We start from the raw sequence: 121107 nt of genomic DNA on the forward strand, positions 1-121107 counted from the left end.
GGGGTTTCAGAGAAGTGGAGATGTGCTGAGGGCCATGAGTTAGCGGTGCCCTGGCACTGCTGGGTTCACTGTGGGACTTGAGCACCTCAAAGGTCTCTTCCACCCAAACCCATTCTGTGAATCCACGACAAGGGGATCCTGTGAGCAGCCTTTGGTCCTGCCTAGGTGAAGCTCTGAGAACTGGGGATGCAGAGGAGGCAGACTTGCTGAATACCTTCTTTGCTTCAGTCTTTACACCCAAGACCAGACCCTGTCAACTCCAGTACTACTTTACTGTAATGGTCACAGAGCCCTGCAACAGGCTGCTCAGAGAGGTTGTGGAGTCTCTGAAGACTTTCCAGCCCTGTCTGGATGTGTTCCTGTGCCACCTAGGCTGGATTCTCTGACCCTGCTCTGTCAGGGGGGTTGGACTGGAAGACCTCCAGAGGTCCTTTCCAACCCCAAACATCCTGTGAGCCTGTGATGGGGACAGAGAGGTCCTATGCTGTTCAGGGAAGAGTCAGCAGGACCAGGCCCCACCACTCTGGCTCTTTCTCTAAGGGAAGGCAGTGGCTGCTTCACTGTGTCCATGGCCGTGGGGAGCCAGGCAAGGGCAGGGCAGGACACAGAGGCTGTGGCTTGCAGGCAGAGGTTTATTGAGGTGTTGGCACAGGGAGAAGCAGCACAGGGTCCCACTGCCAGCAGGCTGAGCTGGCATCTCACCAGGGCAACACCTTCCCCTCCCAGTCCAGGAAGGTGCCAGTGTCCTTCTCGGAGAGGGAGGAGAGCACCTTCAGCATCCCTTGCACACTGGCATCCACTGTCACAGGAGGCTGTGGGGCAGAGGAGCATGGTCAGCTCGTGCCCAGGCCTGGCTCAGGGCTGCCCTGGGGCAGCTGTGGCCAGGGGAAGGAGTCCCTTGGGCTGAGGGGAAAGCACCAGGCCCAGACACTGGGCCCAGCAGGAGCCCAGGGAATGGGCACCAGGAACCCAGAGTCACGCAGGGAGGTCAAAGCAGGGGCCCAGAGCAGCAGCACTGAGGACACTGCCATGGTGAGGCTCATACCTGGTGCCCAGCAGCGTTCCCCATGTCAGTTTGCACCCAGCCAGGGTGCAGAGCAACGCAGAGGATGCCGTGCTCCCTGTACCCCAGGGACTGGCACTTGGTCAGCATGTTGAGAGCAGCCTGTGGGGACACAGGAGAGACTGCTGGGGGTGGAGGAAGGCTGGCTGCAGGGGGCCATATCCAGATTGCCAGGGCAGGGGCAGCAAATCTGTGCTCAGCATGGCCTGGGGGTACCTTGCTGCAGCGGTAGGAGACAATCTGTATCATATCCCAAGCGAACTGAGAAGTGATGGAGCCACCAATGCTGGAGATGTTGACAATGGCTGCCTTGCTGCAGCTCAGTGCTGAGCCTGGGCTCCCCTGGGCAGCCTTCTTCAGCAAGGGCAGGAATGCCTTGGGGGAGAGAAGAGGAGATGGACACAAAAAACAGCCCCACAGGCTCCTGAGCTCCAGGCTGCAGCTCCACAACCTGAGGCAGAGGCAGGACCCTCTCCCACCTGTACTTTATGCTCCACTGGGACAGCCCAGCTTGGGTGAGGCTCTCACCTGGCCCATCAGCAGGGGTCCAATGGTGTTGGTGGTGTAGATCTCTGTCATGTTCTCCAGGGTCTCATTTGCAAGTGAATTAATCTTGAGAATCCCAGCGTTGTTGATGAGAAGGTTCAGCCCTGAGCCCCCCAGGTGCTTCTCGACTGTGGCTGCAGCTGCCTTGATGCTGGCAGGGTTGGAGACTTCTGCAGAGCCAACACAGGGAAGGTCAGAGCCCACAGCCCCCTGCTGCCATGAGGTCCTCTGTGACCCCTTGGGGATGTTTCCTTGGGGCTGGCCACAGGCAGGAGGGATGGCAGTGCCTGGTGTCCCTGCAGGCACCTGCCTGTTGGCACAGCTCCCTGCTGGGCACTGTGCAGAGGAGCCAAGGTGAGGGACTCCCACCGCAGGGCACCTACCGAGAGGGACAATGACCAGGTTGGGGTGCTTGGAGGCCAGGTTCTGTAGCTCCTGCAGAGAGGGAACTGTGTGGGCACACAGAGGCAGCAGGGGCTGTGCAGAGGCTCCTCCCATGTACCACTGTCCCCTCCACACAGCCCCTGCCCAGCTGGTCCCACAGCCAGTCCAGCCCAGCTGCCCTGTGCCATGGGTGCCCAGCTGCACCCCCAGCCCTTTGCAACCCCCTTCCCTGCTGCAGCCTCTGCCTTGTCCCCCAGCTGCCATCCCCAGCCCTGCCCATTGTGTCCCAGCCCAGCCTCACCTGTGCTCGCTGCCCCTTGGGGTCCCTGCACCCTGCAAAGACCCACTTGGGTGGGGTTGGCATCCCCAGGAAGCGCTGGACAAACTCCAGGCCGATGCCCCGGTTGGCACCGGTCACCAGCACGGAGTGGATGCGAAGTTCTCCCATGCTGCTGCTACTGCTTCTGCCCCAGCTGCTGCTGTGTGCTCAGCTCCCTGACGCTTCTTTATAGCATGGCCATGGCCACCCCACCCATGCAGGGTTTGCACTCACTTGAGTCCTGGCACCACCTCCCCAGCTCTTTGGACTCTAGGACAGAGGTCCTGTCTGAGTGCCCGCCCACCTTTATCAGAGGCCAGTCCTCTTTGGCTTTCTCTGCCACATCCACTGTTCAGCCACTGTTGTGAGGGCTGCTGCTGGACATGTGCCAAGTGCATGATTCCTTAGCTTATGTTGTAGTTTAAGATTTCCCAGCATCCCAAAGCCCAAATGCAATAGATTTAGATTGCCTCTCCTCTCCCTGTTTTGCCTGGTAGGGTAAAAGCAAATTAGGCAGTGGAAAGAAGAGGTGAAATGACAAACAGTCTGGAATCAATTTGGAAGTACAAAAGGTGAGTTTAACCAGAACAAGAGGACACAGTCTCAAGCTGTGCCAGGGGAGGTTTAGGCTCGAGGTGAGGAGGAAGTTCTTCACCGAGAGAGTCGTTCGTCATTGGGATGTGCTGCCCAGGGAGGTGGTGGAGTCACCGTCCCTGGAGGTGTTCAAGAGGGGATTGGATGTGGCACTTGGTGCCATGGTCTGGTCATGGGGTCTGTGGTGATGGGTTGGACTCCATGATCCTCGAAGTCTCTTCCAACCTTAGTGATACTGTGAGACTGTGAAAATACATCTAGCATTTGAGTAAGGGGGAAAGTTACAAAGGTATAAGGAAAAGGGTGAAGAGAAAAATACACAAACCCAGGCCCAGCTGGCATTGGATTCCCCTGCTGAAAATGTGGATTCTTTTGGGATAAAGCCCTTAGAAGTGTGGAAGCAGTGTGGTGGCTTGAAATTTCCCCCCAACTTGCGAGACCAGCTCAGTGCAGCAAGTGGAAGCTGTGTTTACAAGCAAGACTACAATCTACAACGAAATGCAATGAATATGTACCAAATAGACAGTATTTACAGTATTTACAATTAATAAACAGCACCAGAACCTCCCTGGCCAAGGAGCAGAGGAAGCTGTGAGGAACAAACTCACTGCTGAAATTTACAACCCGTTTATTATAATACAAAGGCAAAACAGCGCTGGGCGCAGAGCGGGTTTGCTAGGGGCGCACCATAACAACACGAGTTGAACTTACATAGAGGGCAAACATGGCCCAGGCCATGGTGACAAGGTGCATGGATGCAAAGCTGGGCACCAGTGGTGTTCCCTAGGGCTCCCTGCTGGGCTTCAATCATTGCTTATTGTCCTGTCACTAAAAGGATGAGAGGGAATGGCCCCAGGTTGTACCACGGGAGGTGTAAGTTGGACACGAGGACAAATTTCTTCAACTCGAGGGTTGTCAACACCAGAAACTGCCTGCACTGGTGGAGTTTCAGAGGAGTGGAGGTGTGGTGCTGAGGGCTGTGTCTTACTGGTGCCCTGGCAGTGCTGGGTTCACAGTGGGACTTGAGGACCTCAAAGGTCTCTTCCACCAAAAACCATTCTGTGAGGGGAAGGCCATCATGGGGACAGAGAAGGTGCTGTGCAGGGAAGGGTCAGCAGGACCAGGCCCCACCACTGTGGCTCTTCCTTCTAAGGAAAGGCAGGAGCTGCACAACCAGCTCTGAAGGCTGCTTTTCCATGGCTCTGGGGCCTCCAGAGCCAGGCATGGGCAGGGCAGGGCACAGAGGGCATGGCAACCTGCCAGCACTGGATCCAGGGATCCTTGGAGGAGGAGAAGACAGCAGCCTGGGATGGTGTCCCCGTGTGGCCAGGTGTCCTCAGCCCCAGGCTGTCACCACGGGGTGTGTGAGCACCCAGAGTAGAAGCAGATCCTCACACAGCCACAGCCTGCACAGCCCAGGGCTAGGCCAGGCACGGTTCCCCTGCCTCCTCACCAGTATTGTGGCCATGCAGGGCAAGGTGTACTGAGTGTCCCTCAGCCTCCCTCACCAGGCTGACACCATCCCTGCTCTCTGTTTATTCAGTGGAGATGTTTTGGCTGTGTTCCTCAGGGGAGGACAAACAGGAACCACAGGAACAATGGAGCTGAAGCAACAGTGCTGAGCTCACCTGATGGGACTTTAACGTCCTTTGTGCATCTGGGATCCCAGGGAACAGCTGAAAATTAAACAGCTCAGCAGAGCAGAGCCTCATCCATCCTGGCCTTGCAGGGAGGAGGCATCACAGCCTCCCTGGGCAACCTGTGCCAGTGTCTCCCCACCCACAGTGCCAAGATTTTCTTCCTCATCTCTGTAATAAACTACAAATCTACATTTAATCATTACATTTAATCTTTCTGGGGGTGCTGTCTTCAGGCACTGCTGTAACCTATTTGCAAAGTGCATTCAGGTTCTGTTACTTGGTTGTGGGCAGCATCTTCCACAGACAAGGAATATAAGGCAGTTTGAACAATTGAAGCACAAGAAATAGAGGTGCCATGATCTGCAGTTCCCCACAAGGGGCATTCTGTAGCAAGCTGGCTGCTTACTCACAGCTGGCTACTTTGTCTGGGATCCTTGTGGGGTCTGTAATCATAATTCCATCAGTTTCTTCCCAGTTCATGGGCTATGTGGCTGGTTCTTGGCTCACAGAGGGCTAAGTGGCCTCCCTTCTCTTGTGCCCAGTTCACAGGCTCTAGCAGTGCAGCTCTGCTGGGATTCAGTTCTCTTGGGGCTTTTCTGCTTTGTGACTCTGGTGCAGGGTTCTTGGAGTGTTGGCTGCCTTGGGCCAGCTGCAAGGCCCTGGTGTGGTTTGCCTGCTAAGGCAGGCTCTTCAGCTTCACCTCTGGCAGCATTTGGTTCTTGTTGCTTCTTGGTGAGAACAAGGCCAATTGCCACCATCTTGGATGGTGCCCAAAGACAATTAATGCCTGTTGGTAACTGAGACACCTGACAGCTTAACCTATAGACTGGGGTATGTCCAAACATGGCCAGGGGCACACACACAGGTCACAGATGTGTTCTCATGTGACGTGTTTACCTGGACCATGTGGACCCCAGGAAATGTCCAGATTAGCACATTCACAGGTTGTAATGGGTTGGGGCAGACCCCCTCCCGACCACATGCAGAAATAACGACTCAGACAAACAGATTGCAAAAGTGAAGGAAAGTTTAAATAGAGAACAGTGAGTGTGTGCAGAAAGCTAGGAACACAGTGACAAGAGAGACCCCAAAACAGACCCAGAGAGATCCCACCCCCACCTGAGGGTGCACCCAAAACCCGCAGGGCTCCTCCTTCCCCCCCGCCCCCACTAGGCTAGTCTCAGCTGGCCAGATCTGAGACTGCCCATCCCCCTGTGGCCTTGGGCCTAGCCAGGCCCATGGCCAGGAGATCTTTCCCCCAGTTACCGGGTGGCGGAGAGGAAGGAAAGAGGAAGTGCCAGACCCCTCCGTGAAACTTATAGTGGTGCAAGGGATCACGGTAGGAAATACATAATTCCCTGTGTCCACCCACTGGGCTGGACTTCTGGACACAGAAAACACCCCTGTAGCAGAGGGCACCCAGCCCAAACTATGACAGGAGCCACCCCTTATTTCATACCATAATCCCTGCACCCAAACACATCATCAAATCAGAAAATTTCTGATGACATGTCCGGCGAAGTCTGTGTCTTCATCTGGGCGTCCACCCAAACAGTCTCTCATTCAGGCTCAATTGTCTGTCCGTTCCAGTTCTTCTTCCTTCATCCAATGGAACCTCCCAGCGATGCAGAGCTCACTCTCCTGCGGTGCAAGTTCTCCATGGATTCGTTGGACATCCTGGTCACTTGGAATAGCCTCACAACTTCTCAGCCAAGCCTTTATTCTCACCTATATGTACTCAGTGGCATATTCTCCACCCCCGGGGCAGGCCAGTTGGAACAATCCACCTCCATGAGTGCCTTTTGCAATCCATCCAGGGCGCCGCAACCAACCGCTTCCAACCGTGGTCCAAAACCACACGGATGCATGTCCGAGGCACTCCACCCCCCCGCTAGGTATTCGCGTACCGAGGCATGACAGCATCCGGCTGCACAACCCCCCCGGAAGAGGGAGGGGCTGCACCACAGCTCACTGAGAAGAAGGGAGGTGGAACCCAGGCGCTCGGCACCATTTTCAGAACTCATCCGAAAATCAGGGAAAGAGATTGGAGCCGACCCTACTGCAGCCCAAGTGCACAGCTGGGGCCACCGCCGCCGCTCCTCTGAGCGCACAGCTGGGGCCGCCGCCACCACCGCTCAGTGCACAGCAGGGCTCCACCCACCTCTACCACCGCAGCACAGAATCAAAATCACCTCCACCCCTCGGGCACTCAAACGGCTTCTCCAGCGAAAGCCATACATGCGTTCTCAGAGCCCTTGAAAGCGGCTTTCCAGCTGGAGTCCCCGTTGGCCCCCCAGGGTTTCGGGAGCTGGCTCGCCCGCTCACAGTGGCTGGCTCTATCCCCGCAGCGAGAACAGACCTGACTCTGATCTGCTCGCCACTGCCCCTCCCCCACTTTGCTCCCCGCCATGGAGGAAGGGCAGGTCCCGCGTTCTCAAGCGGTACCCCGATGCCAATGGTCGAGAACCACCCCTGCTTGAAACAGCAGGAGGGGCTCCGTACCACCGGCCGCACACCAGGTGTGCCCCCACAATCCACAAGAACTCACACGATCACCCTGTCAACAAAACTTGAGCCCCAACTGCCAAACCCAAACCGACGCCCAGAACTAAATTTAAACTCTCCATCTTTTGCAATCGATCTGCAGAGTGGGCACAACAGCCAGCCCCACATTGGGCGCCAAAATGTAATGGGTTGGGGCAGACCCCCTCCCCACCATGCACAGGAATAACAACTCAAACAAACAGATTGCAAAAGTGATAGAAAGTTTAAATAGAGAACAGTTGTTTGAGGCACAATGGCAAAAATTGGTTGGCAAAGCAGCTATGGCCAATCTTGAGTGTCCTCAGGATGACCCAAGATTTGGTGCACGACCGGCATAGTTAATGGGAGACCCTCCAATAGCTACCCAACACTCGCAAATGTGGTTACACCTTCTTGTTTTGCACCAAGCAAAAGACCTAGCTCTCCAGGTTGTCATGAAGGTACCAGAAACAGGGCTGCTGAAGCAGTTGTGGACGACTATTAGACAAAAGCCAGACAAGATGTATTTGTCCTTTATAGATAGGCTGCAGGAGGCAGTTCAGAAGCAGGCAGATAATCATAGTATCATAGTATCATAGTATCAGTCAGGGTTGGAAGGGACCACAAGGATCATAGTATCATAGTATCAGTCAGGGTTGGAAGGGACCACCAAGATCATCTAGTTCCAACCCCCCTGCCATGGGCAGGGACACCCCACACTAGATCAGGCTGCCCAGAGCCTCATCCAGCCTGGTCTTAAACACCTCCAGGGACGGGGCCTCGACCACCTCCCTGGCCAACCCACTCCAGTGTCTCACCACTCTCATGGTGAAGAACCTCCTCCTCACATCTAGCCTGAATCTCCCCACCTCCAGCTTCATTCCATTCCCCCTAGTCCTATCACTCCCTGAGATCCTGAGAAGTCCTTCCCCAGCTCAGGAAGCTTTGATCTTACAGTTGGCTTGAGATAATGCTAATGAGGGCTGTAAAAAGATTTTCCTGCCATTACACAATCCCTGACCTGTGGACATGATCAAGGGTTGCGATCGAATAGGCATCACTACTTACCAGGTGGAGGCTTTGGCAAAAACTTTTGCCGCTGGTGGTAGTACACAAAGAACTTGTTTCATATGTGGCCAGCTGGAACATTATTAAAAAAAATTGTCCACAAAAGGGTGGTGTCAATAATGTATATGGGACCCCATGTCACTCTGGCCCTCGTGTGTGATATGGTGAGAACAGACACCTTGCTAAACGTGGTCACTTCAGATTTAATAACCAAAGACAGCCCCCTCCCCCGAGAAATAATTCGGGAAACAGGAAGCGGAGTGCGATGGGAGCATGCGCACAGAAACAAGTTTCATAGTTTCATAGTTTCATAGTTTCATAGTTTCATTCAGGGTTGGAAGGGACCACAAGGATCATCTAGTTCCAACCCCCCTGCCATGGGCAGGGAAACCCCACACTAGATCAGCCTGCCCAGAGCCTCATCCAGCCTGCTCTTAAACACCCCCAGGGACGGGGCCTCAACCACCTCCCTGGACAACACATTCCAGGGTTTCACCACTCTCATGGGGAAGAACCTCCCCCTCACATCTAGCCTGAATCTCCCCACCTCCAGCTTCATTCCATTCCCCCTAGTCCAGTCACTACCTGAGATCCTGAGAAGTCCTTCCCCAGCCTTCCTGTAGGCCCCCTTCAGATACTGGAAGGCCACAATGAGGTCACCTCGGAGCCTTCTCTTCTGCAGACAGAACAGCCCCAACTCCTTCAGTCTGTCCTCACAGGAGAGGTGCTCCAGCCCTCTGATCATCCTCCTGGCCCTGCTCTGGACACCTTCCATCACCTCCACATCCCTCTTGTAATAGGGGCTCCAGAACTGGACACAGTACTCCAGGTGGGGTCTCACCAGGGCTGAGTAGAGGGGGAGGATCACCTCCCTCGACCTGCTAGCCACACTTCTCCTGATGCAGCCCAGGATCTGATTGGCTTTGCAGGCTGCAAGTGCACATTGAGAGCTCATGTTGAGCTTTTTGTCCACCAGCACCCCCAAGTCTCTCCTCAGGGCTACTTTCCAGCCAGTCACTGCCCAGCCTGTATATGTGCTTGGGATTGCCTCGACCCAGATGCAGGACCCTGCACTTGCTCTTATTGAACTTCATGAGGTTGGCCATGAACTTCATGACCTCTCCAGCCTGTCAAGGTCCCTCTGGATGGCCTCCCTTCCCTCCAGCGTGTCTGCTGCACCACACAGCTTGGTGTCATCAGCAAACTTGCTGATGGTGCACTCAATGCCACTGTCCATGGCACCCACAAAGATGTTGAACAAGACAGGTCCCAGGACTGATCCCTGAGGGACTCCGCTTGTCACTGGCCTCCCCTGGGACATGGAGCCATTGACAGCCACTCTTTGGGTACGGCCATCAAGCCAGTTCCTTATCCATCTAGTGGTCCACCCATCAAACCCATGTGTCACCAGTTTGGAGACCAGGATGTGGTGCGGGACAGTGTCGAAGGCTTTGCTCAGGTCCAGGTAAATGACATCAGTTGCTCGCCCCTCATCTATTAATTTTGTCGCCTCCCCACTGCCTCTTTCAGGCTTAGGGCTCAATTGTGAGCAGAAACCAGTGGTAGCGCCAGAGTGGATGTCATCACAGACACTTCAGTCACCATAACGGATGAAAAGGTGCATAAAGTGCCACTGAGAGCACATGTCCCTTTGGGACATGCTCTAAGTGCCTTACTGTTCGGAAGATCTAGCATTACATTACAAGGAGTTTTTGTGCTCTCTGGGGTGATAGATTCTGATTACCAAGGACAGATCTCTGCCATGATGTGGACTGGATGCCTTCCCCTCCAGTAACTATCCCCACAGGGAGCCAAATCACACAGCTAAGTGCCTTTGACACACAGGTCCTGGCAGCTGAAGCCCAGGAGAGGGGAACATGAAGTTTTGGTTCTACAGGGAAACCTGAAGTCTTTTGGGCACAGATTATTCCGAACGCTAGGCCAACAATGACGTGTATCCTCAGAGCAGAGGGTGAACACCCTAAAGAGGTGACAGTTAAGGGGATGATTGATACAGGTGTGGATGTTACAATCATATCATCCATGCAGTGGCCTTGGTCCTGGCCAATGATGTCCACAGCAGCTGCTGTGGCAGGAGTTGGTGGCACAACAGCCAGACAACAAGGTGTGCTCCCTGTCCAGGTGGTAAGCCCAGAGGGGCCAGTGGCTACTGTCATCCTTACATAGTTGTGGTGGCTTTGAATCTATGGGACTGGGACGTCTTAAGTATGTGGGTGGTGCACATTACTACCAATGCCCAGGATTTTCAGTAGGGGCTGCTGTAATTGAGGGCACATGTAAGCCTATTGTCCCATTACGGTGCCTAACATTGACCCCTGTGTGGGTGGATCAGTGGTCCATACCCAATAAAAAACTCAGACCCCTCAAAGAGTTGATAAAGGAACAGCTGCAACAAGGTCATTTAGAACCATCTTACAGCCCATAGAATACCCCAGTCTTTGTAATTAAGAAAAAAGCCAGGAAAGTGGAGGCTGCTTCATGACTTGAGACAAGTAAATAATGTACTGGAACGTACGGGTTCTTTGCAGCCTGGAGTGCCCTCACCAGCAAGGATCCCTGAAATACGGGATATCTGATTTGAAGGATTGTTTCTTTATGATCCCACTGCATCCTGGTGACACTCCAAAATTTGCCTTCACAGTCCCTATGACTAATAATAGTGAACTCAGTCAGAGGTATCAGTAGACTGTATTGCCTCAAGGCATGAAAAACAGCCCCACAATTTTTCAATGGTATGTAGCACATGTGTTACCACTCATAAGAACACAATATTCAACCAGGTATTGTTGCCATTATATGCATGATGTTTTGATTGGCACACTGACAGAGGATATGCTGAGTGCAGTTGTGCCTGATGTAACAGAAGCATTAAGGAAGTATGGGTTAGAAATAGCCCCAGAGAAGGTGCAAGGCCAAGCACCTTGGAAATACTTGCGACTAAAGATTTTAGATCAAACAAGTAGAGAAGTCATTGTGCCCCTGTACTCAGCACTGGTTAGGCCACACCTTGAGTACTGTGTCCAGTTCTGGGCCCCTCAATTTAAGAAGGACATTAAGACACTTGAAGGTGTCCAGAGAAGGGCAACGAGGCTGGGGAGAGGCCTCGAGCACAAGCCCTATGAGGAGAGGCTGAGGGAGCTGGGGTTGTTTAGCCTGGAGATGAGGAGGCTCAGGGGTGACCTTATTGCTTTCTACAACTACCTGAAGGGGGGTTGTAGTCAGGAGGGGGTTGGTCTCTTCTCCCAGGTAATCAGCACCAGAACAAGAGGACACAGTTGCAAACTGTGCCAGGGGAAGTTTAGGCTGGAGGTGAGGAGAAAGTTCTTCACAGAGCGAGTTGTTGGCCATTGGAATGTGCTGCCCAGGGAGGTGGTGGAGTCACTGTCCATGGAGGTGTTCAAGAGGGGATTGGACATGGCACTTGGTGCCATGGTTTAGTAGTCATGAGGTCTTTGGTGACAGGTTGGACTTGATGATTTTTGAGGTCTTTTTCAACCTTATTGATTCTATGATTCTATGAATTCAACCAGAAATTATACAAATTCTGCAATCTGTGACCACCTAGAATAGAATGGAATAGGCCAGGTTGGAAAAGACCTTTGAATCGTCGAGTCCAACCTATCATCCAACACCATCTAATAAACTAAACTATGGCACCAAGCACCCCATTAAGTCTCCTAAACACCTCTAGTGATGGTGACTCTACCACGTCCCTGGACAGCCCATTCCAATGGTCAACCACTCTCTCTATGAAGAATTCCTTCCTATCATCCAGCCTAAACCTCCCCTGGCACTGCTTAAAACTGTGTCCTCTTGTTCGGGTGCTGGTTGCCTGGGAGAAGAGACCAACCCCCAGCTGGCTACAACCTCCCTTCAGGTAGCTGTAGTGAGCAATAAGGTCTCCCCTGAGACTCCTCCAAGCTAAGCAACCCCAGCTCTGTCAGCTTCTTCTCACAGGACTGTGCTCCAAACCCCTCCCCAGCTTTGTTGCCCTCCTCTGGACACGTTCCGGCATCTCAACCTCCTTCCTAAACTGAGGAGCCCAGAACTGGACACAGGACTCAAGGTGTGGCCTAACGCGTGCTGTGTACACGGTGAGAATGACCTCCCTGCTCCTGCTGGCCACACTGTTCCTGGTACAGGCCAGGATGCCATTGGCCTTCTTGGCCACCTGGGCACACTGCTGGCTCATGTTCAACCAGCTGTCAACCAGTAGCCACAGGTCCCATTCTGCCTGGCTGCTCTCAGCCACTCTGACCCCAGCCTGTAGCACTGTATGGGGTTGTTGTGGCCAATGTGCAGAACCTGGCACTTGGATGTGTTCAATCTCATGCTGTTGGACTCTGCCCATCTGCTCAGCTTGTCAAGGTCCCTCTGCAAAGCCCCTCTGCCCTCCAGCAGATCAACACCTGCCCCCAGCTTGGTGTCATCCACAAATTTACTGATGATGGACTCAATGCCCTCATCCAGATCGTCAATAAAGATACTGAACAGGATGGGGCCCAGCACTGATCCCTGGGGGACACCACTAGAGCCTGGCTGTCAGCTGGATGTGGCACTATTCACCACCACTCTCTGGGCTCGGCCCTCCAGCCAGTTTCTAACCCAATGCAGAGGGCCACTGTCCAAGCCACGAGCTGCCAGCTTGGCCAGGAGTTTGCTGTGGGGGACAGTGTCAAAGGCCTTGCTGAAGTCCAGGTAGACCACATCCACAGCCTGCCCCACATCCACCTGGGAGTCACCTGATCATAGAAAGAGATCAGGTTGGTCAGGCAGGACCTGCCCTTCCTAACTCCATGCTGGCTGGGCCTGATCCCTTGGCCATCCTGGAAGTGCTGTGTGATTGCACTCAAGATGACCTGTTCCATGATCTTGCCAGGCACTGAGGTCAGGCTGAAGGCCTATAATCCCTGGCTCATCCAACCGAGACGAAAATGATGGAGAGTGGCTTGGCCAGCTCATCTGCCAGCTCTCTCAGCACCCTAGGATGGATCCTGTCTGGCCCCATGGACTTGCATGGTGCATGCAGTTCCCCCCCAGGGTGGTCCCTGAGCATTGCTCTCAACCATCAACAAGCCTTGGCCAGCTGTGCTAGGGTGAGAGCAGCATCTGCAGGGTGCTGCTGCTGAAGTCCATGACCACAGGAGACTGAGGGCAGAGTGACCTTCCAGCAGGCTGGTGCCACTCCAGGAGCTACAGCAATCCCCCTGGAGCAGATGCTGGGCAGGGCTGAGCCTGGTCTCACACTGGCATGAGGTGAGGCAGTTGAGGCCAACATCTGGGCAAAACAGGGGAGGAGAACCATCTGATGGTCATCACAAAGCATTTAGATGGACTTTTCCATCATTTCCTGTGCCTAGAGGGAATGCAGGATCATGAGGCCTGGTGGGGAAGACCACAGATAACTGCAGGCGGACCACAGCCAGTGCCAGCAGCTCTTCTGCTTCATGCTGGTAGGACAGATCCCCTCACAAGAAGCCACCAACCTGCATCTCTCCTGCAGCATTCCCTGAGGGTTTCAGCTGCTAAAGCATCATTTTGGACACATCCAACCTGCTGCTTTGGCTTCTCCTGTCTGAAATCTGCTGGAGCTGGAGAAATCTGAGAGCAAGGAGCTGCTGGGAACGTTAAGGCTGAACATTGACTTTTTGGAAAGGGCTTCTGAAGCCTCCATGCTTGCTGAAAACAATCACAGCAAATGTGCCAAGTGTGGGTCCCTGGGGTGGGCAAGACGTAGTGTCCAGAGCAGAGTGGGTCCTGGGAGTGAGCTCCAACCAGGACCCAGCATCAGGTCTGACCTTGGCACTGGCAGCCACTGCTCCTCCATCTCACTTCAGCAACCTCAGGGAGACACTCCTGGACATATCCCTGGCCAGTCTGAATAATTTCCCAGGTGAGCTGGTTCTTGACAGTTTGGTCTCCTCCCTTGCCATGGCTCCACCTGGGGTGTCCACGTAAGCCCTTTGAGAGTGTGGCCACGTTGCAGTTGTGGCCCTGCCACTCTCTGAGTACATTGCTTTGTGGAGCCTAGAAGAAGCCTGAGGGTCTAGGCAGGTGCCCAGTCCAACCATTCTCAAGAGCTGAGTAACAGCTGGGAGATGTTTCCCTCCAGGTGGACCACTGCTGGTGGCCCAGGATGATGCTTGGCATCACCTCCACCTCACACTGATTGTTTCATGTCTCTTTTGTAGGGGCTGAGAGATCTGGCATCCAGACACCCAAACCTGGTTCTTGTGAAGCTGGGTAGGTGTCCCTGGGTTGGTGAATTTGTGCCTGCTGGCCACACTTGCAGCATTTGTCCTTCCCTCCCTGCCTTCAAGCCCCACATGGGGATCCAGTTCTTCAGAGCTGGTTCAAATGGTGCTGCCAAAAGCCTAGTGGACCCTGCGGACTCCCTAGCAGTGAAGGCGGCAGAAATACCTGGGGACAGGGACAGGTTTGAAGCCCTGGAGATGGCTTTGGTTGTGCCCTCTGTGACCAATCCGGGCAGGTGGCTGCTGCTTGGCAGCAAGTGTGGAACTGTAAAAGTCTGCCTGGGAAACTGACTGATTCGGAGCTGTCTGCTGGGGGAATGTGCGGTTGTTACCTGCCATACCTACATGCCTGCCTGCTGTATCTGCACTGCCAGCCTGTCTAATAAACCCTTTTAGGCACTTCATTGCGGATGAGTCTTAATTCTGTTCTCAAGAGTATAAAGTTAGTCACAGGAAAGGTACAACTGGATGTCAATCAGGAGTTAAGCTGCTGCCAAAAGCCCAGCTTCTCCAGTCCTGGCTCAGCCCCAGTGCTGCATATCCTGGAGCCTCCTTGTTCTGTGGCCACAGGACCAGGAGGTTCTTGATCCCCATCTTGAGTGTCCTCCAGCTTCCCCAGCTGAGTCACCACAGCCTTGCTGTGCCATGCAGATGAGCTTCCTTGATCCCAAATGCCAGTGGGGCCAGGAGGGCTTTGGGAGGAAGACAGGTCCCAAGGAAACAGCATGAGGTGAACCCAGCCCCTGGTGAGGAGCTGTGGGAGCTTGCAGAGCCATCCTGCAGCCTGTCCCAGCACAGCCCCTGTGGGGACTGTTCCCCCAGAGACCATCCTGGGTTCTGCAGAGCTGTCACAGGCGTGGAGTTGGCCGACACTCAGGAGGCCGTGGCTGCTGGGACTCAGCATGGGGCTGGCATCTGTCCGCAGCTCAGCTTTGCCAGGGGCGCCGGCCCGGGATGGGGTGCTTGGGCTGCGGCCGTGGCAGAGGCGGTGTAGGGCTGAGCGCGGTCTGAGGTTGCACATCGCCACTTGTCGGCCACCTCTGGGAGCCCCTCAGCCTCCTCCAGGTCCTTCTGGCCCCCAGGCCCAGCAGGCAGACCCCTGCAGCATTTGGAGGTTATCTGCTGGAGAGCAGCCCTGTGGAGAAGGACCTGAGAGTCCTGGTGCAGAACAAGATCTCCATGGGACAGAAATGTGCTCTGGTAGCCAAGAAGGCCAAGGAGATCCTGGGGGGCATTCAGCAGAGTGTGTCCAGCAGGGCCAGGGAGCTGCTCCTCCCCCTCTACTCTGCCCTACTGAGGCCCCACCTGGAATATTGCATCCAGCTCTGGGCTCCCCAGTTCAGGAGGACAGGGATCTGCTGGAGAGTCCAAGGGAAGGCTATAAGGATGCTGAAGGGGCTGCAGCACTGCCTGGTGAGGAGAGGCTGAGAGCTCTGGGGCTGTTTAGTGTGGAGAGCAGAAGGCTTAGAAGGGATCTGATCAATGTTTATCAATATATGAGGCCTGAGGGTCGGGAAAGGGCAAGGACAGCCTCTGCTCACTTGTGCCCTGGGATAGGACAAGGGGCAATGGATGGAAAGTACAGCTCAGCAAGATGCACTGGAATAGGCTGCCCAGAGAGGTTGTGGAGTCTCCTTCTCTGGAGACTTTCCAGCCCTGTCTGGATGTGTTCCTTGTGACCTGTGCTGGATTCTGTGGTCCTGCCCTGGCAGGGGGGTTGGAATGCAAGATCTCCAGAGGTCCCTTCCAGCCCCTAACATCCTGTGATCAGTCATGGGGACAGAGAAGGTCCTGTGCTGTGCAGGGAAGGGTCAGCAGGACCAGGCCCCACCACATGAACAGCTCTGAAGCCTGCTTCCCTGTGCCCATGGCCGTGGGGGCTCTGGAGCCAGGCAAGGGCAGGGCAGAACAGGACACAGAGGTTGTGGCTTGCAGGCAGAGGTTTATTGCAGTGTTGGCCCAGGGAGCAGCAGCCAGGGCTCCGCTGCCAGCAGGCTGGGCTGGCATCTCACCAGGGCACCACCTTCCCTTCCCAGTCCAGGAAGCTGCCGGTGTCCTTCTCGGAGAGGGAGGAGAGCACCTTCAGCATCCCTCGCACGCTGTCATCCGCTGTCAAGGGGGGCTGTGGGGCAGAGGGGCACAGTCAGCTCATGCCCAGGCCAGGCTCAGGGCTGCCCTGGCACAGCTGCGGCCAGGGGAAGGAGCCCCCTGGGCTGAGAAGAAGGTGCCACGCCCATTCTTGAGGCCCAGCAGGAGCCCAGGGGACTGGGCCACCAGGAACCCAGGATCAGGCAAGGAGGTTGCAGGCAGGGGCCCAGAGCAGCAGCACTGAGGACACTGCCATGGTGAAGCTCATACCTGGTGCCCTCCAGCACTCCCCAAGTCGGTTTGCACCCAGCCAGGGTGCAGAGCAACACAGAGGATGCCGTGCTCCCTGTACCCCAGGGACTGGCACTTGGTCAGCATGTTGAGAGCAGCCTGTGGGGACACAGGAGAGGCTGCTGGAGGCAGGGCAAGGCTGGCTGCAGGGGGCCATATCCAGATTGCCAGGGCAGGGGCAGCAAATCTGTGCTCAGCATGGCCTGGGGGTACCTTGCTGCAGCGGTAGGAGACAATCTGCATCAGATCAAAAATTTCAGGAGCAGAAATGCAGCCACCAGAGCTGGAGATGTTGACGATGGCTGCCTTGCTGCAGCTCAGTGCTGAGCCTGGGCTCCCCTGGGCAGCCTTCTTCAGCAAGGGTAGGAATGCCTGGGGAAGAGAAGAGGAGATGGAGGCAAAAAGCAGCCCCACAGGCTCCTGAGCTCCAGGCTGCAGCTCCACAACCTGAGGCAGAGGCAGGACCCCCTCCCACCTGTACTTTACGCTCCACTGGGACAGCCCAGCTTGGGTGAGGCTCTCACCTGGCCCATCAGCAGGGGTCCAATGGTGTTGGTGGTGTAGATCTCTGTCATATTCTCCAGGGTCTCATCATCAAGATTAGCATTCCTGACAATCCCAGCATTGTTGATGAGCAGGGTCAGCCCCGAGCCCCCCAGGTGCTTCTCAACTGTGGCTGCAGCTGCCTTGATGCTGGCAGGCTTGGAGACTTCTGCAGAGCCAACACAGGGCAGGTCAGAGCCCACAGCCCCCTGGTGCCATGGGGTCCTATGTGACCCTTTGGGGATGTTCTCTTGGGGCTGGCCACAGGCAGAAGGGATGGCAGTGCCTGGTGTCCCTGCAGGCACCTGCCTGTTGGCACAGCTCCCTCCTGGCACAGGGCTCCCAGGCTGTGTACCACGCCCATGCGTTGGCAGAGGAACCAAATCAAGGCACCCCCACCGTGGGGCACCTACCAAGAGGGATGATGACCAGGTTGGGGTGCTTGGAGGCCAGGTTCTGTAGCTCCTGCAGAGAGGAAACTGTGTGGGCACACAGAGGCAGCAGGGGCTGTGCAGAGGCTCCTCCCATGTACCACTGTCCCCTCCACACAGCCCCTGCCCGGCTGGTCCCACAGCCAGCCCAGCCCAGCTGCCCTGTGCCATGAGTGCTCAGCTGCCATCCCCAGCCCTGCCCAGTGAATCCCAGCCCAGCCTCACCTGTGCTCGCTGCCCCTTGGGGTCCCTGCACCCCGCAAAGACCCACTTGGGTGGGCTTGGCATCCCCAGGAAGTGCTGGATGAAGCCCAGGCCGATGCCCCGGTTGGCACCAGTCACCAGCACGGAGTGGATGCGAAGTTCTCCCATGCTGCTGCTGCTTCCTCTGCCCCAGCTGCTGCTGTGTGCTCAGCTCCCTGGTGCTTCTTTATAGCATGGCCATGGCCACCCCACCCACACAGGGCTTGCAAAAACAAAACTTGGCTCCTGGCACCACCTCCCCAGCTCTTTAGACAAAGAAATGGGCCGGGTGCCAACCCAGATTACCAAACAGCAAATCTCCCTTGGGTTTCTCTGCTACATCCACACCTCAGGTGCTGCTGGCACAGTGCTGCCTCTTCCATGCTGCCTGGGACATGGTGACAAGGTGCATGGCTGCAGAGTTCCGAGACTGTTGGGCACCAGTGGTGTTTCCCAGGGTTTCCTGCTGGACCAGTTTCAAACCATTGCTCATTGTACTGTCACTAAAAGGATGAGAGGAAATGGCCTCAGGTTGTACCATGGGAGGTTTGGGTTGGACATGAGGAAAAATTTCTTCTCCTTAAAGGTTGTCAAGAACTGGAACAGGCTGCACAGATGGAGTCTTCATCCCTGGAAATGATTCAGGGCAGTGGAGGTGTGGTGCTGAGGGCAATGGCTTAGTGGTTCAGCTTACTGTGTCCAGTTCTGGGCCCCTCAGATTAAGAAGGACATCGAAACACTTGAACATGTCCAGAGAAGGGCAACAAAGCTGGGGAGAGGCCTTGAGCACAGCCCTGTGAGGAGAGGCTGAGGGAGCTGGGGTTGTTTAGCCTGGAGAAGAGGAGGCTCAGGGGTGACCTCATTGCTCTCTACAACTACCTGAAAGGTGGGTGTTCCCTCAAAGGGCAATGCCCATGCTGCTCATGGAAGTATTGAGAAACACACTTTCCTTTGCCAGCTTGGCACAGTCTCAGGCTCCTTTCATCTACCTGCCGCTGTTTATCGAGCCCCACACCGTGTCCTGGTGTTGACTTGCTGAAGAATCCATAGACAGCAATGAATGAGCTGCTCATCAATGGGTGGGGGGAGACCTGACCAGACCTGTATCTGAAGCTGGGCAGGTCTTCTTCACCCTCCCTTGTGGCAATGCCAGCGACGAGCAGTGTGAGCGATCTGGCAGGGCAGGTCTAGAGCCTGACATGGTGGTAGGCCATGCTCAGCGTAAGTGCAGAAGTGGCTAGCAGTGTAGCAAAACAGTGCTGTGCCTGCAGCATGTAACTAAAGCAGGACACTGGTAGCTATAAACATGGACAGTTATCTTGGGACAACAGGACACGCACCTGCGTCAACAAACCTCGCGTGTCATTAGTAGTTGGAGCAATAATCTATAACAGTGCGATGTGTGGTCACTCCTAGGGAACCAATGAAGCTATGCCAACAATGCTCTCCAAGTCTATATAAGTTGTAGAAGTTCCCTCAATACACACTTTACTTCTTTGCCTTCTTTACTTTGCTATACTATACTCACTATTCTTGCAGTCTATTCCTACAATACCGCAGCGATAAAGGAACAATACTCGATCATATTGGTCATCCGTATTGACTCCAGTCTCTGTTGCCGACACTCCCTGACTCCTTTACTTTGTGGCTGGAGAGGAGTAGTGACAACTGAAGGGAGGTTGTAGACAGGCAGAGGTTGGTCTCTTCTCCCAGGCAGCCAGTACCAGAACAAGAGGACATAGTCTCAGGCTGTGCCAGGGGAGGTTCAGGTTGGATGTTAGGAAGAAGTTCTATACAGAGAGAGTGATTGCCCATTGGAATGGGCTGCCTGGGGAGGTGGTGGAGTCGCCGTCATTGGAGGTGTTCAGGAGGAGACTTGATGGGGTGCTTGGTGCCATGGGTTAGCTGTTTGGGTGGATTGGATTGGTTGATGGGTTGGACGTGATGATCTTGAAGGTCTCTTCCAACCTGGTTTGGTTTATTCTAATAATAATAAAGCTTATCTCCTATCTATCTTACCCCTTGTGAAGGGACCATCAGTGACTGAGCTTCGATACAGCTCCCAAGCAAGGTGAGAAGGTCCCAAGTAAGGTTCCTTATGGTCCTTCTTTATAGCTTTGCTGTTTTCCCAGCAGAGCAATCCAAGCTCTGGAAGGATGCTAGGGCTGGAAGGAGGGCCTGGGGAACTCCAGACCTGTCAGCCTGACCCTGGTGGATGGGAAGGTCATGGCAAAGTCACCATGAGTGCCATTATGCAGCATGTGCAGGGCAACCAGGGGATCAGGCCCAGTCAGCATGGGCTCCTGAAGGGTAGGTCCTGCTTGACCTACCTGAGCACCAATTCACTCGCCTCCCTCACCAGGCTTGTACCATCCCTGCTCTCTGTTTATTCAGTGGAGATGTTTTGTCTGCATTTCTCAGAGGAGGACAAAGAGGAGCCACAGGAACAATAGAGCTGAAGCAAAGCAGAGCTGCCCAGGTGCTTCAGTACTGAGCTCACCTGATGGGACCTTAACGTCCTTTGTGCATCTGGGATCCCAGGGAACAGCTGAAAATTAAACAGCTCAGCAGAGCCTCATCCATCCTGGCCTCTCAGGGACAAGGCATCACAGCCTCCCTGGGCAACCTGTGCCAGTGTCTCCCCACCCACAGTGCCAAGATTTTCTTCCTCATCTCTGTAATAAACTACAAATCTATTTTACATTTAATCTTTCTGGGGGTGCTGTCTTCAGGCACTGCTGTAACCTATTTGCAAAGTGCATTCAGGTTCTGTTACTGGGTTGTGGGCAGCATCTTCCACAGACAAGGAATATAAGGCAGTCTGAACAACTGAAGGACATCAAGACACTTGAATGTGTCCAGAGAAGGGCAACAAGGCTGGGGAGAGGCCTTGAGCACAGCCCTGTGAGGAGAGACTGAGGGAGCTGGGGTTGTTTAGCCTGGAGAAGAGGAGGCTCAGGGGTGACCTCATTGCCCTCTACAACTACCTGAAAGGTGGTTGTAGCTAGGAAGGGGTTGGTCTCTTCTCCCAGGCAACCAGCACCAGAACAAGAGGACACAGTCTCAAGCTGCGCCAGGGGAAGTTTAGGCTCGAGGTGAGGAGAAAGTTCTTCCCAGAGAGAGTTGTTAGCTGTTGGAATGTGCTGCCCAGGAGGTGGTGGAGTCACCTGCCCTGGAGGTGTTCAAGAGGGGATTGGACGTGGCACTTGGTGCCATGGTCTAGTCATGAGGTCTGTGGTGATGGGTTGGACTCGATGATCTTTGAGGTCTCTTCCAACCTTAGTGATACTGTGATACTGTGAAGCACAAATCTGAGTGATTTACACTGCAAATAGAGGTGCCATGATCTGCAGTTCCCCACAAGGGGCATTCTGTAGCAAGCTGGCTGCTTACTCACAGCTGGCTACTTTGTCTGGGATCCTTGTGAGGTCTGTAATCATAATTCCATCAGTTTCTTCCCAGTTCATGGGCTGTGTGGCTGGTTCTTGGCTCACAGAGGGCTAAGTGGCCTCCCTTCCCTTGTGCCCAGTTCACAGGCTCTAGCAGTGCAGCTCTGCTGGGATTCAGTTCTCTTGGGGCTTTTCTGCTTTCTGCCTCTAGTGCAGGGTTCTTGGAGTGTTGGTTGCCTTGGGCCAGGTGCAGGGCCCTGGTGTGGTTTGCCTGCTGGGGCAGGCTCTTCAGCTTCACCTCTGGCAGCATTTGGCTCTTGTTGCTATCTGGGTGAGGACAAGGCGCAGGTGTGGTTTGCCTGCTAGGGCAGGCTCTTTAGCTTCACCTCTGGCAGCAATTGGCTCTTGTTGCTACCTGAGTATAACCTCCTCATGGGTGTGAATAGCAGGGCACTGGGTATTAAAGTGTGACACACATCACACCGCATCCCCCCAGGAGAGATATTGCCCCGGAATAAAAAGTGCTTGTATAACCTTGTGGGGGTGAGTAGGGGCAGTGGGTACTAAGGTGTGACACGCTCACACCCCCACGAGAAATACTGCCCCGGAGCAGAATCTGCCTAATTGTACTGTCCTGAAGGAGAAGAGGGGCTTGGTAAACTACGGTGTGACCTCTTCAGGAAGTTTTGCCCCAGAGTAGAAGGTACCTAATTGAAGTGTGAAACTGTCTAATTAAGGTGCGGCCTCCGCAGGACGAAATTTCCCCTGTTGTGTTAGAAACAGTGGCCGCCCAGGCGGCAGCCAATGAGACAGATACATTCATTGATCTTTTAGAAGTGCACGGACACCACCATCCCTCAGTTCAGGGACAAGATTGGGCCAAAACCCATTGGTTTCAAGCACGGAGTGTGGTAGACAGGGTTCGTGTGCTACAGGGAGAGGCTCGGGTTAAACCGGGAAAAGGAAAAACTATCGCGAGTGCAGCTTTGGTCGCCATGCAAGAGAAGAACGACTTTGTCAAACCCATGCGGCGATAGCCTCCCTGCAAACTGAGGTAAAGACTGCAGAGATAATTGGAAGCAAGCAATCAGTGACAAGGAGCTTGCAGGAGCAATTAGAGGAAAATAAACAGTCGTTAAAGGAGGAAAGGGAACAACAGGCAATCATTAGAGAGGTCCTCAGAAATGAGCTTTTGAGGGAGGCAGATACACAAAGGGAGGTGGCAACAAAACAAATGTATCCACAAGCAGATTTGCAGAAGGCAAAAGAAACCCTCGAGAGTACCACCCACATGTATTCCTTCTTCAAAACAGAGTATTTGTATGAGGACGGTGGCGATGTACACCCTCAAGCTGTCACCAAGGAAGAGGCACTTGCAGCAACTGAGTTGGCAAAGTTAAGAAAGAACTTTTCAAGACCCCCGAAGGAAACGGAGACTGAATTTGCATGGAGGGTTTCCCTAACAGGAGGAGATGGAACAGTGTGGCCAGCAGGAGCAGGGAGGTCATTCTGCACCTGTACACTGCACTGGTTAGGCCACACCTCAAGTACTGTGTCCAGTTCTGGGCCCCTCAGTTTAGGAAGGATGTTGACTTGCTGGAAGGTGTCCAGAGAAGAGCAACAAAGTTGGTGAGGGGTTTGGAACACAAGCCCTAAGAGGAAAGACTGAAGGTTGCTCAGCCTGGAGAAGAGGAGACTCAGGGGTGACCTTATCACTCTCTACAACTACCTGAAGGGAGGTTGTAGACAGGCGGATGATGGTCTCTTCTCCCAGGCAGCCAGTACCAGAACAAGAGGACACAGTCTCAGGCTGCGCCAGGGGAGGTTCAGGTTGGATGTTAGGAAGAAGTTCTACACAGAGAGAGAGATTGCCCATTGGAATGGGCTGCCCAGGGAGGTGGTGGAGTCGCCGTCATTGGAGGTGTTCAGGAGGAGACTTGATGTGGTGCTTGGTGCCATGGGTTAGCTGTTTGGGTGGGTTGGATTGGTTGATGGGTTGGATGCGATGATCTTGAAGGTCTCTTCCAACCTGGTTTGGTTTATTCTAAATAAAGGTTTATTCTAAATAAAGATGGAATCCTCTTGTCAGAAAAGGAGCCACAGGGATACTGGGGTCCAGGGGTGTTTCTAGCTACCCGTAATCACCAGGCCCCTTGGTCTCTGATGCAGAGGGTTGCATATTGGGCTGGAGGGTTCAACCCTGTGGAAAGAGGAGATCCCCTTGCCATAACAGGCACGGTGGATGAGCTAGTGGAAAGTGTGCAGAAAGCAGCCTGTTTACAAGCGATGTGCGATCGGGAACTCAAGCCCAACCTGAGCTCCCCGCTGATGATGCCTATTGACCCACAGAGAATGACTCCTTTACTTCATTAATTTCGTGAGGAAACATGGTCCTATTTGTAAGAAATTGTTATATTTGGCTTTTGTAAGGGGAAGGTGGGTGCCCGTGGGTGCCAGCGTTGTTGGGACCGCGGGTTCGATCCTTAAGCTGATTGGCTGGTTGTATTCTGTGTTGTGTAGGATGTGCATTGGGAGAGAAATGGAGAGAGGGTGAGGCGTCTGAAGACTGAAGTCTGGCCGGGTCTGAAGACTGGCCGGGTCAAGAGTGCAAGCCTTTGTCCCAGCCCTGATGGAGGGGGGTGGGAGAATTTGTGAAGATATGTGTGACTATCAGCTCAATATCATGTGTGAATAAACTCAGCTCGTGTTGTTGTGGCACGCCCCTAGAGAATCTCCTATGTGACCAGCGCTGTTTTGCCTTTATTTTATAATAAACTGTTTGCATTTAAAATTTAGCAGTGAGCTTGTTTCTCACAAGTTGTTGGTCTGCCCCCAAAAAATGAAACTAGGGCTGTACGGACTACAGAGCAGGCCAGCAGCTGGCGCCCATGCTTTGGGAAGGGTCCGGACTTGGGGCCGTGCCGTGACAGCTTCAGGAGAGAGAGGTCTCTAACCCATCAGGGATGGTGGTGGCTAGGGCTACAGAAGGGTATTTCCCGGGATCTCATGGATGGGCTCCCAAGCCAGAAATTGGAAAGCCTCATACAGACATGGGCAGTGCAGGAAATTACCCCTAAAAGAACCCCCGGTGCTCCACCCCTGGTAGACCCCTGATAGTTAATGAACCTAATCTCTCCATCTCCTGGAGGATGGATAAAGTAACTCGCCCTGAACACCAATGGGGACTTGCTAATTGCAGCAGCTATAGGGCCAAAGAAAAAAGTAGGACAAGCCTTGAGGAATTGGTTTAGCTCTCGCCCGAAGCCTAGCTCTACCCAGTCAGACAATGGCAGCCATTTCACTGCTGCTAGGGTACAGAAGTGGGCAAAAGAAGAGGGAATCAAGTGGGTATTTCACAGCCTGTATTATTCCCAAGCCAACAGAATACTACAACAGAGTAATGGGTTCCTGGAATGCACAGAGGATCACAGGATGTCAGGGGGTGTGATTTCAAGAAGGATGAGAAACTCAGTCAGTTTCATGTATTATGCTTTTATTACAGCGCTGGACACAGGGGCGTCTTTCCCAAAGGCCTGTGCACCAACAGAGATTTCAGTACATGTTTATATGCAAAAAGTTATCTATCTAAAATGACAGAGGTATGTTGGTATTTCACACAAAGTCCTGGTGCTTCCTATCTATTCAAAGGTTATCTATCTAAGAATGACAGAAGAATTTCACAGAAAGTCCCAGTTCCTGTTTGATCCTCCCCTCCTCAGGTCCATCCACCCCCTTCTGCATTCCAGCCAACCATAACAAGGGGAGTTCTTCATCAATTTTGTCAATTCATTCAATTGGGTATCTCCTTACCAACTCTGTTATTTAGCTGGCAGAAGGAGCCAGGGAGCAGCATTGTTTCCCTATGTTCCAGGAGAAGGTAGTTAGAGATCTCCTCAGCCGCTTGGATCCCCACAAGTCCATGGGACCAGACGGGATCCATCCTAGGGTGCTGAGAGAGCTGGCAGATGAGCTGGCCAAGCCACTATCCATCATTTTTCAGCAGTCCTGGCTCACTGGAGAGGTTCCAGAAGACTGGAAGCTGGCCAACGTTGTGCCCATCCACAAGAAGGGCCAGTTGGATGAGCCAGGGAATTATAGGCCTTCAGCCTGACCTCAATGCCAGGCAAGATTATGGAACAGGTCATCTTGAGTGCAATCACACAGCACTTCCAGGATGGCCAAGGGATCAGGCCCAACCAGCATGGAGCTAGGAAGAGCAGGTCCTGCCTGACCAACCTGATCTCCTTCTATGATCAGGTGACCCGCCTGGTGGATGTGGGGCAGTCTGTGGATGTGGTCTACCTGGACTTCAGCAAGGTATTTGACACTGTCCCCCACAGCAAACTCCTGGCCAAGCTGTCAGCCCATGGCTTAGATGGGAGCACAATGCCTTGGGTTAGGAACTGGCTGGAGGGCTGAGCCCAGAGAGTGGTGGTGAATGGTGCCACATCCAGCTGGCAGCCTGTCAGTAGTCGTGTGCCCCAGGGATCAGTGCTGGGCCCTGTGCTCTTTAACATCTTTATTGATGATCTGGATGAGGGCATTGAGTCCATCATCAGTAAATTTGTGGACGACACCAAGCTGGGGGCAGGTGTTGATCTGCTGGAGGGCAGAGGGGCTTTGCAGAGGGACCTCGACAGGCTGGACAGATGGGCAGAATCCAACGGCATGGGATTTAAGACATCCAAGTGCCAGGTTCTGCACATTGGCCACAGCAACTGCAACCTCATGCAGTGCTACAGGCTGGGGGCAGAATGGCTGAAGAGCGGCCAGGCAGAGAGGGACCTGGGGGCACTGGTCGATGGTAGGCTGAACATGAGCCTGCAGGGTGCCCAGGCAGCCAAGAGGGCCAATGGCATCCTGGCCTGCACCAGGAACAGTGTGGCCAGCAGGAGCAGGGAGGTCATTCTCCCCCTGTATGCTGCACTGGTTAGGCCATACCTTGAGTCCTGTGTCCAGTTCTGGGCCCCTCAGTTTAGGAAGGAGGTTGACTTGATGGAGTGTGTGCAGAGAAGGGCAACAAAGTTGGTGAGGGGTTTGGAACACAAGCCCTACGAGGGGAGGCTGATGGAGCTGGGATTGCTTAGCTTGGAGAAGAGGAGACTCAGGGGTGACCTTATTGCTCTCTACAACTACCTGAAGGGAGGTTGTAGACAGGCAGAGGTTGGTCTCTTCTCCCAGGCAGCCAGTACCAGAACAATAGGACACAGTCTCAGGCTGCACCAGGGGAGGTTTAGGCTGGATGTTAGGAAGAAGTTCTACACAGAGAGAGTGATTGCCCATTGGAATGGGCTGCCTGGGGAGGTGGTGGAGTCCCCATCATTGGAGGTGTTCAGGAGGAGACTTGATAGGGTGCTTGGTGCCATGGGTTAGTTGATTAGGTGGTGTTGGTTTGGTTGATGGGTTGGACGTGATGATCTTGAAGGTCTCTTCCAACCTGGTCTATTCTATTCTATTCTATTCTATTCTATTCTATTCTATTCTATTCTATTCTATTCTATTCTATTCTATTCCACAAAAAGTCCCAGTTCCTGTTTGCTCCTCCCCTCCTCAGGTCCATCCACCCCCTCCTGCATTCCAGCCAACCATAACAAGGGGAGTTCTTCATCAACTTTATAATTTCATTCAGTTGGGTATCTCCTTACCAACTCCGTTACTCTGTTGTCTTGTTAAACTCGCTAATCATTTTAAAAGAATTTTCTGCTTATCAACTCCAAGGATTTTCTGCTTATCAGTTGGAAGGGACCCAAAGAGATCCTCAAGCTACACGTGCCACTCACAGAGTGATTGTGCATCTTGCATAACGAGTTTCATGTGGCGTAATAGATTTTGCTCTCTATGGTTGTTTTGCCTTTTGTTGTGAGCCCCAGCAATGTTGACCCAACAGGGTGATGTAAGGGACAGAAACATAAATATCGCTGGGAAACTCTTAGGGATAATGATTTGGTATAAGGGAGCTTGGCACTTGGCCCCACGGGGTCAATTAAGGGGATTTGAAATCAGGAGAGTCCCTGGTGGGACTTAGGACCCTGAGGATTCCCTGGTGATGAAAGTGGCAAAATACCTGGATACGAGGGCAGGTTTGAAAGCCCTGGAGATAGCCTCAGGTGCACCCTCTGCTGAACAATCCGGGCAGGTGGCTGCTGCATGGCGACAAGGCGCGGGTCGGATGCTACCTGCATACCTACTTGCATACTTACCTCCCTGTCTGCCTGTCCCTGCCTGCTCACACCTGACAGAGAGAAGCTGTCTCTGAGAGGGGCAGAGAGCTGCCGTCCCGCCTGGCCCTGCTCCCTCCCCCTCTTTGCGTCATCACAGCTTGACCCCCACCGGTATCTATTTGCAGTCTAACAAACCCTTATAGGCATTTAAATGCATTTGACTCTTAATTCTGTTCCGAGAGTGTAAAGTTAGTCACAGGAAAGGTCCAACTGGGCATCAATCAGGAGTTAAGCTCAGCCGCACACAGCACCTTGCATTCCAGCTGCAGCTTTAACTTCTGCCAAATTACCACCATCGGACCGTGACAGTGAGCTCACACGGAACATGAGATGGAAAGGACGAAACGAGTTCCAGGCAACCTCCAGACACCTCCCCAGCCCCGGGCAGCCCAGGGAGGTGTGTCGATCGGGACCCACCCCTGCCGGGGCCTTGGGAGCAGCAGCGATGGCTGCAGGGCAGGCATGGAGCGTGATGCTGACTGGATCCAACTGTGGCATCGGGCTGGAGCTAGTGAGGCAGCTGCTGGGGGTCCCCATGCCACCCACCTGCATCTTTGCCACCTGCCAGGACCCCGATGCAACACGGGCCAAAGTCAGTGCCAGGTGCTGGGGAGCTTGGGGAGTCAGCAGCACCCATGAGTGCAGGCAGAGGTCACGCGTCAGTTGCTTCGTTGCCGTGCAGCAGGTGATGGCAAAGGGCTTTGGGACTGCACCGTGGCCATGCCCTGGGTAAGTCTTTTGCAGCTCCACTCAGCAGTGAGTGGCACTGAGGCAGAGCCACCCTGGGCATGCCGCTGCCCAGCCGCTGGTGGTTGCAGCCCATCCAGCCTCAGATACCAAGGCTTTGCCCATGGGCAGGGTGCCAACTCACATGGAGCTGGGTCCAGGCAGGACGACAACACTGTAAAGGGTCTGGAGAACAGGTCTGGGGAGGAGCAGTTGAGGGAACTGGGGGTGGTTAGGCTGGAGAAGAGGAGGCTCTCTGTGAAGCCCCAAAGGGAAAGCTGGAGAGCTGGGAGGGAGCAGGAACAAGAGCACGGAAAAGCTAACAGGAAGACAGTAATGAGACACACAATGAGATATACACCTGAGGTCCATCCCCTGATGGGATGGTGCAAGGTAATTGAGGGCAGCAGCTGGGAAAAACATGGCAGGAGAACTATCTGTTGATCATCAAAAAGCGTTCAGATGGAATTTTCCATCACTAGAGGGAATGCAGGATCATGGGGCCTGGTGGGGATGACCACAGATAACTGCAGGTGGACCACAGCCAGTGCCAGCAGCTCTTCTGCTTCATGCTGGTAGGATAGATCCCCTCACAAGAAGCCACCAACCTGCATCTCTCCTGCAGCATTCCCTGAGGGTTTTAGCTGCCAAAGCATCGTTTTGGACACATCCAACCTGCTGCTTTGGCTTCTCCTGTTGTAGCAGTTTGGGCTAGGTGCCCCCTGATGTGTTCATATGAGGGACACTTCCTGTGTCCTGAAGGAGTCCAGCCCAGTGGGTGGATACAGGAAGCCAGGTATTTCATCCCATAATACCCTGCTCCCCTATAAGATCTCAGCAGGGGTTCTGGCTCTTTTCTTTCCTCTTTTCTTCCCTCGCCACCACCTGGTAACTGGGGGGACATGTCTCCCAGCCTTTTGGGCCTAGCTAGCCCCAAGGCCAGGGAGATGGGCAGTCTCAGATCTGGCCAGCTGATGCTAGCCTAGCAGTGGAGGGGAGGCGGGGGAAGAAAGAGCCCTCGGGATCTTGAGTGTACCCTCAGGTGGGGATGGGATGTTTCTGGCTGTGCTTTGGGATCTCTTTTGTCACTATGCTTCTGGTTCTCTGTGAACATTCACCACATTCAAACTTTCCACCTCTTTTGCAATCCGTTTGTCTGAGTCTCATATCTGCCCGTGGTGGGCAGGGGGGTCTGCCTCAACCCATCACATTCTTGGTGTAGCCAGGCAGGAGTTGGTTGTTGTGGCCACTCTGCAGATCGGATTGCAAAAAAGATGGAGAGTTTAAATTTAGATCTGGGTGTTGTTGGCTTTGGAAGTTGAGGCTCAAGTTTTTTTGTCAGGGCGATTGTGTGAGCTTCTGATGGGCTGCAGGGGGTCGCCTGGTGCGTGGCCAATGGCATGACAGCATCTGGCTACACAGCCCTCCCCCAGAAGAGAGAGGGGCTGCACCACAACCTGCTGAAAAGAGAAGTGGAGCCAGATGCTAGGTGCCATTTTAAGAACTGTTCCAAAAATTGGGGAAGAGATTAGGGCCCCCCCCCACCGCAGCCCGAGTGCACAGCCGGGGCCACCGCTGTTGCCGCTCCGAGCACACAGCCGGGGCTGCCTCCGCTGCCGCCCAAGCACACAGCCAGGGCTGCTGCCACTACCGAACAACATGGGCAGGGCCACCACCGCTGCTTGGTACATGACACGGACAGAGCCACTGCCGTCACTCAGTACACAGTAGGGCTCCCACCATCTTGTGACCGTTTGAGGCTGTCCCCTTAAGAAAAGGAATATGGTGGTCGGATGTTTGTAAACGAAAAAGACGGATCTAAACTAATTTCATTGGTAGATTGGGAGGAAGCACCTTCTGAACTGGGAGTGCAGCAGAATATCTTGGGCATTCCTGCACTTTTCTGGTCAGTCTATCTTCCCTCCTTCGGTGGCTTTGCAGCTCACAGCGTTCTGGGCTTTCGGCCAAGGCTTGACCTTGAAACTGATAAACTGCAAGGCCTGTATTAACTGCTTTCCAATTAACACATAACTGCTTCTAATTTTTTTTCTCTTTTCTTCTCTTTCTAACCCCTCTCTGGGGAAAGGGGGAGAGAAGGGGGAGCAGAGGTGGGGAACCCCCTCAGCAGAGGGGGGGGGAAACTCTCATTTCTGTGCTACTTTGTTGTATATTTTTGTATGTATTGTAAATATTGTAAATTATGTAAATTCCCCTGCATATCCTATATTGCTTTGTAAATATACAGCACCCATTGCTTTGCTAATTCAGCTGTGAGTTTTTTTTCCCTTTTCAACTTTCTTTCCCTTTACTTTACAGGGGGGAGGGAGGAGGCTTTTTGGCCTTACCCTTCCAACCCTACGACACATCTCTACCACTGCAGTGCAGAATCAAAGTCACCTCCAGCCCTCGGGCACTCAAACAGCACTGTCAGCCAAAGACATAAACGTATTCTCAGAGCACTTGAGAATGGCTTTCCAGATGGAATCCCCATAAGCCTTCTCCAGTTTTGGGAGCTGCGGTCGGCCGCTCGCCACGGCTGGCCCTATCCCTGCAGCAAGAATGGACCTGACTCTGGTCTGCTTGCCACTGCCCCTCCCCCACTTTGCTCCCTGCCACTTGCAGCTCCCAGAGAACAAAGGTGGGGGAAGGGCAGGTTCTGCATTCTCAAGCGGTACCCCCAGTTCCGATGGTCACGAACCACCCCTGCTTAAAACAGCAGGGGGAGCTCCGTGCCACCGGCCACGCACCAGACGAAGTTGGTGAGGGGTTTGGAACACAAGCCCTATGAGGAAAAACTGAGGGAGCCGGGATTGCTCAGCCTGGAGAAGAGGAGACTCAGGGGTGACCTTATCACTCTCTACAACTACCTGAAGGGAGGTTGTAGACAGGCGGATGTTGGTCTCTTCTCCCAGGCAGCCAGTACCAGAACAAGAGGACACAGTCTCAGGCTGTGCCAGGGGAGGTTCAGGTTGGATGTTAGGAACAAGTTCTATACAGAAAGAGTGATTGCCCATTGGAATGGGCTGCCCAAGGAGGTGGTGGAGTCACCGTCATTGGAGGTGTTCAGGAGGAGACTTGATGGGGTGCTTGGTGCCATGGGTTAGCTGTTTGGGTGGGTTGGATTGGTTGATGGGTTGGACACGATGATCTTGAAGGTCTCTTCCAACCTGGTTTGTTTTATTCTAAAAAAATCACCTCACGCTGATTGTTTCATGTCTCTTTTGTAGGGGCTGAGAGATCTGGCATCCAGACACCCAAACCTGGTTCTTGTGAATCTGGGTAGGTGTCCCTGGGTTGGTGAATTTGTACCTGCTGGCCACACTTGCAGCATTTGTCCTTCCCTCCCTGCCTTCAGGCCCTACATGGGGATCCAGTTCTTCAGAGTTGGCTCAAATGGTGCAGCTGAGCCTAACAGTGGAGGTGGGTGGGGGAGAAAGAGCCCTGGGGGGTTTGGGTGTACCCTCAGGTGGGGATGGGATGCTTGTGGGTATGCTTTGGGATCTCTCTCTTCTGTCACTGTGTTTGTGGTTCTCTGTAAAATATTCACTGCTTTTCTATTCAAACTTTCCACCACTTTTGCAATCTGTTTGTCTGAGTCTCATTTTTTTTGCCCGTGGTGGGAGGAAGGGAGGATCAGCCCCTCAGCCCTTCAGGGCACCGAGCCTGGGTGCAGAACACGCAGAGGATGCTGTGATCCCCATACCCCAGGGACTGGCACTTGGTCAGCATGTTGAGAGCAGCCTGTGGGGACACAGGAGAGGCTGCTGGGGGCAGGGGAAGGTTGGCTCTAGGGGGCCATGTCCTGGTGCCAGGGCAGGGACAGCAAATCTGTGCTCAGCATGGCCTGCTGACATGGCCTGAAGGCAAACTGCATCAGATCCCAACCAAAGAGAAAAGCAATGGAACCAGCAATGCTGGAGATGGTGATGGCTGCCTTGCTGCAGCTCAGTGCTGAGCCTGGGCTCCCCTGGGCAGCCTTCTTCAGCAAGGGCAGGAATGCCCTGGGGGAGAGAAGAGGACATGGAGGCACAAATCATCCCCACAGGCTCCAGTTCCTGAACTGCAGGCTGCAGCTTCACAAGCGTCCCATTGAGCAGAGGCAGGACCCTCTCCCACCTGTACTTTATACTCCACTGGGACAGCCCAGCTTGGGTGAGGCTCTCACCTGTCCTATCAGCAGGGGACCAATAGTGTTGGTGGTGTAGATCTCTGTCATGTCCTCCAGGGTCTCATCCTCAAGCATAGTGATCTTGGCAATCCCAGCATTGTTGATGAGCAGGGTCAGCCCTGAGCCCCCCAGGTGCTTCTCAACTGTGGCTGCAGCTGCCTTGATGCTGGCAGGGTTGGAGACATCTGCAAAGCCAACACAGGGCAGGTCAGAGCCCACAGCCCCCTGCTGCCATGGGGTCCTCTGTGTCCCCATGGGGATGTTCCCTTGGGGCTGGCCACAGGCAGGAGGGATGTCAGTGCCTGGTGTCTGTTCATAGGCACAGCTCCCTCATGGGCAGTGGAGAGTGGAACCAGTACAAGGGACCCCACCTTGGGGCACCTACTGAGAGTGTCGATGACCAGGTTGGGGTGCTTGGAGGCCTGGTTCTGTAGCTGCACAGAGCAGAGGGACAGAATCCCCTACCTGCATTGCTGCTCTGCATGCTCTGGATGCAGCTCAGCACACAGCTGCTTGCTGGGCTGCCAGTGACCATTGCTGGCTTCTGGGGAGTTTGTCACCAACTGACACCCCCAAGGCCTTTTCCTCAGTACTGCTCTCACATGAGGTTCTGTGATTTCCTCACCCACCCCTGGTGGTTCCCATAGCTGGATGCTGGGAGCCACCAGGGGTGGGTGAAGAAATCACAGACATGACACTGCTGTGCCAAGGGCGCTGAAGATATCCCCCCAAAAAAAACCCATACCAACCCTCGGCAATCCTTCTCCCCTGCACCACAGCCATGGTCAATCACAGGGACCCTGGAGCTGCCGGCAGACCCCGAGATGGGAATGCACTCGGTGTAAGGGAACAAAAAATGTATGTGGCTCAACATCATTGGCAAAGTCTTAGGGATAATAGTTTGGTACAAGGGACCTTGGCATGGGGCTCAAATAAGGGGCTTTAAAATCTGGAGACTCCCTCTGGACCCTGCGGACTCCCTAGTGGTGAAGGCGGCAGAAATACCTGGGGACAGGGACAGGTTTGAAGCCCTGGAGATGGCTTTGGTTGTGCCCTATGTGACCAATCCGGGCAGGTGGCTGCTGCTTGCCATACCTACATGCCTGCCTGCTGCATCTGTGCTGCCAGCCTGTCTAGTAAACCCTTTTAGGCACTTCATTGCAGATGAGTCTTATTTCTGTTCCCAAGAGTATAAAGTTAGTCACAGGAAAGGTACAACTGGATGTCAATCAGGAGTTAAGCTGCTGCCAAAAGCCCAGCTTCTCCAGCCCTGGCTCAGCCCCAGTGCTGCATATCCTGGAGCCTGCTTGTTCTGTGGCCACAGGACCAGGAGGTTCTTGATCCTCATCTTGAGTGTCCTCCAGCTTCCCCAGCTGAATCACCGCAGCCTTGCTGTGCCATGCAGATGAGCTTCCTTGATCCCAAGTGCCAGTGGGGTCAGGAGGGCTGTGGGAGGAAGGCAGCTCCCATGGAAACAGCATGAGATGAACCCAGCCCCTGTTGAGGAGCTGTGGGAGCTTGCAGAGCCATCCTGCAGCCTGTCCCAGCACAGCCCCTGTGGCGACTGTCCCACCAGAGACCGTCCTGGGTTTTCCAGAGCTGTCACAGGCGTGGACTTGGCCGACGCATAGGAGACCGTGGCTGCTGGGATTCAGCATGGGGGTGGCAGCAGTCCGCAGCTTGACTTTGCCGGGGTCGCGGCGCCGGCGTGGAGTCCTTGGGCTGCGGGCGGTCGCAGAGGTGTGGAGCTGAGAGGGGCTGAGGTTGCACACTGCCACCTGGCGGCCGCATATAGGAGCGCGCCTGCTCCTCAGCCTCCTCTTCTTCCTTCTGCCCCCCCCACACCCCGGGGCCGACCCCAGGCACACTTGGAGGTGATCTGTTGGAGAGCAGCCCTGTGGAGAAGGACCTTGGAGTCCTGGTGGGCAGCAAGTTCTACACAGAACAGCAAAGTACTATGGTGGCCATGAAGGCAAATGGCATCCTAGTGTGCATTCAGCAGAGTGTGTCCAGCAGGGCCAGGGAGGTTCTCCTCCCCCTCTACTCTGCCCTGTTGAGGCCCCACCTGGAATATTGCATCCAGTTCTGGGCTCCCCAGTTCAGGATTGACAGGGATCTGCTGGAGAGAGTTCAAGGGAAGGCTACAAGGATGCTGAAGGGACTGCAGCACTGCCTGGAGAGGAGAAGGCTGAGAGGGATCTGATCGGTTTCTATCAGTGTCTGAGGGTTGGATGTCAGGAAGGAAGGGACAGCAACAGGCTCTGCTCACTGTGCCCTGGGATAGGGCAAGGGGCAATGGATGGAAACTACAGCACAGGAGGCTCCAGCTCAACAGGAGGAAGAACTTCTTCACTGTGAGGGTTACAGAGCCCTGGAGGAGGCTCCCCAGACAGGTTGTGAGGTCTCCTTCTCTGGAGCCTTTCCAACGCTGTCTGGATGTGTTCCTGCGTCACCTGTGCTGGATTCCATGGTCCTGCTCTGGGGGGCAAGGGGGTTTGGACTGGAAGATCTCCAAAACTAAAATTGCAGACCAGCTCAGTTTGGGAGGGAAGCAAATTAAGCTCTATTTACAAGCCAACTACAAACTAGAAACATGAAGTGCAATGAATATGTGCATGATATACAAGAGATGTACAATATACTTACAATTTATAAACAACACAGAAACTCCTCAGACCCCCCTGGATGGCTCCAGAAACTGTTCACCTCCTCACCTCCTCCCTCCCTTCTTCCTGTTACCTCACTCAGTAGTCAAAACGGAGATCCCCTGGAAAGGCCACAGGAGAGAGAAGTTGCAAGCAGAAGCGACAGGAGAAGAAAAGTGAGCAAGAACTGTTTGTGGTTCTGTGATTTATTTTCAGTCTTTTCAGTCAAGGACTAGGCTAAAGTTCCCACTTCCAACTGCCACAATCCACCCCAGTATCTCGGTCTGGAGAGGCAAAGAGACTCAGTTCTTATGAATATTCCTGTGATGTGAAATGAGAGGCACAAACGAGGCCAAAATATCAACAGCTAGACTATTTATTGCATAAATAAAGTGGACATAAGAAGGGGAGAGGGAGAAAATAGAGAGGGAGAGAGAGAAGAGAGAGAGAAGAGGAAAGGAATTATATTACCACACCCCTCACCCCCCCAAGACAGTTTGAGTCTGTGGAGGAAAGGTGCTGCAGGAGATGTTGGGTTGGTACAGGAACGGTGCTGAGGCTCTGGCTGGAGAAGAGCTGTGGTCCTCTGGGCAGCCTGGGTCTGTAGAGAAAGGGTGCTGAGGCTTTGGCTGGAGAAGAGCCTCTGGGCAGCCTCTTTTTTTCTGGGGCAGCACTGTCCTGGGCTTTTCCTTCTCAGCGGCATGGTCCTTCTCCTGTGTTTTCCTTCATCTCAGTTTTTCTCCTGTGTTTTTCTTCCTTTAAACATCCAGTCCGGGATACACAGTCCCCCACATTTTTCTTCTGCAAGCCAGTAGTGGTTCAAGTCTTTTATACAGTTTTTAGTCCTTAGGTATGTATCCAAGTATTGTCCTTCAGGAATTCCAGGGCCAGGAAATCATCCTTAGGTAAATGTCCAGGTATCGTTCACCCAGAAATCTTTTCTGTGTATCTCTGTGTGTATGGGCAGAGGTCTAGATGGGGGGTGGGGGGACCCTCCACCTCCTCCATCTCCATCCAGACAAGCCCCCACACTCATTACACATCAGGAAACAGGTGGTGAACCCATTGTCTACCCTTTCCAGGGTACTTGATGGGAGGGGATTATCTTGTCCTGAAGGCGTGATGGCTGGGTCACTGTTGTAGGCCAGCTGTAGTCCAGTGTTATCACGATGCAATCACAAGGTGATTTGCATCCAGGATTGGTAGACAGGATTCCTACATGATCTTTGCACCTTCCTTCCAGTGGCTCTGCCCAACACATATCAGCTATTGTCTGGGCAAGCAGCAAGTGGTTTTATCTTTGTTGAGTCACACCTGGAGAGCCAACTTTTAGTCTCTCACACCCAGCTATGCTATATAATTCCGTTGTTTGCTGATGCTATCCATCTAAGCCAAAACCCTATCTACAGCAATGAGTACTAAAGTTCACATTTTCAGCTCATCTCCCTTTCTGGCTATCTCAGATGCAGGTGATTCAAAAATTCAAGAAACAGAAAATAAGAAACCTGTTTTGTGCCTTCACAAATGAGACAAAGAAAGAGAACAGGGACTGAGGCGATTCAGGTTTGTGCTCGTGTACCACAGATTCCTCATGGAGTCTTCATTTGGGAGTGACGTTGTTTCTGAAACAGAAACTCCTAACAGCTTGCACTAAACACTTTGAATTTAAACTCTCTCAGCTAAAGTTAGATTCCTCTGTGGAACACACTAAATTTCCCCATTCTCGTGCATTACCCGGTAAATGTCACCAGGACCTTCAGCAGAAACCACTCCTTAGACAGGACTGAAACATGTATATCGCTGGGAAAGTCATCAGGGATAATGGTTTGGTACAAGGTAGCTTGGCACTTGCTCCCCTGGGCTCAAATAAGGGCCTTCGAACTGAGGAGACTTCCCGGTGGCAATGGCAGTAGAGCTCTTTCTCGATTCCATGGGTGGTAGTGCAGGGTAGTTGGTGGAGCGATTTGTCTGGTTAATTCCGATAACGAACAAGACTCTGGCATGCTAACTAGTTACGCGACACCCGAGCGGTTGGCGTCTAACTTCTTAGGGGAACAAGTGGCGTTTTAGCCACCCCGAGATTGAGCAAATACAGGGGCAGGTCGGAGAGCCCTGGAGATGGCTTTAGGTGCGCCCTCTGCTGACCAATCCGGGCAGGTGGCTGCTGCTTGGCGGCAAGAGCGGAACTACAAAAGCCTGGCTGGGAAACTGCATGGAAACTGTCTGCTGAGGGAAGGGGCGGTTGTTACCTGCCATACCTACCTGTGTGCCTACCTGCCCGTCCCTGCCTGCATGCCCTGGCATGAGCCTCAGAGCGAGAAGCCGCCGCTGAGAGGGGCAGAGAGCTGCCGTCCCGCCCGGCCCTGCTCCCTCCCCCTCTTTGCGTCATCACCGCTCGACCGCCACCGGTATCTGTTTGCAGTCTAACAAACCCTTATAGGCATTTAAATGCATTTGACTCTTAATTCTGTTCCGAGTGTAAAGTTAGTCACAGGAAAGGTCCAACTGGGCATCAATCAGGAGTTAAGCTCAGCCGCACACAGCACCTTGCATTCCAGCTGCGGCTTTAACTTCGGACACCACCGGACCGTGACAGTGAGCTCACACGGAACAGGAGATGGAAAGGACTAAAGGAGATCCGGGCAAACCCCAGACACCTCCCCAGCCGCGGGCAGCCCAGGGAGGCGGTGCCGAGCGGGTCCCGCCCCCGCCGGGGCCTCGGGGGCGGCAGCGATGGCTGCAGGGCGGGCACGGAGCGTGCTGCTGACCGGCTCCAACCGCGGCATCGGGCTGGAGCTGGTGAGGCAGCTGCTGGGGGTCCCCACGCCGCCCACCTGCATCTTCGCCACCTGCCGGGACCCCGACGGGCCGCGGGCCAAGGTCAGTGCAAGGTGCTGGGGAGCTTGGGGAGTCAGCAGCACCCATGGGTGCAGGCAGAGGTCACGCGTGAGCTGCTTCACCACGATGACTGCAGCAAGGTGGTGGCAAAGGGACTTCGGACTGCGCCGTGGCCATGCCCTGGGCAAGTCATCTGCAGCTCCACTCGGCAGTGAGTGGCACTGAGGCAGAGCCACCCTGGGCATGCCGCTGCCCGGCTGCCGGTGGCTGCAGCCCAGCCGGCCTCGCGTGCCAAGGCTTTGCCCACGGGCACGGTGCCAACTCTCACGGAGCTGGGTCCAGGCAGGACAACAAGGCTGCTGAAGGGTCTGGAGAACAGGTCTGGGGAGGATTAGCTGAGGAGGATGGAGACGGGTAGGCTGGAGAAGAGGAGGCTCTCTGTGAAGCCCCAAAGGGAAAGCTGGAGAGCTGGGAGGGAGCAGGAACAAGAGGAAGGAGAAGCTAAAAGGAAGACACCAATGAGACACACAATGGATACTCACCCGAGGTCCAACCCTGATGGCAATGATGGCACCACTGGCACTGGGGCACACTCTGGGCAGACAGGAACCAGATTCAGGAGACAGATTCTGGATGTGGATCCAGGAACACAGGGATCAGGATCAAAGGCAGAAGGCACAGAGTCCTCCTGGGACACCAGCCAGGCAAGAGGAGGCTTGACCCTGGGGATCCCTCAGCTCTCTGCTGAAGATGCCATCCATGGGTTGCAATCCTTTGGTGGGCAGTTGAGAGTCACCTGTCCTGTCTGCTCCTGCCTGCAGGTCCTCCCTCTGACTTCCTGCTCCCCAAGGTGTGGCACAAGCTGTGACAGAGCACTTGGTCTGCAGAGGAGCAAGTCCAAGGCAGAGACTTTCTGCAGTCCAGCCCTTGGCAGTGACATCAGCTTCTCCCTGCTAGCAGCAGAGATCCCAGTGCAGTGAGAGTCCACCCTGGCAGCAGCCCAGGGGGCTGCTCTTGGTGCCCAAGCTGGCAGGGTCAAAGCTAGCTCAGGTGTCTTATTCTTGCCCTGCTCTTTCCCCCAAACATCTTGCTGGGCTTGGGCAATGATGAGGTCAGAGGACTCTTTACAGGGCTGGGCTGCAGGCAGTTTCCCCCCAGTGTAGTCCCTGAGCATTGCTCTTAGCCATCTCTAAGCCTTGGCCATCTGTGCTAGGGTGAGGGCAGCATCTGCACGGTGCTGCTGCTGAAGTCCGTGACCACAGGAGGCGAGTCAGTTGAGGCCAACATCTGGGCAAAACAGGGGAGGAGAACCATCTGTTGGTCATCACAAAGCATTTAGATGGATTTTTCCATCATTTCCTGTGCCTAGAGGGAATGCAGGATCATGAGGCCTGGTGGGGAAGACCACAGATAACTGCAGGTGGACCACAGCCAGTGCCAGCAGCTCTTCTGCTCCATGCTGGTAGGACAGATCCCCTCACAAGAAGCCACCAACCTGCATCTCTCCTGCAGCATTCCCTGAGGGTTTCAGCTGCTAAAGCATCATTTTGGACACATCCAACCTGCTGCTTTGGCTTCTCCTGTCTGAAACCTGCTGGAGCTGGAGAAATCTGAGAGCAAGGAGCTGCTGGGAACCTTGAGGCTGAACACTGACTTTTTGGGAAGGGCTTCTGAAGCCTCCATGCTTGCTGAAAACAATCACAGCAAATGTGCCAAGGGTGGGTCCCTGGGGTGGGCAAGACGTAGTGTCCAGAGCAGAGTGGGTCCTGGGAGTGAGCTCCAAACAGGACCCAGCATCAGGTCTGATCTTGGCACTGGCAGCCACTGCTCCTCCATCTCACTTCAGCAGCCTCAGGGAGACACTCCTGGACATATCCCTGGCCAGTCTGAATAATTTCCCAGGTGAGCTGGTTCTTGACAGTTTGGTCTCCTCCCTTGCTGTGGCTCCACCTGGGGTGTCCACATAGGCCCTTTGGGAGCGTGGCCATGCTGCAGTTGTGGCCCTGCCACTCTCTGAGTACATTGCTTTGTGGAGCCTAGAAGAAGCCTGAGAGGCTAGGCAGGTGCCCAGTCCAACCATTCTCAAGAGCTGAGTAACAGCTGGGAGATGTTTCCCTCCGGGTGGACCACTGCTGGTGGCCCAGGATGATGCTTGGCATCACCTCCACCTCATGCTGATTGTTTCATGTCTCTTTTGTAGGGGCTGAGAGATCTGGCATCCAGACACCCAAACCTGGTTCTTGTGAAGCTGGGTAGGTGTCCCTGGGATGGTGAATTTGTGCCTGCTGGCCACACTTGCAGCATTTGGCCTTCCCTCCCTGCCTTCAGGCCCCACATGGGGATCCAGTTCTTCAGAGCTGGCTCAAATGGTGCTGCCAAAAGCCCAGCTTCTCCAGCCCTGGCTCAGCCCCAGTGCTGCATATCCTGGAGCCTCCTTGTTCTGTGGCCACAGGACCAGGAGGTTCTTGATCCCCATCTTGGGTGTCCTCCAGCTTCCCCAGCTGAGTCACCACAGCCTTGCTGTGCCATGCAGATGAGCTTCCTTGATCCCAAATGCCAGTGGGGCCAGGAGGGCTGTGGGAGGAAGGCAGCTCCCATGGAAACAGCATGAGATGAACCCAGCCCCTGGTGAGGAGCTGTGGGAGCTTGCAGAGCCATCCTGCAGCCTGTCCCAGCACAGCCCCTGTGGGGACTGTTCCCCCAGAGACCATCCTGGGTTCTGCAGAGCTGTCACAGTCGTGGACTTGGCCCACGCACAGGAGGCCGTGGCTGCTTGGGCTCCGCATGGGGGAGGCTTCTGTCCGCAGCTCGGCTTTGCCGGGGGCGCTGGCCCGGGGCGGGGTCCTTGGGCTGCGGGCGGTGGCGGAGGCGGAGGCGGTGCGGGGCTGAGGCTGCACACTGCCACCTGGCGGCCGCATCTGGGAGCGCGCCTGCTCCTCAGCCTCCTCCGCTTGCTCTTCCCCCCCAGGCCCTACAGGCGGTCCCCCGGACCTCAGCCCCCCTCTGTCTCACTGCAGATGTCGCAGACCCCTCGGCTGTCACTGCTGCAGTGAAGGTGGTGGAGAGGAAGCTGAACGGCCTGGGCCTGAACTTGCTGATAAACAACGCCGGCATCTACACCCCCACGGCCTCGCTGGACACCGTGGGCGCCGAGGACATGCTAAGGATCTACCAGACCAATACCGTGGGGCCAATGCTGATGTCCCAGGTGTGGATGAAGCTCTAAAATGGAGCTCACCACAGAGGGGCATTTTGGCCCAGCCTGTCCATGGGCTTGTTGGAGATTGCAGAGAGCTTTGCCAAGCTTCCCAGGGCTGAGGGAGGGAGACAGGGAGGGAGGGAGGCACAGTGCTCTGGCTGCTCTCCCATCCCAAGCCCCCTTGCATTGTACTGCACTGCAGCAGTAGGGCACTGCAGCAAGACGCCCTGGCTCTCCCGGCTTCCTGCTGGTCCTCCTCATCCTCCCTGCCATAGGCAGGCTGGGCTGCAGTGGAGTGGGCTGAAGGCACAGTTCTCCCACAAGGCTGCTTCTCCCCAGGCCTTCCTGCCCCTGTTGAAGAAGGCTGCCCAAGAGAGCACAGAAAAAGGCCTGAGCTGCAGCAAGGCAGCCATCATCAACATCTCTTCTGTCCTGGGGTCCATCACGAAGACCCCTGAGACCTTCTTCAAGCCTGTCATCTCCTACCGTTGCAGCAAGGTATGGAGGATGGGGACCTGCCTGTGCTCCTCAGCTCGTGGGGGTCAGAGCTGCTGAGACCATGAGGTGGAGGGACTGACCCATGCTGATCCCTGTCTGAGCTCCCTGGGCATTCCCTTGCCCAGCTACTGCCCAACTAGGGCAGGTCTCTTGAAGAGACCTCACCAGGAGGCAACAACGGGGGTGGGGGGGAGGAGGGTCCCTTGTGTGAAGGCCTTTCTTCTGCCCATGGCTGATGTCTCCTTCCTCCCCCAGGCTGCCCTCAACATGCTCACAAAATGCCAGTCTCTGACCTACAGGGATGCTGGCATCCTCTGCGTGGCACTGCACCCCGGCTGGGTGAAAACCGACATGGGCAGCCAGGAGGTGGGTTCCAGCTGAGCAGGTCCAGAGGGGAACCCATGGGTGGCACTACAAGCTTGCAGAGGAAGTGCCTGAGGCGGTGGATGTGGCTTTTGGGAGTGGGGAACGAGCTGCCTTGTGGCTGCCCATGTCTTTGCTGGGCCACTGCAGAACGTGTGGGTGCTTCCTGGGCCATAGCATCAGCACACACCCAGGCTGAGCAGAAGGCCTCAACAGGGGGAAAGGGCTTTGGGAAGCCTGGAGATACGCAGAGAACCTGACTGTGACAGCAAGGAGGAGAGGAGCAGCACCATCCCATCCTGTCCCCTTCCTGTGAAAGCTGCAGCTCCATCAGCTCTCCCCTCATCCTGCAGGGTCCCTGTCACAGGGTTGGGGTGGTCCCTGCAGCCACCCTGGCTTGCAGCAGGGATGTCTCATGTGTCCTGTTGGGTTAAGCCTGGAGCTGGCTTCCCGGCCCAAGCCACCTCCATCAGTGAGCATGGAGATACCTAACCACCCTCCCATGTAAGGGACCTGCCCCACCTCCCGTGGCTCTCTGCATTGCTCTTTCTCCCTCACTGTGAGGCAGTAGAGGGAGGGGAACTGGTGTGTGGACCTTCCTACTGCCCATGACTGCTGCTCACTCTGCAGAAGAGAAGGCTCCAGGGGGACCTTAGAGCATCCTTCCAGTACCTGAAAGGGCTCCAGGAAGGCTGGGGAGGGACTTTGGATAAGGCCTGGGAATGCCAGGATGAGAGACAATGGCTTTGAGCTGGGAGAGGAGAGATTGAGACTGGAGATGAGGAAGAAAATCTTGGCAGTGAGGGTGGGGAGACTCTGGCACAGGTTGCCCAGGGAGGTTGTGCCTGCCCCCTCCCTGGAGGTGTTCCAGGCCAGGCTTGAGCAAGCTGGGCTGGTGGGAGGTGTCCCTGCCCATGGCAGGGGGTTGGAGCTGGATGAACTTTGAAGTCCCTTCCCACCCAAGCAATTCTGTGAATCTATGATTCAGGTGGAAGGTTATGTGCAGGAGCTGAGTGGGTGCTGGTGGGTGCCCAGGAATGATGTTGGGGTCTTGGTAAGGGTGGTGGGGTCTGGGTCCTGGCCCTCACTGGTGCCCATTGCAGGCTGACCTGCCGGTGGACACCAGCGTGCAGGGGCTGCTGTCCGTGCTGCCCACCCTCTCCGAGAAGCACTGTGGGGCCCTGCTCAACTGGGAAGGTAAAGCCATTCCTTGGTGACCAGAGGACCTGCCTCTGGGGCTGCAAGGGACCTGCCTGTGCCTCCAGCAAGGGTGCAGGGCAGCCTGTGACCCCTGCCTTCATCTTGCTGATCAATAAAGCCAGTTGGTACCTGTGCCTCCTCCTGGCTCTGGCGACCTGCTGAGGCTGGCTCTGCCCTGGCCTGGAGATGGTCCCTGCCAAAACCAAGCTGGCCCCAGAGCAGGTCTGCCCAGCCTCTGCCATGCTTCCACCCAGAGCTTGGTGTCTTTGCTGCAGGTTTCTTGGGGGGACTGTGCTGCACCACTGACCCATGGCCCTCAGCACCACATCTCCAGGGATTTGAAACCCCCTCCAGGGATGGAGACTCCACTACTGCCCTGGGCAGCCTGGGCCAGGCCTTAACAACCCTTTTGGGAAAGCAATTGTTCCTCATGTCCAAGTGGTGCAACTTGAGGCCATTTTCTCTCCTCCTATCAGCCCAGTTCTGGCTTGGAGACATAGCCAAGCCTCCACCAGGAGCTCTCCCTGCCCCTTGGCAGAGGTTCTCCTCCACAAGAGCAACTGAAAGGTGGCCAGTCCCTGTGGGATGACTCCATGCCTGTCTCTCCATGTTTCTCACTTCTGCCCCATGGCATGGACTGGATCCTGGGAGATGAGCTGTGTGTGAGACCCCACCACTGCTTGCAGGCAGCTCATAGCCCCACCATGACCATTGCCAGCCTCACAGGATGGGGATTCCCCTGGGAATATGGGGAGAACCAGGGGTGCTGAAAGCTTGGCTGGGGGTGTGCAGTGCTGGTGCCACCGGGTGGTTGCCCACCTGCTGTGGCTGTGAGCTTCTACTGACCTCAGGAGGCTGAAAAGCTGTGAGCATCATGCTCCAGCCCCCTGGGACATCACCAGGTGGGCAGGTATCCTGGGATGTGGCAGGAGCAATGGGAAGCTCTGCAGCTGAAGTCTGCTCTGGCAGGGCTAGCAGCCTGCCTGCTGGGGCTGAGAAGAAGCCCCAAGGGCTGCTGGAGGTTTAAGCACTGTGGGCATCAGCCCCTTGGAAGCCCAGGGTGGTGACCTTGCCTTTGGGCACGGGACAGCAGGCCAGGTGCTGTGCAGAGCCAAGGAGCAGCAGGTTGCTGGTGGCAGTTCCAAACCAACAGGAGGCTGGGGCAGGGTGACTCAGCCTGGACCTCTGGCAGAGTGGAGCCAGTGGCTGCCCAGGAGCCCTGCAAGGCAAAGCTCATCCCAGGGAGCACACTGCAACCAAGCTGCTACAGACGGTGCCTGCCATGGGAACTTGGAGCCTGGGGGTTCCTGAGCATCTTGGGGTGCTCCAGGAGGTGTGTTCCTCAGGAGCCCCAGCGAGGGGGCAGCTGGGCAGGTGCCAGGAGCTGCCCAGAAGTGTTGGTTTTCCCTGTCAAGAGTTCCGGGCGTCGTCCTCCCACAGCCATTATCTCCCAGCTTCCTGCCTGATGTTTCCTGCTGCCTTGGCTGCTCTGCCCTGTGTCAGGCTACTGCCCTGTGTCAGGCTACTCCCCTGCCTCTGCACACTGTCAGACCTCATCATGCCCTGTGTCCTGAGTGCTCCAAGGGGCACTTGAAATGCCACCGCTGCTGCCTCATCCAGCATGGGGCAGAGCAAGGGTGAGGGAGGGTCCAGCTGCTTTCAGGAGCTGATCCACCTCTGTTCTGAAGCTGGTGCCCACTGGGCCAGAGCACTGACACTGGTCCAGCAGTTCCACACAGCGCATGGGAACACATCTGGAGACCTCCAGGGACCATGGGTGAGGAGGCTGTCACCCAGAGAAGATTGTATTGCCTCCATCAGCCACTGTGGAGTAGCATCTGGTGGCAAACACCTCTGCTCTGGGGAGCCCAGGAGCTCTCCAAGCTCCAGGGATGACTTTCAGGGGTGGGAAAGGTCCATATTTCCCAGGGTCTTCCACCAGCTGCCTTCCTGCAGATCAAGAGCCACTGGCAAAGACTTGATGCACCAGGAGCTGGGATCAGGCAGGTCCATGGGTCGGGAGGGGAGTGGGGAGGACATGAGGAGTCCTGGCAGCAAGACTCCTTTTGAGAGGCAACCTGCCATGGCCATGTTGGCAACCCACCGCAGGCAGAGCCCCTGTGAAAGGTAAAGGCCACCCCAGGAGGAGAGGGCCAGGAGGCTGGGAACGGAAAAGGGCTGCTCCCTGACACAGCTGCGGAGGTGGAGCAGCAGGCAGGAGGCAGGGCACAAACACCCAGCCCGTGAGGAAGCGCCGGGACAGCGGCCGGGGGGTGGCTGCAGCAGCTCCAGGTGCAGCAGAGCTTCACTGGACGAGAAAGGACCATAGCAAGGGCAGCCAGGACTTCAGAGACCTAAGCCAGGACTTGGAGAGCCCTTCAGCAAGAGTCTTCCAGCCAAGGCAGCTCTCCGTGCTGCCAAGGGGCAGGTACTGACTGTGCCCGGGGGGGGACAGGGCAGCAGGATGGTCCTGGTGGGGACACCGCTGTGCTGGGTGGCATTGCAGTCCTGTGGCTCAGGACTGGGCTGGGTGACCATTCCAAAGCCAAGGGTGGTGGGTACAGTGGTGCTGGGCAGGCTGCATGGCCTGGGGACCTGCAGCTCCCTGCGGGGTGTAGTGCCAGGAGGGTGCCAGCAAAGTACCAGAGGCAGCCGGGGTGCAGGGGAAGCACAGCTCAGGAGGAAGCACATCCAGGTCCCTGCAGCACAAGGGCTGCCAAGGAAGCCACGTGGGGCCAGAAGATAGTGCTGAGGCTTCCTCCCAGCTGCTCCATCGCTATCTGGCCCTGCAGAGCCCACTCCAGCCCTGTCCATCCCTTCTCCTCTGCTCTGTTATTGTTAGCTGGGAGGAAGCAGCTCACCAGGTCCCACCTCGGGCTTTAACCCCCTGCTGCCTGGCCTGCTGCTCTCTGCGCCACCAGCCAGGGCCAGGAAGGAGATCACTTTGGTGCTGGGAGCTGGCTGCAGACTTCCCTCCCTGGGGACCAGGAGCACCCCAGGGCACATCTCCCCCAACCCTGTTGTCTGTCCCAGCCCCTCCTGGAAAGGGAAGATGCTGCTTTGGCCTCTCTCAGTGTGGAGGGAAGGGCCTGAAGGGCTTTGGGTGCTGATGCTTCTCTCCTTGCTTTCTGTTCCCCCTTTGGCTGGTCAGACCTGCCTGGTGCTTCCTGTGGAAGTCCCCCTGGCCTGCTGAAGGGGCTCCATGCAGGTGCCAGCTTTGCCAGCTTTGCACAGATTCGCCCCAGGCCCTTAAGAACCATTCTGGAGGAAATCCATCTTGGGAAGCAAAACTGCATCACTTCCCTGGCCTCACCCAAGGCCTCTGGAGGTGCCACCTGCCACTCCCTGGGTAAGTGCAGACCAGACAGACACTTCAGCAGCCTTCTCCAGATCATGTTCTTCTCCAGGAGCTGATCTCTGCTTAACTGTGCCCCTCTTCTCATCCAGCAGGGAGAGGACCTCAGCGTCCTGGCATCCTCCCTGCTCCTTCCTGGTGGTGATCACCGTGGGACACCTTTCCTGAGGGGCAGTGTCCATGCAGGAGCACAGGTAGGTGATGCAGAGGTGCTCCATGGCTCCTGCACACACACTATCAATGTTGATGTGCCCACCACACGCCCTGGTGTCCCCAGCATACACCAGTGGCTCCCCTGGGCCAGCCTGCTCCTTGCCCTGGAGCTGTGGCACAGCCAGACACGGGGGTCTTCCCCAGGCACCCCCGTTTTGGAGCTGTGTGAACCTCCTTGTCACCTGAACTTGGCACAGGAGCCTCCACGTGTGGGTTGCAGGGAGGTTCTTGCCCTTCCTCCCACAGGTGGGGACATGCCCACGGCCCCAGTGGTGCCCACGAAAAGGGGGGATGCTGCCTGAGTCAGCCCTTGGCTGTAGGACCCCATCCTGCTGTGCAGGGTCCTGCTGGGGGCTGCTGCAGGTCAGCCTGCCCCTGCCTGTCCCCAGCACCACCCGGGCCTGAATTTCCAGCTCCTGTAAAACGAGCTCCCAGGAGCTGGCCCTGTGCCAAGCTGCCAGCCAGCCTGTCCCAGGCTGCAAGCCTGCATGGAGGGCTGCCAGCATGGTGGATGGGGTGAAGGTGTCCAGGAGATTCCATAGGCTGGAGCATGGCCGTGCTAGAAGAGCTGTCTCCTCAGACATCAGCATGCCAGCACCCAGCTGTGTCTGTGCAGACACGGTGAGTGCCACAGGGACTTCAGCAACGTCCCTGGAGACCCAACCCATCCTCTCCAGCCACATGGTTTGTCTCCCAGCCTTTGCCAGGGACACAGAATGACACAGCAAGGATGCCCACCTAGGTGCCAGCCCTGTTCCCCTGGAACATCCATGGCCCCCCGCTGGCTGTGGAGGTGGGAGGGGGAAGGCTGCAGCTCCTCCTGATGAGCTCTGTCCTGCCCTGTCCGTCTGCTCGGAGCCAGGGGAGTGCTGCTGGGAGGATCTTGGCTGCTCTGCTTTGCTGTGACAGGGTGAAGTTTCCTTTTCCAGGCAGGGCTGCACAGCAGCTGGGAACATCCCTGCTGCCCAGCACCCACAGCACTCTGCTTCCCCTCGCACGCAGCCAGCCTGTGCCCAGCCCTGGGCACTGCCGGGGGCACATGGACTGGGGGGTGCCAACAAGGAGCCTCCAGGCTCTGTTCCCAGCCTGGAAAGCTGGAAGCAAAGAGAAAAGGCCTCTCCCCAAAGAGAGGGAGCTCCTCTGGCTTTGTGGGGAAGAAGGAGCAGCAAGGGCTGGGAGCAAGGGGAGGGCAGCGGGGCTGGAGGTGGCCAGGGTACAAGGAGCCACCAGGATCTGTGGTGCTTTGGAGAAGGTCCTGTGGTGCTGCCCTCACTGTGACTCAGCTGGGGACCCTCTCCAGGGGACACACCACTGGGGAACTACTGCACCTGAGCAGAGTGCTGACATGCAGCTGGCACCCATCTTGCCAACCAGTGCAGGTTGGCATCTCCAGGCCATGTGAAGCTGCCCTCTGCCCTGAGCACCAGCCTCTATCCTGGGTGGTCCCCAGTCACAGAATCATGGAATCACAGAATGGTTTGGGTTGGAAGGGACCTTCATGATCATCCAGTTCCAGCCCCCTGCCATGGGCAGGGACACCTCCCAACCAGGACACCTACCCTTTGCCAGGAGCTGGCACCCCAGCACCCCAAGCCTTTGCAGACATGGGGGGGTCCTCAGCAGTGTCCTGGGCATCCCACCCACGCCTGATCCTCTAGAGAGGGCTGGGACCTTGCTTAGACCTCTCCTCCATGCCCCCCATGCTGAGCCATGACGTGCTGCTGGGGTGGAGGGGAAGGAAGCTGGCCTGGTGGAGCTGAGCCAGGGAGAGCTTCCTGGCAGGCAGCTCCATCCTCCTGCACCTTCCACGCCTGCAGATGGCTGGAAGCAGGGCAGGCAGCAGAGAGGCTGTGCCAGCCCTCCCCAGCCACTTCCCAGCCTGGCACCCACCTGCTGGGGCTGCTCAGTAGGCACCATGCTGGGGCCCTGGCACTGTGGTGCTGGAGGGAGCTTGACTCGCCCCTGGGACTCACACATGCAAGCAGAGTGCAGGGACAGGCAGGGGCACAGGAGAGGCTGGAACCCTGGGGCTGGAACCCTGGCCTGGGGCTGGTGGCACCCACACCTGTGCTGCAGGGCTGTGAGAGGGCCTGGCCAGCAGCATCTGCTCCTGCCTCATCCTGAGACCCAGGGGGCATGCCTTGGGAGGGAGGAGGCAGCAGGCTTCACACTGTCAGTCAGGTGCCCCCTCTGCTACCTTTGCCCCTCCCAGTGGCTTTTAGCAACCAGTGTCACCCCTGGGTGCCTGGCTGGCTGCCACTGTGTCCCTCCAGAGACACCCTTCCCAGTGGGAGCCAGTTTGGACCAAGAAAGGCAGAAAAGGTGCAGGATCACAGAATCACAGAACGGTTTTGATTGGAAGAGACCTTTCAGATCATGAAATCCACCTCTCAACCCAGCACTGCCAGGGCACCACCACCCCATGGCCCTCAGCACCACATCTCCAAGGCTTTGAAACCCCTCCAGGAATGGGGACTCCACCACTGCCCTGGACAGCCTGGGCCAGGCCTTGACAAGCCTTTGGGGGAAGAAATTGTTCCTCATGGCCAACCTAAACCTCCTCTGAGGCAACTTGAGGTCATTTTCTCTTGTCCTATTGCTTGTTATTGGGAGCAGAGCCCAACCCCCACCTGGCTCCAGCCTCCTCTCAAGGAGCTGCAGAGAGCCAAAAGGTCTCCTCTCAGCCTCCTCCTCTCCAGACTGAACAGGTCCCTCAGCTGCTCCTCACAAGACTTATGAGGACCTCTAAATGAGGACAAAGCTCCTGAGATACCATCTCATGGTGCCAGCTGCAGGAGCTGAGTGCAGCTCGTGGCGTCAGGAGGGCTGCCTGCATCTGTGTGGAGAAGGAGTGAGCATGGAGCTGCTGGTCCTGGGTGCACAGAGGCTCCCTGGGTGCCTGTTCCCTTGCTGGAGCAGGGGTCACTTGGAACCCTCCAGGCTGTCCAACTTGCTCCCCAGCACGTGATTTCCCCTCGGCTTTATCGTGCCTGGCTGTGGGATCCGGGCTGGGAGAGCTGCAGGGACAGGAGATGATGACAGCCACTTCCTCCTGACCCCCGCAGCTGCCCTCATTTCCTCCACCCAACGGCTTGGTCGTTTCCCTCTGCAGGGAGGGAGCTGAAGGCTTGGTGCCTGCTGCAGGGGCACTTTCTCTGGGAGACCAACCTGGGTGCCTGCTGCTCTGGAGAAGTGGCTGAGGGGAGACCTCCTTGCTTTCTGCAGCTCCCTGAGAGGAGGCTGGAGCCAGGTGGGGGTTGGGCTCTGCTCCCAAGTAACTAGAGACAGGACAAGAGGAAATCGGAGGATCACAGAGGTGGGGGTTGGAAGGGACCTCCAGAGATTATCCAGCCCAACCCCCTGCCAGAGCAGGGGCACCCAGGACAGGCCACACACTCAAAAGGGTGGCCTCAAGCTGTGCCAGGGGAGGTTCGGGTTGGATACGAGGACAAATTTCTTCCCAGCAAGGGCTCTCAGGCACTGTCCCGGGCTGCCCGGGGAGGTGGTGCAGCCCCCATCCCTGGAGGGGTTTCAGGGTCGTGTGGGTGCAGTGCTGAGGGATGTGCTGCAGTCCAGGACTCCTCAGTGCTAGGCTGATGACTGCACTGGGTGCTCTGGAAGGGCTTCTCCAGCCTGGGCAGCTCCGTGATGCCGTGAGTCCCCAGGCTGCTGACACCACGCCATGGTGGGGCTGTGCCAGCCTCCCTGCTGCCTGTGCTGAGCTGGGCTGGTCCATGAGCTCAGCTTTCCTGCTGGCTGTGTGGGATGGTCCCGAGGAGCTGCAGGAATCGTGTGAATCATGAATGCTTTGGGAGTGACTCCTCCGGGCTGTGCGGGAGGTGATTGCTGCTGCACCGAGGTGGGGATGGCTGCCTGGCTGCCCGAGGGGAGGTGGTCTCAGGGGACATTCAGCCCCTAGGCTGAGTCATGGTTGGAGATGCTGCCTGCCACCTTCCCAGGGTGGGGAGGGCAGTTAGAGGCCAGCTGGATGGTGGCCAGAGAGTCTGGACTAGCCCTTGGTGCCCTCCTGCAGCTCCTTGCCCTGCTTGGCCCATGCTGGGCTGCAGCTGTTGCAGTTGCAATCTGGACCTTCTGGCTTTGCTGCAAAGCCAACCTGGGTGTCTGCTGCTGTCCGCAGCCTTTGGGTGAGAAGAGCACCCAGCACTGGCCAACACTTTCCAGGTTTGTGGCCGCTCTGGAAATGTTCTCACCTGCTTTCTCCAGCCGGCACTTTGCCCAGCAGGCAAAGTGCTGGGACAGGCAGCTCTGCCCCATGGAGAGAGCCAGGCTGGGTGAGGTCTGCACCCCTGCTGCAGGGTGACCCTGAGCCTGATGGGGAAGGGTTTCCAGCAGAGCTCAGAGGTGCTGCCAACCAGTTTCCAGCATGGCCAGGTGCCCATGAGCCAGCTGGAGACCTGCTCAGGCTGCAGTGGCACTGCCCTGGCTCCCCCAGCTCTTCCCAGGCTGTGTCCCCAAACCTGTGCAGTCAGAGGGGCAAGGAGCCCAGAGCCAGGATGGTGCCAGATGCTCAATTCCAAGTCTGTGGCCTTGATGGGGCACCTCAGCTGCCTCTGGTGATGATGGCTGAGCTGTGAGTGTGCCCAGCACACGTGGCTGTCCCCACAGCAGGCTCTGGTCTGAGCTCACTGCCTTGCTCCAGCTCCCGGCAGGAATGCTGAGCATGCAGTGGCTCCGGGAGGCAGGGAGGCCTGCAGCCAAGCGCTGGCCTCCTGCCCTCCGCAGAGCAGGGAGAGGACGTGGCTCCAGGCCCAGCCTGCAGCCAGAAGAGTAGTTTGGGCAAAAATCCCAGGGCAGGAGGGTCCACTGAGAAGACCTTCTCCTGCATGGCAGCCGGCAAGTGCAGACAGCTGGCACAGCCAGGAAGAGGGGAACGTGCTTAGAGTGGTCCCAGACCCCAGCAAGGTGCCATCCTGTGCTAGGAGATGCTGGGCAACGCTGGGTGGTGCTCAGCCAGGGCATCCTTGCACTCAGGGACTCTTGCCTGCACCATCACCCAGCCCCCCAGTGCTGGCAGGGGCTGCCGGGAAGCCTCCTCCCATGGTCAGGGGCCAGCAGCGTCCATGTCCGTGCTGGGAAGGTTAACCCCTGCTTGCCAGTGGGCACCAGCCTGGTGTTGGGCAGTAGCAGGCCAGGGGGTGCTGCAGGGCTGTGGGTGTGGAGCCTGCCCTGGCTTTTGCTGGCAAATCTGCCCTGTGCTGGGCAGGTGCCCGCTGACCCGGGACAGCCTGTGTGGGGCCACAGCCACAGCCCTGGCACAGGCAGTGGTTAGCTTGGCATGCCCAGGCTGGCAGAGCAGGTGGGCATGTGGCCGAGGTTAGGAGAGCTGCAGGCAGCCCAGCTGTCCCCAGCACTGGGCTCTTTGTGTCTGCAGGGTGACACAGGCCTCAGCAGGGCAAGTGTAGGGTGGTGCCCCTGGGGAGGAGCAACCTCCTGCAGTAGCACAGCTGAGGGGCAGCTGCTGGAGGGCAGCTCCATGGAGAAGGACCTGGGAATGCTGGGGGACAGCAAGTTCCCCATGAGCCACCAATGTGTCCTTGAGGGCAAGGAGGCCCAGGGGGTCTTGGGGGCATTCAGAAGAGTGGCCAGCAGGGCAAGGGAGGTTCTTCGCCCCCCTCTACTCTGCCCTGGTGAGGCCACATCTGGAGTCCTGGGTCCAGGGTGTCAGCACCAGTGCCGGTGCCAGTACCAGTGGCAGTGCCGGTGTCAGTACCAGTGCCAGTGGCAGTACCGATGGCAGTGGGCTGTCAGTACTGGTGCCGGTGCCGGTGTCGGTGCCAGTGTCAGTGGGGTGTCAGCACCGGTGCCAGTGTTTGTGCCGGTGTCAGTGGGGTGTCAGAACCAGTGCTGGTGCCAGTGCCAGTGTCAGTACCAGTGCCAGTGCCAGTGTCAGGGGGGTGTCAGTACCAGTGCCAGTGGCAGTGCCAGTGGCCGTGGGCTGTCAGTACCAGTACTGGTGCCGGTGTTGGTGCTGGTGTCAGCGGGGTGTCAGTGCCGGTGTCAGTGCCGGTGCCACTGTCAGTGGGGTGGCAGTGCCGGTGTTGGTGCCGGTGTCAGTGGGGTGTCAGTGCCGGTGTCAGTGCCGGTGCCGGTGTCAGTGGGGTGTCAGTGCCGGTGCCGGTGCCGGTGTCAGTGCTGGTGCCGGTGCCGGTGTCAGTGCTGGTGCCGGTGTCAGTGCCAGTGGCAGTGCCGGTGTCAGTGGGGTGGCAGTGCCGGTGCCGGTGTCAGTGCTGGTGCCGGTGTCAGTGCCAGTGGCAGTGCTGGTGTCAGTGGGGTGTCAGTGCCGGTGCCGGTGTCAGTGCCGGTGCCGCTGTCAGTGCCGGTGCCGGTGCCGGTGTCAGTGCCGGTGTCAGTGGGGTGTCAGTGCCGGTGCCGGTGCCGGTGTCAGTGCTGGTGCCGGTGCCGGTGTCAGTGCTGGTGCCGGTGTCAGTGCCAGTGGCAGTGCCGGTGTCAGTGGGGTGGCAGTGCCGGTGCCGGTGTCAGTGCTGGTGCCGGTGTCAGTGCCAGTGGCAGTGCTGGTGTCAGTGGGGTGTCAGTGCCGGTGCCGGTGTCAGTGCCGGTGCCGCTGTCAGTGCCGGTGCCGGTGCCGGTGTCAGTGCCCGGTGTCAGTGGGGTGTCAGTACCGGTGCCGGTGTCGGCGCCGGTGCCGGTGTCAGTGGGGTGTCAGTGCCGGTGTCAGTGCCGGTGCCGGTGTCGGCGGGGTGTCAGTGCCGGTGTCAGTGCCGGTGTCAGTGCCGGTGCCGGTGTCAGTGCCGGTGTCAGTGCCGGTACCGGTGTCGGCGGGGTGTCAGTGCTGGTGCCGGTGCCGGTGTCGGCGGGGTGTCAGTGCCGGTGTCAGTGGGGTGTCAGTGCCGGTGCCGGTGCCGGTGTCAGTGCCGGTGTCAGTGCCGGTGCCGGTGCCGGTGTCGGCGGGGGTGTCGCTGCGTGCCCGGCGCAGGCCGCGGCGGCGCCGTGCGCTGGCGGTTTCCTGCGCCGATCACATGGCTCCGCGTTTCCATGGAGAGCCCCGGGGTGGGCGCTGCCAAGAGCCGCACGGACTCGCCGCTTGCTCCCGGTCCATGGGAGTGGAACAAAGGGGATGCACCGAGCCGGGCCCGCTGTCGCCCCCCGCCTCTCCCGGGACATGTGAGTGCCGCCCGCAGCCCCGCGCCCCGCTCGGGCCGCGCCGGTGGCGGGCGGGGAACAGGCGTAGGGGGAGCGGGGCCGGGGGGCTTGGGGAGGGCTACACCCTCGGGGGGGCCACGTCGCCGCCTGCCGCCTCCTGCCAGCGTCCTCGTCTGCCACCCGCCGCCCGGCCCCGGACTGGGCACCCGAAGGGGCACGGCGGGGAGGGTGGGAATGGGGACGTGGGGCTCCGCTCCCCCACCCCGGCCCCGCGGCTGGCACAGCTGCTCCACACCCTGCACCCGGCACGCCCGGGGAAGGAGCCGCCGGACCGCGGCGTGGCGGGGCGGGCACCCCCCACCAATGTCACCGGGCGGGCACCACCCACCAATATCACCGGGTGGGCAACCCCCGCCAATGTCGCCCGGTGTCCCCGCAGCCCCTGGCTAAGGGGTGTAAGGTCCTGCAGCCGCCGCCTCGCTGCCGGGTGGGGGGTAGTGGCACTGGTTTTGCGCCGTGGAGGAGATAGTGGCTGAGCCGTACGCAGCCCGTGTCCCTCGGGATAGCCGGGCACGGGGACAGCAGGCGCAGGGCACAGTGGGCACAAGGGGACAGTGGGCACGGGGGGACAGTGGGCACAGAGGGACAGCAGTCACAGGGACGGTAAGCACAGGGATACAAGAGGCACAGGGCAACAGTGGGCACAGGGGACAGCAGACACTGCGACAGCAGGCACAGGGGGACAGTGGGCACAGGGGGGACAGCTGGCACAGGATACATCAGGCACAGGGCTACAACAGGCACACGGGGACAGTGGGCACAGGGGGACAGCAGGCACAGGGGATGCTGCCTGTGCCCATATAGGGCCCTGCCCAAGCGCCTGCGGGACACCAGAGCCATCAGTGCCAGGGGAAAGGCTGTTGCCCACCTGCCCCACTCACACCCCTTGCACCCAAGCAGGATGCCGAGGGGCAGTCCTGGGGGACTTGGGTGCTGTCGGTCAGCTGGGTGCTGCCACCTCCTCCTGGGCATGGGGGGAGGAATGCCTGCAGGAGTTAAGGAGACAGATCCCCTTTGTTGCTGGCCCGATCCTGCTGTCTCCCAGCCCTCCCCAGCCTGCCAAGAAGTGCTGGGGAAGGCCTCACACCATTAACTCCTTCCTTGCCGCACCTCCGCCCAGCCCGAACAGCCCCTGCCAGCTCTGCCCCTGCCACAGTCCCAGCAGAGACTTGCTGAGGCCACCAGCAGGTCCTGGCCTTGCTGTAAGCCCCAGGCTGGCCGAGGCTGGTGGCTGAGGAGCAGCTCTGCTGCCCTGCCCAAGCAGGGCTGGGACGTGACGCTGTGACGCTGCAGCAGGACTTGGTGTCACCACTGCTGCCCACTCTCGGCTGGTGGAGGTCCTGGGGGGGGAGAGGAGCAGTGGTGGGACCTGGGGTAATGGTGGCTGAGCCCTTGTGGAGGACGTGGTGTAGTGGGGTTGAAGGTGGGAATGTACCCAGCGATGGGCAGGGCAGGGATGGGGGTGCTGGGATGGGCAGTTGATGGGTTGGGTGTTGGGGTGCAGCCAGGAGGAGGCTGCTGACCTGCAGCATGGATGATGGGAGGGATTGGGGCATCTCCTTGCAAACCCTCCCCGAGGCTCTCCTGCTTTGCCCAAGAATCTGCAGCCCAGGTTGTCAAAGGGTGCCTGGGACAGGCCCTGAGAGGAGCGGGGCAGGGGCATGGGGACATCCCTCAGGGCTGCCACCATGCTGGTCACCAGGCTGGGCTGATGGCCGAGGGGAGGCAGGCATGTCACCGCTCCTGCCGCGGCTCGGACCAAAAGGTCAGGACCTAGAAGCCCCAGTGTGGGCAGGGAGCTGGCATTCGGGGTCCCCAGGGCAGGGCGAGGGCAGCCCCTGGGCTGTGTCTGCAGGCAGAGGCCGCAGCTGGGCTGAACCCTGGGCCCGGCTCTGGGGTTATTTATAGGGCTGCCATTTATAGCTCTGCTGCTGCTGCTGCTGCTGCCCATGGGCACCGTGGGGGCAGGGCTGCTGCTGCCCGTGGGCACTGTGGGGGCAGGTCTACAGCGCTCTGCTGCTGCCCGGATGCAGGGTGCCTGGCCCCTCCGGCAAGGGATGCTGCTGGTGGCCTCGGTGCCAGCCTGGCTGTGGGTAGAGCCTGGCTTGGCACAAGAGCTGGTCCTGCTCCAGCCCTTGGGACATCAACACTGCAGGGAAAACCCAGCACTGGGCGGGCCTTGGGCTGCCAGCGGGCTGTGGAGCTGCCCCTGCTGCGCTCTGCAAGGAGCAGAACTCGGAGGGAGCAGCTGTGGGACACTGCAAGGGTGACCCGAGGGGTCAGCTGTGGTGGGGCTAACATCTGGGGGGTCAGCCATGGGACTATGTTGGGGGTGACATCCACATCCCCCAGACCAGGACTGGCCCCTGCCTGGCCACCAGTCCCTTGGTCACTCCCTGTGGTTCTCTTCCCAGCCCTGAGGGTGAATCTTCTGGGCAGAATTGTCACCTCCTGCCCCCAGCTAGGGTCTCACTCATGGCCAGGAGGTCTTTGGGTGCTCACCAGGTTGGTGTCTACGCACTGGCACTCATCTCCCCGGCCTCCTTTGCCCAGTGGTGATTCCTGCCCACTAGGCACCTGCTGAGGCTGGCCTGTGCCCTTCCCTGCCGTGCAAGTGTGTCCAGGCACCACTTGCCTGCAAACTACCTGAAGTAGCTTCTTCATCACCTTGGCCTTGGGTGCTGGTGTCACCAGAGGAATGTGCTCCTGGGGCTGGTGGCAGCTCCAGAGAATGAAGGATGCTGGATGGGCACAGCCTTGGTGCTGGTGGTCCCAGGGGCAGAAGGGAGCCCCCAGCAAGCCTCCTCAGGACTCAGTTCTGCAGGCTGTGGGGTCTCTGGGATGCCAGTGCTGTGTGCCATGGAGGGCTGGGTGATGGGAATGCCCTCTTGGATTGCCTGGAGTTGGGCTGTGCCTGCCCAGGCCCGGCAGTGGCTGTACCCCGGGGTCCAGGCATGGCTGCCCAGGCAGGGTCCTGCCTGTGTGTCCAGCTGCTGAGCTGAGCTCGGGGTGCCGGGGTCAGCTCCTCAGGCCCGGCCTGACTGGAACATCCCACAGGGGGCATGCAAGAGAGGTTCCACCCACAGCCCTGCTGCGTGGGAGGGTGGAGGCAGCTGCTGAGCCTGCAAGGACATCCCTGAGCTGGGGGAGGTGACCAGCAGCCTGCATGGTCATCAGGCTGTCCCTCTCCCCGTGCCTGCCCCTGGCCCTGGCCCAGCCAGGGGACATTGATTTATTTAACTCAATTAGTGCCCGGGCCTGGCAGCGCTGGCACAGCTTGTGCCCTTCCTCTGCCCTCCCCTGGCAAGGTGTCTCCAAGCTGGCAAGCCCTGCTGAGGGCTGTGCAGGGTGCTGGGAGCTGCTCGGAGATGTCCCATGACTACCTCTGGCATCCTCTTCCAAGCTCTGAAGTGCTCGACCCCACCTCCTGCCTCTCCCGGGGGTGTCCCCATGGGTGATGCCCAGGATGTTGTGCCAGGCAGCTTTCCTGCACTGCCCATGCTGCCAGCTGCCCTGTGGCCCTTTGTGTGCCCGCAGGCACTGCCAAGAAGAGCCAGGGTCCTCCCCAGGGTGGTATGGCCTGGCTGGCACCCTCCTGGTAGGGAAGCCTGGGCGTCCCTTCACTCTGTGTAGCACCTGGGAATGCCTCTGCCGGCAGCTTCAGTATGGCTCTCGTTAACCTTTAATGAGAACAAACGAGCTGGCAGGGGCTGGCACTGCGGGCACAGCGCCTGGCCGCCCGCCGGACACCGGCTCCGTATGGCTGCCAGCGCAGCAGAGGCTCTGCAGGAGCCCAGCCAGTCCCAGGGCACTGCCAGGGGCGGTGCCTTCCAGCCCTGGCACAAGCAGCAGGGGCTGGCAAGTCCCCTGCCCACAGCAGCCCCCGGGGCAGGGCACTGCTCCGTGCTGGGGGGGATGCATCTCCCCTACGAGTGGTCCTCATGCGAGTTCTTGAAGGCTGGTGTGGAGGTGGATTCCTCCTCACCACAGTTGGGGTGTGCCAGGCTGCTGGCTCTGCTCCATGCCCATGTCAGGGATGCAGGTGGGCAACAAGATCCTTCCATTGGCCTCTGGTGAGACCCTGGCACAGGTTGCCCAGGGAGGTTGTGGCTGCCCCCTCCCTGGAAGTGTTCAAGGCTAGGCTGAATGAGGCCTTGAGCAACCTGGGCTGGTGGGAGGTGTCCCTGCCCATGGCAGGGGGTTGGCACTGGATAAGCTTTGAGGTCCCCACCACCCCAAACAAACCATTCTGTGATGCAGATTTGGCAGTCCTGGGATGGTCCTCCAGGGCAGCTGCTCTCCCAATGGGGCTAGTGCTGGGCACCCACCCAGGCACCCACTTAGTCACCAGGATGAGAAGGTGGCACTGCTGCAAGCTCCACCTTGCCCATGGCAGGCAAACCGTGCCACCCTACCAGGGTGTCCCAGGTGCTTCTCCTTCTTTATCTACTGGCCTTAGGACCAGCTCTGGGCTGGGGCAATGCTCCCACAACTGGCTCAGCCTCCTCGGGCGCAGGCAAACCCCTCCACGATGCTGCCCCAAGTTTTTCCTGCTGAACCTGGCCTGACCTCACTCTAAAAGCAGCAGCAAACAGGAAAGGAGCCTGGGAGGGAGGTGTCCCTTCCTGCCCCGGTGACGTGGTGACAGCAGCTGGTCCCAGCTTGGATGGAGCTGGCTGCTCCAACCTCCTCCATGGCAGCTGGGAGGGGGCTCTCAGTGCTGGGTGCCTCAGGGCCAAGACCTGTGCAGGGAGCTACAGAGCTGTAGCCACAGAGTCTCCTGGTTGTGTAGGGCATCCCTATGCCCCAAGCAGGGTGTTGTGGTGCCATGAGGTGCTGCCAGCTGCTGGAGTTGGCATGGAGGTCAGGTGGACCCCTGTGGGCATGGGGGCATCCATGTAGGAAGGGCACCCAGCATCTTTGGAGATCCCTCCAAGGAAGCCCAGGCTGGAGCCAGCCCCTCCCAGGCTCTGGAGACCCACATGACAAAAACTGGGGGTGCAGAGGGGTACAGGGTGGCCATGGGGATGCCCACATCAAAGCCACGGTGGATACCTGGAAGGGAGTCTCTGAGGGTAGCAGCCTCACGGGGGACTGGCTGGCACGAGGCTGGCATGGCTGGAGGGCGACACTGCAGTGCCCGGCCTGGGCTGCAGCCTGTCCCATTCTGCTTTAAATCAACCCAGAGCAGGGCTGGGGAGAGGCGGGACTTGGCACCACAGTGGGGTCCCCTCCCCTCTCTCCGTGCCTCAGTTTTCCCATGGGGGTGGTGGGGAGGGAAGGATGGGGACTGAGCTGTGCCACCCCTGCGCCTGGGGCAGCCAGGGCTGGTGAGGTCTCCTGTCTCCGAGAAGGACGAGTGTCCGTCTGTCCTTCGTCCTGCCGCCTCCCGCCGTGCCCAGCCCGTGGTGCTGGACGGTGATGTCAGCCGCGGGCAAGGGGAAGCGTGGGAGGAGACTGCGGCCCGGGGGGAGCCCTGCCGGCCCCGGCCCCCGCACGCAGCGCTGCAGGCAGACAGGCAGACGGACAGGCATGAGAGAGCCACGGGCTGCCCAGCCGCCGAGCCCAGCCCGGGGGCGACGCTCTGCCCGCCATGAACGGCAAGCCCAGAGGTACCGAGCGCTGGCCAAGGCCACCCGGCTGGGGTCAGGGGGGGCTGGCTGGGGGAAGCAGCTTGCCCGGGCAGCAGAGCTCACCTTGCCCGGGGTCAGGGACGTGGCTGTCCCCACGGTGTGCAGCCATGGGGCAGGGTGTCCATGGCAGGGTGGCGCCCGCTGGCTTCCAGCCTTGCTGCTGCCCAGGTTGAGAGCCAGGCTCAGCACCTCAGGGTAGGAAAAGGGCCACAGCTGCCCAGCGTGGCACTGTGGCTTTCCTTGGCAAATTTGTTTTGTCCCCTTGTGCCCCCCACAACTTGCCCATGCCTGTGCCAGTGAGGATAGAGCACAAGTGCCAGGCCTCCCTGGTACCATGGCCCCACAGGACCTGGGCAGAATGGGGGAGCATGGGGCTGTGGCTGCTGCCCAGGCAGGGTTTGGGGGCTGGGGCTGAAGCTACTGGTACCCAGCAGGGCATCCTGGAGATGAGCAGCTCTGGGGGAAGGTGGCATGTGGGACCTTTGCTGCAAGGTTATGCCAAGCCCAGCAGGGTCGTGCTGAGCCCTGTCTTCTGCTCAGCACCACTGAGAGGGGTCACAGCCCACTCAGGAGCAGGGTCTGGTGCCCCTGGCCCAGCTGCAGTCCTGTCTGGCAGGGTGTGGAGGTGACTCTCCAGGCCTCTTGAGCCTGGCTGGGTGCTCCTGTGCCGCTGGGGAGGTGAGGGAGGACCCCTTTGAGCCATGGTGGTCCTGGGCTGGTTCTCAGGAGCCATCCTCGGAGGCAGGTTGGGCTTGAGCTCGGCCAGGCTCTGGGGAACCCCTGGCCTCAGCTGTAGCCACCCCCCTGGGTCCCAGTTTGGGGCTGGTGTCCCCCTCTGGCTGCCAGCTGGGAGCCCCTGGGTGGGTGTTGGGGTGGTGGCCGGACTGTGCCGGAGCCGTGCCCTGCCCTTCCTCAGGGACACTCAGGGTAAATCAGCACTTCCTGCCATTCTTCCCGCTCAGCTCCTTCCCTTTCCTGCCGCCCTCCCGCTCGGCCGAGGAGCCAGCCCGCCTCCGGGGCCGCCAGCGTGGACACTGCCCACCGTGCCCGGCACTGTGCCCTCCGCTGTGGGGCCAAGAGGACCCTGCCAGCGCCCGTACCACCGTCCCCTGCTCGGCTGGGGGATGCCACCTCATGGCCAGGGGCTTCTGTCCCTGTGGGGTCCCAGGCAGCTTGGGATGTTGTTCCCTGACTGATCTGGCCCCCACCCCCTCCAAAAGGTCTCAAATGGGGAGGAGGTGCCAGAGGCCTGCCTGGAGGAGAGGCAAAGCATGGAGGGGGCAGGGAAGAGGCACCCCAGGCTCCCTGTGACAGCATGCCATGGTGTTGGTGCCCCCTGTGACTGAACTGCCATGGCACTGGTGCCCAGGTGTCCTCTGTAACTGAAGTGCTATGGTGTTGGTGCCCGGGTGCCCCCTGTGACTGAAGTGCCATGGTGTCGGTGCCCGGGTGCCCCTTGTGACTGAAGTGCCATGGTGTCAGTGCCTGGGTGCCCCCCTCTGTGACTGAACTACCATGGTGTCGTGCCCGGGTGTCCCCTGTGACTGAAGTGCCATGGTGTCGGTGCCCGGGTGTCCCCTCTGACTGAAGTGCCATGGTGTCGGTGCCCGGGTGCCCTGTGTGACTGAAGTGCCATGGTGTCGGTGCCCGGGTGCTCTGTGTGACTGAACTACCATGGTGTCGGTGCCCGGGTGCCCCCCCTGTGACTGAAGTGCCATGGTGTCGGTGCCCGGGTGCCCCCCGTGACTGAAGTGCCATGGTGTCGGTGCCCGGGTGTCCCCTGTGACTGAAGTGCCATGGTGTCGGTGCCCGGGTGCCCCCTGTGACTGAAGTGCCATGGTGTCAGTGCCCGGGTGTCCCCTGTGACTGAAGTGCCATGGTGTCGGTGCCCGGGTGCCCCCTGTGACTGAAGTGCCATGGTGTCGGTGCCCGGGTGCCCCCTCTGTGACTGAAGTGCCATGGTGTCGGTGCCCGGGTGCCCCCCCTGTGACTGAAGTGCCATGGTGTCAGTGCCTGGGTGCCCTGTGTGACTGAAGTGCCATGGTGTCAGTGCCCGGGTGCCCTGTGTGACTGAAGTGCCATGGTGTCAGTGCCTGGGTGCCCTGTGTGACTGAAGTGCCATGGTGTCAGTGCCCGGGTGCCCTGTGTGACTGAAGTGCCATGCTGTTGGTGCCCGGGTGCTCCTGGCCTCTGTGCCGGGGCGGGCCGAGGGGCGCTGGGACGGCAGAGCTGCTGCAGCCCGCAGCGGGAGGGGGCCCGGGGCCGGAAGGGGCTGGCGGGGGGCCGGGGCGGCGGCGGGGTCACGGCAGCGGGGCCGCAGCTGTCCAAACAGCGAGCAGCGCCGCGGGGGCTGGCGCCAGCGGGCCGCGTTCGCAGGCTCCCGAGGTCATCCCCGCCGTGTGCCCACGGGACGCTCACCCAAGGGTGCCATTGGGCGCCGGGGTGGGTGGGTCGTGCCGCCGGGGTGGGGTTGGCAGCACCCCCCGCTTGCCACATAGGCCTCAGGTGACCGAGCCGCGGGCGGGATAGACCCTGCCACCATGCCAGGTCCTTGCTGCCCTGTCCCCTTGCTGTGCCCAGGGAGGGGGCCGCAGTGCTACCAGCATGGGGACCACAGCCCAGTCCTCACGGCCACTCCTTGGGAAGCGCTTTGGGGGTGTCCGTGGATACTGGTCCCCCGGGGCGAGGGGTGCTGAGCAGCCGGCACGGTGCGTGGCGTTGCTGGAGATGCTGGTCAGACCCCCCCAGTGCCAGTGCTGCGTGGCCGGGCTCGGGGGGAGCCGGGCCGGGGCGTCTCCGAGCAGGGCAGCGTTGATAAAGCCGCCGCAGCGACCTGGGGCTGCTGTCTGAGTGTCGGAAACAGAAACCAGCTGGGACCAATCCAGCCGGTCCGACTGCCCCCTCCGCGCTCCGCCAGCATTCTTGGGATCCCAATCACCTCCGGAGCACCGGGCGGGCGGCGGGACGCGAGCGGGAGCCCGGGCTGGAGAGCCCCAAAGTGGGCTCCGGCACCCGCTCCGCCGCGCTGCCCACCCAGCTGCGCACAGCTGGCTGCTCTGCCCTCTTGGGCACTGCCCCGCGGGCAGCGCTGGCTGGGAACAGGCGGACAGACGGACGCCCAGGATTGCGTTTCCGGCTGCGGGAGGGCTGCGGGAGAGCTGCAGCGCAGGCACAGCGAGGTGAAAAGCTGGGTCGGGAGGCGGCTTCGTTAGCACCGAAACTCTAATTAAGGGCGGGGGGCTGGCAGGGGCTGGACCTTTGAAACAGTACTTCTGGGTCACCACCTTTGGGACAGGACATTTGGGGCAGCACGTTTGATAAAGGACCTTTGGGACAAGAACTTTGGGGAAGGCCATTTGAAGCAGCATGCTTGGGACGCAACCTTTGGGGCAGGACCCTTGGGGCAGGACCCTTGGGGCAGGACATTTTGGAGCAGGACGTTGTGGGATGGGACATTTTGGGCTCCTCATCAGAGGGAGGGATGTGTTTGGGGCTCAGCATGTGGCAGGGACATCAGTGTGCTGCTCTGCCCGGTGCCATCTCCTGGCTCCTGGGGCTGGGTAGATGCTACTGGCCCCGCCGGTGCCCCCCGCGCTGCTGGCGGCAGGGCCGTACCAGGTACCTCTTATCTCAGTAATGTCAGGAATGCACCGTGCCGAGGTTTTGCCCTCCCGGGGTTTGACCTCCCAAGCGTGCCAGGAGCCAAGACCCCACACCCTGCCTGCCCTCTTTCATTCTGCCCTCGGGCACCCAGCTCACTGACTGCCCATGCCTGGCTCCAACATCCTTGGGGCTCCTGGAGCATTGCTCCTGCAGAGCCAGGGTCACAGTGTCCCCCTCTGCAAAGGGGGCTTGGGGTGCTGGCAAAGGGGCTGGGCTGCAGGATGCCAGGCCTGGAGGTGATGGGTGTTGTGGCAGACAGGCTGGCGCTGGCAGTGCCTGGGGCTGGGCACTGGGCTGGCTGGCAGCATGTCCCTTGCTGCCATTCAGGTCTAAACCCATCCTGTCAGCGATCTGGTGCAGTGCAGTGCAGTGTGTCGTGGAGGGGTTTGGGGAAGAGCTGTGTCCCTGGACTGGAGCACAGAGCTGTGGTGCTGGCACCAGCCACTGAGCCTGGCACTGCTCCATGTGCTGGAGAAGCAGCCTCAGGTGGCAGCATAGGGCAGGTGGCAGCAGGAGCCTCTGCAGGGTCGTCTGGGTGAGCAGCTGGGGATAGCTTGCACTCTCCTGGGGAGTTATGCTGGGGGCACATTGACACCCCCAGCATCTTCCCCTGTGTCTCCCTCAGATCTTCCCCTGTGTCACCCTCAGCATCCTTCCCCTGTGTCACCCCCAGCATCCTTCTCCTGTGCCACCCCAGGATCCTTCCTCCTGTGCCACCACAGCATCCTTCCCCTGTGTCACCCCCAGCATCCTTCCTCCTGTGTCACCCCCAGCATCCTTCCCCCTGTGCCACCCCAGCATCCTTCCTCCCATGTCATCCCCAGAATCCTTCTCCCTGTGTCACCCCCAGCATCCTTCCCCCTGTGTCACCCCCAGCATCCTTCCTCCTGTGCCATCTTCAGCATCCTTCCCCTGTGCCACCCCCGGCATCCCTCCCCCTGTGCCACCCCCAGCATCCTTCTCCTGTGCCACCCCCAGCATCCTTCCCCCTGTGCCACCCCAGCATCCTTCCTCCTGTGCCACCCCCAGCATCCTTCCTCCTGTGCCACCCCAGCATCCTTCCTCCCATGTCATTCCCAGAATCCTTCCCCCTGTGCCACTCCAGCATCCTTCCTCCTGTGTCACCCCCAGCATCCTTCCTCCTGTGCCACCCCCAGCATCCTTCCCCCTGTGCCACCCCCAGCATCCTTCCCCCTGTGCCACTCCAGCATCCTTCCCCCTGTGTCACCCCCAGCATCCTTCTCCTGTGCCACCCCCAGCATCCTTCCCCCTGTGCCACTCCAGCATCCTTCTCCTGTGTCACCCCCAGCATCCTTCTCCTGTGCCACCCCCAGCATCCTTCTCCTGTGCCACCCCAGCATCCTTCCTCCCATGTCATTCCCAGAATCCTTCTCCCTGTGCCACCCCTGCATCCCTCCCCCTGTGCCACCCCAGCATCCTTCTCCTGTGCCACCCCTGCATCCTTCCCCCTGTGTCACCCCCAGCATCCTTCCCCCTGTGTCACCCCCAGCATCCTTCCCCCTGTGCCACCCCCAGCATCCTTCCCCTGTGCCACCCCCAGCATCCTTCCTCCCCTGTGTCACCCCCAGCATCCTTCCTCCCCTGTGTCACCCCCAGCATCCTTCCCCTGTGCCACCCCCAGCATCCTTCCTCCCGTGTCACCCCCAGCATCCTTCCCCTGTGTCACCCCCAGCATCCTTCCCCCTGTGCCTTCCCAGCATCCTTCCTCCTGTGCCACCCCCAGCATCCTTCCTCCTGTGCCACCCCAGCATCCTTCCCCCTGTGCCACCCCCAGCATCCTTCCCCCTGTGTCACCCCCAGCATCCTTCCCCTGTGCCACCCCCAGCATCCTTCCCCCTGTGCCTTCCCAGCATCCTTCCTCCTGTGCCACCCCCAGCATCCTTCCTCCTGTGCCACCCCAGCATCCTTCCCCCTGTGCCACCCCCAGCATCCTTCCCCCTGTGCCACCCCCAGGATCCTTCCCCTGTGCCACCGCATCCCTCCCCCTGTGTCACCCCCAGCATCCTTCCCCTGTGCCATCCCCAGCATCCTTCCTCCTGTGTCACCTCCAGCATCCTTCTCCTGTCTCCTCCACCATCCTTCCCCTGTGCCACCCCCAGCATCCTTCCCCCTGTGTCACCCCCAGCATCCTTCCCCATGTGCCACCCCCAGCATCCTTCCCCTGTGTCACCCCCAGCATCCTTCCCCATGTGCCACCCCCAGCATCCTTCCTCCTGTGTCACCCCCAGCATCCTTCCCCCTGTGTCACCCCCAGCATCCTTCCTCCTGTGCCACCCCCAGCATCCTTCCCCTCTGTCACCCCCAGCATCCTCCCCAGTGCAGGTGCCTGCCTGAGTGACTCTTTTTAGCCCCTGCCCCGTGTCCCCAGAGGGCAGGGTGGGCTGGGGCAGGGCCGGGGCTGGATGTCCTGGTGTTGCTGTGCTCACCTCGCTGTGGGCTGTGAGCTGCCCCAGGCGTGGGCAGCCCCACGGAGCCTGGTGGGTACCTTCCCTGCTGTCACGTCCACGTGGGACAGCCAGCAGCGGTGCCCTGGGCCCTGCTCGGTGGGGAACAGATTAAAGAGCCCTGCCAGGGGTAATCTGCCCAGGCCCTGCGGCTCAGCCGGCTGCCAGGGATTACAGCTCCTCCTAATGAGCTTAATTGGGACAGGGTTGTCCTGGAGACTGGAGGGACACCGAGGTGGCAGGACCCACAGAGCAGCTCCGGGGGCTCAGCCTGGGCCCCGTGTGCTGAGGAGGCAGCTGAGGGACCCTCTGCAGCCTGGCCCTGCTGGCATGGGAGGCACTGCTGGTGCCCAGCTCTGACTCCAATGGCCTCAGCTCCTCCCGGGCACTGCCACCCCCAGCCCCAGCACTGTGTGCAGGGAGGTGACAGCAGGGCTGGAAGAGGTGACAGCAGGGCTGGGGGAGGTGACAGCATGGATGGGGGAGGTGACAACATGGCTGGGGGAGGTGACAGTATGGATAGGGGAGGTGACAGCAGGGCTGGGGGGGAGGTGACAGCATGGATGGGGGAGGTGACAGCATGGCTGGGGGAGGTGACAGTATGGATAGGGGAGGTTACAGCAAGCCTGGGGGAGGTGACAGCACGTCTGGGGGAGATGACAGCAGGGCTGGAGGGAGGTGACAGCAGGGCTGGGGGAGGTGACAGTATGGATAGGGGAGGTGACAGCAGGGCTGGGGGGAGGTGATAGCACGTCTGGGGGAGATGACAGCAGGGCTGGGGGAGGTGACAGCAGGGCCGGGGGGAGGTGAGAGCAGAGCTGGGGTAGGTGACAGCACAGCTGGGGGACAGCAGGACCCACGGTGCCCAGGGCCACCAGCGGCCAGGCAGGTGTGTGCCAGGCAGGGCTGCTTGCAGTGGGCTGCCCAGCTCTGTTGTGCCAGGGGAAGGAATGGGGGTGGTGATGGGAGCTCTGGCAGTGCCAGTGCCCCCATGTTGTCCCTGGTGTTGCTGGGACAGAGGGGTTGCTGCCGGTTGTGCTGGGCGGGAGGAAAAAGCCCCTTAGGGAGTAGGGAGGTGGTTGGGGCTGGGTAGCTGAGGCTCATCTTCCAGCTCCAGAAGCTGCACCCACAGCAGCCCACTTGGCCTTCCCTGGCAGGGTTCGTGCCCACTGGGCACCCAGTGGCCTGGTGCGTGGTGGCTCCTGGCTCCCATGGCTGGGCTCTGGGAGCTGGCAGGGTCGGTGGCACCAAGTTGGTATCAACGGTGGCTGAGATGAAGTGGAGCATCCATCAGGCTTTGTCCTGAGGAGTGGGCTCCTCAGTGTGCCCAGCTGACACTGCCAGGTCTCACAGGGCTAGGAGGAGCCCTGGACTCCCCTGCCTTGTGCTTTGGGCTGCCTTCCTCAGGCCCTGGGCAGGGCTGCAGTGATGCTCCCTGTGACGTGGGCTGGCACTAGGGTCCAGGCCCCAGGACTCCGAAAGCTGCTCAGTTCTGGCTGGCATCGACTGCACCAGCCACCATGGGGACAGGCAGGGACAAGCAGAGGTTTTTGGGGCTCCTGGCACCATCCCTGGCAGTGCCAGGAGCAAAGGGCAGGGCTGGGGTTAGTCATGGAGCCGGACACATGCTGCCCATGGGGACTCTCCAGGGTCCAGCAGGGAATTTTTCAACCTCTCCTTCCCCAAAGCCAAGCTCCTGGACAAGCAGGGGACTTCACAAAGCCCTCTGCTGCCCTGGGTTTCCCTCCTGGCTGCTGGCACCAGGAGAAAGCAAAGGGCTGGGCAGCTGGGTCTGCCCCCACGCCCTTCCTGCCCCTGCAACAGGGTGGCACAGGCAGTGTGGGACATGGGACAAGGCAAGGTTCAGGAGGGGGTGGCCAGACTGCGGCACAGCAGAGGGTTTGCCATGGTTGTGTCTGGAAGGGCCATGACAGGCACTAGGCATCAGCCTCTCCCTGGGGCTCCTTGCTCCCTACAGCTCCCTGAGAGGAGGCTGGAGCCAGGTGGGGGTTGAGCTCTGCTCCCTGGTGTCTGGGGATAGAAGGAGAGGAAAGGGCCTGAAATTGTGCCAGGGGAGGCTTAGGTTGGAGAGTAGGAAAAATTTCTGTGCTGCCAGAGTGGTCAGGGCCTGGCAGAGGCTGCCCAGGGAGGTGGTGGAGTCCCCATGGCTGGAGGTGTTCCAAAACCCTGTGGCCATGGCACTTGGGGCCAGGGGCTGGTGGCCATGGAGGGGTTGGGTTGGTGCTGGGCTGGATGATCCTGGGGAGGCTTTCTCACCCCAAACCATTCTGTGATTCACCCAGGGCAGGACACTGGCACCATCGCTGTGGGCCAGCAAGGGACCTGCATCCTCGGTGCCAGCAGGAGTGTCCTGGGCTGGCAGGGAGGGCAGGCTCCCCTCCCACGGGTTCTGGGACCGCCTGGCTCGGCGGCTGGCATCCTGGGTGGCAGCAGAAGCTGTGCCCAGTCGTGTGCCCCCACGCTGCTGACCTGGCTGTGCTGTGCCCGCAGGGAGGCCCTGCAGGTCGCCCTCGACGATGTCGCTGTCCGTGCGCCCGCAGCGTCGCGCCCTGGTGCCCAGGATCAGTAGGAGCCAATCCTTCGCCGGAGTCAACTGCGCCCCCGAGCGGCCGCTCAGGTGCGTCATGGGCCCTAGGCTGCCCCCGCCGGGCCGCTGCCCCCGGGACACGCAGGGCAGGCTCGGGGGTGGGGGGCGGGCGGCTGCTGCCCCTCCCGAGGTGCCTTTCCCACCCTATCCCAGCACCTCCTCCGGGGACCTTAGTGCCAGCCGGTGGGGGGCCAGCACAGAGGGCTGCAGGGAGCCCCGAGGCCACAGGGGAGCCAGAGCCTCTCACCCCACCCCCAGCTGTGCCCTGACCAGGGCAAGGTGAGGACCCTGCAGCCACCACAGCATGGAGGTGTAGCTCATGCTCCTGGGGCCAGCTCTCGGTGGCTGTGGGTGTGGTGAAGGAGCTGGGGTAGCTTTGAAGTGTGTCTGGATGGCTCTGACGTCCTGTGCCTGCTATTTTGGGAGGCTGGGGGGCTCAGGGCCCTCTCCAGCTCCTTGCAAACCTGCTGCTGAAAGGTGTCCTGGGCTGCCCCTCAGCTGTGTGGTGAGGAGCAGCTGCTCCCTGCTCCTCTTCTCTGTCTTGCTTTGCTCCCATCACAGCCTTCCTCCTCCTCCCTGCTGAACCTCACCTTGGTGAGGAGCACCCCATGTGCTGCCACGCTTCACACCTGTCCCTGGCTCCTGGCTGCCCTCTCAGGTGGTCCCTGGGACTTGGGCATTCCATGGCTTTGGCCTGTGGAAACATTTTAATGCTTTCCACCCAGCACCCAGGCAGGCTCTCCTGGTCTCATCTGAGAGCCATCTCCCAGCCATGTGGCTGGAGAAGGCAATGCCAAGTTGCCCTGCCAGGCTGTGGGCACCTTCACTGGGTGGGCACAAGCTCGGGAAGAGCCTCCCCATGCCTGGAAGCAGACCTCCAGCCCTGCTCAGTGCATGTCCCCAGGTCTTCTCTGGCCTCTGGGCCAAGTGTCACCTTGCAGGCCACACTGTGGGATCTGGGGGTGCCTGAGGGGACAGGGAAGAAGGAGGACTTTTGGTTGGCTGGAGCCAAGTGCCTGGTGGGGAGCTGCTTGTGGGAGATGCCTCCAGGGGTCCTGGAGGTTGGGAATGGGGAGGGATGGTGGAAGTCAGACACTTACCCCTGGCTCTGGCTGGGGAGGAGCCCAAGGCATTTGCTGCTCCCCACCAATAATTCAGGGAAGTCTTTTGGCCACTCCTGGGAAGAGCAGCACAGGATGGGAGGTGCAGGCTGGGCTGAGAACTGAGTAGCCTGTGGTGTGTCCTGGGATGTGCTGGGAGCAGGAAGGGAAGGGCTGGGAGCAGGGTGGTGCTGGCTGGGCACAGGGCAGGAAGGGAGGGGATCGGCGCCGCCTCACTGCAGGCTGCCCCGGGGAGTCCCCAGGGTTGGGGGGCTGGGGTAGATGTGCAGGTGGAGGCAGCAGGCAGCTCATACAGTGGGTTTGGTGGCTTCTGGAGAGGCTTAGCACCAGTGAGGATGTCCCTGCCCCCTGCTGCCCTGTGTGCTGGGGTGACGCAGCTGATGGCCCCAGGGTGCTGCCATGCTGCCACCCCCTGGCATCAGCCTGGCCCAGGGAGCTCATGGTAGCAGGGCAGCAAGGTGATGGTGGCATCCTGCCATGGTGCCCCTGTTAACCTGTGGTGCTGGGGATGGAGCTGAGCATGGCCCCTTCAGAAGGTGGCCAGGGCTGAAGATGTCCCCATGGGCACTCTGGGAATGTAGCTTGGCTCTGGCTGATGCCAGCACTATTTACCTCTGCTCTCTCCAGCCGGTGCCTAAGACCCCCAGAGCTCCCCAGAGGCTACCCCAAGGGCCAGCCTTGCTGACCCCACTGAGACAGGCTTCAGTCCCTGCTCTTCACCACCAGCTTCATGTGTTCCTCCTGGTCCTTGCCGTGGCTTAGGGGCAGCCAGATGAGCTGGGGCAGTGCAGAGAACAGTGCCCAGCCCCAGGACCCATCTCACCCAGGGACTCTGCCTTCTGGGAAGCCCTGGGGGAGGCAGGCAGGTCCAGCTGGACCAAGCTGCCATCCCAGAGCTCCTTCTTGTCTCAGGACAAGGTGCCAGGCAGGCTGGGGCACCCAGCAGGGTTTGTCTGCCTCTCTCCCCAGGAACCTCTCACCCTTCACCCCCACTGTGTCCCGCAAGGCTGGCTCCAGGGTCAGTAGGATGTTCTCCATGTCCCACAAGTCCCCACCCCCCAAGGTGCCTCAGCCCAACCGCCTGGACGAGGTCTACGAAGCGCTCAAGAAGGGCCTGACGTGAGTGCCTGGTGCTGCCTGGGGGCAGGGGGCTGCGGGCAGGGAGCCCCCGGGGGCAGAGGACAGCTTCCCACCAGTGGGGGCGGCAGATCTCTGCTCCCAGCGGGCAGGGACGTGTCAGATCTCCCAGGTGTAGTGTCTGAGGGTTCTGGAGCTGTGTGGGGTCCCGGGCCCCACTGTGTCCCACGCCGAGGCACAAGTGAGCTCCCTCACCTGGGTGCCGGAGCGAGGAGTGGGGAGGTGGAGCCAGGGGTGCCAGGTTGGGGAGGTCTGTGGGTGACAAGGAGTCCTGGATGTGGCATCCCAGCCTGACCTCTGTGGTGTGGTTGCATCCAGAGCCTACCTGGAGGTGCACCAGCTGGAACTGGAGAAGCTCAGCACCCAGATCCGTGAGTCCAAGCGGAACTCGCGCCTGGTGAGTGTGGCCTGGCAAGAGACTCGTGGGCAGGGGCAGGCAGCTGGCACTGTGGGCATGGCTGGAGGAGCTCACTGTGCATCGATGTCCTGGGGTGGAGCCTGGCACAGCAGAGGGCAGCCCAGGCTCTGGTGGTGGGCTGCAGGGGCCTCCTGTCCTGCTGCCATGCATCTCCAGCCCTGGGTGCTGCCCATGCCTGCCGGGGTGCGCTGGGTGCTGGCCCTGCTCGGGTGGGCATAGCTGGCTCTGCACTGCCTCTCACCCTCTTCTCTCTCCTCCAGGGCTTTCTCTACGACCTGGACAAGGTGAGCGAGGTGGCTGCTGTCCTGTCTCTCCCTGTCTGCCCATGCCTGGGATGTGCTGCTGCCAGCCCCCTCCCCTTGCACTGCCCCCACTGCCTGTCCCTGTCCCCTCCATGGCAGAGTCCCTGCGGGGTGGTATCAGGGCTCTGTGGGCAGGGTGGCTCTGGGCAGGGAATGAAGCAGGGGCAGGGGATGAAGCAGAGGCAGGCAGGGGCCTGGGACCCTCCTCTTGCAAACAGAAGCTGCTAGTGGTGAGCACTGAGCCTGAGCTAGCTCTGAGGTGGGGATCACAGAACTGCTTTGCTTGGAAACCCCTCCAGGGGTGGAGAACCCACCACTGCCCTGGGCAGCCTGGGCCAGGCCTTGACAATTCTTCTGGGGAAGAAATTGTTCCTCATGACCAACCTAAACCTCCCCTGGGGCAACTTGAGAACACTTCCTCTCATCTTGTCACTTGTTGCATGTGAGAAGAGTCCAACCCCCACCCGGCTCCAGCCTCCTCTCAGGGAGCTGTAGAGAGCAAGGAGGTCTCCCTCGGCCTCCTCTGCTCCACACCAAACCCCTCCAGCTCCCTCAGCTGCTCCTCCCCAGCCCTCTTCTCCAGACCCTTCCCCACCTTGCTTGCCCTTCTCTGCTCTAGCTCCTCAGTATCCTGGGAGTGAGGAGCCCAAAACTGAACCCAGGATTCAAGCTGTGGCTTTCCCAGTGCCCATTCCAGGGGCACAATCCCTGCTCTGCTTTTGCTGCCCACACCAGTGCTGCTCCAGGCCAGTCTGCTGGTGGCCTTCTTGCCCACCTGGGCACCCCCTGGGCTCATCTTCAGCTGCTGTCACCCAGCACCCCCAGCTCCTTTTCTGCTGGGCACTTTGCAGCCACTCTGCCCCCAGCCTGGGGCTTTCTTCGGGTTATTGTGAGCCAAGAGCAGGACCCAGCCCTTGGCTTTGTTAAAACTCACACAAATGCTGTCAGCCATGGATGCAGCCTGGCCAGGGCCCTCTGCAGACCCTCCCTGCCCTCCAGCAGATCAACTCTGCCACCCAACTTGGTGCCACCTGCAAGCTGATTCAGGGTGCCCTCAATCCCCTTGTCCACACCACTGATAAAGACCTTAAGCAGTACCCTGGGACCTGGCCCCTCCAGAATGAGGGAGGTTGGAGAGTGCTGCAGCAGATGGCTGCAAGTACAGGTTCTGCTCCGCACACCTCCAGCTGCCACCCTGCACCTCCCAGGCAGGGCTGTTGGCCAGGACCCATGCCAGTCACAGCATGGGCACGCAGCAGGGCACATCTTGCCCCACTGCTCCTCTGCAGGGAGGCTGACAGCATCCTCTCTGCCTCTGCAGCAAGTGAAGGCCATCGAACGCTTCCTGCGGCGCCTGGAGTTCCATGCCAGCAAGGTGAGAGCTGGGCACAGGGTGAGGGCTGGGCATGGGGTGAGAGCTGAGCACTGGGGTGAGAGCTGGGCACTGGGGTGACCTGGGGACAACCTGGGCACATCCCTGGGCCAGCAGTGCTGTGCCCAGGCTGGCACTGATCAGGCCTGTGCCCACAGATCGATGAGCTGTACGAGGCCTACTGCATCCAGCGGCGGCTGCGGGACGGTGCCCACAACATGGTTCGGGCGTACAGCAGTGGCTCCCCGGGCAGCCGCGAGGCGCGAGACAGCCTGGCCGAGGCCAGCCGCGGCTACAAGGAGTACACAGAGGTGAGCGCCCGGCGGGGCCGGCCGGGGCTGCCAGGGTGCCACGGCCCCGGGCGGCTGCTGATGGCTGCTGTGTGCCCGCAGAACATGTGTGTGCTGGAGAGCGAGCTGGAGAGCCAGCTGGGCGAGTTCCACGTGCGCATGAAAGGTGAGGTGCCCGCCGCAGCCCTGCCCGCTGCCCGCCGCCGGCCACCCGCTGATGCCCTCTGCCTTCTCTTGCAGGACTGGCAGGCTTCGCCCGGCTCTGTGCTGGCGACCAGTACGAGGTTGGTGGCGCAGGCCGGGTTGGCATCTGCTCTTCTCCCTGCCTGGTGGGCTTTGGGATGCCTGGGGGTGTAGGTGGGCGCTACTGGGGAGGAGGGCATGTTGCAGGGCGGTGGTGGGTAGCATGGTCCTAGCTGTGCCTGGGGACACGCAGGGAGTGTCCTCCAGCCTGGTGATGCATCTCCTGCAGCTTGGTGATGCATCTCCCGCAGCCCAGTGCTGCATCTCCCGCAGCCCAGTGATGCATCTCCTGCAGCCCGGTGATGCATCTCCCGCAGCCCGGTGCTGCATCTCCCACAGCCCGGTGCTGCATCTCCCGCAGCCCGGTGATGCATCTCCTGCAGCCTGGTGATGCATCTCCTGCAGCCTGGTGATGCATCTCCCGCAGCCTGGTGATGCATCTCCTGCAGCCTGGTGATGCATCTCCTGCAGCCTGGTGATGCATCTCCCGCAGCCTGGTGCTGCACCTCCCGCAGCCTGGTGCTGCACCTCCCGCAGCCCGGTGATGCATCTCCCGCAGCCTGGTGATGCATCTCCCGCAGCCTGGTGCTGCATCTCCCGCAGCCCGGTGCTGCATCTCCCGCAGCCTGGTGATGCATCTCCGGCAGCCCGGTGCTGCATCTCCCGCAGCCCGGTGATGCATCTCCCGCAGCCCGGTGATGCATCTCCTGAAGCCCGGTGATGCATCTCCCGCAGCCTGGTGATGCATCTCCTGCAGCCCGGTGATGCATCTCCCGCAGCCTGGTGATGCATCTCCGGCAGCCCGGTGCTGCATCTCCCGCAGCCTGGTGATGCATCTCCGGCAGCCCGGTGATGCATCTCCCGCAGCCCGGTGCTGCATCTCCCGCAGCCCGGTGATGCATCTCCCGCAGCCCGGTGATGCATCTCCCGCAGCCTGGTGATGCATCTCCTGCAGCCCGGTGATGCATCTCCTGCAGCCCGGTGATGCATCTCCCGCAGCCCGGTGCTGCATCTCCCACAGCCCGGTGCTGCATCTCCCGCAGCCCGGTGATGCATCTCCTGCAGCCTGGTGATGCATCTCCTGCAGCCTGGTGATGCATCTCCCGCAGCCTGGTGATGCATCTCCTGCAGCCTGGTGATGCATCTCCTGCAGCCTGGTGATGCATCTCCCGCAGCCTGGTGCTGCACCTCCCGCAGCCTGGTGCTGCACCTCCCGCAGCCCGGTGATGCATCTCCCGCAGCCTGGTGATGCATCTCCCGCAGCCTGGTGCTGCATCTCCCGCAGCCCGGTGCTGCATCTCCCGCAGCCTGGTGATGCATCTCCGGCAGCCCGGTGCTGCATCTCCCGCAGCCCGGTGATGCATCTCCCGCAGCCCGGTGATGCATCTCCTGAAGCCCGGTGATGCATCTCCCGCAGCCTGGTGATGCATCTCCTGCAGCCCGGTGATGCATCTCCCGCAGCCTGGTGATGCATCTCCGGCAGCCCGGTGCTGCATCTCCCGCAGCCTGGTGATGCATCTCCGGCAGCCCGGTGATGCATCTCCCGCAGCCCGGTGCTGCATCTCCCGCAGCCCGGTGATGCATCTCCCGCAGCCCGGTGATGCATCTCCCGCAGCCCGGTGATGCATCTCCCGCAGCCCGGTGCTGCATCTCCCGCAGCCCGGTGCTGCATCTCCTGCAGCCTGGTGATGCATCTCCTGCAGCCTGGTGATGCATCTCCTGCACATCCACACCTCTGCAGATCTTCATGAAGTACGGGCGGCAGCGGTGGAAGCTGCGTGGCCGCATCGAGGTGAACAGCAAGCAGGTGTGGGACAGTGAGGAGATGGTTTTCCTGCCCCTCGTCACGGAGTTCCTGTCCATCAAGGTACAGCGCAGCAGGGGGCAGGGACAATGGGGGCCAGCTGCCGCCCTCCATCCTAACTGGCCTGCCCCCCAGGATCTCCCCTCACCCTCATCCTGGCAGGGCTGGAAGGAGGCTGTCTGCTGGCGGTGGCATCCTGGTCCTCAGCATGGATAAGATGGAGCCTGAGGCTTCTCATCCTCTCTTCCCTACCCTGTTCCAGGTGACAGAGCTCAAGAGCCTGGCCAACCATGTTGTGGTGGGCAACGTGTCCTGTGAGACCAAGGACCTCTTTGCAGCCCTGCCCCAGGTTGTGGCTGTGGATATCAATGACCTGGGCACCCTCAAACTCAGCCTGGAGGTGACCTGGAAGTGAGTATCTGCATGGACACTGCTGGTAGCACCTGGCAGCCCTGGGGATGCCCAGCCTGGTGTGTCAAGAGGTGACCTGCCCCAGGCTCTCTGCCATCCCAAACCCGGCCTGCAAAACCAGCCTGGGACTGACTGGGGTCCTGGGGACGCCACTGCAGAGCAGGGCTGAGGCCCTCCCGAGGCTGGCAGATGCTCCTCAGCTGCCTGCCCTGCTCCGCAGCCCCTTCGACAAGGACGACCAGCCCTCGGCCGCCAGCTCTGTCAACAAGGCCTGCACAGTGAGCAAGAGGTTCTCCACCTACAACCAGAGCCCCCCGGACACGCCCTCGCTGCGGGAGCAGGCGTTCTACGTGAGTGCTGCTCCGGCAACCTGCGCCGGTACTCCGCGCCGGGACCCTGCCCGCGGCGGGGGGGGAAGGGAGGGGTGGGCAGGGTCTCTGCAGCCCTACAGCCGCCCTGCCCCTCCCGCGCTCACAGCTCCTCTTCTCTCTGCCCAAGAGCCCGGGGCGGGCATCTGCCAAGCACGGGTGGTCCTTGGTGGACATCTGTCGGGAGACACTCTTGGAGAAGCTGTCTCAGAGCTGCTCCTGCGGCGACGTCTCCTCGGCCGAGCTCGGGCGGTGGCCGCGGCAGGGCCGCGTAAGTGCAGGGCTGCAGCCGGCCGGCAGCGCTGCCACCCTCCCGCCCTAGCCGTAGCCGCTCCTTGTCTCCTGCCCATCGGCTCTGGACCGTGCCCAGAGGCCTGATCCTGCCGCGCTGGGATCGGGGTGTCCTTGGGGACACGGTTCCAGGCTTCAGGAGCCTGGGCTGCAGGGGCTGGCCCTGCTCTGTCCACACCTCCTTGTGCAAGAGCTGGACGCTAGTGAGTAGAAGGCTTGGCCGTGTCCCTGCGCTGCTGCCGCTGGTGTGCTGTGCCCTAGCAGTGACGTAGTGCTGGTAATAGTGCTGGTGTGATGGCACTGGCGACGGTGCTGGTGTGATGGCACTGGTGCTGGCACTGGTGTGGTGGTGCTGATGTGATGGTGCTGATGTGGTGGCACTGATGTGATGGCACTGGTGACAATGCTGGTGTGGCAGTGGCGTGACACCAGTTTGGTGTTGGTGTGGCACTGGTTCGGTGATGGAGAGCCATTGGTATGACACCAGTGTGGCTCACGCTCGTGCTGGCCACTGTGAGCTGCTGCTGGAGCTGCCGCTCTCCGTGCAGCTGTGGTGGGTGGTGCCCTTGGCCCCACATGCCACACCTGGTCACAGCCACCCTGCAGCTGGCACTCCAGGGTGTGTGTAGGAGGGGCTCGGGGGGGACCAGACCACTCACTCTTGTGGGGAGGTGCAAGGCCGCAAGGGGCAGCCAGGGTCTGTTGGATCCTCGCTGCCCATCCTGCTGTGCCAGCAGAGCTGGAGGGGTATGGCAGCCTCCACCGCGGCCTCTGCACCCTGCAGCTGGGGAAGCTGCCCCCTGCCTGCTGAGAAGGCAGCCGGAGGCAGGGCGTCCTGCCTGACACCGCTCTCCCCCTGCCCAGAACATGCTGCGGCGCCAGGAAGAGCTGGAGAACGGCACGGCCTGGTCCATCTCCTCCGAGTCCTCCGACGACTCCTCCAGCCCCCAGCTGTCGGGCAGTGCCCGCCATGCCACGCACCGCCCACTGGTGCAGCCCGAGCTGCAGGCCTCCGCCCCCGCCATCGACATCTCCTTCTGCCAGCAGCCGGAGGAGCCCGGCCCTGCCGCCAGCGCTGCCCCCCAGCCCGGCTGCCAGCCCCAGGAGCTGGACCCCCTGCGGAAGGAGGCGGTGGCCAACGGGCACGTGCCCTACTGCCGGACTCTCAGCCACATCAGCGAGGCCAGCGTGGATGCCACCACGGAGGCCAAGGCTGCGGAGGGCCCCTGGGAGGTCGCTCCCAGCCCGGAGGACACTGGAGTGTGCGAGCAGGACACGGACACCCTCCCCGGTGCCTCAGTGGCAGCCCCCGCAGCAGGGCAGGACAGAGGGGCCGAGGCCAAGCCTCGAGCCGCCGCAGCCTGGGCTGTGGAAGAGGCTGAGGTGGCTGAGCCGGCGCAGAGCCAAGCGCTGGCACAGGGTGGCTGTGGCACCGCAGTCCCCACAGTGTTGGCACGAGCTCCAACAGAGGAGAGGCCAATCCTTGCCCTACCGCTGCCTGCCAGTGTCCCCGAGGTGCCGCGGGAGAAGGTAGTAGACTCAGGTCTGGAGGAGGCCATCAGCCTCCTGGGCTCAGCCCTGGACGACTACCGGGGGCAGTTCCCAGAGCTGCAGCCCCTGGAACGAGAGCTCAAGCACCTGGAGGAGATGCTGCTGGTGAGGGGCTCCCAGCGGTGCCCAGAGGCAAGGGGGATGGGGCAATCTTGGCTGGTACCACCCATGCCAGTGGGGATGATGGATACTGGGCCAGCCCTGATGGCAGTGCCCAGCGAAGGTGGGGATGGAGTCATCCCGGCTGGTCATGCCCAAGGATGATGGGTACAGGGCTATCCCTGCTGGGCAGTGGCTGGGGGCAGTGGGCATGGGGGCATACTGGCTGGAAGTGCCTGGGCATGATGGGTAAGGTGACACCCCTGATGGCAGTGCCCATGGGTGGGGATGGCAAAGTCATCCTTGGTGGCAGTGCCTGGGGGTGACGGAGACAGGGGGTGATGGCAGTTCCCAGGGGTGAGTGTGGCATATTCATCCCTGATGGCAGTGCCTGGGGATGAGGATGGCAGGTTCAGTGGGGATTGGTCCATCCCTGATGGCAGTGACTCTGGGTGTGGGTGGCATGTTCAATGGGGACAGGACCATCCCAGCTGGCAGTACCCAGGGATGAGGGTGGCAGTGCTGTAGCTGCTGGCAGTGCCCAGGGAGGCAGGTGGTAGGGCTGTGGCTGGTCAGCCTGGCACTGAGCCCACGGTGTCTTCCTCGCAGCACAAGCAGGGCATCTTCCTCAGCCGCGCCTCCAGCATCAGCCTGACGGTGGAGCACGCCCTGGAGAGCTTCAGCTTCCTCAACACCTCTGACATGGAGGACTCGGAGGGCTCCGAGGAGGAGCCTCTCCAAGACGACAGGTGCATATGGGGTGGGCTGTGGGGCAGCACACGGCCGGGGGGCAGTTGGGTTGGGGGATGCCCAGCTCTGCCAGGGCGCCCAAGCACATTTCGACCAGCCCCTCACAAGGACGCGAGGGCAGGTCCAGGTCGTGAAGCACTTGGCCCTTCTGGTGGCTTGGTGCCACCCTGCATCTCTGCCTGGGGGCCCCTGTGCCCTGCTCCTTCACCCAGCCCTGACACCACGCTGTAGGGCCTACAGAAGTTGTGCCCAGCGTTGTCCCTGCTGGTGGGGAAGGGGCAGGGCAGGCTTCTGGGCTGACCCTGGTGTCTCCCTGGCTGGCAGGAAGGCTGGCAGGCCCCGGCGCAGCAGCAGAGCCCCCAGTGCTGGGGAGGCCGGGGCGGAGGACGCCGGCATGGGCAGCGGCTCCGAGGCCAGCACCGACCCCATGAGCACCGGCAACGAGTTCCTGGATAAGGCTCTGGTGCTGCACCTCAACAGCTGCAATCGCCTGCTGCTGGTGAGCACAGCTGGGCAGCGCTGCCCCAGGCACCGGTGGGGGGTTCAGCCTGGAGGAAAGGCTGAGGGGAGACCTCACTGCTCTCTGGATCTCCCCGAGGGGAGGCTGCAGTGAGCTGGGGTTGGGCTCTTCTCCCAAGGTAGAAATGATAAGAGGCAATGACCTCAGGTTGCATCAGGGGAGGTATAGGTTCATAGTATCATTCAGGGTTGGAAGGGACCACAAGGATCATCTAATTCCAACCCCCCTGCCATGGGCAGGGACACCCCACACTAGATCAGCCTGGCCAAAGCCTCATCCAGCCTGGGCTTAAACACCTCCAGGGACAGGGCCTCAACCACCTCCCTGGACAACCCATTCCAGGGTTTCACCACTCTCATGGTGAAGAACCTCCTCCTCACATCTAGCCTGAATCTCCCCACCTCCAGCTTCATTCCATTCCCCCTAGTCCTATCACTACCTGAGATCCTGAGAAGTCCTTCCCCAGCCTTCCTGTAGGCCCCCTTCAGATACTGGAAGGCCACAATTAGGTCACCTCGGAGCCTTCTCTTCTCTTCCTTTTGAGGGTTGCCCAGGCCTGCCCCAGGTGGCAGTGGTGCAGTCCCCATCCCTGGAGGGGTTTCAAAGGCCTGGAGCTGTGGTGCTGAGGGCCATGGGTTGGTGGTGCCCTGGCAGTGTTGGGTTCAGGGTTGGACTTGGCTGAAACAGCTCCACGGGTCCATGGTTCTATGATTGTCTACCAGGGGCTGGGAGGAGACATCCTGGGCAAGGGAGCCCTGGGCGGGCTGTGGGTGCTCCCTCAGGGGGTGCCCTAGTGTGGCAGGGAGGCTGTGCCATGGGTGCTGAGGTGCCTGTTTCGGCCTTGCCTTGCAGAAGCTGGGCACCTTCGGTCCGCTGCGGTGCCAGGAGATGTATGCCCTGGACAGGCTGCTGCGGGAGGCGCAGGTGCTGGAGGTGGTGTGCCAGCTGCTGGCCGAGCACGCTGGCACTGCCAGCTCCGCTGCTGATGGTAAAGACACAGCCCAGGGGAACACCCCTGGCACCCTGTGTGCCACGCAGGGTCTTGGCTCACCCTGTGGGCATCTGCCAGCTGGGGGGCAGGAGTCACCTGCCCACTGCCGGTGGCCCAGGCTGAGGCTGCATCCCTGGAGGCTGTGGACAGGCTGAGGCTCTATCCCAGGAGACTGGATGTGGCCCTGGGCAGCCTGCTCTGGCTGGAGATGTCCCTGCTGCCTGCAGGGGGCTGGGCTGGATGCCTCTGGAGGGTGCCCTGCAGCCTGGGGTGGTCTGTGACGGTTCTGTCCCCACAGTGGTGCAGTTCTCCACGCGCAAGGAGGGAGTCCTGTCCCTGTGGGACCGCTGTGTGGAGGTGCCCAACATCTACACCTGCCCTGTGGAGCGCTTCCTGCAGGTGCTCAGCGCCCAGTACACAGCACCCATCAGCGAGCGGCACCCCGGCCTGGCTGATGCTGGTGAGTAGGCACCCGGGGTGCCAGAGAGTGACTATGAGTGGGGCCGGGTGCCCCACAGAAGGGTGGCCAAGGCTGCAGCAGGTCCTGAGCCAGGCCCTTCCCTGCAGTGTGTGTGAAGCTGGTGGAGGACATCCTGAACCGGCGGCTGCCACGCCGGCCTGGCAGTGCCCAGGGCGAGCAGGTCACCATCTTCCAGTACTGGAGCCACTTCGAGTCGCTCGGTGCCCTGGTGCTGGACACCTACATGATGGAGCTGGCAGAGGAAGGTGAGTGCCATCCCTCCCCCTCTAGGCCATGGCATGGGGTGCTGGAGCATCACCATAGGACGTGACCTTGTGGCACTGCCATGAGAACCCTGGGCATCACCCAGAGGTGCAGCCATCCTTGGGGTGGGCAAGCAGGTCTGGTCTGGGGCACCCCCCCTCTGCCAGCCTGCCTTTCTGAGCACCCTAGGGGCTCGCTGTAGATCTTGGCTTGGGTGTCCCAGCAGCTCCTGGCACTGGCACCCTGCATGTGGTCAGCTTTCCCTGAGCCAGCGTAGGGTGCCTAGGGTGGGCTCCCCGTGGAGGCAGGGCCGTGCGGGCGGTGCCACCACGCCCGGGCTCAGCCACCGGTGCCCCGCAGCGCTGCTGGCACAGAACCTCAACTCAGATGAGCAGGATGTGGTGCTGCGTGCCCTGAAGCGTGTGCCCGAGGGCCGCCTGAAGAGGGAGGCCCTGAAGGCCCTGAGCCTGCTCCTGGTGGAGGGCAACAGCAAGGTGGTGAGCGCCGTGTCCGGGCAGCTGCGCAGCCTGGCAGACAGCCCTCGCTTCCGCCAGCGGGTAGGTGCCGCCCGGGGGCGGGGGAGCGCTGGGGCCAGGGTGCCCTCGGCTGCGCTGGGGGCCCTGGCACTGACCCCCATCTCCTGGCCAGGCTCTCGTGTGCTACCTGGAGCAGCTGGAGGATGAGGAGGTGCAGACACGGGTGGCAGGGTGCGTGGCGCTGGGCTGCCTGAAGGTGAGAGGGGCGCGCCAGGGCTGCATCCTCGGGAGGGAGGGGAGGCAGCTGGGGCCCCGAATTTGGACACATCTCTGCAGGGCCTCTGCTCCCGGGACAGAGGAGCTGGGGCTGCCCCTCGTGTGCTGGAGAAGCAGGAACGGAAATGGGGAGGGAAGGGACAGGACGAGAGACTTCCCTGTGCCATGAGACCTTCTGGCTCTCTGCAGCTCCCTGAGGGCAGGCTGGAGCCAGGTGGAGGTTGATCTCTTCTCCCAGGGAACAAGTGATGGGACAAGAGGAAACAGCTTCAAGTTGCCCTGGGGGAGGTTTAGGCTGGACATGAGGAACAATTCCTTCCCCCAAAGGGTTGTCAAGGCCTGGCCCAGGCTGCCCAGGGCACATCTGTGCAGGTGTGGTGCTGAGGGCCATGGGTTAGTGGTGCCCTGACAGTGCTGGGTTCAGGGTTGGACTCCATGACCTGAAAGCTGTCTTCCTACCAAACGGCTTCCATGGGGCTGCAGTGCCCTGTGCTGCCTTCCCCTCGGGGCTGCATCCCTGCTGCCAGCCCTGCCAGCCCCCCTCAAGGCCCTCTGCCCCCCTTGCAGGCCAAGGAGAGCATCGAGCAGTTGGTTTACCTGTGCCAAACCGACAAAGAGCCTGTACGGGAGGCAGCCAAGCAGAGCCTGATGCTGTGTGGTGAGTGTCCCTCTGCTCCTCCCTGCTTCCTCCCCACCCACAGCTTCCCCCCGGCATATCCTGGTGCCAGCAGCACCCATGGGAGGAGAGGGCCTCTGGCTGGTCGCTGCCTACCCTGTGCACTGTGGCTCGTGGTGGCCTGAGCTGTGCCGGGCAGGAGCAGGCTGGCAGCAGGTGCTGAGTGCATCCCGTGGGCACCGAGCACTGAGCGTGGCTGTTGTCTGTCATTTGCTAGATGGCACTGAGAGAACCATCTGAGAGGGGTTCTGGGCCTCCAGCTCGGGGCAGCTGCTGCTCAGGTTGGGACATGTGAGCCACCCTCGTGTGCCTGTCACCCACCCCTGCCGCTTCGCTCACGACTGTCCCTGGCCTGCAGCCTGCCAGCCCTGCTCCCTCCTGGCCTCTCTGTGGCTTGGCTGGCACTGGGAGCCCAGCCCTGGCACCTGTAGAGCCTTGTGCCTGTCCTATGGCCCAGCAGTGTCCCAGCAGTGTCCAGCAGTGTCCCATGTCCCAGCAGTGTGCTAGCATTGTCCCAGCAATGTCCAGCAGTGTCCCAACAATGTCCCAGCAGTGTGCCAGCGGTGTCCAGTAGCATCCAGCAGTGTCTCAGCAGTGTCCATCAGTGTGCCAGCAGTGTGCCAGCAGTGTCTGTGTCACCACCTCTTGGCTGGGGCTGGCTGCAGTGATCAGATTGGTGCTGGGGGAGGAGGGGCGAAGGTCTCAGAGCCAGTCTGTGGCATGCATGGGTGTCTGTCCCTGTCTGTGCCCAGGGCAAGGCCATTAGAGTGGAGATGTGCACAACTGGCTGAGACAGCCCTGAGCTCTGCCCTCCAGCCCCGAGCTGTGCTCTCCACAAGCCACCAGCGTTGGCAGCCCTGGCAGCCCAGCCGCGGGAGCTCCCTGCCCCGCCTGGGTGCAGCAGGATCCGCAGGGTGTGCAGCTCCGGGGGCCGGCTGCTGGCTGGGACGTGCCGAGGAGGGCGAGAGAGGTCTCCTCGCTGCGGCAGGGCAGGGGCTGGGCAGAGCTGCAGTGTGCTGAGCAGGCTGTGCCCTTGCAGGGGAGGACGGCAGATCGGCTCACCGGCGGCTGGAGGAGACCCTGGACAGCCTCCCGCGCATCTTCGCCCCAGCCAGCATGGCCAGCACAGCTTTCTGAGCCCACGGCGCCAGAGCCACCTGCAGGGCAACGGCGGCGCCGCCCGCCCGCTCTGGCTGCCACCGGGGCCCCGGCAGCCCCCGCAGCGCCCCCGGCCCCGGCCGCACGCTCACTGCCTTACGGAGCTCCCACCGCGGGCCCCCGCCCCACCAGCCGCCCCCTACGCGCTCCTGGGCGTCAGGAGGGGACCCCCTGCACACCCCCCACCCTCCTACTGCTATTGACCCCGCCCGGGGGAGCACAGCCCCTCCTGCCCGCCCCGGCGGGGGAGCCCCGGCGGAGCTCTCCGGGCAGGACCTGCACTTTGGGAACCACCACCACGGCTGCTGCCCAGGAGCTGCCCGGGCCGGGGGGCAGCTGCCCTGTGCCATCTGGAGCACCCAGGACTGAAATCCAAGGAGAGATGAGATGTTATTAATATATTCTGTTGGCCTGCTCCTGTCCCCTCCCCGCTGTGGGGAGCAGGACGAGATGCGGGGCCCCCCCTCGCCTCCGGAGCCTTGCGCGGCCTGGAAGGACAAGAAGGGGGCAGGAGGAAGGGCAGAGGGACAGACAGAGAGAAGCTGCCACCTTGGCTTGTGTCTGGTTTTGTGGTTTTTATTGACAGATTTTTTTGCAGACAAGCAAAAGCAAACCCAAGTCCTCTTCTACCCTGTCTGGGTCTCTGCCTGGTGTCAGTGCAGAGCGAGCTGCTTCTGATCTTCCACCAGAAATAAAAAGCCAACCTTTAAGGAGGACCAGGGCTGGTTCTGCTGCCCCACTGCCCAGGGTGGGCAGGGTGGCACAGGGAGGGTCCCATGGGCCACAACTGTGATGTCTGGCATCACCCAGCCAGCAGTTAACTCCTGCTGCTGCAGGCTGGGCAGCTCTCAGTCACAGAATCCTTCTGGTTCTCTAAGGTCACCAAGCCCAACCCTGGTGCAGGGCTCATCACTGAGCCACAAGAGATCAGAGCCTCAGGACAGCTGAGGTGGGGAAGGGACCTTTGGATGCCAGCTGGGTCAGCTGGGAGCACACCTGGCTGGGCTTGGAGTACCTGCAGGGATGGAGATGCCAGAACTTCTCTGGCCAAGCTGTGCTGGTTCTTGACCATTCTCACAGAAGCAGCTTTCTGAAGTCTCATTCAAGGCTCTGTGCTTCAGCTTCAGTTTGGTGCTTGGTCTTCCACTGAGCACTACAGAGGACCATCTGCCTGGCTTCTTTACCCCCCACCAGGTATTAACAGACTCAGAGAAGACCCCAGCCTCCATTTCTCCAAGCCAACCAGTCCCAGCCTCTCCTGCTACGACAGCTACTCCAATCCATTAAGCATCTTAGAGGCCCTTATGTTCCTGGGCAGAGCCCTCAGCAGAGCTGAGAGCAGCAGAGACAGGGACCCCATGGCACTGCCACCTATGCTGGAGGAGGCAGCTGCCAGTGCTGGTGGAGCATTGGGGCCTCCAGTTCAAGCAGGCTCCCAGGGTTTCTAGGCAAGTTCCAGCAGGTTACACTCTCCACATCCTTCTTCCTCACTAGAGCAGAGCTTCCCAGTCATGGAATGATTTGGGTTGGAAGGGACCTTCAAAGGTCATCTAAAAATGTGGTGGCAGCCCAGCAGGCAGCTGTGTGCTGAGCAGCAGCCAGAGCAGGGAGAGCAGCAGCACAGGGAGGGGATTCTGCCCCTCTGCTCTGCTCAGACCCCACCTGCAGCACTGCTCCAGCTCTTGGAGCCCACAGCACAAGAAGGACCTGGAGCTGCTGGAGAGGGTCCAGAGGAGGCCACAGAGATGATCAGAGGCTGCAGAACCTCCCCTGTGGGGACAGGCTGGGAGAATTGGGGCTGTGCAGTCTGGAGAAGAGAACGTTCCAGGGAGACCTCAGAGCAGCCTTCCAGTACCTGAAGGGACTCCAGGAGAGCTGGGGAAGGACTTTGGACAGGGCCTGGGAGTGCCAGGACGAGAGACAATGGGAGAGAGGGCAGACTGAGACTGGAGAAGAGGAAGAAATTGTTGGCAGTGAGGGTGGAGAGAGCCTGGCACAGGTTGCCCAGGGAGGCTTTGGCTGCCCCCTCCCTGGAGGCGTTCCAGGCCAGGCTGGATGAGGGTAAGTGTCCTCAGCACCCCCTGAGGGTGCTGGAACACTGCAACAGGTCTCCCAGGGAGGGAGTTGTGGCCCCATCCCTGGAGATGTCCTAGGTCAGGCTGGACAAGGCTGTGAGTAGCCTGCTCTAGTGGAGGATGTCCCTGCTCCCTGCAGGGCTTGGACTGGATGCCCTTTGGAGGTCCCTCCCCACACACCCCACCATGTGGTTTTCTGATCAGCACCAGATGAGTGCTGAGGCAGCAGAGCTGCCGTGGGGTGGCAGTGGGGCTGCCGAGGGTGGGACAGCCAGAGTGGCCCTGCTCTGGAGCACCATAAGCCCTGCTGCCAGCAATCTTGATGCCAAGTCCTTCTGAGGGGGTCCTGGCTGCAGATGTCTGGCTTCTCCCCTCGCCCCAGGCTTGGATGAAATCCTGTTCCCAAGGCGCCAAGGAGCTGAGCAGACTCTGAGGCACCACCAGGCAGCAGCCTCCCACGATGGCTGACGTGCTCCTGGCAGAGACACAGGCAGGGGCTGCTCCTCCAGGGACCACGCCTAGGGTGCAGCTGGGGCCTCGCTTCAAGCAGAGACCAAGAGGTGCTCCAGGCAGGCTCCGAAGCTGCGCTGCCTGCTGGCTCTCCAGCTCTGCCGCTGCCTTCCTTAGAGCTGCAGGAGCAGAGGGGTGCTGACTCCTGGGGGCTTGTCCAGCACGGGGGTGATGAAGGCAGCAAGCTGAGGGAGCTCACCCAGGGCCTCAGCAAGGTGGCCAGGAGCTCCCCAGCCCCAGCTGCCAGCTTCCTGCCTACGGGCAGGGCACCTGTGGGACAGGCCTCACCCAGGAGGTCCCTCCAGAAGGAGCATCTGCCCCTGGGTGCCAGACTGGGACCGGCTCTGGGGCTGGGTTTTAGGAGCACCCACAGCTAGGATTGAAGCTGGGAGCTTGAATGCTCTGCAAACCACCCCACAAGTGCCTCCAAGTGAGAAACCCACCCTCAGGTGAGCCCCCAGCCCACGCTGGTGGATGGCTTGAGACACTTCTGGCAGAAGCCCAGGAAGTGTTTGCCAGAACTTGCTCCCTGAGCAGTGACATTAAAAACATGGAATGGGCTGGGTGGGAACAGACCTTCAAGATCATCCAGTTCCAACCCCCTGCCATGGGCAGGGTCACCTCTCACCAGCCCAGAATGCTCAAGACCTTATCCAACCCAGCTTAGAGCCTCCACAACTTCACTGGCCAACCTCTTCCAGTGCCTCACTACCCTCAATGGGAATTTCCTCCTCATGTCTCATCTCAGTCCAGCTACTTCCAGCCTGAAGCCTTCAGCACTCATCCTGTCACCCCAAGCCTTTGTCCAAAGTCCCTCTCCAGCTCTCCTGTAGGTACTGGAAGGGTGCAAGAAGGTGTACCTGGAGCCTTCTCCTCTCTAGGTTGACCAAGCCAAACTTTCTCAGCCTGGCCTCACAGCAGAGCCCTTCCAGCTCTGCCAGCATCGCTGTGGCCTCATCTGGCCCTGCTTCACCAGGTCCCTGTCTGTGCTGAGCACTCCAGCACTGCAGGGGGAGTCTCATCAGATCTCAGCAGAAGGGCAGAATTCCCTCCCTGCCCCTGCTGCCCACACTGCTGGGGACCAGCCCAGGAGATGGTCCATTTCTGGGCTGCAAGTGCATGATGCTGGCTCATGGTGAGATTCTCAACCACCAGCACCTCCAAGTCCTTCTTCTCCAGGCTGCTCTCCACCCATTCTCCACCCAGTCTGGATTTATGCTTGGGATTGCCCTGATGCAACTGCAGGACCTTGCACTTGGCCTTGTTGAGCTTCATGAAGGTGGCTTGGGCCCAGCTCTGCAGCCTGTCCAGGTCCCTCTGCAGGACATCCATTGTCTCCAGTATGCTGACTGCCCAACAAGCTTGGTGCCCTTGACAGAGCTGCTGAGGGTGCCTCAACCCCAGTGACCATGTTGCTGACAAAGATGTTGAACAACACTGGTCCCAGGACCAACCCCTGAGGGACACCACTTGCCCGTGAGGTGGGGAGACACTGGCACAGGTTGCCCAGGGAGGCTGTGGCTGCCCCCTGCCTGGAGGCAGCCAGGCCAGGTTGGATGAAGCCTTGAGCAACCTGGGCTGGTGGGAGGTGTCCCTGCCCAAGGCAGGGGGCTGGAACTGGATGATCTTGAAAGTCCCTTCCAACCCAACCCATTCTAGTGTCCCATAATTAATGGTCATTTTTTGCCAGTGCTTTGTAATTAGGTTTTTCTCCTCCCTTGGCCAAGGCTGAGGACACACAGCTGTCTCTGTGCCTCAACACAGCTCTTCCCTGCTGGCTGCTCGGGAAGCTGCTACTGCTGCTTCCTGTTGTGAGGGATCTATGGATCCTGGTGTCACAATCCTCGGGAGGGGACTTGGGCTTGCTGGTCAGCTCTCTAGTCCTACTAAGGCAGGCTTTGTGATGTGTCTCTTCAGTCCTCTCTCTGCCTTCCTGGTCCTCCAAGGATCAAGAGGGGAGCACGAGGAGCAAGGAAGGCAGCTTCCTTCCAAGGCTTCTTATCTTTGGAGCTATTAATATTTTAACCCATTACTCTTGCTCCATTTCTCGGGGTTTTATGGGAAGAAAATACAAAGAAGATGCAGCATGAGCTCATAGGATCCTCTCCTCCTCTTGCCTGTCAATCAGCCCCAGGGCTGCAGCAATGCTGCTGCAGATGAGAGAAGTGTGTTAGACCCAGAAGATTCAGCAGCACGAGGAAGTAACTGCAGAGAAGGAAAGAGAGCAGGCCTGCTGCTCTGCCAGTGAAGTGCACACAGCATGGCTGTCCTGGCTCTTTCCACCTTTTGTGGGGTTTAGGGGGAAAAGCTGTGGGCAGAAACTGCTGATGGGCACGACCCAACCATGTGAACTTCCCTACAAGCTCCCTGCTGGCCCCACAGTCACCACCCCTGCAGTGCTGAAGCAGGAGCTTGAATAATTTGCCCTACCTGATGAGGAGCCTGGCAAGCCCCAGGTGCTTTAGAACCACCATGCAAAACCCAGCTCCTTCCAGGAACTGCTTGGGAGGTAGTAAACTGCCTCACAGCTTCCCCAGGGAACAGGCTGCCCGTGGGGGGACTTGTATCTCCTCTCTGGAGATATCCAAAACCTGCCTGGATGTACTCCTGTGAGACCTGGGGTAGGTGACCCTGCTCTGGCAGAGGGGATGGACAGGAGGTGCTCTCGAGGTCCCTTCCGGCCCCTGAAATTCTGTGACTCCCAGCACTGTGACTTGTGGTGGTATTGACTTCCCTTCCAGCTTGAAAAAGGCTTTGGCCTTCCACCCAGCAAACTCCTCCTCAGCAGGAGGAAGGCACAAACCCAGCACGGACAGGGCTGCACCCTTGTCATCCTCAGGAAACCCTGCCCAAGTGGCTGAAGCTCAGCCTCCTGCTCTGGCCACACCCAGGTCTCCTTAGCTGAAGAGGGGTTGGTTTAGCTCAGGTGAGCAGGGGTGAGCTTAGCTGATGAGAGCTGGTGCAGCTCAGGTGAGCAGGGGTGAGCTTAGCTGATGAGAGCTGGTGCAGCTCAGGTGAGCAGGGGTGAGCTTAGCTGATGAGAGCTGGTGCAGCTCTGGTGAGCAGGGATGAGCTTAGCTGATGAGAGCTGGTGCAGCTCAGGTGAGCAGGGGTTGGGTTAGCTGATGAGAACTGGTGCAGCTCAGGTGAGCAGGGGTTGGGTTAGCTGATGAGAGCTGGTGCAGCTCTGGTGAGCAGGGGTTGGGTTAGCTGATGAGAGCTGGTGCAACTCAGGTGAGCAGGGGTGAGCTTAGCTGATGAGAGCTGGTGCAGCTCAGGTGAGCAGGGATGAGCTTAGCTGATGAGAGCTGGTGCAGCTCAGGTGAGCAGGGATGAGCTTAGCTGATGAGAGCTGGTGCAGCTCAGGTGAGCAGGGGTTGGGTTAGCTGATGAAAGCTGGTGCAGCTCAGGTGAGCAGGGGTGAGCTTAGCTGATGAGAGCTGGTGCAGCTCAGGTGAGCAGGGGTTGGGTTAGCTGATGAGAGCTGGTGCAGCTCAGGTGAGCAGGGATGAGCTTAGCTGATGAGAGCTGGTGCAGCTCAGGTGAGCAGGGGTTGGGTTAGCTGATGAGAGCTGGTGCAGCTCAGGTGAGCAGGGGTTGGGTTAGCTGATGAGAGCTGGTGCAGCTCTGGTGAGCAGGGGTTGGGTTAGCTGATGAGAGCTGGTGCAGCTCAGGTGAGCAGGGGTTGGGTTAGCTGATGAGAGCTGGTGCAGCTCAGGTGAGCAGGGGTTGGGTTAGCTGATGAGAGCTGGTGCAGCTCTGGTGAGCAGGGGTTGGGTTAGCTGATGAGAGCTGGTGCAGCTCAGGTGAGCAGGGGTGAACATAGCTGATGAGAGCTGGTGCAGCTCAGGTGAGCAGGGGTGAGCTTAGCTGATGAGAGCTGGTGCAGCTCAGGTGAGCAGGGGTTGGGTTAGCTGATGAGAGCTGGTGCAGCTCAGGTGAGCAGGGATGAGCTTAGCTGATGAGAGCTGGTGCAGCTCAGGTGAGCAGGGGTTGGGTTAGCTGATGAGAGCTGGTGCAGCTCAAGTGAGCAGGGGTGAGCTTAGCTGATGAGAGCTGGTGCAGCTCAGGTGAGCAGGGGTTGGGTTAGCTGATGAGAGCTGGTGCAACTCAGGTGAGCAGGGGTTGGGTTAGCTGATGAGAGCTGGTGCAGCTCAGGTGAGCAGGGGTGAGCTTAGCTGATGAGAGCTGGTGCAGCTCAGGTGAGCAGGGGTTGGGTTAGCTGATGAGAGCTGGTGCAACTCAGGTGAGCAGGGGTTGGGTTAGCTGATGAGAGCTGGTGCAGCTCAGGTGAGCAGGGGTTGGGTTAGCTGATGAGAGCTGGTGCAGCTCTGGTGAGCAGGGGTTGGGTTAGCTGATGAGTGCTGGTGCAGCTCTGGTGAGCAGGGGTTGGGTTAGCTGATGAGAGCTGGTGCAGCTCTGGTGAGCAGGGGTTGGGTTAGCTGATGAGTGCTGGTGCAGGTCAGATGAGCAGGGATGAGCTTAGCTGATGAGAGCTGGTGCAACTCAGGTGAGCAGGGGTTGGGTTAGCTGATGAGAGCTGGTGCAGGTCAGATGAGCAGGGGTTGGGTTAGCTGATGAGTGCTGGTGCAGCTCAGGTGAGCAGGGGTTGGGTTAGCTGATGAGAGCTGGTGCAGCTCAAGTGAGCAGGGGTGAACTTAGCTGATGAGAGCTGGTGCAGCTCAGGTGAGCAGGGGTTGGGTTAGCTGATGAGAGCTGGTGCAGCTCAGGTGAGCAGGGGTTGGGTTAGCTGATGAGAGCTGGTGCAGCTCTGGTGAGCAGGGGTTGGGTTAGCTGATGAGAGCTGGTGCAGCTCTGGTGAGCAGGGGTTGGGTTAGCTGATGAGAGCTGGTGCAGCTCTGGTGAGGGGGTTTGCTTGGCCCCAGGGGCTCGCTTCAGCGCAGGGGCAGTCGCAGAGCAGCCTCTGAGCCTGGACTACTTGACGGTGCCTGAGGCTGGGAGTGCCATGGACAGGGCAAGGAGCCCGCAGGAGGGGCTGGAGCCCTGGGGCTCCCTGGGGTTACGGAGAAGGGCAACAAGCCGCTGTCGTTCGCGAGGCGCTGTCTGGCCCTGCCCGGCCGCTCTCCTCGCGGTGCCGGTGTCCCGGCGGGGGCAGTGGCTGGGCGAGGCCGGGTCAGAGCCCCTCGGGGCCGGGCGGGGCAGGGCGGGGCGCAGCGCATGACGCACGGGCGGAGGGACGGACGCGCGCACGCGGGGCAGGGCGCGCGCCAGCCGCCGCCGCCGCCGGCCCCCGCGTTTGAAGTTGGCGCGCGATCGGCACCGCCCCCACCCCTCCCCGCCCCGCCGCTCCCAGCCTGCCCCGCGCGGCCGCTCTCCCCCCCGCGCCCCCCCCTCCCGCCCCCGGCTCGGCGGCCGCGGCAGCCGCGCTGGCGCACGCGTACTTCGTCCCCGCCCGCCGCCATTTTGTGTCCGAAAGCGACTGTGGAGCGATTAAACCGCGAGCTGGTGCGGAGCGCTCACGGCGGCCGCGGCGGGGCGTGCGGGGCGCGGCGGCTCCGCGGGGCCCGGGGGCGGCGCGGGGCGGCGGCGGGGCCCGGCGGCCGGAGCGAGCGCTCGGTGCGGGTTGCGGGCGCAGGTAAGAGGTGGCGGGGGGTTTGCAGTCGCTTTCTCCGGCCTCTAGGTGTCACGATGGGGCTCCGGTTCGGCTGGGGCCCCGCAGCGGCCGCCGCCGGGGAAGCAGGGGGCTTTGTCTCCCTCTATCGTCCCCAGCGCGGCCGGCGCTCGGCTGCCACCGCCGCCATTCCCCACAGCGCGGCGCTGGGCTGCGGGGCCCGGCCGGGGCCTGCCTTCCCCGCCGTGCCCTCCCGCCCGGGCCTGGCCGCGGCCGAGCCGCCTGCCCCGACTCCATTTTCTTTTCCTTTGTCTCCTCCGCCGCGCCACCGGGGCTGATTACCGCCCCCTCCCCGCCGGCCGCGGCCCCCCCCCCCCCCCCCTTTCCCTTCCCCTCCCGTCCCTTCCTCCTCCCCTCCCCCGCCTTCCCCGCCCCGCCGGGCCCGCTCCCGCTCCCCACCCGCCCCGGCTCTGCCACCGCCACCGCTTCACCCCCATGTCGTCGTCGTCGTCGTCCCCCCCCGGCCGCCGCCTCCCTCCTCCCTTCCTCGCCTCCGCCCTCGCCGTCTCCCCGCGCACCTCCGCGGGGCTCTGCCCGTGGCCCCGCAGCCTCTCGGCCGTCCCCTTCCTGCCCTGGGCGCCCGGCCGGGTGCTGGCGGCGGGCGGCGGCGGCTGCGCGCCCCGCTGCCGGCGGCCGCCGCCTCGCTGCGCTGGCGTCTGTGCTGCGGAGTGAGAGGCGCTGCGAGGCGCAGAGCGGGACTCGAGCTCCCTCTGCAAGGCAGGCTGAGCAGCGCCATGCAGCACCGGGACGCGGGCACGGCTGGGGGGCGCCCGCTCTCGCCGCGCTGCCCGGCCACCGACACCCCCCCCCCCCGCGCCTCGCTCCCGCTGCGCCCCTGCCGCACCGACCTCACACCCCCCCCCCCCCCGCCCCGCCGCGGCCGGGAGAAAGCAGGGGACGGCCGGAGGAGCGGGGCTGCCGCCCGGCGGGTTGCTGCGGCGCTTGCCGGCGCTCGGGCCGGGCCGCGGCGTGCTCCGGCCCCGCCGCCCCCGCGGGATGGAGCCCCGCAGCAGCCCCCCGCGGCGCTGCTCCCCGCCTGCCCCGGCGGGGTCGTGCCGCCGGCCGAGAGGCTTGCGGGGCGGGGGAGGCGCAGCCCGAGCCCCCCCCCCCCCCCCCGGGTTTTGTGCCGCGGCAGAGGCTCCGCGGCCGGGCGCTGGGCTTTGTGTTGGCCACATCAACTTTGGGCTGACTCCCGCAGAAGGCTGCTGCGGGGTCGGGTTTGGCCTTGCCGTTTCGGGTGTGCTTAGTGGAACGCCTTGGATGCGGGGTGGGGGCGGCTTGTCACGTTGCCCGCATCCTTTCCTGCTCGCCGCGATCCTCGGGACTTGCCTGCCGCTGAGAGCGAGCTGCCTTTCCTGTTTGCGACTTCCTATGCTGGGTTTTTTAACCCCGTCTCCCCCCACACACCTCCTGCCAGCGATTGAAGCTTAGTCATAAAGTCCAGAGCTGTTCCTAGACTCATCTGAAGTCGTCTTTCCCCCCCCAGGCAGGATTCGGGGGGGTTCGTTGTGCGTGGCAGGGTTTGCTCTCTCCCCGGTGTGCTCTGCTGCTGTGGAGCCTGTTGAATTGGCAGGAGGCTGGTGGGTAGAGGCAGCAGCCCCGTGTTGCATCCAAGCTGCTGCTCTTGCTTGAACCCTGACGTTTTCCTTCAGGTCCTTGGAGCTGCAGGGGGGAGGTGATCAAGCAGCAGGGCAAAGCAGGGCTGCTTGTTTGGGGGTGGGGGTTTTATTTTGCTTCCCTCTTGCATTTCCCCCCGGGTGGGTAGTGCCACTTCTCTCTTCAGGCAGTCCCTGCTTGCACCACAGAGGAGGGAGGTTGTTGGGATGCCCAGAACGGCCTCACCGCAGGCTCAGAGGATGCAGGGGGTTGGAAGGGATCTCCAGAGATTCCTGAGTTCCCCCCCGGGGCAGGCCCACGCTCCTGCAACTCCGTGAGGGTATCTCTGAGGAGCACAAGGTGTGAAGCTGGAGCTGTTGGAGCTGCTAGGTGCCCCTGGAGCTGAAGCACTGGGGCAGGGCCGGGGAGGCCGTGGCAGCAGCGCTGAGGCTGCTGGCAGCTCCAGCCCGCAGCGTTGCCGAGGGGACAGAGCTATCGCAGGGGCTGCTTTTGGTGTTAGCAGGCTGCAGCTTGGATGGCAGCCCTGGCTGCTGCCTGGGTGTCCTCACCAGCTCTGCTGCCTGCAGGTTGGTACCTGCCTGGTGCTGGCGCTGTGGCACTGCCAGGAGCTGCCCCGCGTTGTTGCCATCTTTGTTCGGCACTTAGCTGAAAGCTCTTGGTTCTCTCTGATGGCTGCCTTAGGAATGTCTGTGTGCAGCCTCATTTCATCTCTCCCCCTCAGCACTTCCTGCTTCTCTAATGGAGGTGGTCAGAAGTCAGATGTGGAGCATCTGAGAAGCAGCAGGGAGTTCCTTGCCCTCATCCCTTGTGCTGTGGCAGATCAGAGCTGTGCTGAGCTCTGACCTCTGGGCAGCTCTTCCTGCTCTCTGAGCAGTTCCTGTTCCTTGGCTCTTTCAAAGCTGTATTGATGGTATTGGAGTCACACCCATCCTGGCAGGTCTCACTTCTCTTGCAAGGGGGCAGTGGTTTGAAATGAGAGCAGAGCAGATTCAGGCTGGAGGCTGCTGGAACACTGCAACAGGTTGCTCAGGGAGGTGGTTCAGGCCTCATCCCTGGAGGTCATCAGGGTCAGGCTGGACAAGGCTGTGAGCAACCTGCTCGAGTGGAGGTTGTCCCTGCTGCCCCTAGGGGGGTTGGACTGGGTGACCTTTGGAGGTCCCTTCCCACCAAGAACCTCTTGTCCCTTCTTCACCAGAGAGGGGATGCTTGGAGGAGTGGCAGAGCACCAGGATTGCCAGGTGCAGCTTCCTCCTGCACTTGGGAGTGCTCCAGAGGAGCAACCAGCCCTGCTCCCTGCCCACACTGAGCTGCAGCCTGCAGGATGGAGCTGACAGCCAAGCTGTGCCCCAGTGCTGGTTGTTTGTGGTCCCTTACCTGCACTGAGTCGTTTGCTTGGCTCCAGAGCTCTGCTCTGCATTGGGCTCCAGGTCAGATGCTCACTTCAGTCTGGCTTCTACTGAGCCCTCAAATGTCAGTGCAGCATCCAGCTCTGCTGCTCTCAGGGGCACACACAGACCTAGGACCCTTCCACGGTTTTTTGCCTCACAGGTTGGTTTTTACTGCTCAGAAAGTGGCTTTGGAAAGGCTCTTTTTCTCAGAAGCTGAGGGAGTCCCTGTCCTCTCCTCAGGGTGCTGGGGGTTTGGGGTTCCATTTGTTTTATTGCTCTTCCCACTTCAGCCATCCACCATTCTTCAGGACTTGAGTCAGCTCTGCTTGTTCTGGACAGATCTGACATGAAGAGAAAGCAGTGGCAGCACATCTGGGTGCCCTGGGTGCTTCCTGACTGACACAGCCATGGGAAGAAGGGGATAGAATGAGCCTGAGCTGGGGAGGGAGTGCTAGGGTTGAGACTGTTAGCACTGCAGTAACTGCCAGCTGCAGCTGGGCCAGGGCAATCCCCTGCACAGCTCCAGGCTGGGTGAGGAGTGGCTGAGAGCAGCCTGCAGGAGAAGGCCTTGGGGGTGTCAGGTGGTGACAAAGTGCCCAGGAGCCAGCAGTGGTCCCTGGCAGCCCAGAGCCAGCTGAGTGCTGAGCTGCAGCCAGAGCAGGGAGAGCAGCAGCACAGGGAGGGGATTCTGCCCCTCTGCTCTGCTCAGCCCCCACCTGCAGCACTGCCTCCAGCTCTGGGGCCCCCAGCACAAGGAGGACCTGGAGCTGCTGCAGAGGCTCCAGAGGAGGCCCCAGAGATGAGCAGAGGGCTGCAGAACCTCCCCTGTGGGGCCAGGCTGAGAGGGTTGGGACTGTTGAGCCTAGAGAAAAGAAGGCTCCAGGGAGACCTCAGAACAACCTTGCAGGAGCTGAAGGGCTCCAGGAGGGCTGGGGAGGGACTCTGGGCAAGGGCTGGGAGTGCCAGGAGCAGGGAGAATGGCTTGGAGCTGGGAGAGAGGAGACAGAGTGGAGAGGAGGAAGGAATGGTTGGCAGGGAGGCTGGGGAGAGCCTGGCACAGGCTGCCCAGGGGGGCTGTGGCTGCCCTCTGCCTGGAGGTGCTCAGGACCAGGCTGGATGAGGCCTTGAGCAGCCTGGGCTGGGGGGAGGGGTCCCTGCCCATGGCAGGGGGTTGGCACTGGCTGACTTTGAGGTCCCTCCCAACCTGAGCCATTCTGTGATCCTAAATGCAAACCCCTTCACTGCTCTGTGGTTAAGCATATCCTGCATTCTGCCTGTCAAAGTGTGGTCAGATTTGGCTTGGAAGGGACTTCCTGTGGTGCTCTGGTTGAACCTCTGGGCCAGCTGCAGGGCCAGCTTTGAAGTGAGATGAGCTTTGGGTTGTGCTTAGCAAATATTTTCAGCAGCTGAAAGGATTTCCACAGCATTCCTGAGCAACTTGCTCCAGGCTTCACCACTCAGGGCTGCTGCTTGCTCCTCCACTGCAGCCCTCCAAGAGCCCTGGGGAGGCCACAGCTGGAGGACTGGCTCCAGTTCTGCCCCCCCCCCCCCAGCTCAGGGTGAGGCACTTGCTGGAGTGGGGACAGCAAAGGGCTGCAGAGCTGCTGAGGGGCCTGAAGCATCTCTGGTGAGGAAAGGCTGAGGGGCTGGGGGCTGCTGAGCCTGGGGCAGAGCAGCCTGAGGGGGAGCTGATCAGTGCTGATCAATACTCACAGGGCAGGAGGGTGGCACCAGGCTTTGCTCAGTGGTGCCCAGTGAGAGGCCAGGGGACAGTGGGCACAGAGTGGAACAACAGAAGCACATCTGAACACGAGGAGGAACTTCTGTACCTGCAGGATGACAGAGCCCTGGAGCAGGCTGTCCAGAGAGGTGCTGGAGTCTCCTTCTCTGGAGACTTTCAATCCCAGCTGGATGTGTCCCTCTGTGACTTCCTCTAGGTGACCCTGCCTTAGCAGGGGGTTGGCCTGGGTGATCTCCAGAGGTCCCTTCCAGCCCCACCATGCTGTGAGTATGATTTCATCTCCCTCTTGTGCTGTGCACTGGTTGAAGGTAGCAGCAAGGTCTCCCTTTGGTACTGTTGTTCTGCTCTCCAGCAGCCCTCTGATGGGCTGTGCTCCAGGCTCAGAAGTGGACATGTGGAGCACTAAGCTTCCAGCTTAGCCTCATTCTCCTTCAAGCCCAGCAACCCTTGCCCATGCCAAAGGAACTACAGCGTTCCAGTGGCTGACTTCCTTGGGCAGAGCCAGGGCCCTGTGGAGGGAGCAGGGGGCTGGGTCAGGGCCCTGTGGAGGGAGCAGGGGGCTGGTGCCAGCATGGTGGTGCTCTGCAGGAGCTGCTCTGCACTTGCTGCAGTAGGATGCACACCTCCCATGGCTCTGTCTCTTTCCCATGGCTGATCCTGGCAGCAGTCTTTGTTCCAGACAGAGCTCTCCACTGCTAAGGCATTTGCCAAGCAGGAGGCTGGGGCTTGGAAACTGAAAATAGAGCTGGTGCTGGTTCAGAATTGCCAGCAAGGCCAGGTGAGGCTGGCAGGGCAGCAGCAAGGGGAGGCTGTGGCCCTGGCAGAGTGAGCTCAGCTGCAGGGCCCTGCTGCAGCTCCTCCCCTGCAGGCCAGGAGTGCCTGCTGCCTGCAGTCCTGCTCATGGAGGGCCAGGACAGCTTTGAGCTGCTGCAGGGTTTGCAGCCAGCAGTGGGAAGGTAGCTGCCAGCAGTGGCATTGTGTAGCACAGAGGCAAGCAGGGTGGGAGTGGAAGGGACCTCTGGAGCTCACCCAGTGCCACCCCCTGCTCCAGCTGGGCACCCCCAGCAGCCTGCCCAGGGGCACAGTGCCCAGCAGGGTTGGAAGCTCTCCACACAAGGAGACTCCACAACCTCTCTGGGCAGCCTGCTCCAGGCCTCCAGCAGCCTCACACCAAACAATTTCTCCTCCTGCTCAGGTGGAACCTCCTGGCTGCCACTTTGTGCCCCTTGGCCTGGCCCTGGGCACCACTGAGCAGAGCCTGGCCCCAGCCTCCTGCCCCCCACAGCTCCTTTAGCTCCTGCTGAGCATTGCTCAGCTCCCCTCTGGGGCTGCTCTGTTGCAGGCTCTCAGCCCCAGGGCTCTCAGCCTTTGCTCCTCCCAGAGCTGCTCCAGCCTCCTCAGCAGCAGCTTCAGAGCCTCCCCTGGGCTCTCTCCAGCAGTTCCCTGTCCCTCCTGAACTGAGGAGCCCAGAGCTGGACACAGGACTCCTGCTGTGGCCTCACCAGAGCAGAGGGGCAGGAGAACCTCCCTTGTTCTGCTTGCCTCACTCTTCTGGCTGCATCCCAGGGTGCCCATTGCCCTTCTTGCCTACCAGGACAGGTTCTGGCTCATGGGCAGCTTGTCACACAGCTGGCACTGCTCTGTCCAAGCTCTGCCCAGCACCTGGCAGGGCTGCAGCCTTCCTCAGCATCTCTGCTGTGTCCTTAGCAGAGGAGCACAGCCCAGGTGTTCCCTGAGCACCCCCTGCGAGCTCAGGGGCAGTGTAGAGCAGGGGTGGTGCTTGCAGAGTGAGTTGACCAGAGAGGGATGGTTTCCAAATGGTTTTTGAGCAGCTGACCATCCCTCAACACCCACAGCTCCACCACACTTAGCAGGAGTGCCCCTGGAAGCTGATAAACCATCCAAAAGAGGTTTGTTGAGGGGAAAACAAAGGCAGCCAGGCCCCAAGCTTGGAGGCCTTGTACTAAATAAAGTGTGAGGGAAGGTGCTTGAAAGGGGTGGAAGTGGTGTGAGATCCCCCAGGGTGGCTGTGGCTGGCTGGGGAGCTGCTCTCTGCCCAGGAGAGCTCCCAGCTGAGCACTGAGGTGCTGCTGTGCAGTCCCTGCAGGGTCAGTGTTCTGAGCTCTGCATGGGGGAGGGCAGTGACAGGTCTGAGCTCTGGGGGCAGCTGAAGCTCTTCCTCCTCAGGGGGCCAGGGCTGTGTTAGCCCTGGGCTGGCTGCTTGCTGGCAGTGCTCCTTGCTGCTCTGGCAGTGTGGGGAGGGCTGGCCCCACTTTGCTTTACACTCCCCTTGGACACTGAGAGCTGCTTTGCTGGGGTTTGGCCTTCCACAGCCCAGGAGGAAAAAGGCCAGCTCTGAAATGTCACAGTGCCCTCTGGATTTGGCAGGAGGCACACAGAGCTCTGGGCTGGGAGGACCTGAAAATCCAGCAGGAGCCAGCAATGGTCCCTGGCAGCCCAGCAGGCAGCTGTGTGCTGAGCTGCAGCCAGAGCAGGGAGAGCAGCAGCACAGGGAGGGGATTCTGCCTCCAGCTCTGGGGCTCCCAGCACAAGAGGGACCTGAAGCTGCTGGAGAGGCTCCAGAGGAGGCCACAGAGATTCATAGAACAGTTTGGGTTGGAAGGGACCTCAAAGATCATCCAGCTCCAACCCTCCCACTTCCCAGGCTGCTCAAGGCCTCATCCAGCCTGGCCTGGAACACCTCCAGGCAGGGGGCAGCCACAGCCTCCCTGGGCAGCCTGTGCCAGGCTCTCCCCAGCCTCACTGCCAACAATTCCTTCCTCATCTCCAGTCTCAATCTGCCCTCTCCCAGCTCAAAGCCATTGTCTCTTGTCCTGGCACTCTCAGCCCTTGTCTGAAGTCCCTCCCCAGCTCTTCTGGAGCCCCTTCAGGTCCTGGAAGGCTGCTCTGAGATCTCCCTGGAGCCTTCTTTTCTCCAGGCTCAACAGCTCCAACTCTCAGGCCCTCTCTGGGCTTCACCTGGCTCTGATTCTGTTTACATCCTTCCCAGCACTTCCTGGGATGCACTTGGCTGTGATCTGTGACTCAGATGCAAGTTGATGACAGTTTAGGCTCCAGGAATCTGCCTTGTCCACCACCCTTCTGCCATAGGTGTTTCCAAGCCTGGAATTTCCTGTCCCTGCTGCAGCAGCAGGGAGCTGCCCTGGCTTGGTCAGCCTGGCACAGGGTGCCCTGTGCTGCACAGCCTGCTGTGAGGTTGCCTAGCAGTGGCTTTAGCTTTTCTTAGCTGCATCAGGCTGGCCCTGGGGAGGTGACTCATGGGCACAGCGTGGGGCAGCTCTTCACCATTACCTGAGCTTCCTGCTCCTCTGATCTGAAGCCTGAAGTCCTTCATCCAGGCACTGCCACTGCTTGATGAGTGTCCCTGCAAAGATTTCCAGGAGAAGCTGTTCCCCCAGCCTTTGCTCCTGGGTGTTTGTTCACCTAGGTGAAGCCTCAGAGGAAAATGAAACCCAAATAGGTTGTGATGAAGCAGCCTCCAGAATGCCATGGAACTTGCTGTGCTGGTCTGTCAGGTGTGGGAGTGCTGGTGGTGCCACTCTCAGGTGAGGTGGCCAAAGATGCCAGCAATGTGGACTGGACAGTGGGGTTGAGCCACTGTGAGTGGAGCAGAGTGGCTGGAAAGCTGCCTGGTGGAACAGGACCTGGGGTGCTGCTTGGTAGCCACCTCAGCAGGAGCCAGCAGTGTGCCCAGGTGGCCATAAAGGCTGCCAGCATGCTGGCCTGGATCAGCAATGGTGTGGCCAGCAGTAGAGTAGGGTGCTGGAGTCCCCATCCCTGGAGGTGTTCAGGGAATGAATGTGTGGCCATGGCAGTGCTGGGTTGCTGGCTGGCCTGGATGAGCTTGGAGAGCGTTTCCAGTCCGGACAGTTCTGTGACTGTGAACTTTGGTGTGAGGCTGCTGGACGCCTGCAGCAGGCTGACCAGCGACGTTGTGGAGTCTGGGGAGCTTCCAACCCCACCTTGGCTGCTGTGCTCCTGGGCAAGCCGCTGCGGGTGCCCTGGTGGAGCAGGGGCTTGGACTGGGTGCGGTCCCTCCCAGGCCCTCTGCGCCGGGGACTGGTGCAGAGGCGGCGGCTGCAGTGCCGCCGGCTGGCCGCTGGAGGGCAGCCGAGCTCCACCGGCGGCTGGGGGCGCTGCGCCTGGCCGGCAGCGAGGAGCTGCCCTGGCAGGCAGGGAGCGGGAGGACAGGGGTGTCTGAGGGGGGTGTTTGAGACAAGAGCTGCAGCTGGAAGGAACAGGGGCCCTTGATTTCGCTACTGAACGGTTGTAGCAGGCCTTGCATTCATCTCACCCTCTGAAGCAAGCCTTGCCTGCAGGCAGTGGTTTGGTCTCTGCGCCCCTTGGCTGCCAGACCTCCCTGGCAGCGTGAGCCAGCTGCTGGAGTGGTCACCTGGGAGTGACCTGTCCCTTGGCAGGCACAGGAGAGTCTGGGCTGCGAGGTTGAGATGCCTTCCTGCTGCTCTGCTGGAGGGCCTGCTGCTGCAGGACCCTAGGGGACATCTTGGCCTGTGGCTTGCTTTTGGGTGGCTTACAGGCTTGTTGTTGACTTAGGTACTGGCAGGTAAGGGCAGGTTGCTGCTCAGAGCTGCCTGTGCTTGTGCCAAGGCTGCTGACCTCTGCTCTGTGCTGCTACAGGGCACCAAAGGGGAATGGCTTTGGCTCTGCAGATGGGCTCCTGCTATTCTTTCCTCACAGACTGCATCAGGGTGAAAGGGATCCTCCAAGGGGCTCCTGTCCAACCCCCCTGCAGGCAGCAGGGACAGCTCCAGCTGCAGCAGGCTGCCCAGGCACACAGCCAGGCTGAGCTGGAAGGGCTGCAAGGATGGAGCCTCCACCACCTCCCTGGGCAGCCTGGGCCAGGCTCTCCCCAGCCTCCCTCTGCACAACTTCCTCCTCAGCTCCAACCTAACTCTGCCCTGCTCCAGCTCCAAACCATTGTCCCTGGGCCTAGCCCCACAGCCCCTTCTGAGCAGTCCCTCCCCAGCCTGCCTGCAGCTGCCCTGCAGCTCTGCAGCTGCAGCTCTGAGCTCTGCCTGGAGCCTTCTCTTCTCCAGGCTGAACTCTCCCAGCCTGTCCCCATGCCAGAGGTTCTGCAGCCTCTGACCCTCTTGGTGGGCTCCTGGACCCTCCATCTTCAGTCTTCTGTTGTTAGCCATTTCCCACAGGCTAACATTATTTTGTGCATCACTGCTCTTCCTCTGCTGTGCACAGGCTCTTGGTCACCTGAAGAGGCTTCTCCCTCTCCTTGCAAATCCCTGGGATAATGAATCAATCCCCTGGGGTTGCTTGGCAGCTGCCGGCAGCCCCAGCCCAGCCTGCTGCTCTGCTGGCTGGTGGGAGGTGCTTGCATCATCTCCTGTGCTTCAGCTGTTGGTGCAGATGGATCTGCTCTGACTTGAGAGGCTGCCGGGTGGGAGAGGAGAGGCTGGGTGCCCGCAGGGCTGCGGGAGGCCGGAGCTGGCGTTCCCGGGCTGCTGCTGCCCTCTGCAGCCTGCTGCTGCCCGCTGCGATGCCAGGGAGCCACAGCGAGAGGTGGGCCCAGCTTGAGCAGGCTGAGGAACAACCTGAGCCCTCTTGTTCCCACAGCACAAGTGGAAGAGTCTAGAAGAGGCAGGGGAGGAAAAGCAAGGGCTGTAAAAATCCCAACAGTTGCAGAGCCAGGGCAGCCTGGCAGCTGTGCCTCCTGCTCCCTGTGTGAGCTGCCTGGGGCACAGCCAGCTCTCTCCAGCTGTGCCCAGATGCTGAAAGTGCTTCGTGAAGTTTAAGTGTTGAGCTCCTGAGGCAGCCCAAATACATTCAGTGTTGGGCCCTCACTGCAAGAAGGACACTGAGGAGCTGGAGCAGGGCCAGAGAAGGGCAAGCAAGGTGGGGAAGGGTCTGGAGAAGAGGGCTGGGGAGGAGCAGCTGAGGGCCCTGGGGGGGGTTTGGTGTGGAGCAGAGGAGGCTGAGGGAGACCTCCTTGCTCTCTGCAGCTCCCTGAGAGGAGGCTGCAGCCAGCTGGGGCTTGGGCTCTGCTTCTCAGGCTCAGGAGACAGGAGAAGAAATGTCCTGGAACTGTGCCAGGGGAGGCTGAGGTTGGAGAGGAGGAACAATTCCTTTGGTGGCAGAGTGGTCAGGGCCTGGCAGAGGCTGCCCAGGGAGGTGGTGGAGTCCCCATGGCTGGAGGGGTTGCAGAGCCCTGTGGCCATGGCACTTGGGGCCAGGGGCTGGTGGCCATGGAGGGGTTGGGTTGGTGCTGGGCTGGATGATCCTGGAGAGCTTTTCTACCCTAAGCCCTTCTGTGGTGTCACTGCCTGCTCTGAGGCCAGTGTCCATTCCAGGGGCACAATCCCTGCCCCTGCTGCCCACACCATTGCTGCTGCAGGCCAGGCTGCCGGTGGCCATTCCCCGAGGCTGCCGGTGGCCATTCCCCGAGGCTGCCGGTGGCCATTCCCCGAGGCTGCCGGTGGCCATTCCCCGAGGCTGCCGGTGGCCATTCCCCGAGGCTGCCGGTGGCCATTCCCCGAGGCTGCCGGTGGCCATTCCCCGAGGCTGCCGGTGGCCATTCCCCGAGGCTGCCGGTGGCCATTCCCCGAGGCTGCCGGTGGCCATTCCCCGAGGCTGCCGGTGGCCATTCCCCGAGGCTGCCGGTGGCCATTCCCCGAGGCTGCCGGTGGCCATTCCCCGAGGCTGCCGGTGGCCATTCCCCGAGGCTGCCGGTGGCCATTCCCCGAGGCTGCCGGTGGCCATTCCCCGAGGCTGCCGGTGGCCATTCCCCGAGGCTGCCGGTGGCCATTCCCCGAGGCTGCCGGTGGCCATTCCCCGAGGCTGCCGGTGGCCATTCCCCGAGGCTGCTGTTCGTTTTCAGCTGGATGTTGTTGCAGGGCATGGCCAGGGCCTGCCTCTGGTGGTGCTGAGCTGGGAGGTGAGCAGAGCAGCTCAGTGGGGAGCAGCCCTGCCCATGGGGTGTGAGAAACGGCAACGTGGGCATCACTGCCTTGCTTCCTGCTCCCCTGCCTCCCCTTGCCCCCATCCCCTTCCCCTCATCTGAAGATCTTCCCTGCCCCTCTTCCTGCCCCCTCGTCCCTTTCCCCAGGCTGCCTCCCCCAGGCAGCCTTGGATGCCCGCAGTGGCACCAGGCTGGCACAGAGCTGGAGCTGCCCAGCTGGGCACAGCGCCGCTGCCAGCTGCTCGCCTCTGTGCCTGGGGGGCCGTGGGTGCCCTGGGGCCCGTGGGTGCCGTGTGACTCTTTCTCTTGTGTGTCCCCCAGCCAGGGGCGATGGAAGGTGAGGCAGTGGAGGCCATCGTGGAGGAGTCAGAGACTTTCATCAAGGGCAAGGAGAGGAAAACCTACCAGCGGCGGCGCGAGGGCGGGCAGGAGGACGATGCCTGCCACATGCCCCCCAGCCAGGCCGAGGGCGCCGAGGTGGTGCAGGACGTCAACAGCGGGGTGCAGATGGTGGTGATGGAGCAGCTGGACCCCACCCTGCTGCAGATGAAGACGGAGGTGATGGAGGGCGCCGTGCCCCAGGAGGCCGAGGCCACGGTGGACGACACGCAGATCATCACCCTGCAGGTGGTGAACATGGAGGAGCAGCCAATCAACCTGGGGGAGCTGCAGCTGGTCCAGGTCCCCGTGCCAGTGACTGTGCCTGTGGCCACCACCTCTGTGGAGGAACTTCAGGGAGCCTACGAGAATGAGGTTTCCAAGGGAGGCCTGCAGGAGGGGGAGCCCATGATCTGCCACACCCTGCCTTTGCCAGAAGGCTTCCAGGTGGTGAAAGTGGGTGCCAATGGGGAGGTGGAGACACTGGAACAAGGGGAGCTTCAGCCCCAGGAAGACCCCAACTGGCAGAAGGACCCAGACTACCAACCCCCAGCCAAGAAGACGAAGAAGAACAAGAAGAGCAAGCTGCGCTACACCGAGGAGGGCAAGGACGTGGACGTCTCCGTCTACGACTTCGAGGAGGAGCAGCAGGAGGGTTTGTTGTCCGAGGTCAATGCAGAGAAGGTGGTGGGCAACATGAAGCCACCTAAGCCAACCAAAATCAAAAAGAAAGGTAAGCCCTCAGCTGCAGGCCCTGCAGGGATCTCGCTGTGCTCGGAGTGAGGGAGCGGACGTGGGGGGCAGGGCTGCAGCCGTGCCCATGGCCTCTGCTGCCGGTGCTCAGCCCTGCTGCTGCAGCTCCTCCAGCCGGCCCAGGTGGCATTCACACCGCCCTGGAGCACAGCTGAGCTCTTCTGCTGGGGGGGGTAGCACGTGAGGGAGGGTTTGGTAGACCAGGTTTACACCAGGAGCCAGTCAGTTCTGGGGGGCACCTCAGCAGGTGCTGGGAAAGGCAGCTGGGGCAGCATCCAACAGTGGGTGTGTTGGACTCCTCTGAAAGCTGGGGGCTGAGGAGCCCTTTCCAGGGTGGAGAGGGAACAGTGAGTGCTGTCTCACCAGTCTGAAGCCAAGCCACGGGCACTGACTGTTCCAGAGGATGTGGAGTTGGATTTCATGGCTGCCTGTGGCAGCCACACCTGCAAGAAGCTGTCCCTTGCCCTGCTCCTCTCTGCTCTTCCTCCCTGGAGCACAGCAGTGTGCAGGCTAAAGGTGGTGTGCTCTGTGCCTAGGTGTGAAGAAGACATTCCAGTGTGAGCTGTGCAGCTACACCTGCCCCCGGCGCTCCAACCTGGACCGGCACATGAAGAGCCACACGGACGAGCGGCCACACAAGTGCCACCTGTGCGGCAGGGCCTTCCGGACAGTCACGCTGCTGAGGAACCACCTCAACACCCACACAGGTACCCCGGCCACGCCCCTCGCCCCGCCCCTCGCCCCGGCCCCGCCCCGCTGGGAGGGGCTGAGAGAAACCCAGCAGGCATGGTCCAGGGGAGGGCCACAAAAACCATCAGGGGGATGGAGAACCTCTACTGAGGACAGGCTGAGGGAGCTGGGGCTGTTCAGCCTGGAGAAGAGAAGGCTTCAGGCAGACCTCAGAGCAGCCTGCCAGGGCCTGAATGGGGCTCCAGGAGAGCTGGGGAGGGACTTTGGGCAAGGGCTGGGAGTGGCAGGAGCAGGGAGAATGGCTTGGAGCTGGGAGAGGGCAGATTGAGACTGGAGATGAGGAAGAAATTGTTGGCAGTGAGGCTGGGGAGAGCCTGACACAGGCTGCCCAGGGAGGCTGTGGCTGCCTCCTGCCTGGAGGTGTTCCAGGCCAGGCTGGATGAGGCCTTGAGCAGCCTGGGCTGGGTGGAAGGGTCCCTGCCCATGGCAGGGGGTTGGAGCTGGAAGTGTTCAGGAGGACATTGGAGGTGTTCAGGAGGAGACTTGATGGGGTACTTGGTGCCATGGGTTAGCTGTTTGGGTGGGTTGGGTTGGTTGATGGGTTGGACACGATGATCTTGAAGGTCTTTTCCAACCTGGTTTGGTTTATTCTAAATAAAGGTTTATTCTAAATCTCTGAGGTCACATCCAACCCAACCCTCTCTGAATCCGTGCAGACAGCAAATCCCTCCTAGCTCCCTGCCATGCGTTCTAAGGCAGACCAGTAGGGCTCAGACCCAGCTCCTGCAGCACCTTTCTGTTGCTCTGCTCTGAGCCTCTGGGTGCAAAGCTCCAGGGAACTGCACTGTCATGGAAGTCCAGCTCCTTGTGCCCCCTCTGCCCAAGGCAGTGCTGTGAACATCCCTCCTTTCTCCACATGCTTGTGTCTGGGTGGTTGCACAACCTGCTGATGCCAAGGCAAGGCTCAGTCTCCTCCCTGAGGGGATCTTCACTGTACAGCATCTTCTCCCCTGGCTGTGCAGGAGCTGTGACTCCACACAGCCCTCAGACCTTCCCGGACGTGCTAAGGGCCTTGCTGCTTCACTGGGAGCCACCCAACTCACCCCCTACAGCTGCCCCATGTCTTCTGCTGGCCCTGCCCTGGCTGTGCTGCTCTGACCCTGTGCTGCCCCCCAGGTACTCGCCCTCACAAGTGCCCAGACTGCGACATGGCCTTCGTCACCAGCGGGGAGCTGGTGCGGCACCGCCGCTACAAACACACCCACGAGAAACCCTTCAAGTGCTCCATGTGTGACTATGCCAGCGTGGAGGTGAGTGCCTTCCCCTGCCACCCCTGCCCTCACAGCTCCCCAGCACAGAGGGGATTCTGCCTCTCTGCTGAGACCCTCCCTGCAGTGCTGGGGCAGCTTTGCAGCCCTCAGCACAGACAGGGACCTGCTGGAGCAGGGCCAGAGGGGGCCACAGCAGTGCTGGCAGGGCTGGAAGGGCTCTGCTGTGAGGCCAGGCTGAGAGAGTTGGGCTTGGGCAGCATGCAGAAGGCTCCAGGGAGACCTTCTGGTGGCCTTGCAGTGCTGGAAGGACTCTCAGAAGGCTGGGGCCAGAGTTTGGAGCAGGGCAAGGGGTGATGGTTTGAACTGAGAGAGATTGAGAGTGGAGAGAAGGAGAAATGTTTGGCACTGAGGGTGGGGAGAGCCTGGCCCAGGCTGCCCAGGGAGCTGCCCCATGGCTGGCCCCACTGCAGGGCAGGTTGGTTGTGGCTGTGAGCCCCAGAGCTGCTCTGACTGGGGCTGTCCCTGCTGGCTGCAGGGCTTGGCCTGGGTGGCCTCTGGAGGTCCCTTCCCAGCCAAGGCATTCTGTGACTCTGCTCTGTCCTACCTCAGCCTCTGCCTTGCCTTGCAGGTGAGCAAATTGAAACGCCACATCCGGTCCCACACCGGGGAGCGACCCTTCCAGTGCAGCCTGTGCAGCTACGCCAGCAGGGACACCTACAAGCTGAAGAGGCACATGAGGACCCACTCTGGTACTGCTGCTGTGCTCCTGCAGCCTGCCTGGGGCTGCACCTGGCTGCTGACAGCAGCAGCATTCTGTAGTTCAATGTAAAACCTTGGTAAAGTCTGCAGAGGAGACGCCAGGATTGGTAGCTGCTAGAGAATGAACACCCTGAGAGTAAAGCCCTCTGAGGTCATCCAGTCCAACACCAACCCAGCACCACCCTGGCCACCAGACTGTGGCCACACATTGCTGGAACACCTCCAGGCATGGGGACTCCACCACCTCCCTGGGCAGCCTCTGCCAGGCCCTGACCACTCTTGCAGCAAACAAATTTTTCTTCCTCTCCAACCTCAGCCTCCCCTGGCACAACTCCAGGCCAGTTCCTCTCCTTCTATCCCCTGAGCCTGGGGAGCAGAGCCCAACCCCCACCTGGCTCCAGCCTCCTCTCAGGGAGCTGCAGAGAGCAAGGAGGTCTCCCTCAGCCTCCTCTTCCCCACACCAAACCCTCCCCAGCCCTCTTCTCCAGACCCTTCCCCACCTTGCTTGCCCTTCTCTGGCCCTGTTCCAGCTCCTCAGTGTCCTTCTTGCAGTGAGGGACCCAAAACCGACTCCAGGGTTCAAGGTGCAGTTTCACCAGTGCCCAGCTCAGGGTCACCATCACTTCCCTGGCCCTTGCTGCTTCAGGCTGGGCTGCTGGTGGCCTTCTTGCAGTTCTCTGGCAGCTTCCCTGCAGGGCTTCTCCTTGCTCAGATTCACCAGAACAGTTTACCTCCCTGCACTGCATTGAGCCTCTTGCCGCATGCTGGAGCAGGAGGTGGCAGGGGGAGGGCTGTGGCCGAGCTCCCTGCAGTCCCCCAGCAGCCTGCAGCACGTTTCTGGGTGGTTGGCTTGTTGTGGGGCTTCCTGGTGAGGTTTGCCCTTGCTGAAAGCCCCTGTGGGGCTGTGCTTGCCCCCTGCAGGAGAGAAGCCATACGAATGTTACATCTGCCACGCTCGCTTCACCCAGAGCGGCACCATGAAGATGCACATCCTGCAGAAGCACACAGAGAACGTGGCCAAATTCCACTGTCCTCACTGTGACACTGTCATAGCCAGGAAGAGTGACCTGGGTATGTATGGCAGGGGGCTTGGGGAGCTCTGGGGGGCTTCTGCACTTCACACAGCCCAACCCCTGCCTCTGGCTTTTCATCTAACACCTCTGGTAACGGCAAGCTGAACCCCAGCAGGGTGGGGGAGGAAGGGACCTCTGGAGTCCAACCCCCCTTGCTGCAGCAGGGCACCCACAGCAGCTTGCCCAGGGGCACAATGCCCAGCAGGGTTGGAAGCTCCCCACACAGGGAGACTCCACAACCTCTCTGGGCAGCCTGCTCCAGGCCTCCAGCACCCTCACACCAAACAACTTTCTCCTCCTGCTCAGCTGCAACCTCCTGGGTGCCAGTTTGTGCCCTCTGCCCCTTGAACCTGTCCCTGAGCAGAGCCTGGCCCCAGCCTCCTGCCCCCCACAGCTCCTTTAGCTCTTGCTGAGTAATGCTCAGCTCCCCTCTGGGGCTGCTCTTCTGCAGGCTCTCAGCCCCAGGGCTCTCAGTCTCTGTTCCTCACAGTGCTGCTCCAGGCCCCTCAGCAGCTTTGCAGCCTCCCCTGGACTCTCTCCAGCAGTTCCCTGTCCCTCCTGAACTGGGGAGCCCAGAGCTGGACACAGGACTCGTGCTGTGGCCTCCCCAGGGCCAGCACAGGCTGAGCTGGTGCCTGGCAGTGCACACTTTTAGCTTACAATAGCTGCTGAAAAATACAAAGTTTCCTTTTCTCCCCTCAGTGTTTGAAGCCCTGACAGGCACACAGGGCAGGGGGCTGCTTTCAGGCAGTTATTGAGCTTGGCCTGAGATGACAGCTTTGGGAAACCTAAAGCTCCCTTGGCTTGAGCTGCTGCAGACTGGAAGCCATTAAATCTCATGCACAGATCCTCTCTTGGTGCCCAGGGGCTTGAGAAACAAAACAGCTTCACATGCCAGGCTGAGGAGGCGCCCCAGGGAGGGCAGCAGGGGCTGAGGAGGCGCCCCAGGGAGGGCAGCAGGGGCTGAGGAGGGCAGCAGGGGCTGAGGAGGCACCTCAGGGAGGGCAGCAGGGGCTGAGGAGGCGCCTCAGGGAGGGCAGCAGGAGCTGGGCTGAGGAGGCACCTCAGAGCCCTGAATCCTTGCAGTAGCAGAGCCTTGGTCTCCCAGTCCCCAGTGTGATTCCAGCCCCAAGCTCTTCTGTTCTACAAGAAGGTGACAAAACTGCAGGCCCAGAGCAGCTGAGGAGAAGGAGGGAGCCAGGATTTGGCAGAACTTGGTGTCTGTACACTGGATCTCACCCCAGGAATGGGACACTGGGCTCCCTTCCAGCAGGGCCCAGCACCAAGTGCTGCAGCAAGAGGCATGTTGAGGGGCTGGCAGTCAGCTGATGTCAGGAGGGAGGGAGCTGACTCAGAGCACAGGAAGGCTGATGGCAGCTATGATGAATTTGTCTTCTCCTAAGGCTCTGAGTGTCCCCTGAGCCACCTTGTGCAGGTCTGGGGTGTGCCCAGCTGGAGGATTTTGAGGTGACTAAAAGCTCTGTCAGGGATTATCTGCTGTGTCCCTGTTGCCTTGAGCTCTGTCTCTGGCTTCTAATCCTGCAGGAAATCCTCAGTTTCCCCTGGTCTGTGAGCTGACTTCTGCTGGCTCCAGGCAATTAGAGCAGCAGCCTTCAGCAGAGCAGCCCAGAGGACACTTGGGTTTGATACTGACATTCCAAGTGCAGCTGCATCATAGGATGAGCTGGGTTGGCACCTTAAAGGTCACCTGGCTCCAGCCCCCTGCCAGGGACAAGGAGATCAGCCCAGGCTAGGATTGAAATAACCAAACCCAGAGAGCCCTGGGGAGCCTGGGAGTCACAGAGTGGCTTGGGGTGGAAAAACTCTCTTGAGATCATCCAGTCCAACCCCACCATGGCCACCAGACCCTGGCCCCAGGTGCCATGGCCACAGGGTTCTGCAACACCTCCAGCCATGGGGACTCCACCACCTTCCTGGGCAGCCTCTGCCAGGCCCTGACCACTCTGGCAGCAAAGGAATTTTGTCTCCTCTCCAATCTAAGCCTCCCCTGGCACAATTTCAGGCCAGTTCCTATCCCCTTAGACTGGGGTGCAGAGCCCAACCCCCACCTCGCTCCCACCTCCTCTCAGGGAGCTGCAGAGAGCAAGGAGGTCTCCCTCGGCCTTCTCCACACTAAACACCCCCAGCTCCCTCAGCTGCTCCCCAGCCCTCTTCTCCAGACCTTTCATAAGATGTTAGGGGTTGGAAAGGACCTTTGGAGATCAAGTCCAGCCCTTCCCCAGCCCTCTTTGCCCTTCTCCGGTCTCGGAGCTTTTCCGTGAGTCCTTCTGGGTGCTCCAGACAAGACCTTTGGGTTTCTGAAATCGAATCCTCCGTGACCTCAGTCTCTGGTTCTGAAGAGTGTGTGAGGGGCCTGCGGGCATGGCTGGCAGCCCCGGGGCCGGTGAGAGCCTGCCGCTGTTGTCGTGCCAGGCGTGCACTTGCGGAAGCAGCACTCCTACATCGAGCAGGGCAAGAAGTGTCGCTACTGCGACGCCGTCTTCCACGAGCGCTACGCCCTCATCCAGCACCAGAAGTCCCACAAGAACGAGAAGCGCTTCAAGTGTGACCAGTGTGACTACGCCTGCAGGCAGGTGAGTGAGCGCCCCCTGCCGCCCCGGCCCCCTGCCGCCCCGGCCCCCTGCCGCCCCGGCCCCCTGCCGCCCCGGCCCCCTGCCGCCCCGGCCCCCTGCCGCCCCGGCCCCCTGCCGCCCCGGCCCCCTGCCGCCCCGGCCCCCTGCTCCCCCCCCCCGCCTCTGCTGCCCATTACCCGGCCCCTGGCCAGGCTGCTGCTGCCCCTGCCTGGCCCCTGCCTGGCTGCTGCAGCCTGTACCCAGTCCTTGCCTGGCCACTGCTTCCCATACCCTGCCAGCTGCTGCCGCCCCTGCGTCCCCGCACCAGCAGCTGCGCCTCTTGGCTGTTGGGTTTGAGCAGCTGTCAGTGGGGGTGCAGGGGTTGAGTGGCTCTTGCTGTGGTGCTCACCTGCAGAAGTGCCTTGGAGTGGGTACCTCTTGGCAAAGGGTGAATGTAAGGTGGGAGCAGCTAGGAAGGAATATCACAGAATCCCAGCATGGTGGGGTTGGAAGGGACCTCTGGAAGTCATCCTGTCCAACCCCATGCCAAGGCAGGGTCACTGGGGGCAGGTTACACAGGAAAGAATCCAGGTGGGTTTTGAAAGTCTCCATGGAAGGAGACTGCAGCACCTCTCTGGACAGCCTGCTCCAGGGCTCTGTCACCCTGCAGGCACAGAAGTTCCTCCTCGTGTTCAGATGAGCCTCTGTTGTTCCACTCTGTGCTCACTGGGCACCACTGAGCAAAGCCTGGTGCCACCCTCCTGACACTCACCCTTTGAGTATTGATCAGCACTGATCAGCTCCCTCTCAGGCTGCTCTTCCCCAGGCTCAGCAGCCCTCAGCCCTTCAGCCTTTCCTCACCACAGAGATGCTTCAGGCCCCTCAGCAGCTCTGCAGCCCTTTGCCATACCCTTTCCATCACAAACTGGTTTGGGTTGGAAGAAAACTTAAAAGGACTCATCTCACTGGGTCAGCCTTGGGCAGAGGGGGCACAAGGAGCTGGACTTCCATGACAGTGCAGTTCCCTGTAGCTTTGAACCCAGAGGCTCAGAGCAGAGCAACAGAAAGGTGCTGCAGGAGCTGGGTCTGAGCTCTGCTGGTCTGCCTTAAAATGCATGGCAGGGGATCAGGAGGGGTTTGCTCTCTGCATGGATTCATAGAGGGGATTGGGTTGGGAGAGACCTCAAAGCTCAGCCAGTTCCCTGCCATGGGCAGGGACATCTCCCACCAGCCCATGGCTGCTCAAGGTCTCATCCAGCCTGGCCTGGAGCACCTCCAGGCTTGGAGCCTCCACAGCTTCCCTCTGACTGCAGAGCCACCAAGCAAGGCTGTGTCCTTGGCTGTGGGAACCTTCTGGCTAGGGCTGAGGCTTGGGCTGGCTGTGCAGCTGTGGCCCCGGGCTGGGCTGCCCTGGGCATGCAGCTGTGCCCCCTGGCTTGGGCTGTGCCGGTGGTGCAGCTGTGCCCCCCGGGCTGTGCCCCCCGGGCTGTGCTGGGTGTGCAGCTGTGCCCCCCGGGCTGTGCCCCCCGGGCTGTGCCCCCCGGGCTGTGCAGCTGTGCCCCCCGGGCTGTGCCCCCCGGGCTGTGCCCCCCGGGCTGTGCCCCCCGGGCTGTGCTGGGTGTGCAGCTGTGCCCCCCGCCCGCAGGAGCGGCACATGGTGATGCACAAGCGGACGCACACCGGGGAGAAGCCCTACGCCTGCAGCCACTGCGACAAGACCTTCCGGCAGAAGCAGCTCCTGGACATGCACTTCAAGAGGTACCACGACCCCAACTTCGTGCCGGCCGCCTTCGTCTGCTCCAAGTGCGGCAAGACCTTCACCCGCAGGGTACGGCGGCGCCGGGGGTGGGGCGGGGGCGGCGGCTATCGGCCGAGGGGGAGGGGAAGACCTTTACCCGACAGGGGAGGATTTGTGGGTTGATGGAATGGGCTGCAGGGAAAGCAGCAGCACAGGAAGGGGATTCTGCCCCTCTGCCCTGCTCTGCTGAGACCCTACCTGCAGCACTGCCTCCATCCAGTTCTGGGGTCCCCAGCACAAGAAGGACCTGGAGCTGATGGAGAGGGTCCAGAGGAGGCTGCAGAGATTTGTTTGGGTCAGAAGGGAGCTGAAGGATCATCCAGCTCCAACCCCCTGCCATGGGCAGGGACACCTCTCAACAGCTGAGGTTGCTCAAGGTCTCAACCAGCCTGGCCTGGAACGCCTCCAGGTAGGAGGCAGCCACAGCCTCCCTGGTCAACCTGTGCCAGTGCCTCCTCACCCTCACTGCCAACAATTTCTTCCTCATCTCCAGTCTCAGTCTCCCCTCTCCCAGCTCCAAGCCATTCTCCCTCATCCTGGCACCCCCAGCCCTTGCCTAAAGTCCCTCCCCTGCTCTCCTGGAGCCCCTTCAGGTCCTGGCAGGCTACTCGAGGTCTCCCTGGAGCCTTTTCTTCTCCAGGCTGAACAACCCCTACTCTCCCACAGGAGATGTTCTCCAGCCCTCTGATCACCTTTGTGGCCTTCTCTAGATCTGCTCCAGCAGTGTGACCTTTCAGCAGAGCACTTCTTTGTGGGAGGAAAGCAAGGGCAGGTGTGGTAGCATTCAAAGTGTCACAGGATCCCAGAATGCCAGGTCACAAGGGCCCCCAAGGACCTCCTGGTCCAACCTTTCTAGGTGGTAGTGGTGTTTTTAGGATGAGCTGGCCCCAGCCCTCTGGCAAGCTGAGTCTTAAAGCTGCCCAGTGCTGGGGACCGCACTGCTTCCCCTGGGAGCTGATTCTGGTGTCTGGCTGTGCTCGGGGAACAGCACTGTCCTGGGGTCCAGCACTAGGACTCAGGAGTGGTGAGGTCATGGGCAAGGTGGGAGTGGAGCTCTCCCTGCTCTGGCACTGATGGCTGCTGTGCTACATGCAGAACACCATGGCCAGGCACGCAGACAACTGTGCCGGGCCCGACGGCGGCGAGGGCGAGAACGGAGGAGAGACCAAGAAGGGCAAACGCGGGAGGAAGAGGAAGATGCGCTCCAAGAAGGAAGACTCCTCGGACAGTGGTAAGGAGCAGTCCAGGAGAGTCACTCCCCGAGAGTCACCCTGCTGGCTCCTCTGCTCTGACACTCAAGGCTGTGGATCTCCTTGCCCTGAGAGTCATCCTGGTGGCTCCTCTGCTCTAGCACTCCAGGCTCAGATCTGCTCCTCTCTGGGAGTGGTTCTCTGGGGGTGTTTTCACAGCCGGGGCTGGTAGCCCTCAAGGATGGTCATAGGTGCTGCTTAGAAGTTGTCACCTTCCATTGTGCAGCTCTGTGCTCCTCTGGATTCTTTAGGTGGGCTTTGAATGGGCTGATGGCTCCTGATAGGTCTGGGAGCAGCCCAGCAGGGTGTTGCTTGATGCTCTTCCTGTCATTGTCTCCCTGAGTTCTTTGGGGGTGTACAGAGAAGCCTTTCTCACACAGCCTGAGAATTCTGTTTGCTTTCTGAGGGACAGCTTGTTCTGTGTGATGTGAGGGGGACAGATGGACAGTCTGTGCCACCAGCTTCTCACCAGAGCTGGATCATCCTTTTTGGCTGTGGATGTGATGCTGGTTGTGGTGGTGGTGGATGGGTGGTGGTTTCATCCTTGCTCGAACTGAAGGTTCACCTGATCCAATGATTTCCCACAGAGGAAAATGCTGAACCAGATCTGGATGATAATGAAGATGAGGAGGAGACAGCAGTAGAAATTGAGGCTGAACCAGAAGTGGAGCAAGAGCCTCCTGCACCACCTCCCAGTAAGAAACGAAGAGGAAGACCCCCGGGCAAAGCTGCCAGCCAGTCCAAACAGTCCCAGCGTAAGTGACCCTGCTGCAGCTGCTGCCCCCGGTACCTGGCAGTGCCAGAGACCTGGGTGACCAAAGCAGGTGGAGGAGCTGCTCCTCACCCGTGTGGGGATGGAGTTGTGAGAGGGAAGCTCTCCATGGCAGTGCCTCAAGTGTCACCAGTGAGGTACCTGGTGGGGCTCTGCAGCCAGCACAAAACCTGTTGTCCCCCACTTCTTGCTCTGTTCTGCTCTGCCCTGCTGACACCACACCTGCAATACTGGGCCCAGTTCTGGACTCCCCAGTGCAGGAGAGACACAGACCTGCTGGAGAGAGTCTAGGGGAGGCTGTGAGGATGCTGAAGGGCCTGGAACAGCTCTGCTGTGGGGAAGGCTGAGAGCCCTGGGGTTGTTTAGTGTGGAGAGGAGAAAACTGAGAGAGGACCTGATCAGTGTCTGTAGATATCTGAGGGTTGGGCCCCAGGATGAAGAAGGTGCCAGGATGAAGGTGCCAGGCTCTTTGGGGTGGTGCCCAGGGTGAGGACAAGGAACAACAGCCACGAGGTGGAACCTCCTGGGTTCCAGCATGAGAAGGAACTTGTTTGGTGTGAGGGTGCTGGAGGCCTGGAGCAGGCTGCCCAGAGAGGTTGTGGAGTCTCCTTGTGTGGAGAGCTTCCAACCCCCCTGGATATGTTCCTGTGTGACCTGCCCTGGCTGCCCCTGCTCTGGCAGGGGGCAGGGACTGGAGGTACTGGAACAGGTTGCCCAGGGAGGTTTTGGATGCCCTCTCCCTGGAGGTGTTCAAGGCCAGGCAGGATGAGGAGTAACCTCATCTAGTAACCTGGACATCAAGACACTTGAATGTGTCCAGAGAAGGGCAAGGAGGCTGGGGAGAGGTCTGGGGCACAGCCCTGTGAGGAGAGGCTGAGGGAGCTGGGGTTGCTTAGCCTGGAGAAGAGGAGGCTCAGGGGAGACCTTCTTGCTCTCTCCAACTTCCTGAAGGGAGGTTGGAGCCAGGAGGGGGTTGGGCTCTTCTCCCAGGCAGCCAGCACCAGAACAAGAGGACACAGTCTCAAACTGTGCCAGGGGAAGTTTAGGCTGGAGGTGAGGAAAAAGTTCTTCCCAGAAGGAGGAAGTGGCCATTGGGATGTGCTGCCCAGGGAGGTGGTGGAGTCCCCATCCCTGGAGCTGTTCAAGAGTGGCTTGGACGCGGCACGAGGTCTTTTCCAACCTCGTTCATTCTATGATTCTATGACCTGCAGAGGTCCCTTCTAACCCCTCCCCTTCTGTGGTTCCTTCCCTCTCTGCTCCCTGCCCCTGCAGCTGCAGCAATCATTCAGGTGGAGGACCAGAACACCGGGGAGATCGAGAACATCATCGTGGAGGTCAAGAAGGAGCCTGACGCAGAGGCGGCCGAGGAGGAGGAGGAGGCTCAGCCGGCCGTGGTGGAAGCTCCCAACGGAGACCTCACCCCCGAGATGATTCTCAGCATGATGGACCGGTGATGGAGGCCGAGCTCCACGCTGCTGACTGGACTGGCCTGGGCTGTGTTTAAACGGCTCAAAGATTGTTGTTTTGTTTTGTTTTTTTTTTTGTTGTTGTTGTTTTGGTTTTGGTTTTTTTTTCCCCTTTTATTGGAATTATTTTTGTTGTTGTTTCTTGGCTTTGGGAAGTGCAGATTTTAGAAACCCTTTTACCAAACCTGCTGGGGAGCCCAGCCCCTCCGAGCGATCTTAGGCTGTGATTGACCTTCACCTCTTGCTGGTTTCTGTTAGGATCATGGAACATTTTAGGAACTATCCCGGGTGGGAGTCCCTGAGGCTTTTCCTGCCAGCTGCTGCTGGGTTGAGTCTTTGTGCTCCGCGCGGCGCCGCCCCTCCCCCTCCCCCCGCCCCCGCCCTGGGGCTGCCGGCAGCCGCAGCCAGCGCTGGCAGCCTCTAGAGGAAGGTAATGAACCGCTCCCGACCTGCCCCTTCCCGGCTTCCCAGAGCCCCCCCCCACCCCCCCCAGCAGTGTTTTTAACTGTAAGCCCCAGCCCTCGGGAGGCTCCTAGGCTGTGGCAGTGGTCGGTTGGTTTCTCCTGTTGGGTTTTTCTCTGGCTGTTCCCTGGCTCTCCCACCCGGGCTGCCCAGGGCAGTGTTTGGCATGCTCCAGCTGGCTCCTCTCCCTCCCCGGGTGCTTTGCCTCCTGCAGGGCATTTGCTGTCATGGTCAAGCTTGTAAATAACCTTTTTATTTTTACATTTTAATCTTTTTATTTTTCCCTTCCATGAAATATAAGAAGTCTGCAAACCTCCACTTGACATAAACCCCAGGAGCTGAATTCCTTCTGAACTAAACCAGAACCCTGATAGAGCAGAAGCGCTGGAAACGCTGTGGAGACACAAGACAAGGGGGTTGGGGGGGTGGGGGGAGGGGGGAATATAACCACAAAAGCCCCCTGAGAAACCCTGGTTTTGAAGCCCACCCAACTGGAACCATGTCTGCCGAGCCTCCCTTTTGAGTTCTGACCTCCAGACTCCGTTTCCTTCCTGCTCTATCTCATAGCTCTCTCATTTTTATTCTTCTTCTTGGTTGTTTTTTTTTCTGTTGTGTTGATGACTCCTACAGTAAGGCAGAAAATAAAGAAAGAAAGAAATGGTGATTCAGGAGTTGGGGGGGGAGGGTGGGGGGGGGGGGAGGAAGACTGCAGCCCTCCCACCTGGGCCAGGAAATTTTTTACTTAGGGTCAGTAAATGGCAAAAAAAAAACCAAACCAAGCAACCAACCAGCCAAGCATTTTTGGATCTCTTAAGGATGGAATAAATAAATAAAGTATAAAAATAATAACGATTTAAGTAAAAAAAAAAAAAAAAAGACAAAAAAAAAGACCAAAAAAAAAAGACACAAAAAAAAGAAAAAAAGAAGAAAAAAAAAGACAAAAAGAAGACAAAAAAAAGAAGAAAAAAATAGACAAAAAAAGAAGACACAAAAAAAAGACCAAAAAAAAATCACAAAAAGACAAAAAAAAATAAATTTTCCACAAAAAAGAGATATTAAAAAAAAATTTAAAAAAGTCATTAAAAAAAATCATTTAAAAAAATCATTAAAAAAAAAAAAAAAGACCTTAAAAAAAAATCACAAAAAAGAGACATTAAAAAAAAATAAGAGGGGGGAAAAAAAAAAGACATTGAAAAAAAATAAGAGGGAAAAAAAAGACATTAAAAAGAATAAGAGGGGAAAAAAAGACATTAAAAAGAATGAGGGGGAAAAAAGACATTAAAAAGAATAAGAGGGGAAAAAAAAAAGACAAAAAGAATAAGAGGGGAAAAAAAAAGATTAAAAAGAATGAGGGGAAAAAAAGACATTAAAAAGAATAAGAGGGGGGAAAAAAAAGACATTAAAAAAAGAGGAAAAAAAAAAGACATTGGAAGAAAAAGAGGAAAAAAAAAGACATAGGAAAAAAAAAGACATTGGAAAAAAAAAGAGGGAAAAAAAGGCATTGGAAAAAAAAGAGGGAAAAAAAGGCATTGGGAAAAAAAAAGGGGAAAAGAAAAAGGCATTAAAAAAAAAGGGGGGGAAAAAGACATTAAAAAAAGAGAGAAGAAAAAGACATTAAAAAAAGAGAGAAAAAAAAGACATTGGAAAAAAAAAGGGGGAAAAAAAGACATTTAAAAAAAGGGGGAAAAAAAGACCAAAAAAAAGAGAAAAAAGACATTAAAAAAGGAAAAAAAAAACATTAAAAAGAGGAAAAAAAGACATTAAAAAAGAGGAAAAAACAAAGACCTTAAAAAAAAAGGAGAAAAAAAAAAAGACCTTAAAAAAAAGGAGAAAAAAAAGAAAATACCTTAAAAAAAAGGAGAAAAAAAGAAAATACCTTAAAAAAAGGAGAAAAAAAGAAAAAGACCTTAAAAAAAAGGAGAAAAAAAGGAAAAAAAGGACAAAAAAAAAGAGAAAAACGACAAAAAAAAACCCCAACCCAAACACACACACACAAAAAAAAAAGGGTAATGTGAAATCCAAACTGATGCCTGTCCATGCCCTGTCACATGGTCAAATATGTTAAGCTTTTTCTAGAGCCTCAGTCTTGCTGATTTCAACCCAATTTCTCTTCCCTGTATCGCTTTTTCCCAGAGCTATCCAGGTTTAGCTACCCAGAGCCTAGGTCGATGCATTTTGTACTTAGCTGTACTGTGTGAGATTCTTTTTTTTTTTTTGGTTTTTGGGTTTTTTGGTGGTTTTGTTTTATTTTTCATTATTTTAGGAAAGCCAACATGGGGGGAGAAAACATTAAAAAAAAAAAAAAAAGACAAAAAAAAGAAAAAGGCAAACAAAATACTGTTATAAAATATGTAATGGGTTTGGGAAGCTGGGAAGGAGAAGATGCTGCTGTACAGCTAATAAATAATAATGGATTAAGCCCTGCCTGCCTGCTGCCTGCCTGCCTCCTGCCTGCTGAGGAGCAGCCCCCCCTCAGCCCCTCCACCTCCCCCCCCAGAGAATGAGCTGGGCGTGCTGGAGGGACAAGAAGTTCCCCCCCCCCCCCATGAGCCAGCAGTGTGCCCTCAGAGGGCTCCTGGGGACCATTCAGCAGAGCGAGGGAGGTTCTCCTCCCCCTCCATAGGGTGAGGCCGCAGCTGGAGTCCTGGGTCCAATTCCGGGGCTCCTGACAGGGAACTGTTGGAGAGGCTCTGAAGCTGTTGAGGGGCCTGGAGCAGCTCTGTGAGGAGCAAAGGCTGAGAGCCTGCGGAAGAGCAGCCCTAGAGGGGAGCTGAGCAATGGTTGGCAGGAGCTAAAGGAGCTGTGGGGGGCAGGAGGCTGGAGCCAGGCTCTGCTCAGGGGTGCCCAGGGCCAGGCCAAGAAGCAGAGGGCGCAAACTGGCAGCCAGGAGGTTCCACCTGAGCAGGTGGAGAAAGGTGTTTGTTGTGAGGGTGCTGGAGGCCTGGAGCAGGCTGCCTAGAGAGGTTGTGGATTCTGCCAGCCTGCAGGCTGTGGATCCAGCAGGACTGTCACTGGTGGGCACTGTATCTGCCAAGGTGAACACCCTCTGTTCATGGTGCTCCCCTGCCTGCTCAAGTATCTTGGGAGGCTTGAGGAGCTGCCTTGGCAGAAGCTCCTTGCCCTGAGCCATCTTCTCCCCAGCTTCCTTGCTGAGAGCTGATGTGTGCTGTGGTTGGGCTCTGGAGCTGCTGTCCCTGCTGGGAGATTACTTCCTGCCCCTGCTGGCACTGAGGTGGCTTCAGAAGTGCCACAGCCCCAGATGCAGGTGGCAGGGGAGCAGCATCACTCTGCCCTTCCAAGACTGCCTTCTCCTGAGTTACTCCACCCCTGGGAAAAGCCTTCTGGGAGCCCTTGGCTGGCAGATGGCAGCTCAGGCAACCTGGGGGTTTGTGAAAGGGACAATTCAGGGGAACAAGGCAGGTGGCACCCTGTGTCCCAGCTGCTGCTGCTGGCTGGCACCTCAGCACCTTCTGAGTGTCTGCCAGGGCCAGCTGAGCTGCACTGAGGAGTGCTGGGTCTGGCCAGGAGCTGCAGCACTACCTGGGGTGCCTCTGGCTTTTTTGCCTGCTCCAGAGCCTGCCTAGGCAGAAACTCTGCAGGTGAGGCTGTGCTTGGCTCTGAGCACTCTGCTCTGCAGGGAGATGTTCCTGCTGGCTGCAGGGGATGTGGCCTGGGTCGGCCTGGCAGGTCCCTTCCCACCTAAACTAGTCTGTGTGCTCAGACCTGGCATTCCGAGGAGGCCACCAAGCATCCTCCTCTGGCCCTTGCTTTGGGACAGCCCTTTAGGCATTGTGCCAGGACGCCCCAGGCCAGGCCCTGCCTGCAGCACCCTGCAGTGGGCACCAGCACCCATCCCCATTAACTCCCTTTCCAGCTGCCCAGTGCCAGGTGCTGGAGCTGTGTCGGTGTCACAGTGCCAGGAGGGGTTGAGCTGTGCCTGTTCTGTGCTCCTCAGCCAGGAACCTGTCCCCATGCCCCATGGGGGGCAGCAGGGAGAGCTGATGGACCCTCAAGCCCTTCTGGCCAGGGTTGTGCTGCCTGCTCAGGTGGTGCCCCAGGGGGGCACGGCGCGGGGCTGGGCTGCGCGGTGCCCGCGGTGGGCTGCCGCTGCCGTCGCTTTCATTTCCCTTGCGCCGCTCAGGCGGCAAATCGCAGCTGACGGGGCAGGAAGAGGCACCCAGCGCGGGGGAGGGGGCGGCCGGGCCGCACTGGCACCCTCAGCGCTTCCTCTAGCCTGCCGTGCCCGCGATGATGCCCTGAGCCCCCGCGCCCCTGCGGGGTCACCCGGCGGTGCCAGCCATGGCCGTGCCCCCCGACGGCGTTCCCGCCGAGCTGCAAGGTAAGCGGTGCCCGCCGGTGCCCACGTGCAGAGCGCTGGCACGGGGCCTACCTGGCCCTGCTTTGCCCTCCAGGGTTGGCAGAGCCGCTTTGGGGTTCCCCACTGGCAGCAGCTGAGGTCGGGGACGTCTGCGCAGGGTCTGAGACACGGAGGCTGCTCCTGACCCCCAGCCCTCGCTGCTGCAGGACGGCCCCGGGGCCAAAAGCATCTCCCCAGGGACCTGGCTCCCTATGCTTCCTGCTGCCCCCTGCAGCCT

General features: G+C 59.6%; 5 protein-coding genes across 11 annotated transcripts; 3 read left to right on the forward strand and 2 right to left on the reverse strand.

The window, feature by feature from the left end:
• Positions 1–618: 618 nt before the first annotated feature.
• LOC137455599 (C-signal-like) lies at positions 619–2564 on the reverse strand. Its single transcript, XM_068166580.1, has 6 exons — positions 2295–2564; positions 1993–2044; positions 1592–1779; positions 1280–1438; positions 1046–1165; positions 619–812 (listed from the first exon to the last, which is right to left on the reverse strand). Exons 1-6 carry the CDS (start codon positions 2439–2441, stop codon positions 699–701), a joined length of 780 nt encoding a protein of 259 aa, XP_068022681.1. The 5' UTR covers positions 2442–2564; the 3' UTR covers positions 619–698.
• Positions 2565–16342: 13778 nt separating this feature from the next.
• Positions 16343–18179, reverse strand: LOC137455575 (C-signal-like). Its single transcript, XM_068166544.1, has 6 exons — positions 17991–18179; positions 17748–17799; positions 17316–17503; positions 17005–17163; positions 16771–16890; positions 16343–16534 (listed from the first exon to the last, which is right to left on the reverse strand). The coding sequence occupies exons 1-6, from the start codon at positions 18135–18137 to the stop codon at positions 16421–16423; spliced, it is 780 nt and encodes a 259-aa protein (XP_068022645.1). The 5' UTR covers positions 18138–18179; the 3' UTR covers positions 16343–16420.
• A 19685-nt stretch (positions 18180–37864) lies between these two features.
• On the forward strand, positions 37865–43383 carry LOC137455602 (C-signal-like). Its single transcript, XM_068166586.1, has 6 exons — positions 37865–38037; positions 40196–40247; positions 41013–41203; positions 41534–41692; positions 41948–42058; positions 43159–43383. The coding sequence occupies exons 1-6, from the start codon at positions 37891–37893 to the stop codon at positions 43270–43272; spliced, it is 774 nt and encodes a 257-aa protein (XP_068022687.1). The 5' UTR covers positions 37865–37890; the 3' UTR covers positions 43273–43383.
• Positions 43384–45392: 2009 nt separating this feature from the next.
• Positions 45393–84068, forward strand: RIPOR1 (RHO family interacting cell polarization regulator 1). 7 transcript variants are annotated; one of them, XM_068166574.1, is made up of 25 exons: positions 45393–45683; positions 46407–46604; positions 46703–46804; positions 68278–68404; positions 70465–70614; positions 70951–71029; positions 71311–71334; positions 72674–72727; positions 72883–73035; positions 73117–73180; positions 73255–73298; positions 74999–75124; positions 75324–75472; positions 75693–75822; positions 75971–76111; positions 76996–77787; positions 78391–78530; positions 78856–79030; positions 79904–80039; positions 80341–80502; positions 80610–80768; positions 81127–81323; positions 81415–81498; positions 82086–82176; positions 83234–84068. In XM_068166574.1, exons 4-25 carry the CDS (start codon positions 68304–68306, stop codon positions 83329–83331), a joined length of 3249 nt encoding a protein of 1082 aa, XP_068022675.1. In that variant the 5' UTR covers positions 45393–45683; positions 46407–46604; positions 46703–46804; positions 68278–68303; the 3' UTR covers positions 83332–84068. The 7 variants fall into 7 exon arrangements, with proteins under 7 accessions (XP_068022675.1, XP_068022676.1, XP_068022674.1 ...); XM_068166575.1 differs by having other exon boundaries at positions 46706–46804; XM_068166573.1 differs by lacking the exons at positions 45393–45683; positions 46407–46604; positions 46703–46804 and adding exons at positions 53844–53966; positions 82412–82475 and having other exon boundaries at positions 83234–83316.
• A 7303-nt stretch (positions 84069–91371) lies between these two features.
• Positions 91372–118930, forward strand: CTCF (CCCTC-binding factor). Its single transcript, XM_068166578.1, has 11 exons — positions 91372–91533; positions 103589–104378; positions 104935–105105; positions 106265–106398; positions 106988–107108; positions 108040–108189; positions 110625–110785; positions 112410–112592; positions 113658–113793; positions 114400–114567; positions 115857–118930. The coding sequence occupies exons 2-11, from the start codon at positions 103598–103600 to the stop codon at positions 116036–116038; spliced, it is 2187 nt and encodes a 728-aa protein (XP_068022679.1). The 5' UTR covers positions 91372–91533; positions 103589–103597; the 3' UTR covers positions 116039–118930.
• The last annotated feature ends 2177 nt before the right edge of the window (positions 118931–121107 follow it).

The sequence above is a fragment of the Melanerpes formicivorus genome, unplaced genomic scaffold (assembly GCF_026170545.1).
Source record: "Melanerpes formicivorus ecotype bairdi unplaced genomic scaffold, bMelFor1.0.p_v2 SCAF_102, whole genome shotgun sequence".
NCBI classification, from domain to species: domain Eukaryota; kingdom Metazoa; phylum Chordata; class Aves; order Piciformes; family Picidae; genus Melanerpes; species Melanerpes formicivorus.

Bases quoted from the DNA above. Each gene is read 5' to 3' on its own strand.
- LOC137455599 (XM_068166580.1), bottom strand. From the start codon at position 2,441: ATGGGAGAACTTCGCATCCACTCCGTGCTGGTGACCGGTGCCAACCGG. The intron at 2,045-2,294 runs GTGAGGCTGGGC...CCCTCTCTGCAG, and splicing joins CCAAGGGGCAGCGAGCACAG to GAGCTACAGAACCTGGCCTC. The intron at 813-1,045 runs GTATGAGCCTCA...TCTGCCCCACAG, and splicing joins GGAACGCTGCTGGGCACCAG to CCTCCTGTGACAGTGGATGC.
- LOC137455602 (XM_068166586.1), top strand. From the start codon at position 37,891: ATGGCTGCAGGGCGGGCACGGAGCGTGCTGCTGACCGGCTCCAACCGC. The intron at 41,204-41,533 runs GTGTGGATGAAG...GCTTCTCCCCAG, and splicing joins GGCCAATGCTGATGTCCCAG to GCCTTCCTGCCCCTGTTGAA. The intron at 42,059-43,158 runs GTGGGTTCCAGC...TGCCCATTGCAG, and splicing joins CCGACATGGGCAGCCAGGAG to GCTGACCTGCCGGTGGACAC.
- CTCF (XM_068166578.1), top strand. From the start codon at position 103,598: ATGGAAGGTGAGGCAGTGGAGGCCATCGTGGAGGAGTCAGAGACTTTC. The intron at 113,794-114,399 runs GTAAGGAGCAGT...GATTTCCCACAG, and splicing joins GGAAGACTCCTCGGACAGTG to AGGAAAATGCTGAACCAGAT. The intron at 114,568-115,856 runs GTAAGTGACCCT...CTGCCCCTGCAG, and splicing joins CCAGTCCAAACAGTCCCAGC to CTGCAGCAATCATTCAGGTG.
- LOC137455575 (XM_068166544.1), bottom strand. From the start codon at position 18,137: ATGGGAGAACTTCGCATCCACTCCGTGCTGGTGACTGGTGCCAACCGG. The intron at 17,504-17,747 runs GTAGGTGCCCCA...TTGGCTCTGCAG, and splicing joins CCTGGTCATCATCCCTCTTG to AAGTCTCCAAGCCTGCCAGC. The intron at 17,164-17,315 runs GTGAGAGCCTCA...TCTCTTCCCCAG, and splicing joins GACCCCTGCTGATGGGCCAG to GCATTCCTACCCTTGCTGAA.
- RIPOR1 (XM_068166571.1), top strand. From the start codon at position 53,900: ATGGGAGTGGAACAAAGGGGATGCACCGAGCCGGGCCCGCTGTCGCCC. The intron at 70,615-70,950 runs GTGAGTGCCTGG...GGTTGCATCCAG, and splicing joins GCGCTCAAGAAGGGCCTGAC to AGCCTACCTGGAGGTGCACC. The intron at 73,299-74,998 runs GTTGGTGGCGCA...ACACCTCTGCAG, and splicing joins GTGCTGGCGACCAGTACGAG to ATCTTCATGAAGTACGGGCG.